The sequence below is a fragment of the Gobio gobio genome (assembly GCF_949357685.1).
Source record: "Gobio gobio genome assembly, chromosome: 21".
NCBI lineage: Eukaryota > Metazoa > Chordata > Actinopteri > Cypriniformes > Gobionidae > Gobio > Gobio gobio.
Genome location: NC_137117.1, coordinates 22,138,113 through 22,242,182, shown reverse-complemented (window position 1 = coordinate 22,242,182; position 104,070 = coordinate 22,138,113). Strand labels below are relative to the sequence as shown.

At 38.9% G+C, this 104,070-nt stretch overlaps 5 protein-coding genes across 13 annotated transcripts; 2 read left to right on the top strand and 3 right to left on the bottom strand.

Moving 5' to 3' along the window:
* Positions 1-5,715: 5,715 nt before the first annotated feature.
* dhh (desert hedgehog signaling molecule) lies at positions 5,716-12,154 on the top strand. Its single transcript, XM_079802323.1, has 3 exons — positions 5,716-6,667; positions 9,224-9,485; positions 9,709-12,154. The coding sequence occupies exons 1-3, from the start codon at positions 6,356-6,358 to the stop codon at positions 10,494-10,496; spliced, it is 1,362 nt and encodes a 453-aa protein (XP_079658449.1). The 5' UTR covers positions 5,716-6,355; the 3' UTR covers positions 10,497-12,154.
* A 2,059-nt stretch (positions 12,155-14,213) lies between these two features.
* Positions 14,214-51,319, top strand: kmt2d (lysine (K)-specific methyltransferase 2D). Of its 6 annotated transcripts, none has more exons than XM_079802694.1 (54): positions 14,214-14,501; positions 17,521-17,603; positions 17,972-18,077; positions 19,493-19,695; positions 20,685-20,794; positions 20,903-21,065; positions 21,156-21,327; positions 21,458-21,572; positions 22,236-22,417; positions 22,631-22,788; positions 23,211-23,360; positions 23,834-24,639; positions 24,763-24,924; positions 25,301-25,414; positions 25,513-25,617; positions 25,700-25,881; positions 25,975-26,139; positions 27,110-27,219; positions 27,299-27,340; positions 27,432-27,602; positions 27,811-27,999; positions 28,092-28,208; positions 28,854-29,117; positions 29,204-29,287; positions 29,379-29,465; positions 29,551-29,715; positions 29,830-29,914; positions 30,000-30,238; positions 30,402-30,475; positions 30,577-30,627; positions 30,716-32,314; positions 32,405-32,572; positions 33,122-33,249; positions 33,361-35,195; positions 35,281-35,404; positions 35,896-35,983; positions 36,062-36,122; positions 39,011-39,243; positions 39,331-42,270; positions 42,353-42,496; positions 42,615-42,779; positions 42,989-43,136; positions 43,235-43,316; positions 43,401-43,576; positions 43,672-43,796; positions 43,896-44,031; positions 44,136-44,251; positions 44,340-45,654; positions 45,757-45,893; positions 46,382-46,512; positions 46,629-46,914; positions 48,146-48,219; positions 48,301-48,409; positions 48,501-51,319. In XM_079802694.1, exons 2-54 carry the CDS (start codon positions 17,555-17,557, stop codon positions 48,591-48,593), a joined length of 15,033 nt encoding a protein of 5,010 aa, XP_079658820.1. In that variant the 5' UTR covers positions 14,214-14,501; positions 17,521-17,554; the 3' UTR covers positions 48,594-51,319. The 6 variants fall into 6 exon arrangements, with proteins under 6 accessions (XP_079658820.1, XP_079658819.1, XP_079658818.1 ...); XM_079802693.1 differs by having other exon boundaries at positions 23,834-24,648; XM_079802692.1 differs by having other exon boundaries at positions 23,834-24,654; positions 29,382-29,465.
* Positions 51,320-51,530: 211 nt separating this feature from the next.
* Positions 51,531-67,136, bottom strand: acvr1ba (activin A receptor type 1Ba). Of its 3 annotated transcripts, none has more exons than XM_079802696.1 (9): positions 66,912-67,136; positions 56,891-57,133; positions 55,634-55,879; positions 55,326-55,556; positions 55,065-55,232; positions 54,797-54,953; positions 54,589-54,713; positions 53,977-54,107; positions 51,531-53,607 (listed from the first exon to the last, which is right to left on the bottom strand). In XM_079802696.1, exons 1-9 carry the CDS (start codon positions 67,000-67,002, stop codon positions 53,482-53,484), a joined length of 1,518 nt encoding a protein of 505 aa, XP_079658822.1. In that variant the 5' UTR covers positions 67,003-67,136; the 3' UTR covers positions 51,531-53,481. The 3 variants fall into 3 exon arrangements, with proteins under 3 accessions (XP_079658822.1, XP_079658823.1, XP_079658824.1); XM_079802697.1 differs by lacking the exon at positions 66,912-67,136 and adding an exon at positions 64,649-64,767; XM_079802698.1 differs by lacking the exon at positions 66,912-67,136 and adding an exon at positions 61,986-62,056.
* Positions 67,137-69,891: 2,755 nt separating this feature from the next.
* Positions 69,892-85,564, bottom strand: acvrl1 (activin A receptor like type 1). 2 transcript variants are annotated; one of them, XM_079801966.1, is made up of 11 exons: positions 84,914-85,381; positions 80,608-80,679; positions 80,396-80,432; positions 80,112-80,321; positions 79,425-79,603; positions 79,130-79,229; positions 77,638-77,784; positions 77,186-77,461; positions 76,880-77,077; positions 72,360-72,490; positions 69,892-70,943 (listed from the first exon to the last, which is right to left on the bottom strand). In XM_079801966.1, exons 3-11 carry the CDS (start codon positions 80,427-80,429, stop codon positions 70,797-70,799), a joined length of 1,422 nt encoding a protein of 473 aa, XP_079658092.1. In that variant the 5' UTR covers positions 80,430-80,432; positions 80,608-80,679; positions 84,914-85,381; the 3' UTR covers positions 69,892-70,796. The 2 variants fall into 2 exon arrangements, with proteins under 2 accessions (XP_079658092.1, XP_079658091.1); XM_079801965.1 differs by lacking the exon at positions 80,396-80,432 and having other exon boundaries at positions 84,914-85,564.
* Positions 85,565-89,082: 3,518 nt separating this feature from the next.
* ankrd33aa (ankyrin repeat domain 33Aa) lies at positions 89,083-103,765 on the bottom strand. Its single transcript, XM_079803726.1, has 6 exons — positions 103,659-103,765; positions 98,298-98,540; positions 94,192-94,550; positions 93,944-94,073; positions 92,970-93,110; positions 89,083-91,220 (listed from the first exon to the last, which is right to left on the bottom strand). The coding sequence occupies exons 3-6, from the start codon at positions 94,468-94,470 to the stop codon at positions 90,409-90,411; spliced, it is 1,362 nt and encodes a 453-aa protein (XP_079659852.1). The 5' UTR covers positions 94,471-94,550; positions 98,298-98,540; positions 103,659-103,765; the 3' UTR covers positions 89,083-90,408.
* Positions 103,766-104,070: the final 305 nt, after the last annotated feature.

The window sequence follows — 104,070 nt, the reverse complement described above, 5'->3', positions numbered from 1 at the left end:
CGCCTGGCCGTACATTTTCCAAATCATTCGAACTGTCTGGGGGTGGGGTCTCCATTCCCCTGGAGGCAGTCCATTCCAGGAAGGAATATCTGCTCCGGTGTTCATGGAGCCCTGCACATGTATAGCTCTTACTGAGCGGAGATTGTTCTGTGCCCACAGGCATGCCAGTCTGTTCAGTAGACGGGACCTGAGACCCCTGGTGATTTATATAGACTATACTGTCATGTTGTCTGACCGGACAAGGACATGATGCCTTCTGAGGTCCAGCTGAAATTCTCTGAAAACCAGGAGCACTGGCATCATTTCCAGGCAGTTTATGTGCCAGCTCGACATCCGCTCTGCCCAAGAGCCAAAGGCCGGCCTGCCCCAACCAGTCTTGGAGTCTTGGTGCCCCAACCAGTCTTGGAGACATCTGTCACGACTACCTTTCTTTTGGAAACTTAGCCAAGTTCCACGCACAACTGATACAGATGGGACGATTTCCAGGGGACCAGGGCTTTGGTACAGTCGTGGTTCACCTTGAGAATAATACAGCCCTAATGCTACACTCAAGGTGGGAAGTCGGCCTTCAGCCAGTGTTGTAGGGGCTGCATGTGTAACAGACCCAATGGAACTACTGAGGAGGCTGCTGCCATGAGGCCCTGTAGCTTTTGAAATGTCTTCATGGGGAGATTGCTCCCTAGTCTGAATGCCGTCACTAACTGCTGAATTTTCAGGGCCTCCTTGAATGTGAATCTCAAGAACAGTCTGTGATGGGGAGCTATCTGGATATGAAAGAATACGTCCTTCAGATCCACTGATAAAAAACAACCCCCTGGGCAGATCTATTTGTTTCAAAGTTAGCATTCTGAATGTTCAGAATCTGTTAAGAAATCTCAAGTCGAGGATGGGCCTGAGGCCGCCATCCTTCTTGGGGACGAAGAAGTAGCAGCTGTAAAAGCCTGGCTCGCTGTGGGCTGCACACCGTGGCAGAGAGCTGATGCTTGCAGCAAGATGAAAGGAGAAAACACTCTTTTTGTGAAGGTGTTAGTTTTTTCTTTGATTTGCTAGAACAGTGGAAAGGGGTCTGGGTGGCAAAATAACTGGCAACAAACACAATACCTCCTATGCCCGGAACTGAACAGAGGGTTGGGAGGTGCACACATGGTCACTTCGGTGACTCCTCTTCCTTGTGCCCAAAACATCAGGGCTGCTTGGGTGGCTCAGGGTCCAGCACTAGCTTAGGGCGAAAGTGCTGCTTCACCTCGGGTTCTATTTTCTGTTGGGGCGGGACGGGTGAGGGAGGCGGCTTGGCACACTGCTGAGTCGATGTCAATTTAGGGTGACTTGCAGCAGCTGAGGGAGCCGGCTCGGCACACTGCTGAGTCTGCGTCGATTTAGGGTGACTTGCAGCAGCTGAGGAACTCGCTCTTTTAGGCATAAGATGATGCACCGAATAAGCCTGAGGGAGAGACCGGGGAGAGTTCTTTCAGACTTCTGAGAAGAATGGAGCTGGTTGCTGGCGGGGAACCTGCTGGTGGCGCCCTGGCTTCAGGAACCATTCATTAATATGGCTGCGGGCGGGCTCTTTGGGAGCCGACCAGTCCAAACCCAACTCACTCACTGCCTTGGTTGCGGATGAGTTCCGAGTCCTGCCAAGGCCTTGCTGAATCTGTCTCTTTAAGCGGCTGGTGGGCAGAGTCATCATCGCCAAACTTCGCCAAGTCCTCTACATCAGATGCCACTAGAGACATTGAGTCATCACAATCCTCCCCGGAGCCGCCGAATGAAACCATGCTGCTCGTGCCAGAAGAGGTCATCACTGGTGAAAAGCACAGGTGATTCAGTATGCTGTGGGGAGAGCGAGGCACGTGGGCGCTGGGCTGTTTCTTCTGTTTCGGCTTGAGAGGGGAAGAGAACAGGAGAGCGTGCGAGGCAGGATCACTTTCTTTGAAGAAAGAGATCTGCAAGCGCAGCAGTGCGAGACTCATGATGCTCTCGCAGTGCAAGCAAATGGTCTCTGTCAGTGCAGCCTCTGTGTGGGCGCGGCCCAGACAGCTGACACACTCAAAGTGCTCGTCCGGGGGATGCAGGGCAGTCCTGCATGAGCCACACTCGTGGCGTGACATTTTGCAACAAACGCTGCTTTGCTCTTTAAGATGGAAAAAGGCTCTTTGAAAACGGCTTGCACTGTGAAATTTGTTCTTTTGCACCATGAATTGCTGTCGCTGGAATGCTACAGGGGAGAAGCGCTGAGTCAGCTACACACTGCGAGGCACTGTTGGAAAGAATCAGTCTTTTGAATGAATCATTTGAGTGAATGATTCAATTACAGGTACTTATTTTGAAGAAGAAATTACTTTGCATCCACTAAATAAAAAAGTATGTTCTATATAGTATTAATGTAATGTAACATATTCTACATCCGCAATTTTGTAATTATCATGACTACAAATCCCCTCCTGTGGCCTCTTGGGATAATAAAGTGTCCACCGTGTGCACACTAAAGAATCCCGCCGGAAGTAGTAGGTCATCCAGGTACTTTTTTCCTACTCTTTTGTGAGTACTGTGAATTCGGACATACTTCTTTTGTCACATACTGTTTTTTGTCTACTAAGCGATTTTAGACACAGCCATGAAGTCACTTGAATAGTTCTCTGAATCGATCAGGGTTTTAAACAAATGGGTTGAGTAATTGATTCAATGACTCACTCATAAAGACAGTCACTAATCTACCATACTGTTATATTTACAGAAATTCTAAACAAGGTTTTTATAGTACAGAGCTCTTAAATTGACATAACATTTTTTTTTACAATAAATATTTAAACAGGCTGAATAAACTGTGCTAGACTGAGTGTATTATGTAATAGCTATGAGCCATACAAAAGCAAGACATGAAGTTGTCTTTTGCATGATATCGTTTGTTTCCTCGTTGTGTACTGCTGTAAAAACATGTTTCTAAATCTGGCCAGCATGATAGCAGGTATATCTGCAATATATTCTTTTCTCTTGACCTTTAACCTGTTTGTTTTGGGTCAGGAAGTTCCACCCTGATCTGCTATTGTTCTGTCACAGTTGTTGTATTACTACAATTATTATAAAGTCAAATTTCAATCTCTTCTAAAAGCACAGAGCAAGCATATATAGACGGTATGCCTACATGAAGTAAACCAGGCCATAATGCAGCACGGTGTATCTACACCTATGACAAATCCTCCTGTTTATCCATGATCCCTTGTCACATTGCTCTGGACTGCGATAAGCATGTTATTTAAGGTAAGGGGCAGCCTATGAAGCTGTATGTTGGCGCTGGAGCCAGAAATCATGTGCTTTTAGCATAGCACAATACGACACACCGCCCTGCCTCTTCCTGCACTGATAACAGGGTGAGGGACGATAGAATTGACCGATGGTGGTGGGTCATAATGGGTGTCAGTTCCTTGACTCTTCTCGGTGACCCCCTCATCTCGGTCCCCCCAGCTTTTGTCTCAGGAAACATATTCTTTAAAGCGTCTAGTCAGCTTTTTCCTACTAAGGCTAAGTGCCTCTACCTTATTTACAAGCCCGTGTTACGTAAACGTGCTCTGTAACATTTGACATGATTGATTGAACACCATCACCCCCGAAGATCAGCTGACTATTTGAGGCAGTTTTGGAATCGAGGGCTTTGCGAATGACGCAGCATCTAATTTTGCTGAGGCCAAGTAAAGTAGCATGAGCTCAACGGTACTTTACTATTATAAGGCCAGGTGTAGTCACGATTCGTCTGTAATGGGAAAAGAGGGCTAGAGTAACTCTGGCAGGAAAGATCTCATTTTCTGTGCTGTGGCTGCTCAGGAAACTCAGCCATTCACTGTTCTATATACTCCCATCCTGAAGTAGGGGAGTGAGGTCGCTTAAGAGGCTACGGGGTGGGGGGATGCAGAAATACTAATAACAATTACACGGTTTCCATTTTGAAACAGTCATGTTTATTTTTTATTGTCATCTCCTCCCTTTAATGTTTAATGGCAGTTATTTTCTCTATTTCCCCTTGGCGGAATGTCAGTATCACTGATTGTGCTCTTGAAAGTGTTTGCACTTGTGATTAAGCCTTTCCCCACATTTGCTGTTATTTGTGGTGTCTGGGACGTGTGATTGAACCATAGATCTGTCCGCCAGAGTTTTGGAAGAGCATAATAAAAGACCTACTGCATGATCTTTGATCATAAATAAATTACTTGAACACAAAATTATATCTTACCTTATAATGTTTTTTGTCTATTAGTCTGAGACTATAATAAAAATGTATCATTTAAAAATGTAATTTAAATATGAAAATAAAGTTTAAAGTTTCTGAAAAGTTTAAAACAAAAATATGTTATGAAGGAAATTAATATAAAATATTATTTTTAAAACAAAATAATATCTTGCTTTATAGTTTTTGTATATAAGTCTGAGACCATTGAAAACTGGTCATTTGAAAATGTAAGTTAAATGTTTAGAACAAAGACATATGCTTTTAAACGTGGTCTTAAAACCCACCTTTTTAGCAGAGCTTTTGATTAATTTGCTACTTTAATTTTTCTGTTTTTCTTATTCTTATTTATTTTTATTTTATTTATTTTTTATTGTTTTAAATCTATAGCACTTTGAGATTTTGTTTAATGAAAAGTGCGTTACAAATAAAATGTATTATTATTATTATTATTATTATGTATGAAGGAAAATTTATATAAAATATTAAGTTTAAATTGATCAAACATGTTACATAACTAAACCACCTGAACACAAAATAATATCTAGCTTCATAGTCATTTTTGTCTATTGGTTGAAAAACATCTGTGATTCAAAGTCTAATTTAAACCTGAAAACATGTTTTTTTTTTTTTTTTTTTTTTATATTATGAAGGAAAATGAATATAAAACGTTTAAATCTGAAAGACTGAGAGATTGTGTCTGTGTGTGTGAATTAATAGTCGGAGATGCCAAAGGTCTGAATGCATATCATGGGTCAGCGCAAATCATTTTGATATTTTGCTGCTCTTTATTTTCTTACTCTCGCTAGCATTTCCATATTGACTCAAGATATTGTATTGTCTTCTAATTTTGAGCCATTGTTCTGAGTTGGTTTAAAATTAAGAAGCTGATAAAACATGGGTGTTAACAGCCCAGAGGTCTTCTCGGCACAGGGTGTATGTGTCAGCCTGTGTCTTCAAAAAACAAAGAGAGATGAATGAATGAATGAGTCTTAGAAATGTTGTGAATGACTATATGTTATCTTTTAACTGGAAGCTGTCAGTAAAACCTAGATACATGTCAATGACCCTCACCTGCAAGTAAATGCAAGCTGATGGACTGTGTAAATAGGTAGTTTTAAGCACTTTGCAACCATTGGTGAGACTGGAGCTAGTTGTCACACAAGGCTTTGTGTGTAATTATATTTTTTGGTCCCACTTTATATTAGATGCCTTAGCTATGTAGCCTACTTACATCAACAAATAAGTACAATGTATGTGCATGTTTTCACATACGATCAATATAATAAAACGACCCTGAGAAATAGCCTAGGCTATTGATTTATAAATCCTATAAATTCCTGTTTCAAAGGAGAGACAAGTATTCTGTTAAATATACAGCACAGGAAACTAAAACTCTGCACTCATTGCAATTCACTGTAATGATTTCCCAGCTGCATGACTGGAAACGCGCGCGAGGAGGCGTGAGCGGCGCGCTACTGTCCCGGAGCGCGCGCAGGAAGGGAGGGCGATCTTTGTCCGGTCACAAATACTCAACGCAACGCTTAAAAGCGGGAGCAAACACATGTTGATTCAGAGTCAGAGCCCTCATACAGTAAAGGAATGAAATTATGTTTGAGCGCGACTATGAGGCAGGACAAACAGAGACACGCGCTGTGAACATTATTGCAGAAAACGCTGTTTCGCGCGGAGCTGTCCAAGGTGGGGTAGGATGATGGGATGAAGCACCTGTTGCTATGCCAATATCTACAAACGAGAACGAGGATGCGATCAATCCAGCTTTGCTTGGAATACTGAAATTTGGCTATAAGAATGGATTGACCAGTGTAAGCTCCTCGAGAGCTAGATATTTTATGCTAATTATATGGAAAGTTCTTCAGTTTGAAACACTCACCATGTCTGGATGTCGGATGCATTGATGTTAAGGTCTAAATAATCAGTTTAATCTGGAAGCCATTACACTTTGGTCAATGATTCACGAGCCTAATCCCCACGAGTGCCCATTTTAATTCAACACCGTGATATGGACATGGAAAAAGTCAGTTGTGTTAACGAAATGCCACGAGGTGCTGGGAGAGACGCTCGCGCTGCAGGCTTCGCGGCTCGCTGATCTCCTGGCACAGTTCACGCGCGTCAATGACGTTGACTCCTTGGTTAAGGCTGGCAAGGCTCGGCCTGCTGACTGCGTGTCTTTATTCATGGCTGGCGGTTGACGGATGCGGGCCGGGTCCCGGTTACGGCAGTCGCCATAGGCAACGCAAGTTGACTCCAATGTCTTACAAGCAGTATGTGCCCGGTGTCTCTGAGAACAACCTGGGAGCGAGCGGAAGAGCGGAGGGCAGGATAACGAGCAGCTCGGAACGCTTCAATGAGCTCGTATGCAACTACAACCCTGACATTGTCTTCAAAGACGAGGAACATACCAAAGCCGACCGGTTCATGACCAAGGTAAAGGAAACCCGTGTCTGTTAATAGAATCACCTTTGGTCACTCCACGGTCCTTTTTGTGTCTCTTATTAACAGGTGTAAACAATGACTAAACAATGTTTTAGTTTTTCTTATGACGTTTAGTGTTATACAGCCTACTATCTTTGTTTATATGGAAATAGTAGCCTAGGCTATATTAAAATGCCTTTATAAAACAATAATTATATTTGAATATTTTCTATAGGCCATATTAGAATACCTTTTGAATTTTTCAAGCACTTGTACTCGCCCTTTAATAAAACGATATACAATGATAAATATGTCAGTATGACATCATAACTGATTCAGAATATAACAATGGTCATTTTTATCACTTAATCTTAGAATCCATTATGTAGTCAGTAGGGTTTTAAATAGTCAATACTTCTTTCTGTGGTTTTGTACAGTAAACAGTTTATTATTGAAAATATATTTGTGTATATGAACTGTAAAACTGTCAACTTTGTTACTGTCAACCCTGTTTCTTTTTGAAAGGCACAGTCATAGCTGTAACATGTATTGCGATTTTCAAATGTACACAATTAGAAAGACATATTTGTCTCATATAATGTTTAAAATCTAATTTAAAAGCAAAATGGAGAATTAAGGCACAGATTTCGTGGAATGACCCAGATGCATCTGGTGGCCCTTTCAACTCTCTCAGCCATCCATGACATACTTCATGCACAGTTAAACAGTACTTGAAAATAAAGGGGTTTTGTGATTCCTGTAATTCAGATGTGTTTCATTGTCATACTTTTCTGGTTGCAAATTGATGCAAATAACTTTGATGATAATACACAGTGACAGAAGGTGAATTATTCAGAACAGGCACTGCTAAATTGGTCGCCTTAAATGAAATAAATCTTAACAATAATTATTTAAATGTTTATATGTGTGTAGCTGAAACTCTGGGACCAAACTAGTCCAAGAGGGGAACTTTTGACTGTCATGATCTCATGATGTTGATAGAATGTTTACCCATTTTCCACGTTCCCTAGGCAATGTAAAAAAAAACATGACAATAGGACTGTCTGGACTGCCACTGCACCATTTAATTTTTAACCAAGTTCTTCGTTAGAGCTATAAAATGATCACTACACCTCTACTTCCTTAGCCTGGGAGTGTATGTGTGTTTTCTCTTGTATAAACATGAAGGTAGGTAAGGCAGATAACATTGTGAAGAACACAGAGTACACTAAATATTATTTTTAAACCTTAAATATACAAGCCACAATATGAGATATTGTTTCTTTAAGGCAATATGATGAGAATTTAGTTAGTTAATAGAAAAAGGCATTGTATTGTTTGGCATGTCCTTATCTGTTATGGTATCATAGGTCGTTTTGAGATATTACTGATAAGTTTGATATCACTGATAATAAGTTGAACTAGATTGGCATCTAGTGACTACCCTTATGAAAGTGCTCTGAGTTGGCGTATGTGTACGTATGCATGTGCCCTCTTGTTGCCCAACTCTGAAAGCTATCCTTTGTGCATCTTTTCAAGCCTCTGCGGGGTCGCCTGTGCAGAATTCTCGCCTGTTGAAGTAATGGCACCATCGGAAAAGCCTCTATTGTAGTTTTCACAATGAATCGCCTCAGTCCAACAGCATTGCGAGAAAAATCTCCCTGGTTTGTTTTCTTCCCCTCTTGATTTCTCACTCTCGCTGTCACATTCCCAAGAACACGTCTAAACATTCCATCCATCTGCCCTCTCGCTCAGACTGGTTCTTGCTTTCTTCTCGCTTGCCTTGGCTTCTCGACCCTGTCTTGCTCTCTCACCTTTTCCCATACCCTCTCAATCACATTATATTATTTTCACAGACAAATAACACTACCTTTTCACAGATTCCCCATTACGTGAGGTGTAGAGAGACACAACTTTTAGAAAATCTGTGGAGGAAGTCGAAAAATGCTTTATTACAAAGTCTCAAGGTTAACACTGGGTCGTTCAGAAGACTGTGTGAAAATGTTCCCATCGTGTGAAGAAGAAAAAAAAAGGGAATTGACCTTGACTTCACTCTGTGACCGTGCTGAAGTGTCCGAAGAATGCTGGAAATGAGTTAAAGTTGCTTTGTTCTTGTTAGATGTTAGGGGGGTGGAAATAGCCTTTTGCAGAGCTGAGTATGCTGGACAAAAATTGCTGAGGTTTGCCAGCACCCATTTCTGCCAAAGAATTGTGAAAATACTTAAATGTAATGGTATTTGCTATATGCTTTCAAAATTAGCACACGTTTGGTTTGAATCATTAGTAAGAAAGGATACAGTCTGGAGTGAAAATTCACCCAAAAAATTGTTCTAAACCTGTATGACTTTCTTTTTCCGTGGAACACAAAAGAAGATATTTTGATAAATGTTCAAGTGTTTTTTGAATAATGAATGTCATACAGGTTTAGAATGACATGAGGGTGAGTAAATGGTGACAGACTTTTCATTTTCAAGTAAACTATCTCTTTAAATGGAGAAAAAAAAACACTTTAATCTTTCTGTTTGTGTCACCTGTATGATGGTTTCATTTATTTTTTCCACTTCACAGCGCTGTAAGGACTGCCTCAATAAACTGTCAATAGCAGTAATGAATCAGTGGCCTGGGGTCCGACTGCGAGTGACAGAGGCCTGGGATGAAGACGGACATCACCCTCCTGGTTCTTTACATTATGAGGGCCGTGCTGTCGACATCACCACATCAGACCGGGACACCGAAAAATATGGACTACTTGCACAGTTGGCTGTTGAGGCTGGATTTGACTGGGTGCACTATGAATCCAAATACCATGTGCACTGCTCTGTCAAAGCCGGTAAGCTTAAATATTTCCTTTTCAAAGTTATTCTTCATTCGGATCAATTCATGTAACTCTTAAAGGGACAATTCACCCAAAACTTTAAATGCTATCCTAGTCACTGGGGTCCAGTGTTGATTTGGACCCCAATGACGTACAGTGTATGGACAAATGAGGGTGAGTAAATTATTTTGGGGTAAACTTTACCCTTTAATATCATTCCACCTCTATATTTTCCCAGATCACTCTGTAGCCGTGGAGAAAGGTGGGTGCTTTTCAGGATCGGGACTTGTGACAATGGCCGATGGTGTGCAGAAGCCTATTTCGAGTTTGCGGCCTGGGAAGAAGGTGCTTTCCTTGTCTGGGTCAGGTGAAATTGTTCTCAGTCGGGTACTTCTCTTTCTACATCTGGATAGAGAGAGCAGAGCCACTTTCTTCATTTTTGGCACAGAAAATGGGAAACAAATGGCGATAACTCCCAATCACCTCATCTTTGCGGCTCACAATCTCAAACTGCACCACCACGAGTATGAAGCTATTTTTGCCAAAGAAGTTATGATTGGGGACTATATACTTACTACTGGGGACAATAGAGGAATTCAGCCATCTAAAGTGGTCTCAATTTCACTGGAGGAGAGGATGGGGGTTTATGCTCCTTTGACAGAACATGGGAACTTATTTGTGGATGGCGTGCTGGTATCCAACTATGCTTCTTTTGAGGATCACAGACTCGCACACTGGGCGTTTTGGCCTGTCCGTGTCCTGTTTGGCTTTTTCCAGACAGAAATGGAAGAAAACTTACAAAGAGCAGTGGTTAAAATTAGTGCCATGATCCCTAATATATGTTCCACAAATCAGACAAATGTGATGCACAATAGTTCTTCCAGAACATGCAGCAAATTCCAAGATGCCACAATGGAAATGGAAAATGAACATAATTTCTTGCAACAAAAGGAGGTTTACTGGTATGCAAGGCTTTTGCACACATTAGGACGGATATTTCTTGACCCTCAGAAGTTTTACTGGTGATCAAGACACAGAATACGCAAATGAAAAAAAAAAACTGATGCATTAGGCACTATAACTGGTATAATTACTCACCACATAACATCCTGTTACAATTACTTTATTAATTGAAAATATGTAAATGTGTTGCCGTTATACATATACTGAATGTGAAATATTCGGTGTAACTTAAAAATCATATTTTTCCAGATAATACTCTTCATATTGAATAATCACCATATGGACAATAATGGGATTTGAAATGTAAACTTGTATTTTTATGTTTGTTTTACAAGAAAATATTTCAAAGAGTAATAAATATTTATTTTTATACATTTGAATTCATAATATATATTTCATGTAGTTCAGATTATGGCTTGAGGCCCTTTGTTATACCAAAAAGACACTGATACAGTTGTTGTAATCTTATTTTTTACTTATTATAGTTTATCGTGTTGCAAAATAAACCTGATTTGCTTAGACATTATTCACACAAAACTTGTTTTGTACTGAGTACACAATATCATGTTGAAACACATCAGTTGAAAAATCTGCATATTATATTACATCCTATAGTTAGTCATTTAGAAGTTCTAAACAGAAATGAGTTGCCAACCAAATATTGTGCTAACACTGTTTAACCATGTCTGACTAATTGTGGTCAATTTCCAGTGTCCGAGATAATCAGCCTTGTGCTAAACAGGAATTAACATGTTGGCTTTTACTAAGTGCATCACACCCCCTTGTGGACACGAAAGAATACACCACTGTCTCTTCTGATGTGCTTAGTATGATTCACAAATGATCTGTTCTGAAACACAGCTTCCTGAAATTAATAAAGTAATAAAGTATTGTTTGTGATATTTTTAAGCCGTTCTCTATTATTTTTCGTGTTTAAAATCAGCATTAACGATTGGGGGAAAGCTTCTTTTTTTAAATTATAATAACAAAAATCACATTGGGTGTGTAATGTGCATATAGGATATTATTTAAAAAGAAAATGAAAATTGAAGTGCACTATGCTAATCCACTACAGCCTGACAACGTAAAAGATTTAGCACTGCAAAGCTAAAATTATGCTTTTGAGACTGTGTTGTTGGTTTTTGGAAGTGCCTGCTTTTTGCTCTATTTTTCCCAGCTGTGAAGGTATAGAAGAGGATTATCTTGGTCATGGAGGGGGCAGATGGACACACACCCCCACTGGAGAGGAGCTGTTCTAAACTCCATCTGGATCAGGCCGATGGCAAAGACTGTAGTGCAGGCCCACCCAACCATTACCTTTGGTGAACCAATCAGATTTTTAAAATAATCTGCCAGGCTTCCTCCAAACCTTTCATGTTCAAATTAATCCCAGTGAAAGCTGAGAAGAAGTTATTAATCTTGTCAATGGGGTAGTATGATCAGAAAGTATGGACTTTTTTTTATTTTTCACTGGGTCAAGTTATGTTCTGTAGAGCTCAATCTACTGTATCCGTTTGTGTTTTAAAATAAACTGTGCACAGAATAGGCCTGTACTGTGCAACTGAATGTTGCAATATCAGAATTTAAACGTGACCTTTATAAAGCATGACTGAGTTAGAGAGAACATGACTGCATTGTTTTAGATGTTGGTAGTGCTTAATTTCATAAATGGCCATTGTTTCATCATACTCTTTTATGCAAATTAAACATTCTGTTTGAGTGTGTTGAGTGCTGTATTTACTGCTTGTGATCCAAACTGGCTTGTCAGCTCAAAGACAACACATCAAAACTTGCTTGGTTTCTTCACTAGATAAATAACAGGTTAGTTTATTCAACAATGCTAAGATGATAATATTTAATAAGAAAAATAGCATATATAATACAAGCCTTTTATTTCAAAATGGGCATCTTATGCATTTGCACTCTGGGATCAATAAAGTGTCTCTCTTTTTAAATCTATACTTATCTAAGAATAGACATAGTTATTAACCTTTGAGCGGGCAATATTTTGTGGTCTCATTTACTTATTTGAAATGTTTTGTTTAGAGTTGATTTTCGTTGAGCTAATAGTGTGCTGATTTTGTAAGCAAAGATGAACTGACATCTATTATGGCTAAATCTGTACTGAGAGCGCATGTGAGCATTGTGGCCAGATAATAAATGGGCCACTTAAAAATGGCTACCTTTTTAAGGCAATGAATAAAATGAATAACTAATTTGATTATTTAATTGTTTACTTGTAGGCGACAGACAGACAGACAGACAGACAGACAGACAGACAGACAGACAGACAGACAGACAGACAGACAGACAGACAGACAGACAGACAGACAGACAGACAGATAGATAGATAGATAGATAGATAGATAGATAGATAGATAGATAGATAGATAGATAGATAGATAGATAGATAGATAGATAGATAGATAGACTACCAGTCAAAAGTTTGGAATCATTAAGATGTTTTAATGTTTTTAAAGAAGTCTTTTCTGCTCACCAAGGCTGCGTTTACATTATTAAAAAAACAAAAAAGCTGTAATATTGTGAAATATTATTCAAATGTAATTTATTCCTGTGACGCAAAGCCGAATTTTGAGCATCACTACTCACATGATCCTTCAGAAATCATTCTAATATGATGATTTGCTGCTCAAGAAACATATATGATTATTATCAATGTTGAAAGCAGCTGTATAAAACCTTTTTTTCAGGATTTTCTGATGAATAGAAAGTTCAAAAGAACAGTATTTATCTGAAATAGAAAGCTTTTGTAACATTGTACTGTTCAAAAGTTTTGGGTCGTTAAGAATTTTTTGTAATGTTTTTTTTTTGGGAAAGAACTTAATTAATAGAAATGTATTAATAGAAATTAATAAATTTTATCAGCAAGGATGCATTAAATTGATCAAGACAGTATAGACATTTATAATGTTGCAAAAGCTTTATATGTCAGATAAATGCTGTTCTTTTGAACTTTCTATTCATTAAATAATCCTGAAAAAAAATGTCAACATTGATAATAATAATAAATGTTTCTTGAGCAGCAAATCAGCATATTAGAATGATTTCTGAAGGGTCATGTGACACTGAAGACTGGAGCAATGATGCTGAAAATTCAGCTTTGAATCACAGAAATCAATTACATTTTAAAATATATTCAAATATATATATATATTTTTTTTTAAATTGTAAAAATATTTTACAATAATAATGTTTTTGCTGTATTTTTGATCAAATAAATGCAGCCTTGGTGAGCAGAAGAGACTTCTTTCAAAACCATTAAATTTTTTTTAATGATTCCAAATTTTGACTGGTAGATTAGATAGATAGATAGATAGATAGATAGATAGATAGATAGATAGATAGATAGATAGATAGATAGATAGATAGATAGATAGATAGATAGATAGATAGATAGATAGATAGATAGATAGATAGATAGATAGATAGATAGATAGATAGATGTGCATTCTAATAAAATTAATAATAATAAAAACAAACAACAGTTATAGTTAGTTATAGTCCATTACCGCATCGCATCTGTCTAACATTACAACAGTTGACAAGTAAAAAAGTAAAACGGGAGAAAACCTCTCTAGTCCCAGTGCACCCCTAATTTGTTTGTCCTCTCAAAAGTAGGGGTCGCCGTTGAACTCAGCATCAGTGTTAAAAACATGTTTTAATCTGCAGCCTGCTCTCGCACAGACAGAAAACTGGCGCCGTTTTAATTCAAAGTGTTACATGAAGCAAGTTTATCAAACAAGCTTGCTAGATATCTCCAGATTGAAGATCTGGGTGTGGGTTAGCCAAAGCTACTCAGTCTGGATGAAAGCAGCAAACATGAGAGTCCAGCATGGACTCGTTTGATTCATTGGTATTGGCCAACCTAAATCTTAATATCAGGTAGTTTTGCAAACGTTTGCTCGTCCGACAGCACTTCCCCCATCAACAACAAACTAGTAAACCCTGCCTAGCCAAAGCTAGCTTAATGAAATGAAACGGACCCCAGCGATTATTATCCGGAGGATTGTTCCGATCATGTACGAGGACGTTAGCGACGCATTGTAGGTGAGTGTTAAAAGTAGTATTTAATTTTTAAAATATATACTTGCTGATTAATCACCCTAGCAATACTCGGGCCCCCCTTCTATGTCCCTTTACCGAAGTGAGTGCGAATCTGTCGGCCAAAATGAATGTGCTGCTAGCTTTATATGTACCATTACGTTTCCTAACTCAAGGTTAAAAACACCAGCGTAAGGATTGTGATGTTATTGTGCTGGCCGTTTAGGTTTTTTATTTATTTATTTTTTACGATAGCTCGTTGTGGTTTGTAGTTCAGCGTGGTGCATGAATGTTTATGTCCTTGGTAAATGGGTAAGCCATATTTTTAGCCAGCACCAGTCCATGAACGAACCTTCATTAAGACCTTATGACACCGAAACCACTAAAGCTTAAGAGTAACCGTGTTGCTTACTGTCAAGTATAAATTGTCGTGTTATTCCCAACGTTTTCTTTGCTATCCAAGTCATTAAAATCGATCTATCTGTTGTTGCTGGAAAGAGCAACAGCGTTTTGGAGTATGAAAGTATCTGGCTAGCAAGCAAGCTGAGTTAGCAGATGTGAAACTGGGTTTTATTTATTTATTTTATTATTTATTTCTTTTGGAAAAAGTGGGGCTGATAATAAAATTTGATAAAAATGGGTGACTATTCTATTATACTTCGTTTTATAGCAGTGCTTGCAGTTTATATACCACATAGGGTCGCTACTTGCAGCCTGTTAGCATGCACTGCTTTACAGGCGTTTGGTTACTTTTTAATATTTCCCTCGGTATAAAACCATTGAAAATGTTGTAACAGAGGAAAAGAGTTTAAAATGGATGTTGTTAAAGGACTGTGCTGTCTGTAGCATGTGTGAATGGGGTTGTCAGTTAGCGTGTTAGGATTTAAACTGCTTGGGAAACATGTCAACAAATTAGTGTGAAAGGATTTAGCTTGACAGTTTATTCCCAAGTTAAAGGGTCGGGGATTGTTAAAGTGGCGTGGTAAATATGTTAGGTATCGGGTGTTTTCAATTAATTCTATTCAGCTAAACGATAATAAATAATAAACACTAGGGCGAATGGCACTAATGTACCATATTTTGTAATTAGCTACGCAGTTGAAAGTTAAAATGGGGAAGCAGTACGTACAGGATTAGTTATCTGTAACTTACACAGTTCCTTATGCGAACATCTTAACTAAACAAACTGAGGAAAGAAATGAGGGTTGACACGTTTAAAGATATTAACATGGCCATAGTAAGAGCAAGTTTAGGTTGAGTTTCCTGAATAACCCATTAGCATATCAGAATAAACCAGCATATCAATATCAACACAATTCAAAATGTATGCTTTCCCCCATAACAGTCACATTACTTTTGACCTCTCTATAAATTAACTTAAGGATTATATTATCTGTAATTCCAATTACATGCTTTTAATTTATGCAAACATTTGTATTCATAATTAGAGGTCATGCTTAGCCTAAAACGTGTCTTGTCCGAAGAATTTTGTTACTAGTTTAGGCTTTAGATTAGGATGTCCACCAATTTTGCGTGTTTTTAAAAGTCTATCTGGTAATTACTTAAATATTTGTAAGTACAAATGCAGTCTGTCCACCTACACTGAGATCTTATATATTCATGTCACTACAATAAAAATGAAAATGAATCATTAAATACTTAAATTGTTTTGATTATTTTCAAAATAAAATGTTAAACTGTTACAATCTGTTCTGCTGATTTAATATCTTGCAAAACTGTTTTCACTTTTTTTAAATGGGAGGAAACAGGCATATAAATCAGATGTGCGTGCAAGAGTACTGACAAGGACAGGACATTGTATTTCAGACTGTTTCGGGTTATTTTCTTTTATACATGAAATGTTGAGCACATTATGAATTGCATTTTCTTTTGAACTAGCCACATGAAGTCACCTCAGGCTATGATTGAAGATAGACAGATAGACAGATAGATAGATAGATAGATAGATAGATAGATAGATAGATAGATAGATAGATAGATAGATAGATAGATAGATAGATAGATAGATAGATAGATAGATAGATAGATAGATAGATAGATAGATAGATAGATATGCACGGTACAGCAGGAACTGCAAGAACATGAGTGTAAAAAGAGAGAATAAATGTTACTTCAAATTCAGTTACGTAGTTATGGTAATGTTACATTATAGTGTCATTTTGTCAGTATGACCAGTTTGAATACATTTTAGTTTATAAACGTGCACTTTATAACATGCGGAACAAAATAACGTAGCCCATGTTTTAGTCCGACCTCGTTTTGTGTGTCACAGGAAGCGCGGTACACGGAAGTTGTATTTTCTTTGTGTTTCTCCCTTTAGCGTCGTTTTACATAAAGAAAGTAACATGTTATCTTAGTTATGCACGAATTTATAGAGTTTTATTGACCGCGGGTCATTACTAAGCAACCGAGCTGTGTATACGTGTCTGTATATACCTGGTTTGAGGATGGGCGAATGGATTATTTTGCATAGAGTTTGTTAACCCCGGCCAGAATGCTAGCGTGTTAGCAGCTTCTAGGCACTACTGTAAGCTGAGCAGAACGACGCAGCTGCAGGATCAGACAAATTTAACAAACCCACTAACCATTGTTTATCTACCAGCGTTAACCAAAACGGAGAAAATGAACCGAACACGCGAATCCACCTCATGGTTTGTATTTAATCAGCTGCTTTGTGTTTTCCAATATTCACTAATGTTTGCGTAGTTAGGTGTGGAGTAATTTGAACTTTGCTGGATTATGCACGTTAAGTACGCATTTGCGGAATGACTAGACATTACCAAAACAGTTTGTTGGTGTGCATTATCCAGAGAGAGGTTACCAGCAGTTAACCAGTAACCAGTCTAACTTTTTTGTTACCGCCTTTGAGAGTCTTAATTAAAATGGCACAGTGGTTTTGTGGTTGTAGATCATTGCAAAACTTGGATTTGTACATACATGCTGCTCTACGTTGGTGGTACCAGCATTTTGTTTTTGAATTCTCTAACTGTCCTCCCTGTTTCAGATCTCTGCAATAGAGATCTTCTTCAGGAGTAGGAATGGACGAGCAGAAATCAAACTGCGAAGAAAATGATTCAGAAACTGCAGGTTAGTAATCATCAGGAAAACATGCATCTGAAAAATAAGATGATTTCTTTTGCCACAAGTCCGTCATAAGTTCACAAGTGTCTTTTTACTTTTTTAAAGGGCAACCCATATTATTAGGGCATGTTTTAGCAACCACCTTTATTTATTCATGCACAGTTTTGTGGATGCATTAATGTTGATAGCTTTCAAAGCATGTAAAAATAATCTTAAACCTTGCACCACAATGATATCTTTAAATGAGAATCATCTCTAGCATGTGACCTTTGCTTGAATCCCTTGTGAGGGAACAGTGCTACCTATCTGGGATTTTTTAAAGGGCACATTTATATTTGCTCCATCTTAACTTGCGGCTACCATGTTTCTCTCAGCTGATGATGGGACCCCTGCAAAGGAGAGCGTCCAAGTTGTGGGGGAACTGAGTTCCCCTGTTGCTGCACAGGACATCTCTGGCACCATTGTGGACACTTCATCATTGTAAGGCCTTCTATAGATATTGCGGTTCCATTGCTTTGCATAAAATGTAGGTCATGCTTGAATAGCTCAGTTTACAGGAAAAGGCTATCTTCATTAAATAGAATATTGGATTATGTAGACAAAATGGGCACTTGTTTACCAGCCAAGGTCCAATAACACACAGAATTTGAATATTAATGTGTCCCATTTGATTGCACTGAGCTGTTTTGATGAAGTAATAGGGCTGGACGATTAACCGAAAACTAATCAAAACCGAAATGTAGAACCTCTAACCGTCGTAATTTTCCCATGTCGGTTATTTCGGTTTTCACGTGACTCCGCCCCGTCAGTCACATCAAGTGCAGTTTGCAGGCACACGGAAAGATGCAGGAGCAGTTATCTTTGTTTATAGATGCTCAGAATTACTACGGTAATTGCATGTTTTACACAGTTTATACACGTAAGTTAATCACCGTTCTTATATGCGCTGATACGCACAAGCCCCGAAGCCAGATCACTTTCACTTGCGTCCTCATGAAGTTTGTCAATTAAATTAGTTTAAAGGCTTGCCAGTTTGAACATTAAAGCGATTGTGCACTATTCAAAAACAACGTTATGGAAAACTTCTCCGTTCAGTGCTTATGAGCTTTTTTCTGTGACACAGAGAGGCGAGCCGTGTCGTGCCTCTGACAACGCGCGCCAGATCACTTTCACTTGCGTCCTCACAAAGCTTTGTCATTTGTATGTGTTTTAAGGCCTGCCAGTTTGAACATTGAAGCGATTTTAGACCATCAGATGTGATTATGTTGAACTAATGCCTGATATATTGACACACGAACACTCACAGACAGTAGCTCGCACATCACGCACAGAGGAGTGCAGAAACTCATTGTCAACGCCGTCCTGTGATTTATCACTAAAGTAGCTTAGAAACTCAACCGTTATAGCATAGATTTTAATACCTTTGAAGTAAGTACAAACCACAGATTCATATTAATAGAGACGGTATGACTAATTCCCACACACACAATCACTCTCTCATTAATGCATTCAAATAAATGTAATGAAGGCCTATGTGCTAATTTATCTGTATCTGATGTACAACAAACAGAAATATGCCCCATAGACAATAACTGCTGAAAGTGAACCATTTCCTTCAAGTATTTTAAAATCACAAAGAACTGCACTTTTTCATTAGAAAAAAAAATCCCACCTTTTAATAGTAGAAAATATTTACAGTACAAACCTTAACAGTGAACTATGAGGGCAAAAAAAGGAAAGCAAAAAAAGGAGCAAAATATTCGTTCATTAATCGTAATCTAGGTACAATGTTCAATTAATCAAGATTTTTATTTTTGGTCAAATCGTTACAGCCCTATGAAGTAATGTGTACAGAGTTGCTGATCATCTTTTTTGTGTTGGTGTTTTTTTTTTAGGGAGACTGTCAGGGCCTGTGCTCTGTGTAACTGTGTGGAGCGCAGTCTGCATGGTCAACGGGAGCTCCGGTGTTTTGAACCCTCCTCCGATCGGCCCAGCTTGGAGCCCTCTGTTTCCTCTCTGCCAGCAGCTGGAAACGATGACCTGTCTTCCATTGGATTCTCTGAATCCACCTGCCTGGCATCTTTCTTTGATGACACAGGTATACTAAGGAAATTGAATGGTTTGAATAATGGTGATGTCCGTGTCATGATTGGATGCTGGATTGTGACAGTAGTTTCTTCTTGATTTGTCACCTTTATACATGTTTGAGTGAAATTTAATACATTAAACTTTCCTATTTGTGACAATTTTGAGCAAAACGGAGCTAAATGTTTTATGGTCCGGTTGTTCAGATTTGTATGTCTGTTGCAGATATTTTTACTCTTGCCCAACAATAATAAATATACATTTTATTATTATTTTTTTAATTATCATTTGCATACCCACAATCTTTCAAAAGTTTGGGGTCAGTATGATTTCTTATGCTCACAAAGGTTACATTTATATGATAAAAACATATAAAATACAGTAAAATACTTATATTTTAATATACATTTTTTAAAGATTTATTTTATTCCTATGATGGCCAAGCTGAATTTACTAATTTTCTGATTTGGCGCTCAAGAAACATCTTATCAATATTGAAGGCAGTTGTGCTGCTTAATATTTTTGTGGAAGCAGTGATTTTGAATATGTGCTGAGAAAAGAACAGCATTTATTTGAAATAGAGATCTTTAATAGCATTATAAATGTCTTTTTAATGTCACTCTTGATCCATTTTATGAATCCTTGCTGAATAAACCTATTAATCTCCTTTGAACGGTAGTGGATTTATGTGTTTTATGTTAAGAATTATTTTTCAATTAAATTTAATTCTTTATGAAAACAACAAATTAAGTTACATATTATTCATTTATAGTTTAACCCATTCTAACTGATGCTTCTTACATAATTACAAAGTATTAAATTCATAAATAATATAATACAAATAAATGATAAAAATTACAATTATCAATTACGTAATCAAAGTTAAAATTGGGATTAAAAAAGACCTCATAAACCTATTTCTTATATAATCAAGATCAAAATTGGGATATATATATAAAAAAAGAGTAGTGTTATAATTGCAATTCATTTCTTATGAAACAGGGAGCTGCTGGGTTCACCACTGGTGTGCTGTGTGGTCAGAGGGAGTGGAACAGACTGAGGGTGAGGTGCTGATAAACGTGGATAAGGCAGTCATCTCAGGGATACAGCGGGTAGGCCGAGAGCTTCCTTTATCAAAGCATTTAACCTCATAAATATTGCTTTATGGCAGGCAAATTAACTTTTCCATCTTTTACTTGGCTCTTCTGTCTCTGCTTCAGCCATGTGATTATTGTAAACGGATGGGCGCTTCCATCCGATGCCGGGCCGAAGGCTGCTCACGGTTCTACCACTTCCCCTGCTCGGCTGCGAGTGGATCATTCCAGTCCATGAAGCAGCTGGCGCTCCTCTGTCCAGAGCACATAGACAAGGCAGAGGAGATTGGTACGGAATTGCAGCGGAAGAGATGAGATATCATCAGAAAATAACGGTCACGGTTATTGAGATGACGAACTCGTTCTGTTTGTTTTGCAGCTGGAGAGGAGGCGCGGTGTGCAGTGTGCGACTCAGTTGGGGACCTGTCGGGTTTGCTATACTGTACAGGCTGTGGGCAGCACTATCATGACGCCTGTCTAGAAATCAGTGCTGCACCACTTCAGCGGTCAGGCTGGCAGTGTCCCGAGTGCAAGGTTTGCCAGACCTGCAGGTATTTTTGAATGCTTCTTGCATCTTTACGTAAAGTCATGAAACTATATTTATATCGGTGTTCGCACAAGCTTTGTGGTAAGTGTTTTTTTTTTTTTTTTTTTTTTTTTTTTTTTATAAATGACCCACAGGCAACCAGGAGAGGATTCAAAGATGCTGGTTTGCGATGCTTGTGACAAGGGCTACCACACCTTCTGTCTACTGCCAGCCATGGACTCTGTGCCCCCTGATTCATGGAAGTGCAAAGTAAGCTTATACTCATGACTCACTCTTACATGCCCTTAATCTATCACCATTTAAGGCAGAAATTAGACCTGTGCAGTTTATTTACATAGTTGCTCTGCTCTTTTCTCATACCCAAAATTGGGTGGAGAAACCACTTGAATTTTTCAGCCACGGTTCCCCTAAAAATGAAAATTGTTGTCATTTAACTCACCACCATGTCGTTAAAACACAAAAGAACCTTATCCAGTTCAAATAAAATGTCATCTAAGCACTTTTAAGAGCCCGTTCACACACAACACATTTTTGCATTCCACTGTGCTCTTTTTCCATTGTTTTTCTATGTAAACATGCGCTAGATGGACACCTTTGACAGTTGTGGTCACGTCTCGCTTCCTTTGCGACGTCTTACAATTGATACGCTGTTCTAAAAACACATGGCATGCAAATTCTTTTTTGTCTCACTGCCCTGCTTCTCACTTTTTTAACTGCAAAAGACACTTTGTGATTGACCTCTAAGGATGTTCAAAATGTGTGCCATTCCTGTCATGGTGTCCCTTTGAGTGATTGTGGCGTGTGATGGTGATATCAGTTTGAACAGATGTTTGGCAAATAGGAAAATTAGATTTTTGTGAGTGAAATATCACTCTCTTGGTTTGGCTGACCTCATTTGCATGTCTGTTTCAGCGGTGCCGTGTGTGTATTGACTGTGGCATGCGAGGACTGAAGCTTCCTGGCTCTGAACAGTGGTTTGAGAGCTACACAGTATGCGATGGCTGCCAGCGCAGACGCACCTCTGTCTGCGGCGTGTGCAGTAAAGCCGTGGAGCCCTCGGCCTCACTCCAACATTGCTGTGCCATCTGCCACAGGTTAGTTTGTGTACCTCCTGCCATAAAGAACAGGCAGGTGTGCTGCTGCTGCATGCCTAGAGCAGAGCGTTTGGTGCTGTACAAAGAAGCAGTTTACTAAAATGGAGGTCACCTTTAAAAATTCTGTGAAGTAATATTTGCCATGAAGTAAAAAACAAACTGACTTTCATTTGTCTCTTTGCATATTTTTAACTGGTTTGATGTCCTCTGCAGATGGGTACACAGAGATTGTGCCTCTCTGTCAGGGCCTCCTGAGGAGAAATGCATCTGTGTGCTCTGCAAAGAAATCCCAGATGAGGTTCCAAGCGAGTCTGAGGTGTCATCCATACATGTAGATGAGAAAGCTGATTCGGAGGTGCCAATGGAATTGGGTATGCTCTTAAATACTGTTTTTAACTCTTTTAAAGGGCTTTTTAAAACGAGTCTCATGTGATAAGAACTAAATAAGGTCCAAGACGTACTTATGATGGGTTTTTTTTCATGTGACATTTGTTGTGTAAACACTAAGGATACCTGTTGCCTGTATTCTTGTAAATCATTTATTAGGTTTTTAAATTTAGCTGGTTATCCTATCAATTTAATAAATCTATGCTGTTTCAAAGTATTAATTTATTTAAAATGTTCTTCAAATTCAGTTCTGAATGCTGCATTGCAGTCATTGTTTTTTTCTGTATAGCAATGTTTGTGGTGTCATGGGTTAGTTGGTGATACCGAGCCCTAGTTTCTGTTCTCTGTGTACTGAGTATTATTAACTGATATTAGATGTGGATATTGAGCTGATGTTTCATTTTAGGGACAGAGCTTGAGGTGGTTGGAATGGCAGAAGTGAAAGAAAGCATTATAGAGGAGGAACTACGGCCAGAAGATGCTGAGGGCTCCACGGAGTCTAATGTGCACAGTGAGGTCTCTACAGAGCAGCAGGCTCCTTCAGCTACGGTTTCAGGTAAATTTCGAAACCCACCATAGTTCAGGTTTTTATCTGCAAACACTTACACAGGCCCTGACACGAAAATATGCTTATGTATAATGGCTGCATGGTTAAGTGTAATAAAGATCTAATTAGTTTTCAAAGGGGGAAATGTAGTTTATATTTATACATTTCTTTTTTTATTCACTTTTTCAATTTTCTTTGCAAACAAGCTGCAAATATTAAGTTTTTATTTGCAATAATAGCTGCGGGATGTAACCACACTGTAACTTTTTTTGTCGTTGCAAAATTACTTTTTTGTATTTTTTTTTAATACTTCCAAAACTATCGCAAAACATTCTTTGCTGTTCCCACAAATCTTTTTTAATGATATCCATGCCAAAGAGGCACAGACTATTCATTTAAGTCTTTTAAGAGAAATGTACAAAAATTTTGCATTTAAAAGATTTGTGGATGTTTGTAGTGCTTATGCTTGTTTTCTTCTATAGATATGGATGAAAAACAAAAAGAGGAGGAGAGTAACAGTGAAACAGTGGTTACAGAGGCCGTTGAGGAAAAATTAGAGGACTCTCAGGACCTTCCTATGAAGGATAGCCCAGACAGCCCTGTCCCTGACACTGTAGAGGAAGCCCAACCTGATGTGTCCGAGACTTCTATAGAAAGGCAAGAGTCGCAAGGGCAGGACAAGCCTCCTCAAACAGAGACAGAAGCAGAGAGTAAAGTGGAGGCCATTGAAACAAAGCCTCCATCAAGCCTGTGTTCTCAGTCTTCTCAAATGACACTCCCTGTTTTAGAAGAAGCTGAACCAGTTGCAATGGACTTGGAGGAAATGGGATCTGAGTCGCGGCAAGAGGCAATAGACAGGACTCCTCCATCTGCTCCTCAGACAGAAATGCCCCATGCGTCTGACACTGATGACAGAATGGGCCAGTCTGAGGATGAGGACGAGGAGGATGAGCAGGGGGTGGAGGAATCCTTAGAGGAGTCTTTCCTCAAAGATGAGAGTCAGGGAGAAGATGATCAGTGCAGGAAGGAGATGCAAGAGGATATGAAGCCTGAGCTGGTCCTCGATGAGACCTCAAACATTAGCCATGGTGACGAGAGCAGCAGCGGTTTCCTCGGCTCGCCGGCTGAGGCAGACTCTCAGATGCTGTCCATGGAACTCAGTCTGGTGCCAGCTGGCAGGACCCGTTCTGATTCGCTGCTTACCGAAACGGAGGACTCGTTGCCTTTTGATCCGCTGAAGCCCGATGGGGAGAAAGTGAAGCGTAGGGGTTCTCCAGGACGCTCACGGGTAAAGCAGGTGGATGTCAGTCTCTGACCTTTTTTTTAAATTAAATTAAAAACATTTGAGGTTCTCCACTAGTCCAAGAGTAGTTGAGTTTGATGCTCATAAATGCATTTTCTGACCCTTCAGGGCAGAGGCAGTGGTTTCCCAGGGAAACGGCGACCACGAGGTGGCGGCAGCAGCAGTGGTGGTGGTGGTGCTGGTGCTGGTGCTGGTGCTGGTGGTGGTGGTGGAAGAGGGCGTGGACGGTCACGTCTCAAAGCAATGGCCTCTTGTATTGACGCCTTTATAGTAAGCGCTTCACTTCATCTGCAGTCCTTTCTTTTACTAGTATTTTAAGGCATATTTCACTTTCATGTAAACTTGTATGTTGTTTGTTACAATTGTACATCAACATTTTAGTGCACTGGTTAAAATAAAGTATTTTGTTGTAGCGATTATGAATTATTCTAAAAACATTACAACCAGTGTTGGAAACTAAAACTGTTCGAGAAATATTTTTTATTAATAGAAATAAAAAAAAATACAAAATATAAATATAAAAAAAAAATGTTTTGCCATGGCAACTAACTTGAATGAGTTTAAGTAATATGTTTCTAAAATTAATAAAACTGAAATAACTTTATTAAAAAAAGGTTTCAATTTAATGCATCTATACTATTTACAGCTAAGCATGACTGCAGACACTGGACTTAGCAAAGAAGAAGATGAGGAGGAAGATGACACCATGCAAAATACTGTGGTACTTTTCTCCAACACTGATAAGTTTGTCCTGCAGCAGGTACGATTCTAACTTTTTATTATTATTATTATAACTTCCTATACATTTAAGCATCATAAGTGGCAATTTGATTTCTCTTTTTTGTGTTTGTGTAACAGGACATGTGTGTAGTGTGTGGTAGTTTTGGACAAGGTGTGGAGGGCCAGCTTTTAGCCTGTGCTCAGTGTGCACAATGTTATCATCCATACTGTGTGAACAGCAAGGTAAGCTTTTAAACTCTATCCTGTATAGTGATCCTCATGATAGACAGATGCTTATTTCTTTATTTGTATTTCTTCTCTATAGATCACTAAGATGATGTTAAGAAAAGGCTGGCGTTGTCTTGAGTGCATTGTGTGCGAGGTGTGTGGGAAGGCTTCAGATCCTGCCCGATTGCTGCTTTGTGACGACTGTGATGTCAGCTATCACACTTATTGCTTGGACCCACCCTTACAGACTGTGCCCAAGGGAGGTTGGAAGTGCAAATGGTATGCCATTGCCTCTGTACAGTGATTTATATGTGCCATTTTGGAGCCCAAAGAGAAAATATGGTGACTGAACCGTTGATCTACTCCCTTCAGGTGTGTGTGCTGCATGCAGTGTGGTGCTAGCTCCCCTGGGTTCCACTGTGAGTGGCAAAATAACTACAATCACTGCGGCCCTTGTGCCAGCCTGGTAACATGTCCCGTGTGTCGAGAGAACTTCATGGAGGAGGAGCTGCTTCTGCAGTGTCAGCACTGTGACAGGTCAGTCAGTAACTGTATTGTATTATATTAATAAAGGACAATCCGAGCTCCCATTCTCCATCTCTGTTCAACAGTTCGGTCTAATATGAAAATAGAGGATACAAATATAGAAAATATATATACAAATATATATAAAAATTAATGCTATACAAAAAGTATACGGTATACAAAAAAGTACAGCTTTAAGCAAATATACATTTATACAATTTTAACATCTTTGAATAATAATTTAATTTCACAAACCTTTATATTATTCTGAAGTGTACATTTGTAGACTGTTTAAAAATGTGTGCCTACCAGTCGATCCGTGCAAATTGAATGTGGACAGAAGGGGAGTTCTGCTATCCCTGGGAGACGCACAATCAACAAACTTTAAACCCTTAATTTTTTAAAACTGTGCTGCACTATGTCCAGTTTTCCACTGTCCTGTTCATGTCATTTTCACTGTGTGCTGTGTGTAAAATTTGAAGAAATATGATTACTGAGTGCCCTGTTGGTTACAGTGTTTACTTCCTTTTTAGTCATATATTTTTTTAACAGTTTCTTTATTTGTAAATACTGTAATCAATTTGAAGAATCAAGGCCACCGGCCACCCTGTTCTCGGCATAGGACATCCAAAAACCTATATCTGTTGACCACTCAAAAACTGTATCATGTTTTCCAAAAAAATATTAAGTAGCACTACTGTTTTAAACATTGATGATAATAATAATACAAATAATAATAATAATACTACATGTTTTTGAGCATCAAATCAGCATATTAAGATTTAATTCTGAAGGAATATGTGACGCGGAAAACTGCTGAAAATTCAGCTTTGGCATCACAGGAATAATTTAAATTTTAAAATATATTCAAATAGAAATGTTACTTTTAAAGGAAAAAATATTTCACAGTATTACTGTTTTTTTTTTATTTATGTTAAAGCCTTAGTGAGCATAAGAGACCTTTTTTATTTTACTTTTATAGATGGGTTCATGCTGTATGTGAGAGTCTTTACACTGAGGATGAGGTTGAACAAGCATCTGATGAAGGCTTTGCCTGTACAGCCTGCACTCCATATGTCCCAAGGCCTATTGGTGAGTTTCATAATGGTTTTGATTAGAAGTTTTAATTTTTACATCCATTTCACTAATAACCATTATCTATCTCTATTAGTGGAGTCTCCTATGATGTCAGCTTTCAAAATGAAAGAACCAGGTATGTGTATGTTTGATAATTATTTGTCAGGCTTTCATTTATTTGCTATTTTTATCTGACTTTTTCTCTGTTTCTCCTTCCGCTTGGTCAGAGCCACAGTTTTATCGTCTGGAGGGTGTCTGGCTAACAGAGACTGGCATGTCTTTATTGCGAAGCATCTCCATGTCACCCCTGCACAAGCGCAGGCAGCGCCGGTCCCGACTGGGTACCATGTGTATTGATGAGCTGAAAGAAGGTGATGCAGATGGTGATGAGGGTAAAGGTCAGTTTATTACCAAGTTGAATTATTTCTATACTGTATGTTGACCAATTATTTTTTTTATCTTCGTTGCAAGTCAAGGCTACAATGTTTATAAATGTCTAAAGAACTCTTCAGGCTGTTTTACTGGAACATTGTGTTAATAAATCAGTGTTGTGACTTGCTGTGATTTGATTGTGAATGCAAATAATAAGAAATGTTATTGTTATAGGAGGTGCAGAAGCAATGGAATGTGAGCCCAAGCTGGAAGCACCTGGGAGCCCAGATAGGGATGGAGGAGTGGACAGAGAAACTGGGACAGATGGAGGTATAGAGGGCATGGCTGACTGTGAAACTCTCAAAGGAGGAGTAGAAGAGACTGATGATGGGAAGAAGAGAAAGCGGAAACCATACAGACCAGGTCACTGAGCCATTTCCCCCCTAAATAGCTATATCAGTGTTCTGTGCATTGAAAGAAAGTGTTAATAAAATGATTTTTTTTTTTACTTTTAGGGATTGGAGGGTTCATGGTCAGACAAAGAAAGTGTCACACACGAATGAGGAGGAGTCTCTCTGCCTCTGGTGATGCTGTTCCTGAAGGTCAAGCAGCTGAAACGAAACTTGAGGAAGGCAAGTGTGTCCAAATTGGCCTTCACACTGCCCCAGCAAAAACCAGTTTCTAATGTTTGTTGGATCAGTGTTGAGTCTTGGAATGTTTTAAGCACTCTGGTATAGTTTTCCATTAAACTATGCTGTAATCTGACATAAACACAAAATGCGAATGTCCTTGCCAACTACTGTGAAAAAATGTCTGTGGGTGCAACTGCCTTGACTGCGTGGGGCTGTCAGTCTCTATTGACCACAAAAATGTCTTTCAGTTCCTTTAAAAAAAAAAAAAAAAAAAAAAAATTTCTATATGCCTTGCATCAAAACACTGAACAGTGACAATATGAACAGTGTAGTACAACTCTGCAAATATCATTTATATTCAGCGTGAAAAGTTTTAAAATGTTGTGGCATTTAACATGGCGCCCTGCGTTATTAGCTTATATTAAGGTTATCAATGTCATGCAAACCATTTGTTAGTTCTTTTGGGGCAATAATTATCCATGCATACATACATACATACATACATTCATAAATTTAGTCCTTTAGAATGTTTAAAATGTTTCTTAGTGCAGTGTGATCAACATCTCATCATCTTTTATGATCTCAAAGCATTCACCAAACCTTCATATAACTCGTCATTTTAACAGTCAGTGTTTATTCATGTAGGACCTCATCCTGACATACCTCTCGATGTCCCAGAGGCAAAGACAGCAGAAGGCGAGGGTGAGCAAGCCAAGAAGCGCAGGGGCAGAAAGAAGAGCAAGTTGGAGGACATGTTTCCTGCATACCTACAGGAGGCTTTCTTTGGCAAGACATTGCTCGATCAGAGTAAGAGAGCTTTTCTTGCTACTCCAACCCAAAGACATGCACAGGGCATTCAGAGACCTCCTCTCCCTGGTAATGGGGCCAGAAGTACAGCCTCTGAACCAGGTAAGACACTACATCAATGTGTGTGTTTGAGAGTAATAAAGTTAGATGTGACCTATTTAAACATTTTTTTTATTTTGTTTTTACAGTTGAAGCCATAGTCAGGCCGACTGGTCTTCCCATGGAACTAAAGCAAGAGAGTGAAGGATCCAAGCCTGCAGGTGATCGAGCAGGTAGGATTTTCAAAGCTGAGGTAGTTTTTTAGCAATGAATGTTAATATTTGCAATTAACAGAAAATATTTAATTTGCGTAACGTTTGGTAGCAGCAGGCCAAGGAGCAATTGGGCAACTTTCCAACAGGGATCAGAACTCAGAAGATGCACAAGGGTCTGACATACAGAAGAAAGAAGGTAAATGCTTTCGTCAACAAAAAACTGAGGTACCTGTTGACATGAACAGTTGTATTACTCAAGAGACCACCCTTTCACCTACCAGATCTCCCTCGGGGGCTAGAAAGTCAGGATTCGGAGCAGTTCTTCCGCAAAGTACTTGGACCCACTGAGGGGAGCTCTGTGAGTGGGCCGCTGCAGCCTAGCATTAAGCCTGTTCAGGAGAGTGATCCAAATCAAAGTGGTTTCCCTCAAAGAAACCTCCTTCCAGGTATGGGCAGAATTTTGTTACATTTTTATATATATATATATTCACTCAAGATGTGTTATACAAGTTAGATTTGTTTTAAATGTATACACTTAAAAATCCATGATTTAACTACAGGTGCTTCCTTATCTGGTGCACTCCCCTCAACTGGTATGATGGACTCTTTTTCAGGTCTCTCTCAGTCTCCCTTTTTCGACATACGGTAAGCTTTTTTCTTTGCCCTTCTCCCTTTTGTCCCTTTATGGATTTCACCTCCTTTATATGTACTTTATTTTTCTAATCTATAGTGATCGAGGTGGTCTTTTCAGTCCAGACCAGGATGAGGAAAGTCCTTGGGCAACACCATCCACTCCAGCTACCCCCTCCACTCCTCCAACTCCAACTGAACAGGAAGGTGATGGCCTCTCCTACAATCAGCGCAGTCTGCAGCGTTGGGAGAAGGATGAGGAATTGGGAAATCTATCTACCATCTCTCCTGTATTATATGCTAACATGAACTTCCCTAGTCTCAAACAGGACTACCCTGGTTAGTATTAAACTGATTTTTGAATGTTAAAGATTTTATACGCTTGTAGAAGGTGTACCTGCTAGTTCTTTAACTTAGTAATAGTTTTATTGCTAAAAATACAGAGGGCATACATGGCTAAAGATTTGATAGGTCCGTTATAAAATTTCCTTACTTTCCATAGACTGGGCAAGTCGCTGCAAACAAATAATGAAGATTTGGAGGAAGGTATCAGCTGCAGACAAGGTTCCTTATCTGGTAGGTGCTAGTTTGAACCTGTAGTGTAACTTAATTCCAAAGTACTGTCTTTGTCCTTTAACAGTTTTCTTTTGTTTATCACTTGTTCCTTATCCATTCAGCAAAAGGCCAAAGATAATAGGGCTGCTCAGAGAATAAACAAGGCACAGAAGGTAAGTGACCATCTGTTCAAATGTACTGTATATAATTTGATGTGTTTGCATTGTAATTGTAAATATTTTTCTTTATTCTTCTCAACAGCAGGCAGAGAGTCAAGTATGTCGGCCTATCAAAACTGAGCCTGGCCGTATTAAAGGGGAGCGCCCTAATCTGCACCTCCAAATTCCCCCACCCTCAGGATCTGTATCCACTCCCTCCCAGCCGAGCTCTGCTGAGAGTCCTTACCCCCATGCCCCAGACTCTGTATCTTCAGCCTTTTTTCCTGATGGACCACTTAAGACTCCTTGCTCAGCTGATTTGCAGACAGACTCATTTTCTAAACTTCCCTCTCAGTCTCCGCACCTTCAATCTCAGCCATCCACCCCATACTTGCAGCCTTCTTCCAGCCCCTTGCCAGCCGCTTCCTCAGGATATCCTATGCCTGGCTCACAGGGTGCTACTCAGGGACGGCCAGCCAGTTTTGGCTCCCTTGACATGCAACCAGGGATTCCTCGCAGGGCCCAGCAGGTTGACCCATTTTTTAGATCACAGCAGCAGATCCCCAAACCTCAGCAGCCCTCTCAGGAGGCCTTAGGTACACCTGAGAGTCCTCGACCTAGGCCTGGTGGGCCTGGAGATTCTCAGATGTTCTCACCACCTCAAACAACCCATTGTGGCGACCCTTACCGTGGCCAGCATGGAGCTGCCCGACAAGATCATGCTTCATCTCCATCTGCAATAGCTTCTTCACCTGCTGGGGTGGGCCCAAATAGGGCAGAAATGAATGCCCCATCTCCACGTTCTTCTTTTGGCAGGCAAGACCTAAGCTCTGGTTCTCCTGCTAGTTTGGACTCTGGAGGTGTGTTGTTCAAAGCCCCCATGACACCTCGTATGCATCAGGGGGATGCAGGTGGTTTGTCTGTTTCGCACACTCCGGGTGCCTCTCCTAATCATCCTCCTGAGAGCTACCGCCATTCTCCCTCCACGTTCTCTGACCCTTACACTCAGCCTCCTCTCACACCACGACCTCAATCGGGTGATGGCTCCTCTCCTCTACCCCAAAGGCTTCCTGCGCCTCAGCAAGAAACGTATTCAAGATTGCCTTCCAGTCCTCAGTCGCAAGGCAGTTCTCAGTCGCCTCTCACACCTGGAGCCATTTCAAATGATATGCTTTCTGTGCAGTCACCAGCCACTCCACGCTTCCAGTCACCTGACCCTTACTCCCGCCCACCTTCGCGACCTCAGTCCAGAGATCCCTTTGCCTCACTTCATAAACCCCCTCGCCCATCTTCTGTAGCACCAGAAGGTAACTCCCCCTTTAGAGGCTCACCTCATCACAGCCAGCAAACCCCTTGCTCACCCTCAGTAGCAGATCCGCTCTCTGGGAAACCCCCTGCTTTTAGCTGCAGTCCTGGTGTAGGGCTTCAAATGGGCCAGCAACAAGTTGGCCAGCAGCAGATGATGACTACTCAGCAAGCTCAGGTCCATCTTCAGCAGCCGCAATCCCAGAAGCAACCAGTGGGTCCAGATTTTAACTCAAGAATAGCACTTCAGCCTGGAAACCAAGAAACAAATGTGCGGCCAACAGATGCTCCACATTTACCCAACATGCCAACGACGCAGGATATGTCAGACCTGTCAGCTGGACAGGATCCAGCTCTCATGAGCCTTAGTCCATCCGAGTTAGAAAAGCACAGACAGGTAAAGTAGACACCAATTAGACAAGCAAATTTACATAGAGTTTTGGGTAGAATTAAGTAGATTTGAATTTTTTTGTTTTATGCATCACAGAGGCAGCGATTAAGAGAGTTTTTGATAAGACAAAAAATGCAGAGAAACTCACTTCGCCAAGAGAAGGAAACACCTGTGGTGAGTAATCCTGCTCAGAATTGGCCAAGCGGGGAAATGCCGGCCTTTCAGCAAGACAAAAGCCAGCGAGCACCACCTCCTTACCCTCAGGTATTGATATTGAATTAATATTAAATGTGATTTACTGAATCTGATGAAACGGTAAACTATGCTTGCATGATTAGATTTTTTTTAAATGCTCCAGCTTGATGTGCATGTTTGTAGGGCTGCTTAATTTGGTCCAAAACGATGTTATATAACAGTATTAAATATAAAAAAAGAAATGTTTCGAGAAAATTATACATTTTACAATAAAACTGTAAAATACTGATTGAAATATTGAAATTACTTCTTTTAAACCCTAAACCATGCAAGCTTTTATTTGGGCAAAAAACGGCAGGAAGCCTTTAAAAGTTATTTTGTTGACAACGGTTGGTGCTTCTCATTTCAAGTTTGGGAACACTAAAAGGGACCCCAACTCCGAGCACATGCAGAGATGAGTTTTTGTGGAGCAGTATTTATTTATATTTACCCAACTAAATCGCAGTGTTTGTAATTTGAAAACCGCACTATGCCATATTGCGATTACAGTTTTAATCGATTTATTGTGCAGCCAAAAGTGTTTTGTAAGTTGGCATAACATCACCTTACATCCATCAGGGCAGAGCTGTGGTTGCTCAGGCAGCCCTTGGCAACAGGATGCCTCTGCCAATAGGATCAATGGATGAAAAGCTTTGCCGCCCACCTCCTCCTGGGACACCAGCAACTATGGAGCCCAGTGCATTAAGGTACAATGAGAAGAAGAAATGGAACTGGTTTTGATTACTCTGTGATTTTACTCAGTCCTTGTAAATGTTACTTTCAGAATTAAAATTTTGTAATCTGCGCTTTTTATGTAGGCAAGCTGGGCCTAATATTTCTCAGGGGATGTATCCTCGTCCACCATTTCCTGCACAGTGGCAAAACCAAGGTGTTCCGCGGAGGTTCCCACAACCATCTATGATTGAAGCCGTTCCCAGGCAGCACCTTAATACTCCCATCAACAATTCTCTCAACATGCAGTCCATGCAGAATATGCCTAATCCTTTGACAGGGGTTCCAGGTACTGGCGCAGAGGCTGTACAAAGCCATGTGTCGGGAGCACCACCTCAGTTTATAGAGTTGAGGCATAATTCCCAGAGGATGCCCCTGGGTCCTCAGTTTATGCAAAGGGCGCCTATACCCAGACAACGCTTGTTTCTTCCACAGCAGGAAATAAATGCTGCTTTTGTTCAGCAGAACTTACCCCCATCTCTTGATGCTTCAGCGGAGGGGATGCGTGATCCCAGACTTGGATTACAGCAGGCTGGCATGGACTTATTAATGCAACAACAAAGCAATGTACCCCCTCCTCAGTCTCAACTACGGCCGCAGCAGGTTCCAACTACTACACCTAAAACGCCCATTTCTCACACTACTACTCAACAGCTTCCTCAAACAAGTACAATAGGAGGTCAACAGACTGTTGTGAATCCAGTTGACCTACCTGAGTCTGATCTAGAGGATCCCTTTGCTTCCAAAGGGCTGGGTGATACAGTGGCAGAAACTGGAGTGGAGGATGATGATCTTGCTACTCTTGACCTTGATCCTGATAAAGGCGATGATGATTTGGGAAACCTTGACAACCTTGAGACCAATGATCCTCATTTGGATGATCTGCTCAACAGTGATGAATTTGATTTGCTGGCATACACTGATCCTGAGCTTGATCAAGGTGATCCCAAAGATGTGTTTTCTGACCAGTTACGACTTGTGGAAGCAGAGGGGGAAGGACCAGGGTCTTCTGCTAATGTAGAAATTAAGGTGGAAGAGAAACCAAGAGTGGATTTAGCTTGCCAGAACACGCACACAGCTGCTACTCAACCACCTTTAAAGACAGAATGTTCATCTGCTACCAATACTCCAAAAGTAGAGTCCTCTGATTCCATTAGACTGTCATCTGTAAAACTTGAAGACAAGGGATTGGTCGAACCACCACAGTCTGGACAAGCTTCAGTTAAAGATGACCTCAGTGAAACTGTGTCGGTTTTGCTCAGTGGTACAAAAGCCTCTAATCAACCAGAGGCCGCAACTGCTTCTTTGAACACCGTCCGTTTAGGTGGTATACCTTTTCCTCTTCCCAGCCAAGGAGATACACTGTCTTTTCCACAAACTGCACCACATCCAGATCTGGGTAATGATCCACTTGGGTTGCCAGATGCTGGCCACCACTCTACAGCAGAAGATCTAGACAAAGTAGAAAGCTCACTGGAAGCGAGTGAACTACCTTTATTAATACAAGATCTTTTGGAGCATGAAAAGAAGGAGCTTCAGAAACAACAGCAGCAGCAGCAGCATTTAAGTGCTCTACAGGGAGGGATTGGTAGTCAACTTCACAGCATTCAAAATCAGCAACAGCCTTCTCAGGGGCCAAATCAAATTATGATGCCACAGCACCACCATCCATCCCAGGGCATTGTGCCTCAAGCAGGTATGGTGCCTAGGCCACCTCACGTGTTACCGCAACAGCAGCAGAGGTTAATTGGTGCTGCAATGCCTTCACCTCCCCATGCAGCAATGGGACCGCAGCAAGGCATTTTACGAGGTGGACAGCCCAGCAGAATTCATCCTGGTATTACTTCTCAGCAACAGACAGCACCACCTCCACATATTGTTAAACAGCAGAACTTGGCCAGCAACTTTTTCCCCGATAAAGGTGTGTTGAAATAAGCTCCATCAGCTATCTATTCTTATTTTTTTATCCCTAAAATTTATTTGCTTTTGTAAATATTTTTTCTCAGAGCTGGATAAATTCATGACAGATGACATAATGGATCCTATTGCGAAGGCTAAAATGGTTGCACTGAAAGGAATTAAGAGGGTGTTGGCTCAAGATCCAATGGGTGTACCACCTGGAATGAATAGGTACTATTCTTGTTTATATTAACACACTTCAATAAAAAATAAAAAATACTGTGTTATGGATGTAAAATTGAAAGTGAAAATATTAAATGTTACTTTTTAGAGGGAGTACCATTTGCTTGTTTAATAATAAACCTGTAGATAGAGTCTGGATATCAGAAAAATTACGGTTTAGGCTAGTTAAAATTAGGAAATTGTTATACATTATACAATTCACTTTGAAATGCACAATTATATAATAATCATAAAAAGTAGAAAGATTGGCTCTCCGTTTTTTTTTGTTGTATAATTTGATTAATTTGGTGCATACCTTGTGGTGGATACATTATGCAGTTACCATAAATCTAACTCTTTAATACAGTAATATATATCTAAATTAATACTTTAGTAGGGGTTTTGTTCCTTTGCTAAACAATTTGCTGGTTGACATTTCCATGGAATTGCCTATTTCAGTTCTGTTTCAGATTTTCAGTTTCAATTTTGTTCAACTTTAGGCAACAAGTATCTCTTTTGGCTCAGAGGTTAACTTCAGCCCCTGGAAATGAGGATTCCCAGGCTCAGCTTGCACCTGGGTCTTCCAAGGTAGGTTTGTTGTTCTTTTGTAGTTCACATTTTGTGTGAATTTAATATTGTATCTTAAACTTAATCCTTCCATTTCAGGATGGAGAAGGCAGCAACCAGGTTCAAGCAAGACCGAATCCTCCACAATTTGGCATCATAAGTATGTTTTGCATTTCTATTTTTCTCAATTACTACTACATGATATGAGATTATTCCAAAATGGATTAAATTAATTATTTTCCTCAAAATTCTTCAAACAGTACCCCATAATGACAATGTGAAAGAAGTTTGTTTGAAATCTTTGCAAATAAAAAAAAAATATATATATAAGTAAGTATTCATAAGTATTCACAGCCTTTGACATGACACTCAAAATTGAGCTCAGGTGCCTCCTGTTTCCACTGATCATCCTTGAGATGTTTCTACAACTTGATTGGAGTCCACCTTTGGTATATTAAGTTGATTGGAAATGATTTGGGAAAGCACACACCTGTCTATATAAGGTCCCACAGATAATGGTGCATGTCAGAACACAGACCAAGCCAGGAAGTCCAAGGAATTGTCTGTAGACCTCTGAGACAGGATTGTATTGAGGCATAGATAATGGGAAGGTTTCAGAAAAATTTCTGCAGCATTGAAGGTCCTAATGAGACAGTGGGCTCCATCATCCATAAATGGAAGAAGTTCGGAACCACCAGGACTTTTCCTAGAGCTGGCTGCCCGGCCAAACTGAGCGATTGGGGGAGAATCTCCCCTTAGTCAGGGAGATGACCACTCGGGGTGAACCCGATGGTCACTCTGATAGAGCTCCAGCATTTCTCTGTGGAGAGAGGAGAACCTTCCAGAAGAAGCACTCCACCATCTCTGCAGCACTCCACCAATCAGGCTTGTATGGTAGAGTGGCCAGACGGCACATGACAGCCTGCCTGGAGTTTGACAAAACGCACATGAAGGACTCTTTGAAACAAAGATTGAACTCTTTGGCCTGAATGGCAAGCGTCATGTTTGGAGGATACCAGGCTCCACTCATCACCTGGCCAATACCATCAACTACAGTAGGGCTGCAACGACGCGTGCGTGAAATGCGTCGACGCGTCGCTGCACATTATTTACGTTCTAGAATGGAACAGACGATCTAGAATAATGGCGGCTTCTGCTCCCGGGCATAGTGAAAATGATCATTTATCATATAAAGCCAGACCGCGACATTCAAAAGTGTGGGAGTACTTTAAACAGAAGCCGAATAAAACTGTTATTTGTTCGCTCTGTAACGCCGGTTTCACACTGCGCGCGGTGGCAGAGCAGGAGCTGTGTGTGTGGAGAGCGGGAGCTTTCACACTGCAGTCAGTGTTGCCAAGTCCGCTTTTTTCCGCGGAATTGGGCTACTTCTACACTGTTGCCGTGGGCCCTGTCTCATGTCCGCGGGTTGAAGCAAAAAAACACACATATTTAACCCCCCGAACGCGATGTTTACCAGAGAACCTCCCCGAAACGCGATTGGGTTTGTTTTGAGTAACGAATGGGTGGGTTTTGTTGTGTAAACCTGGCAACCCTGCTGCCAGTGTGAACCGTGGCGCGTGTATTGCAACAGACGGTCACATTTTCCGGTGTTCTTCTCCGACCCCAGTACGTCTCGTGCTTTAATTTATTATGGGCTGCATATATCTCCTGTTAATGCGACCCGGTTCCCCTCTGTCCCAAACACATATGCATAATAACATGCTGTATATAGGTAGTTTGCATGATTAAAGTAACATTAAAGTTAAGATATGCCTCTAGCTTTAATCATTTAAATGTGTCTTTGAAGTTTGGGCAAAAACTTCTGGCCGCTTTAGTCGTTGTTTATGCACATGTATCTTCAAAATAGACGACTAGTTATACATTAACACTATGCTGAAAGCTCCTGTATGTGAACCTTTTGCAGATAAATACAAGTGCATTTTTGTTTACTATTGACACAAATCAATAAGTAAATCATACTCAACTACTATATGTAAACAACTTTTCCTAATTAGGCCTACTCTGTATACATTTTATGATGAATAGTATCATTATATATTATGTTTAAAAAGCTTCCTGTGTTCATATATTTCATTATAAAATGGCATACTATGTACACTACCCTTCCTGAAATACAATTAATATTGTCATCATTCATTGATTTCATGTTAAAATAATATACAAATTCACTACCCTCTTTGAAATACAATAATCCGTAAAAAAGAATAATAAGATTAATCTGGAAAAATAATCGTTAGATTAGTCGACTAATCGAAAAAATAATCGTTAGATTAGTCGACAGAAAAAATAATCGTTAGTTGCAGCTCTAAACTACAGTGAAGCATGGTGGTGGCAGCATCGTGCTGAGGGGATTTTTTTCAGCGGCAGGAACTGGGAGACTAGTCTGCATCAAGGGAAAGATGAATGCAGCAATGTACAGAGACATCCTTGATGAAAACCTGTGAAGGTTCATCTTCCAACAGGACAACAACTCTAAGCGCACAGCCAAGATAACAAAGGATTGGCAACGGGACAACTCTGTGAATGCCCTTGAGTAGTCCAGCCAGAGCCCAGACTTGAATCTGATTGAACATCTCTGGAGAGATCTGAAAATGGCTGTGCATCGATGCTCCCCATCCAACCTGATGGAGTTTGAGAGGTCCTGCAAAGAAGAATGGGAGAAACTGCCCAAAAATAGGTGTGCCAAGCTTGTAGCATCATACTCAAAAAGACTTGAGGCTATAATTGGTGTCAAAGGTTTATCAACAAAGTATTGAGCAAAGGCTGTGAATACTTATGTCCATGTTATCTTTCATTGTTTATTTTTTTAATAGGTTTGCAAAGATTTCAAACTTCTTTCACGTTGTCATTATGGTTTTTTTATTTTTTTTTTTATTTTAAGGAAAATAATGAATTTAATCAACTATGAATACTTTCCGGATGCACTGTATGTTTATATATTTGTTGCATTGTGGAAAATATAGTTTGCTACAAATTGTTCAAAGTATATAGATTATAAAGAGATCTGTCATGTCACACTCATAACAGATGATGCTGAGCAGCACCAATATGAAGAATGGCTTGTGCACACCCAGCAGTTGCTGCAAATGCAGTTGAAATTCTTAGAAGAGCAAATTGGAGCACATCGCAAATCCCGTAAAGCTCTATGTGCCAAGCAACGCACTGCAAAGAAAGCTGGGCGTGAATTTGCAGAAGCAGATGCTGAGAAGCTTAAACTGGTCACTGAGGAACAGAGTAAGATCCAGAAACAATTGGACCAGGTATGCAAAATATCTTTTCACAAAAAATGAGAGATTTTGTTGTTTTTAAAGTAATTCAGCTAATAACATTGAAATTTGCTTTTCTAGGTACGCAAGCAGCAGAAGGAGCACACCAATCTTATTGCAGAGTATCGAAGTAAGCAACAGCAGCATCAGCAAGGGTCCTCCATGCTAGCTCCTGGGCCCTCTACACAGGCGCCCCACATGCTTTCCAAGATGCCTGGACAAATGATGATTGGCCAACAAGGAGGACCAACTATAGGTCAACCACCTGGTGGGATGCCTCAAGCCGGGATGCCAATTAGAATGCCACAAATGCAACCCTTTGCTGGAGCCCAGCCTTCTCTCCCACTTACAGCTGGCACTGTGCAGCCAGTCCCACCTCCTGGTTTTTTTCCACAAGTGCCTGGAGCACAAGGACCAGATCCAAGAGTTTTACAAGAACGACAGTTACAGCATAGAATGCAAATGGTCCAAAAATTGCAGCAGCAGCAACAACAACAACAACAACAACAACAGTTGATGATGGGGCAGCAGCCTTTGTCACATCAACCTCAGCAGCCTGGTTTAATTAACCAGCAGCCTGGAGCCATAGGCAACCAGCCAGCCCAAGTTTTGATGGGCAATATGGGGCAGCAGCAACCAAACTTACAACAAGGATTAATTAATAACCAGCAAAATCGACAGGGGTTAATCCAGAATCCTCCAGGTATGATGGGGAACCAGGCTATTGGGCAGACACAACATAATGTCATGGGCCAGCCAATGACCCAAACTGCAAATATGATGGCAGGTCAACCACAGGGTATGGTTGGTAATCAACAAATTGTCCAGCAACTTCAGAGACCTCAGGGTTTGTTGGATCAGCATGTTGTTAGAGGGCCACCAGCCCAGCTCACACCTCAACAGCAGAGTGTAATGGCTCAGCGCATGCTTATGACACAGCAGCAGCAGAATGCTGCAAAAAACCTTGCTCAACTTCAACAGCAACAAATCTCACAATTGAAACAATCAGCACAGGTTGGTCCCTCTGAGCCACAAAGAGCTTTAGAAACTCCACCATCAGGGAGTACCCAAGGAGTTGCTGAGAGCTTGCAACAAGGTGTCCAGGATCTTCAGAATCCTTCCCATAAAGATGGAGGACTTCTTAGTCCGAAAACACCCCCCCAACAGGGTGGACCTCCTACACCACTTCAGATGCAACAACAGGGATCTAGTGGGGAGCAGCATTGTGTTGTTGGACAGCCACAACAAGCACATGCTTTTCTTGGTCAACAACCAACAGCACAGCCTCAACCAAACCAGAACATTGGAGTTGCTGAACAACATGGTTTTGTAGGCAACCAGCAGGTTGGAACACATCTTAAAGTACAACCACAGCAACAACAGATGCAACTTGGACTTCAGACTCAGAACACCATACAAATAAAACAGGAAGATCAGCAAATGTGCTTTATGGCACAACAGCAAGCTGGTCAGATTGCTGCACATCAACCACAAGATGTGCTTGGCCAAAATAGTGGTCAGACGCAAACTACAATAACTGGCATTACAAATCAACAACAGCAAGCTTTATTGACACAACAGATGGGCATTCCTAGAGGCCAGCAGATGATGATGACTCCAAGGCCTGGTGCTTCTGCAGGGCAAATACGTGCCCCTATTAACATTCAGGCCTTCATTGCGCAGAACCCCCAACTGCGTCACCTGACTCCTAGCCAACAGTTGCAGCAAATTCAGGCAATGATTGCCCAGCGACAGCTACAACAAGGCCAGATGCTAAGAATGCAGGGTCAGGCGCAGGGACAAATGCGTCCCCAGATCCCACAGGGGCCACCAGTTGGTCCACGGCTTCCAGGTCTTGAAATCCAACAACAGCAGCACCGCTTTGGTTTGGCAGGCAAACATGGTCCAGCTGGCCCTCAGCAGCAATCGGGAGCAATGGGGCAACCATCTGGTATGGCTACACAGTTTCATCAAGGTGTTGCGGGGGCTATGCAACAGCCTTCTCAAGGACCTTTGCCTCAATACATCAATAGTGCCCAGCAGCAGCAGATGTTACAACAGCAGCAACTACATCATCAGATGATGAGAGGTCAAGTGCCCAGGCCAGTACTGGGCCAGGTTCGTGCCACAGCACCTGGACATATGGCCAGACCAATGTCTCCTCGCCAGTTAGTGGGTCAGGGTTCTCCTGGAAGCCCACTTTCTAATCAGCAAAGGATTATGAGAATGTCTCAGACTCCACCAGGACCCCAGCATCTCCAGCAACAACAGTCCCATGTGGCGACAGCACTGAGCCCCTTTCAAGCCTCTCCCTCTCATACAGGTTCTCCTGCAGGGTCCTCTGTTCCAGAACCTGGTTCAAGCCCAGCATCTTTAAATAAACCTGAAACAGGCAACCTGTCGTTTTCCAGTCACTTGTCATCGCCTTCTAGGCCAGATGGTATTGTAGGAAAGGGTAGCCCCTTTAGCCAGACAGGAGGATCAATCGCTTCACCTCTGACATCTCCAACTACGAAGACTCAGAGTCCCAATACTGAAGCTCTTTCTGCTCCTTTTCCACTCAATGGTCCATCTCCTCAGTCAGCACTTAACCCACACCAAACACCTGCTGCTCATGTATCCGAGGGTCATACGTCTCAACCAACTCCATTACCCAATGAAATGTGCAAGATGACACTGCAAAACATCAAACAGGAACCACGTGAAGTCCAGTGTGACACAGGAGGTAGTGTAGAGGCCTATTCTGATGGTATAAAGAGAGAAATTTCCGGAGAGCCCGTGAGTGGCACTGCTATTTCGAACTCTACTCTGGGCTCTAGAAATCAAGCTGGAGATCTTGGATCCCAAATTCAAAGGACAGAGACTGGCCAGCAGCTACTACAGAAACTCCTTCGAACCAAAAACTTGCAACTGGCATCTCAGAGGCCCTCAGATGGTATTCATAATGAGATAAATGGGCACATCAATAGCAAGCTAGCAATGCTGGAGCAAAAGCTTCAAGGAACTCCACGCAACATGGAGGTAGGCAAAGGAAGTCCTTTTAATTATGCATATAATTTATGTAATAGACAATCATCTAATTCTTATCTAATACTATTTTTAGGATCTGCAGTCACTCACCAAGAGAAGTCCAATAGTCAAGGCCAAACGTACTACAAAAGCTGGAGAGCGTGGGCCAAACTCTAGAAAGAAAACCAAGAAAGAAGAAGTAGGAAAAACTGAGGCAATAATGAAGCAGCTGAAACAAGTATGTAGCATTGGCTTTTTTAATCTTTGCTTCCTGTTTTAAGAGTAATGCATGGCTATGAACAATTTGTATTAATATTATGATATTAAATTATTGCTCACTTATGGTTAACCTACAGGGGCTTTCTCTTCTTCCTTTGATGGAGCCCTCCATTACTGCTAGTCTGGATTTGTTTGCTCCTTTTGGCAGCAGCCCAGCCAATGCCAAGACCCAGTTGAAAGGCTCATTTGGAAACGCTATGCTGGACAATATTCCAGACTACTATTCCCAGCTTCTTACAAAGGTACACTATAGTTTGGCATTTTCAGTTTAACCATGTATCCTACAGAAAACTTTCTCGAGACTTTTTTGGATGTGTGTATTCCTCATTCTAGAAATTCCAAAAACTGTTTTATTAAGTTACGATGCAGCCAGAGTGCAACAGCTGCAACACTTTTGTTCTTTTTCACTTATTTCACCTAATACACTTAAATCTGCTGCGTTTACCTTTAGAACAACCTCAGCAATCCTCCAACACCACCATCATCACTTCCCCCAACTCCTCCACCTTCGGTGCAGCACAAACTTCTAAATGGAGTGACACCTGTAGAGGAACTAGCAGAAGGTCAAAAAGAGGCCGAGGCGTCAGAAGATACCATGGGTAAGACATTGCATTGTTTTAGATTCATTAGTGAGCCCGGTATGACTTAACAGTTTTTTGCACAGTCTGCTAACATTTAAATCTTTCCTTGCACTTAGGTTCTGTTCCAGAGGAGGTAAAGAGTGTAGACATACTAGCAGCTCTCCCCACTCCACCTCACAACCAAAACGAAGATATACGGTAAATTGCCAAAATGTATAATACAGTACAACTAATCTTAAGCTTGTGCATATGTCAGCACACTAATGGATTCTCTCAACTCAGGATGGAGAGCGATGATGACAGTGATGCTCCAGATAGCATTGTGCCTGCATCCTCACCTGAAAGCCAACTAGGTGATGAGACAACACGCTTCCCCCATCTATTGGATCCCAAAGAGGAGGAGGAGGAGAGGGCCATCTCTCCTGTTATCCCCATTATTCCTCGTTCTGCCATTCCCAGTATGTGGCACTGTTTGGAAATTATTTTATTTGTTACCTTGAATCTTTCATAATTGATTAACTTTTCACGATTGACTGATCTTGCCTATACACAGGTTTCACTGAGACAAAACCATTCGAGTCAGTGGATGGAAAAGTTGTAGCTTCATCCAGCCAGTGGGACAAAACGAAAAACAATGAAGTGTCTGTAACCTTCATGCTTTCATCAGCTGCTGCAAAGGTATTTGTCTCTAAATGTCTTAACCCAACCTTAACCTCTAAGACACTGGGTAGTTTTGTGTGACAATGTTTAAGCACTGTTTTCTTTTCTTCTCAAAAGAATCTCAGAACAGTGATGTTGGCGGTTGCCCAACTGCTGCACATACGAATGCCAAGTTCTTACGAGGTGGCTATTCCCCAGAATCCTGGTACAGCAGGTGTTCGAACCGGTGACGTACCCGACTCTTCCAACCCAGGTAATGCACTCAAGCTGTCTTTCAACGTTATTCTCAAAGTATAAGCTAAGTGTTTAGCTCCTTGTTGGTTTCTCTAAAGCTGTTTGAATGAATTTTTTTTTCAGGTATGAAGACCGACCCTTCTGCAAGCCATGATGCAGAGTGGCTTAGGCAGTTTGATGTTTCCCTCCCAGGGTGTACCCTGAGGAAACAGGTCGATATTCTAGCTCTTATCAAACAGGTGAATTTCCTGAGAATTTAAATGTGGTCTTTCTTTTGAGAGGCACATTACATTTCTAATTTCTTCTGACATGTTCACTCTTTTGCAGGAATGCCAAGAGCAAGAAGATAGACCAGCTCAGCACTGTTACATGACAAATGTTTCAGATCTGGATGTGCGCCACTTGCCTGTTATTCCTGTTGAGGTGTCTCCACCTCCATCACCTTCCCCACCTCCACCACCATCATCTGCTGTAGCTGAGCCAGAAAACATCACTCAACTTGAGCCCAAACCTGAAACAGATGCACCTATTCAGACTACATCATCCCCTTCCGTAAGCCCGAGTGATCCTGTCAAAACCGACCCCATAGTTAAACAGGAGGTTCACAGCTCCCCTGTTACCGTGGAGTCTGAATCTCAGGAGCCAGTGGTCCTCCCCCTCGCTGCTCCATCAGAAGAACAACCTTCTGCTCCAGCCGGTTCTCCTCCTCTAGATTCCCCCACAATAGAGATATCCCTCAAACCCATCAAACACCGTAGCAGGACTCTTTCAGATGAGGAAGAACGACCCAAGGTCAAGAAATGGAAGGGTCTGCGCTGGAAGCGTCTCCAGATAGTCATCACTATTCGCAAGGGTGGGTCTAAGAAAGAAAACAGCCGTGAAGTTTCAGAGCTCATGGAGCGCCTCCGCATTACGCTAAAACCAGACAAGCTGCCCCGAGACAAGCGCAAGTGCTGTTTCTGCCACGAGGAAGGAGATGGTGCCACAGATGGTCCTGCACGTCTGCTTAACATCGATGTCGATCTGTGGGTGCATCTTAACTGTGCACTGTGGTCCACTGAGGTGTATGAGACCCAGGGTGGTGCACTTATTAATGTGGAGGTTGCTCTTCGGCGTGGACTGCGCACCCGCTGTGCCTACTGTCAGAAGACGGGTGCTACTAACAGCTGTAACCGTTTGCGCTGCCCAAATGTTTATCATTTTGCCTGTGCCATTCGGGCACGTTGCATGTTTTTCAAAGACAAAACTATGCTCTGCACCCAGCACAAGCTTAAAGGGCCCAGTGAAGAGGAGCTCTGCAGTTTTGCTGTTTTTCGACGCGTCTACATCGAGCGAGATGAGGTGAAGCAGATTGCAAGCATCCTGCAACGTGGCGACCGCATTCACATGTTCCGTGTTGGCGGGCTCATCTTCCATGCTGTGGGCCAGCTTTTGCCCTCTCAGATGGTTGTGTTTCACTCGCCCACTGCTATCTTTCCAGTGGGCTACGAGGCCACACGAATTTACTGGAGCACCCGCGTGCCAAACCGAAGATGTCGCTACCGTTGTCGTATCAGTGAGCAGGATGGCAGGCCTCTTTTTGAAGTGCGCGTCCTAGAGCACGGGTTTGAAGACCTGCACTTCCGAGATGCCACACCAGATGGTATGTTAATCTAAGTTTGCTTTCTGAAATTACTTTAAGTGTAATCCTAATGCAATGATTCATTTTGCCGCATCATTCTAATGTCATGCCACTGCTCTTCAGGCATCTGGTGTAAGATTGTGCAGCAGGTTGCCAAGCTGCGTGATGAAGCAGCCATGCTGAAACTCTTCACTGAGCATGTCAAGGGAGAAGAGATGTATGGACTTACTGTCCATGCAGTGATGCGAATCACTGAATCGGTGAGAAATTAAGTATGGTTGGGTACTGAGAACAATTTTTAACTGAACAAAGTTCCGAATAAATACCAGAAGTCCTCAGAGTTTCTTTTGGGTATCAGCGACACCTCAACATGTGTTTAAAGATAAACATTTTGTCAGTAATATAAAAAAATAAACAAACGATGCTAAAAATGTGGTACGGTCAATAATTTGATTACATTTATGCTGCCTCTTAAAGTAATTTTTGACATTTACTTTTGAAATTATCTGATAATTTTCTACATTTACATTTTATCTAGCGTTGAAAATATCTAATTTATCAATTGCATTTCTTTTTTCCAAATATTTATTCCTTAAGTCATAAATTGGACTGGAATCATTGAGGAACTGGAACCAGGATGTTAAATTCCTGCGATTCCCATCCCTATTAAAAGCATTTTTCTTAAATATCTTGATTTACAATTATTAACCATATAATACAATTTTCACTGCTCGCTTATGTCCTGCAGCTTCCTGGTGTGGAAAACTGTCAGAATTATACGTTCCGATATGGCCGGCATCCTCTCATGGAGCTTCCCCTCATGATAAATCCTACAGGCTGTGCACGATCAGAACCCAAAATTCTCACCCACTGCAAACGGTAATGGCCAAAAGAAATGGAAGGCTTTAGCTTTCTCATGTGTCAATTAATTTAAGACTCTTTTAAGTATGGAAAGTGATTGTAAGGATCTAATGTAATTTTATCCTGCTTCTCAGGCCTCATACTCTGAACAGCACGAGTATGTCCAAAGCCTATCAGAGCACATTTACAGGGGAAATTAACACCCCGTACAGCAAGCAGTTTGTTCATTCCAAATCTTCTCAATACCGTCGACTGAAGACAGAGTGGAAAAACAACGTGTACCTGGCCCGTTCTCGCATTCAAGGACTGGGTCTCTACGCTGCTAAAGACCTTGAAAAACACACCATGGTCATTGAGTACATCGGCACCATCATTCGCAACGAGGTTGCGAATCGCAGAGAGAAGATTTACGAGGAGCAGGTTTGTAGATGTCGAGCTTCCGCTAGGGCTGTACGATTAATCGAAAAATAACCGAAACGACATTCAGAACCTCTAACCGATGTATTTTTCCAATGTCGGTTTTCACGTGACTCCGCCCCGTCAGTCACATCAAGTGCAGTTTGAAGGCACACAGAGAGATGCAGGAGCAGTTATCTGTGTTTATAGATGCCCAGAATCACTATAGTAACTGCATGTTTTACACCGTTTATACAGGTCAGTTAATTGCTGTTCTTATAGCCTACGCGCTGACACACACACACACACACACACACACACACACACACACACACACAGACGGAGCGCGCAACCCCCGAAGCCGCTTTCACTTTCGTGCTCATAATGTTTGTCAAGTAAATGCGTTTAAAGGCTTGCCAGTTTCAACATTTAAAGCGATTGTGAACTATTCAAAAACAACAATACAGAAAACTTCTCCGTTCAGTGCTCAGCTTCTTTCAGTGACACAGAGCCGAGCCGTGTCGCGTCTCTGAAAACGCGCACGCCCTGAAGGCAGATCTTTCACCTGCGTCCTCGCAAAGCTTTGTCATTTGTATGTGGTTAAGCCCTGCCAGTTTGAACATTAAAGCGAGTTTCGACCATCAGATGTGTATTATGTTGAACTAATGCCTGATATATTTTGACAAACGAACACTCAGACAGAAGCTGTGACTAAAGTAAAGTCACTAAAGTAGCTTAGAAACTCAACCGTTATAGGCATACATTTTAATACCTTTGAAGTAAGTACTACAACCACAGCTTCATAATGAATAGAGACAGTAAGAGTAATTCACACACACAATCACTCTCTCATTAATGCATTCAAATAAATGTAATGTAGGCCTACAGTGTTAATTTATCTGTATCTGATGTACAACAAACAGAAATCTGCTCCATAGACAATAACTTCTGAAAGTGAACCGTTTCCTTCAAGTATTTTAAAATCACAATGCACTTTTTCATTAGAGAAAAAAATTCCTCCTTTAATAGTAGAAAATATTTACAGTACAAACCTTATCAGTGAACTTACTCAACCTTATGAGGGCAAAAAAAAGAAAAGAAAAAAAAGAAAATAATCGTTCATTAATCGTAATCGAGGTCAAATGTTCAATTAATCGAGGTTTTTATTTTTGGTCAAATCGTTACAGCCCTAGCTTCCACCATATATTTTCTCTAGTTTTCATTTTTTTTTAACCTCTTTGGTTTCTTCAATCAGAACCGTGGGATCTACATGTTTCGGATCAATAACGAGCATGTGATTGATGCCACCTTAACTGGCGGTCCTGCCCGGTAAGATCGAAAGTCCTGTGCTGTTCTTGCAATACAAATGTTTGGTCTGGGCCTTAGTTTTGGATTTCTTTGTCTCCCTAGTTATGTCAATCATTCTTGTGCGCCCAACTGTGTCGCGGAAGTTGTGACATTTGACAAAGAGGACAAGATCATCATCATTTCTAGTCGCAGGATCCCAAAGGGTGAAGAGGTAGGTTAGAGTAATCCTTTTCATTCGGCAGTGTTCTCGGTGCTGTTCCCCAGTATAATGCTTTGTGTCGTCCTCTCTTAATCTGTTTTAGCTGACGTATGACTATCAGTTTGACTTCGAGGACGATCAGCACAAGATCCCTTGCCATTGTGGAGCCTGGAATTGCAGAAAGTGGATGAACTGACAGGGACAGAGAAAGAGTCCGACCCGTCTTTGCTCCCTGGTGCCAGAACACTCCTGCGCCAAAGCCTGTTATATTCTTACTATCCAGTTAATAAGCTGCTCTGAATCAAGGAAGAAAAGTTCACTCTCAGTCACCGAAAAGACAAGACTTTGTTATTCACAACAAGAGCCAAAGCTTTGAAGAGTAAACTTTTGATGCCACAACCTTTTACAGATGAGCTCGAAGATGTTGGACCTGCTTGAATCTTTCGTGTTGTTTAAAAGAATTCACCTCTGCCAAAAGCACTTCCACTGTTTCCTCCTACAATAAGCTGACTCTGGCTAAAATCGATCCCTTCGACATTACCAAAACAAAGCTGAAGCTATAGCATATCAATACACTTACACTAGAACTCAGTGACGATGTTTGATTAAAGCCATGTACGTACTCAAAAACGAACTAGTACAATTTCGCTTGGACCTATCCCTTCCGCTACCACCCTTTCCATCACCCCCAGACGAACGCTCTCCCATCAAATCATCAATGAAAATCGTGGACATTGGCAAGACAATCCTGGAGTGGCTCTGCTTAGAACTGTGATGAGATATAACGTTGAAATACTATTGACCTGTGGCTCGAAAGGCACCAGATGTTTTATTATATTGAGTTAAAAGGTGGGTTTATTTCACCCAGTCTACCTCATTGAGTTTGTGGGACGTCACTGCTTTGTATTAAACTGTTAAGTGCTACTGTGGAAAGGGGAAGGCAGGAATGTGTCCATGGCAATTGCCTTCTCGGGTAAGCAGGGAAACTTAAGCAGCAGGTTTGCTCCTATCTATATTTTGCTTTCCGATGATTACAATAGTGAGCCAGTGCAACTCTTTTTGACTTTGATTATACAAATGAGATACAGTATATGACGATGCATTACTTGGAGCAATCAAAACTCAAACGGGTGTCTCGTAGGCCACCTTTTTCCGATTGTAGATATCATGTAGCTGCGTCGGCACGTACAGATCATGTTTTTAGTGTAGAAACGCTCATCCGGATCCTCTCGCATTCTTGACTATGGAGCAAATAATGAGAAAGGGCCACAGTGCAGATCCACGTTGATGCAATTTGAAAGATTTATAGGGCAAATAAAACTAGTGATGCAAGACTGCCACTGCATTTGACATGTTTTCCCATCTTGAATCCTTACATCCTGCGTTCATTAGATCTCCATTCGGATCTCATCACTCCAACCAGGACCCTTAGGTGTAAGCCTCTTCCCTTCTGTGATAGTGGACTGTTGTAAACTTACTGTAGTGAGTCTTTCTCTGCCTGCTGACGGCCGGTTGTATCTAATCTATGTATCGTGGTTTGATAGTGGTAGCACAGTCTACAGGCTTGAAGCAGTGATGGAGGAAGACTTAAAAAGGGCATTTCTATTTTCTTTTATATTAAAGTAATTTAAAACGGTAAAAAAAACAAAACAGTTGGATTTCAAAGAAGGGAGTTGAACAAAGTCTCCACATAGCCCATGCTACTTTGTTCCTTTCTCCCCTGACTTATGACCTCACGTTAAGAATAAATGCAAAATGTATAAACTGTACATAATAGGGGTCTAAACTCTTTATCCAGCCCCTTTTTAATCAAATTCAAAATTGTAGAGAAATAAAATTCATGAAAAAAAATCAACCACTGGATATCATTTTATCAGAAAACTAAATGTGTATATATCTATAAATATATGTAAAATGGCAAACTAAGTAATATCTTTATGTATATGAACCAGAGTGTTTTTGCATTTAACTTTTTTTTTCTTTTATATATGCGTTTTTTTTTCTTTCCTACACGACCATATACATATTAAAGGTGTGATGTTTCTCTTATCCTCACCAATGAAATTTGGAAGCGGTTGCGGTGAATGAGACAAACATTTAAGATGGGATTCATGCAAAGTTTCTTCTTCATGGAAATGTTTTGTTCTTTAAAGAAACAGCAGTAAAATGGTGCATAGCATTTGTGTATTTATGTAATATTGTTCACGTATATTTCTTTTATTTATGCTACTGCTTGTGAATTACTGAACCCTGTCCTTGAATCAGTGACAGTTTAATTAGTATATACAGTAAATGGAAAATCTTGAAGCTCCCAAGTTGATACTGTTTTTGATTTGTGTCCTATTGTTTTCCCCCCACCCCTTCCTGTAGAAGTGAATGTTTTATATGACTTTATGAAAAGGCTGCATAGTCGTAGAATGGTATGACTTCATTAATCGAAAAATATCTCCATTTTTAATCACATGTGAATTGCACTCAGCATTATTTTATTTATACATCCTCCGAACTAGCATTGGTTCTTTTAAGGGTAGTCTGTTATTAAAGACGCTCACTGGATTTTAGCCTGAGTAACTCTTGCCCCTCCTTTGTTCTTTTGAAATCTCTTTAATTTAAGCTCTCTACACGTGTTGTAATTAAATAAATAAATAGATCCTGATTTTGGTTTTCAACCTGATCTACTTTTTAAAAAAATATGCTGCAACTGTACAGCAGAGCTACTTTTAGGGAAGATGAATAAAATGGTCATTTTTATTGTATGTGGCATGTTTTGTATGGATATAATTTTGAATTGTACATATTTTTTGACGTCAGAGGTTGCATCTCTTTATATACAGCTGTCCCCTTCCCTCCCAGCCCTCCATTTATTTCTGTCTCTGCTTTATTTCTTGTAAAGAAAAATAAAATGCATTTTAAATATGTTTTACCAAGTTGTCAAATCTGAAGCTTTATAAACTTTGCGCAGCATCTTGTTTAGGCTGTTATATATAAGCATAAGTTTTTAAACAAACGCAGCCTGAAGAAAGATAAATAAGCAGGTTGATCAATCTGAAGCTTTATAAACTTTGCGCAGCATCTTGTTTAGGCTGTTATATATTCCAAATTAAGTTATTGGAAAGAGTCAATGAAGCAGAAATAAGAAAAAGGATTTATTACTGTATACCGTTTATGTACATTATATTAATTAACTAACCCACAGTTGGATTTGTTTTTAACATGTTTAAAATACACATGGAACATTAGGATCAAGAACTCTTATGCGTCTGACTGAAAGCATTGTCTACCAAGTCTGAACTCTTATTATCAAGACTAAAATGGACAAACATTTTGTCTACCAAGTCAGGAAATTTAGACTCAACTGCCTCTACAAAGTGGCAGTAACTAACGTAGCCTTTCCTCAAGTCTTAAGCACAAGTTAAAGTACGTTTTACAAACAACTGCAAAATCCAAGTTGTGAGAAAAAAAAAGCAAGCACAATATAAATAGTGGAACAATTAGCCTTTACATTTCTACGGACAGAATTCCCAGTGTATAACGTAGAGCACCATGGTCTAACAAAATTCAGTCATTATTATTTTAGGCATTCTCGACGTCACCCAGCTCGACTGAATCGTGCTACCGTCATCAAAACATATTCCAGCTACGCAGAGCAGACTCATAGAATATGACCTTGAAAGTACAAAATGCATAGGTCAATCAGAAATGGACTGTAATAGAGCCGGCAATAGATTCCAAATGTTACACATAATACCTTGTTCTCATCCAGCCCTGCCTTAATGCCAAAGCTAATCTAGTCATTTTTTCGCGTTTCCCATAGATTCCAGTTAACCATTCAGAACATCTGTATGTTTTTGACTGATCAAGACATCGGTGCAAGTTAATAAAGAACTGAGTGAAGTTGGCTTTCAAGGGATGTGCTAGTGATGCAAGTTCGCCATGTCCAACCCCAAATGTTCAGTAGTACTTTTAAATGAAACTGAATGACAACTCTTCAATGCAAGGCAAAGCAGAGCAATATCAATGTTATAATGCAGGCAAATAGAGAGATGCATTATTTTACATGTGTGTTTTGTGAAGTGGTACTAACTACTAAATCCCCAAAAGGACACTGACTGCAAACAAATAACAACAGTGCAGTTTAACATGCCAACATCCCAGAGTAATAGGAATACAACATACCAAACGATCCCATTAAAATATCAGTTGAATTTTTAAAAGCATACAGGTGGTAATGACTTTCCTTAGGACAGAAATTGCTCAATTGCTGTCGGACAACAGGACTGAACATGAGCAATCATCCTACAATGCATTCAGCAATCAACACTGATTTAAAGAATCCAAAAACAGTTCAATAAAACAAATACACGCACACACACAGGCATTCAAAACCCTGCTGGAGTGAGTTTTTAAACAAACGCAGCCTGAAGAAAGATAAATAAGCAGGTTGATTTTTACTGGAGTAAATGATCGGCACTTCTTCATTTCTTCCACAGGAACAAAGAACCGCAATGCCACTTTGTCACACAGTCATGGTGTGTCCGCTTTGCTACACTTAGCTTTGTACATTAATTGCTAGTCATAACAGGAGGAGACAGTGTTATCCACGTTTTTTTTTCCTTCACATTCTCACAACAGCAGTAGAGCACTATATTTAATCGTAGATTGACGCTGGAATATGACATATGGTGTAGTAGCGAATGAGGATGAACAAATCAAATCGAAAAACATTCTTTCAAAAAGCGGTGAAATAAAAACAATGAGAAAAATCAAAATGCCTGTCACAGTTCAATTGTCATTCCTGCCAAAAAACATCGAAATAATTCAACAACAATAGGTCCATGGAGGGAGGTTGTGCTGATATCAGCGGTTGGAGGCTCATCCATGACTGGGAACATTGATGTTGGAGAAATGGAAAAGGGCTTGGATGGACTCACACTCAGTAGTTTCGTCTAATATGGTGAGGTAGGCCTCGTCATAACTTTAGAAGGTTCAAAAAAAAAAAAAGGGCTACAACTGGCAGGCTGCTTTTGGCGTAAGTCTTTATTCGCTTGCGTGTCTCTGCGGGGATCTGCAGCATCCCACGTGTTTTAGATCTTAACGTCTTCTTGGACGCTAAGTTGTGAGAGAGTCTTCTTAATCCGCAGAGCCGTAAGCCGAGCAGCTCCGTTGGCATACCAACACTCCCGCATGATCTTCCCCATCACTCTCAGCGCCTGTGGAGAGAAAACCCAAATAGAATTTTGTTTTCCAGCCTCTCTCACAAGAATGCATGTGAATAACAGCTGAATTTAATTAAAAAGGCTGTATTTTTATGTGGAACGGTCTCAAGATGGCACGTGTGAAGCATACTGCACTCAAAAAACGGCTTTTCAAATTGGCAAACATGTTTGTGGTGAATGCTGCGCCATTATTTGAGTGTTTTCTTCCCATCATCATTTTCACATGTACCCACACTGCAAGTCAAGTATTGACAGCAAACTGTGGTTGGTCGGTTACCACAAATGTCAATCAGATGACCTTTATCTAAGTGGGATTGTCTAGGGCAGAATAAGCTGCAAAGATGACCAGTAGGAGTTTTATACCTCGTAGCTCTGCCACCAGTTGGGCACATTTGGCCGTAGTCTCTGGTCACAAACCACCTTCCTCATCTCTTCTATGGAGGGATCAGAGGGGACCAGGTCATAGTAGGGAAGCTGGTAATCTTCATGGATGCCTGAGAAAATTCAAGGAGGTATTCAAGATAGGTTATGGTTTATTGTTGAATGGCTCAATGCATCTATATCATTTATCTTTACTGTTTGTGTGTAACAAAATATATCAGAATTCCCAGAATTTTAACTGCAATATGATACTTTTTAACTCTAAATAAAAAATATAGTGCCTTACACACCTGAATCCCAAGTGCATTGGATAAAATACAAATTTAATAAAATCGATCCAATATCCAATATAAATTCCACTATATACCAATAAAAAACAATTTCTATACCAATATAAATCCCACACAAATTTCAGTCAATCGACCTTCCAAATATTTAATCTCTAAATGAGATAACATATCAATAAGCAAGGTGTTAAGTCAGAAGGAATTTATGTTTTTGCTCTCTTATGCTCACCAAGGATGCATTTATTTGTGAAAAAGATACTGTGGGTGGATGTTTAGTAAGGCTCTTTGCAAGCTCCTTTTTCCTCACCTCCAGCGTTACACCGCCGCGCAATCTCCCAGTATACCAGTCCCAAAGCGTAGATATCGGCACACTTGAATGAATCAAAATGCTTCATGTTGATCGTTTCATCTAGTACCTCTGGGGCCATATATCTAAAAAGGCAAAATAAATTCACATTAAGTAATGCTATCTTCTTAGTTACCTTCATAATTAAATCTACTGTCGGTAGATCTACCTTTTAGTGCCAACCCTCTGATTAGGAGCGATGTCTATAGTATCAGTGATGGACTCGTGCCGTACAGCGAGCCCCAGATCTGCTATGGCACAAGTACCATTCTTTTTAACCAGGATGTTTTTAGATTTCAGGTCACGATGTGCAATGCCTGGTTTCCCTGTGGGAGGAGACCATCATGGTTCAGTTTGGTTTTGTGAGTACAGGATTTGAGAGATATTACAGTTCATTTAGGCTGATGCATCAAATGTATTAATTCATAGGTATTTACCCTGTGTTCCCAGGATTTCCATGTGCAGATGTGCCAGGCCGCTGGCTGCTGAAAGGGATAACTTAATCATCCCCTCAATTGTGACGGAGTAGTGGTTGAGATAGTCAAATAAAGAGCCGTGTTCATGGTAGTCTGACACCAGCCACAGCTGCGTCCATGTGCCATTGTCTAAGAAACAGAGACAAAAATTTATTGTTTAATTTCATAATATACTACAATACAATACAATACCATATTATATATCTTCATGACATATCTTACCTTTATTATCAGCAGCAATGAAGCCTAAGATGTTCTCATGACGGAGCATGATGGTCTGGTAAATCTCAGCCTCGCGGAACCAGGAGCGCTCCTCTCTGGATGAGAAGATCTTCACAGCAACATCCCCTCCTCTCCATCTCCCCCTCCACACTTCCCCAAAGCGACCTTTACCGATGATCTCCTGCAATACAATTGTCCTGGCCACTGTCCTCTGAACAAACAAGGGCAGACCTGCAACGAGAAAACACATTAGCACACGAGCAAAATACTTGTCAGATATGCTGGAGAACGATAAGGGTGCAACTTACCAGATCCTGAACCAGAGGTGGACAGATCAAAGATGAGATCCTGCAAGGTCTTGTCTTTGGCCAAGTACAGATGATCACAGGACGGATCCTCAACGTCCAGTCGCTGGCGGTGGTTATAGTTCCGTTGGTGGTACTGGAAAACGAGCACTCCAACGATAAGTAGCAAGCAAAAGAGGAAGACCGGGCCTGCTATCACTGCCACCAGCTCTACTGGACCCCAACTGTCCCCTTTACCTTCAGTAATCCCTGAAAGAGACAAGGAAAATGCACATAACAGGTTGGACCTATGGTATCAGTATAGTTTTGTTTAAAGTTACAGATGCAGACATGGCAATCTTCAATAGCCACTGTGGCAAAAACGGAATTACAAAAGAGTTACATATATACAATAAAAATAAAAACCAAGCAAACAGAAAAAATTTAATTAACATGATAATTCTAAAACCTTTTCTGGTCAAATCTTACTAAACAAGTCCTTAAGTGAGCTTACTTGACATACAAATGTTTTCTACTTTCAGTTGGACCTATAGGGATGAACTGATTTTAAAATTCTGTCCGATACTGAAAATAATGATTTTCATGTTAATGCCAATAAGAGATAAATGGCCATAATGGCTGCAAGAGAATGTAGACATCACACAATTACAATACAATATGAATTCATTTTGAGATTTACTAACATTACACTTGTGTTATTATATTAGAGTTTTAGAGATTAACAGAAGAAAGTTTTAGATGAAGTTAATGTAGCTGTAAAACAGCTAACTGAAATAGTACCAATATATTATATATCATTTTTAATGCCCTTGAAGGTAGCCTGTTATGCTCGCCAATGCTGCATTTTTTAAGATAAAAAAATACAGCAAATGGTAATATTGTGAAATAATAAGAAAATATTTTTTTTCTATTTGAATATATTTTCAAATGTAATTTATTCCTGTGACGCCAGTCACAGACTCCAGTTTTCAGTGTGACATGATCCTTCAGAAATCAGTATGATATACTAATTTGCATCTGCGTCTTATCAATGCTTTTGTAGAAACCATGATAATTTTTTGTTAGTATTCTCTGATGAATAGAAATGTTAAATAAATATATTATATATATATATATATATATATATATATATATATATATATATATATAGTAATATTATTATAACTTTTTGTCAATTTAATGCGTTCTTGCTGAATATACATAATTTTTTTTAATGACCCCAGATTATTGAATGGTAATATATTTAGCCTGCGCTCCTACCGTTGGGAATCTGGAGGTTGATGCTGTTGCAGAAGTCTGTATAGCAGCAGTGTGTGTTGAGCAGGCCTTTGGCACTCAGGCAGTAGATGGGCTGTCCAGGTGGAACCAGGCTGACACTGGGGATGCAGATCCGTACTTGCTGCTCCTCCTGACCGTTGATGTAAGACGTAGAGGCCATGCAGGCCCCATCAGTCTCACACACATAACCTGTGTTCTCACAAGCCGTGCAATTACACTTAAGAGCTAGAGAGGAAGAGAGAGATTAAAAATTAAAATATGACTAAATAACTGTAATATGTGTTCATTGTAATGTCAGATCATAAATGAGGATGTATTCGATTCCTTCTTTCAGTGGATGCTTTAAGTGAAATGTGCTAGCTCACAATATCCTCCAGAGGGCAAGCAAGACCAATTTAAGGGAAGGGAAACACTGAGTAAGGCAAGTCAGGCAGAAGCACTGCATGCACAGTTCAGTTCGCAACCAAACTGAATAACATGAAACTCAATCCGCCACTGCAGATGAACCCAAACAGACTGTGTACAGCAGAAGCTGGCATGGAATGGCCTGATTCGGACCCCCCACTGCAGCACCTTTATATCAGCAGAACATCTTCTCAGATTCCATTGCTTTATTGCACAGTCATAGAACTTAGTTTGCAACAAATAATGAGCAAGATGTAAGTTTATAGCAGTGATTCCCAATAAGTCTTAAAATGGTTTATTTGTTCAAATATTATTTATTTATATTGACAAATCAAAATGCTAAACAACAACAACAAAAAAACACTGAAAATAAAGATGTACAATCATGTGCACTTTTTTTATATACACTCCGTTCACTAAAATTTGTTAAATAAATCAAAACTGTTTATCATCGTTCAACAAGGCTGTTTGTTAGACTTTCGTATTGACACTTTTGTGCCAATGCTGGAAAAATCAAAATATCCTCCATATCATGTTACTAACTAGAGATCACTAGGTTTGTCTGGCTATCACCAGACCAAGCTCAATCTTTTAAGATTGAACATTGGTCTGGGGAGTCTGCTCTGTATTTTCTACTGCACAAGAGGCGTGATCAACGGGCATAGTTCAAAGTGACCCTGTACGCAATGGGATAGTCCATCAACCAATCAGACCAATGATCCATCGCTTCTCTATCCGTCATTGTGTTAAACCCGCCAATAGCGCGCCAGGTGGATAAGCCGGTTTGTGATTGGTCCCTGCAAATTTGTAACAGAAGCAGGATAAATGAATGTACAGGTTTCCAGCCTGAGCTGCAGGGCGAAATCAAATTGCCGGCAGATCAGGTTGGGTTTACCCGGTCTACCACTAGATATGTTTATATCCAAAAATGTTCATCAATCGGAATGAATCCAATTTGATTCCAGATTCTTACACAGCACTGGGCATGTGCGCAAGGTATTTTTTTATTGTGTGCATGTAAACGTTACGTAAAAGCTAGCTACTGTGGAACAGATTATTTGCTTGAATCTGTCATCTTATCCCTTATAAAAAGTACTGAGGTACTATGGTACAGTGATACTGACAGTACAGTGATATGGTAAGACCTTGAGAGTACCATGTAAATACAAGATTTAAAGATAATAATATATAAAATATTAATGTACAAAATTTAATAAAGGTCGTGGTTCACACTTTACAGGTTATGTTCGATTAAACAAACTCTGGTCTGATTGCTCTGTTAGTGCAGTTCATTTGAATAAGTGTGAACGCTGGCATTTGAACCCTTGTGACGTCCTGTTTTTGGTTTGTTTTACGTCTTTGGTCTGTGTTGCGTTCATATTTCTTTCGAACCGCACCAGAGTTTGTTTGAGACAACTGAAAAGATGGGTCTCGGTCCGCTTGTTTGGTGCGCACCAGGGTTCGGATGGCAGCATTCATACTTATCCAGGGTGTGTGCACACTTGTAGTTCAGTTCTTCAGACCAAAAAAACCCCCAAAAAACACACACACAAAAACAAAGTCCTGGTCCGCTTAGCATTCATTTTTATCATCGAACCTAAAAAAAAACGCGCGAAAATCGTCCCGGTGTGAACAGGCCTTAAAGATGCCGAACCTAAAGGTATAGGGATACGTTCACAACTTGATTGGTCTGCTTTTATGACATTGCCTATTTTGAGACGGAACTTACCGAACATCCAAAACAATGCTGTGTGCTGTTATAAATGCGCTCGTTGTATGTGCGTAGCCTGCATATGACCAGCTGAGAACTCGTGAAAAGCTTATAAAATGCGTAAAGGACTCAAAACAGCGGCAGGAACCCCTCCATCACACACACAAACTAAGATCTGCTGTGAGGAGATGATGCGGTTCTTTAATTGAACCAAACATGCCAAGGGTGAACACACCCAGAAATAGGAAATCAACACGGACCAAAGACATCCAAACTAACCAAAAACTGGAAGTGATGACACCAGATGAAACCCTAAAAAGGACAGAATGCTGAGGCATACCAGATTTTTCTTGTCATAGGAGCTACGTCGCCCCTTACAATTCGGTACAGGCATCAGAAATGCCATCATCTTGCAGCAGATCTTTATTTTGTGTGGAACAGAGGAAGTCCTGCTGCGGTTTTGACTCCTTTAAAGTTCTTCCAAGTTCTAGCCAAAACGGCATCATACGTAGGCACATATAGCGAGCGCATTTAGCCCAGAACACAGCATTGTTTCGGATGTTTGGTAAGTTCCGTCGCAAAATAAGTTTTTTTTGTAGGTTCGGCCTTAAAAATGACCAGAACTAAATGTATTAATTTCTTTTTTAGTTCGGTTCACCCAAAGACTACCATGTTACCATAAAGGTACCTTTTTGTTTTCATATTACCTACAACATGATCTTAAAAGCCTGCGGGTATAAAGATACTTTTAATCTTCATTCAAACGGTAACCGTGATGGAAGACCATCTTGCCTTTTGAAACCATTTTAGATCCGTCATCACTATTGTGTATTTTTGGGTCTCTTCATGAAGTCAGACAAACTCAGACAGGATACGAGGACTGCTGGTACACAGACTGCCGAGGGTGACCGAGGTCATGACACGAGGGGTGGCATTCACACTTCACCGGCGCCCTTGATTTTATCCGAGCTGCATACAATGGCAGGCCACTTAAGACAAATTGCAGTGGTTTTAAAATAACAGGACTTCAGATGCTTGACGGCTGATCACAACAGGGCCCACCAAGGGACAAACAGCACTTTACAGCCCAGGCTTTTTGGCGTCCCTGTCGAGAATGCTCTATTCAAAGCCTCTCATTTCAATGCTTTTCTTTTGCCTTTCCCACATGTTCAGGCCTCTGTTTTTTACCTTGTACTCCCTACTGTCACTCATCTCACTCCAGAAACACTTAATCAATCTGACTCACTAGTACACTTCCTCCCACAGTTTTTTACACACAGGTTTTATTGCACAACTCATGACATGCATGTGGCTGAACCACACCCTTCTGAACAAGTGTCAACTTCACTTGTGAGTGTGTATGTCAAGTGTCAGAGCAAGAGAGGGAGTGCGAGAGCGTTTTTGTGTACTCTTTATAAATCTTATAAAGGCTGTGATCTAACAAGACACCGAAGCACACTGCCAGTAACCGTTAGTGGAGCGGATCCAAGTCAACTGAAGTTCACATGCACAAGGAATTTCCTGCAGATTACACGGAGGTAACCAGGCCCTGATAACAAGAGAAAAACAACCCGGTGCCATAATAACCCTCTAATGGAGCACACACGATATCATTAAATCATGGTGCAGCAAATAGAATGACCGTAATTGCCTCATAGTGACTTGATAAAGGGTTCTGAGAAAACACAGTGTAGTTATCACAAACAGGATAACCATTCACACAGCTGAAGTGTCATTTAAATTTTATGTTAAACAACTTTCCAGGTTATGCTCAATCAACAGCACTATCCAGTTATATCCAATTTTACAATTTCGTGGCCAGGGCAACATAACGCCTTATACCCTAAACACAAGTTTTAACAGAAGACTTAATGTATGTGCTTTTAAATAATTAAAAGCTTCTCATTTCTGCATTGAAATGCTCTTAAAAACAGCCACATTCACTTCAATTGTAAGAGCCTCAATGTAATGTAGAATTTTGCTTCTTTAAAAAAAAAATTGTTTGTGGTAATCAACTTTATGCCATGAATCTAATATGCAGAGACTACTATAAGTAACCATTTGTAGGCTGATTTAACCCCTCCAAAATGGTTTAGACTGTTGAGGTATTGAAACGGTTCTGTTTGAGCATCCCAAACAAATCTCACTCAACTAATGCTGTGCCATCTGGTTTTTTCAATCCAATGGAAGATGCTTTTTTTCTCTTCATGCTGTAAAGGGTCATAATACATATCAACATGAAAATAATTGTGTCGTGTACTTCTCATGTACCGTAAGAATATTCTCAGAACAATTTAATGCTTGGTTGTAGTTAAATATACAATTTAATTGTACCTTGTAATTTTGAATCAAAATGTCATAACTCTGTCTACAGTCAAATGACAGAATTCTGTCTGATGACATACGCAAGACTTTTCCAATTGTTTAGTCAGCTTAAGCCCAGCCACTCAAAAATCATCTGAAAAATCCAATCAAAAAACGATGTATTTAGCCCAGCCCCCGTCCTACATTTTTTTATTTTGTAGTTACAATACAAAAGAACAGACCTGTCGCTATTTCCTCTTTCAATAACAAATTTAACCGTAATCATTTTTTCTTAGTAGCATACCATGAAAACAACCCAATTTATCACTTTTTTTAATTTTAAAATCTGACAGCTATGGAAGCCTGTTTCCACCTTAGAATAAAAAATAAGACACATTGTGAGATATAAAGTCATAATCATGAGAAATAACCCTTTTTTAACTGTATTTCTTGTTATTGCAACATCAAATCTCACAATTGTGACTAACTTACTACACTAAACCCTCTACAACATCCTTACCACACACTAAATCACTTGCACTACAGAAACCCGACACTTTCCACTCAAATTCCTGCAATACGTACTGCAAAACTTCAAAAAGACCAATCAAAGTTTATGCAAAGCCAGTCGAGAGAACGGTGCGAGTGGCTCCAAACCTGCAGCGAGGGAGCGTGAGCGGTTCAAGCCAAGCGAGGTCTTGTATGTGCATAATTGGTGGCCTTACACTGGCTCTTTGTGTGGAGATTAAGGGGACATGAGGAGGGATTGGGCGGGCTGTGTCTGGACAAAGGATGGGAGTGGGCTGTGCGGTGGAGGATGGGGCAGTTACTGTTAGAGTGGCTGGGGGATAGGGGACTCCCCCGACATGCTTTTAAGAGCTGCCGTTGAAACAGATACACACCAGGACAGAACACAGAGAGGTAACAGAGGGCGACTTACAGAACCCCCAGCTGCGATGGGATTTCGGCTGAGGGACTAGCTACGACAGACCTTAAAACCCTAGTCTAGACTTGGCTTAACCCAACAGAAAAGGGGGAATTCAGTAAAGGACAACATCAAAACCTCACTGCCAGTGTGAAGTTCCTATCATTCCATTCTTGTTTAGACAGGAAATGAAAAGCATTGCGGGAAGATGTGAATGAAATCGTTGCCATTAACAGTGTGCTTGGTTGATCAGAGCTGGGCTCATGGAAAGTCTTTAGTCAACGGTGAAGCCACAAGCAACTTCACATTACCAGTACTGTACTGTGACTAAACCCTTCACTATGGAACAAACATTTCACAACCTCTCCTTCAAGAGTACCAACTTTCCATGTTGGGGTCAAAGCAAGGATTAAGAGCTCACGGGGTTTGTGGTTTAAACACTCAGACACAAATATTGCCCCCCACGACACAAGCAGTCCTCTCATATCTATTACAAATGGATGGCCAGAGCGGTGCTTGTCTCTTGTTGGGGGCATTATCTCTTGCTTCACCTCCTCTGTATAATGAAAGCCCATCATCCTCCTCTTCTAGCAGGATGCCAGGGGCTACTGAGAGAGTGCAGTTACCCAAGATGCATAGAGCTGAAATGAGATCCATTGAGCACCCAGACAGGGAGCTGATTAAGACATGCCGACGCCACCAGACAGAGCACGCACACACACTCGCGCAGACAGGCACTCTAGTCTAAAACACACAGCGAACTACACTCACAAAATCAATGCAGTGAAAGGAAGGGGAGCTTCTTTCGAACCCTCATGGTCAAATTACTCATCTGGTCCAGAGGAACGAATCCATCTTTCCCCCTGAAAACATTCAGGATTTTTTCTCTTTCAAAGGGCAGCAGCCTCAAACCATTTAATGCGACAAAATAATACAGTTCTTCTGACAAATATAATAAGGGGTGCGTTAGTTTTAAATAGATACACTAGATTAAGATTTTTCAATGTAATGAAACTGCAATATATTACCAGTAAAATTTAAAATAACTTTTCCATTTGAAAACATTTTAAAATTTAATTTATTCCTGTGATGGCAAAGCTGATTTGTTATCAGCCAACTCGTCTTCAGTGTCACATGATCCTTCAGAAATCATTCTAATTTGCTGATTTGCTGCTCATAAAAACATGTCTTATTATCATCATTGTTGAAAATGATTGTGCTGCTTAATATGTTTGTGGAAATATGTTAATATGTTTGTATAAATGTTTGCCATTTCTGACACTTCTGATCAATTTAATGCGTCTTTGATTAATAAGTAATAATTATTTTTTTCAAAACTTTTGGACGGTATAGCGCAGTTTGGAAAGCCTACAGTTTATACGCCATTCAATTACAGTTCATCGTTGGTCTATTCTTTACACAAAACTATTGTAAGGCTTAAACAAAAACATTAAATATAGTGCACAAGTCACCTTTTTTTTTGAGAACTTGACAGACATGTTCAGAAACTGTTGAGCTATGTAATGCTTCAAAAATGTCTACTATTCTGTCTGATGGAAAAAATTATGCTATACAGGTTTGGAATGACATGAGGGTGAGTAAACAATTACAAAACGGTCCCTTTAAGGGTATAATACACAATTACCCTTATTTTTAAAGAAAATTAAAGATAAAAGATAACATTTTTAGTACTAAGGGGAAAAAAGTACTATCAATCAAATGCACCATTTCTAAACAAGCACTATGTAGGTCACACAAAGGTCTGTCTCTCTATGTAATCTGCACTGCCCGCCGGCCATTCGGGTCATTAGCAAGGTCATTAATAAAGCGGAGACCAGCATCAGTCGGCTGTGACCATGGACTCAACCCCAACAGCCGGCCTCCCCAGACACACACTCGCACGCACAGTCGCACACACACTCCCCATGAACCCACATATCTTTCTTTGCTACTCTTTCCATACTCTGATCTTATATACAAGCACACACATGCAAAATATGGCTTAATGTGCTCCCTTTCATTTCCATAACAGCACCTGGAGGCCTCCTGTGATACAGGCTTCAAACGTCTGCTTCTTCCTGCCTGCACAACACAAGTTCAGTCTCTATAATATTTTTACGCATTAACAAACACTTTTATTATAGAGGATTAACTCACTTTTTCCACTTTGGCACTGCTGTTATGAGGAGTGGAACACATTAATGGTCATTTCTTGTAAGCAAGTGAGTCAGTCATAAAATGTAAGTTTGAATGGGTTAAATTGCCATTCCTGGAGTGTTTTTCACCAACCGTAAATGTGAAGGAGCAGGGAGCACGTTTAATACTTAAGTTTGGTCTGTGTGTGAAGGGAAAAGAAAAATGTGGGAGAGAATGAAAGATGATGAAAGCGACGCACCCTGCCTCATGGCTGTCTGCCTAGCTCGCAGTGCCCATATCACATTGCTGTTGTTTTCTCACACAAGCCTGCGAGAAGCCTCACACGGACATCTAGAAGCTCGAAGACTCACGACAAGCCTGTTTATCAAAAACAAACAAAAAAACAGCATGCTTACTGAGAAACTATGCAGTCATACTACAAGTCCAGAGCCTGGAGACACCAAATCGCCTTAGATTCCCTGGTTTAGCAGCACTTTGTTGGAATAATTACCATAACATGGCTGGAGTCGCCAATCGGTTTCATTTCCACTAGTCTGTGTCCAACTACCGGCAGCTGTGCAAACCCGTCACTGGCAGCCCGAAGGCGCCTCTACAATCCGCTCACTGTAGAGTCTGACATTGAGGCGACCCTGTCAGACGTACTACAGGTGGGATTTGTCCGTTTAGCATTTCCTATCAAGTTCTATTAGAGCATTTGGCAGCATTTTCTGCAACACAACCATTTGCGAACAGTGGGAGCGATGCTTCTTGGAAAAAAGATGAGTCACCAATTAGAGATCACAGATTGCTTAACTTTTTCAAATCGTAGATGAAAATGGTCCCTGCTGTGATACATTTCATTACACAGTCTTCCTTGATATGTCTGGAGCACAGAAAGCCACAGCAAGAAAAAAAATACACTGCATTAATATTTTAGTTATGATCACCATACAAAAAAGGTGGCTAAGTATTCATACTATTTTGTTGGCTTCTCAATATCATATGAAGTACATCACACAGTCTCGCACAGTTTTGTCCTTCCAGAAAATCTCACCAGTGTTTCCGAGCACACTGTTATCGTGCTGTGCCATGCAACCACAGACATGTTTATTTGTGCTGTGGATGTAACCACCATCAGTTTGGCCATACAAAAGAAAGGCAGACTCCCTTGACAGGCCACTGAATAGGGCTCATTGCCCACATTTCCATTACAAAGGACCAGACTCCAAATCTGACTTCAGTCTGAACTTGCTGAATGACTAGCTTTCCATCGTACTCTACGAAAGAAACATACTTGCCAGGGATTATAAAACACAACTTCAGTTTTTTAGAACCATTAATATTTGTGAATACATTTAGAAATTGGCAATATTTTAGGCCTTATATGGCTTGGCAATAGTGATGGGGTCAATGAGGTCGATTGTTTCACCAGTTGAAATACACAATGCTGATTAATGTTAAGAACCACCAGACTGTTTTGTAAACAGGTTATACCACATGCAGCAAACAATGTAGGCTACTGACAACAATATTTATGATATAATCTAACACATAACTACAAACAAGGCCAGTCATTTTTAAATGAATCACTGGTGTCGAGATACATGTCACAACTAGAAGCCTTATGGAAATTCAGATTAATTTATGTGAATCGGTTCATTAGAACATTTCTCTGAACTGAAAAGTTCTCGGTTCAACGAGTCAGAGTTTTGAAACTCGAGAACTAATCGGACTGATTCGTGAATCGTTTCAACAGCTAGAAAAGGAAAAAAGATCCGAATCAAAAGCACGATTCATTTACAAATAGAAGAAGATCGTTCGTCACATCGTACGACCCACCAAGGAAGTTTGGCGTTGCAAGTGTATGAAATGTAAGTTAGCCACATCTGACGTCAGTTCTTTGAAGTCCTGTGAAATGCTGGAGTTTTGGCCACACACACCTCACCGAAATTCGCATTTGTGCTATAATATTTTATAGTTGCTTAACGCAAGGTTAGCTTAAATACATGCATGTAAAGGACAACAGGCCTGGATCTAAACAGAGAAAATTGTGTGCGCGCGTGTCTGTGTGTGTATATATATATATATGTATATATATATATATGTATATATATGTATATATATGTATATATATATATATATATATATATATATATATATATATATATATATATATATATATATATATATATATATATATATATATTACCTCTATTCGAATGTATTTGAATATAGTAACAAGGGACAACAAACATACTAGCGTGGCCATTTCTTACACGACTCTCTAAAATGATAAATACAATTACACGTCACGCGCATTAGAAAATAGTTATACATGAATAAGAAATGGTTTAGGCTACAGATGACTGGTTTACAAACCCCAGACACAGCGCCATGATGAGCGCCAGGCTGCCCCGTCCAGCACAGCACAGCCTGGCCACACTCTCTCTCCACACACCAGCAGCCTATCAAATAAATAAATACACGCAGAGAGGTGACACACACACAAACACCCGACTCACCATCGCCGACCGCTATTAATCCACACAGGGAGAGCAGCGCTACAGCAGTTCTTCGTGGAAGCATGACTGCAAGATTCCCATCTCTTAGCATTAATGCATTCGTTTTGCGTGATATTGACAAGCGAGCGTTTTGCGTGATATTGACAAGCGAGCTAGACTTCCAACACAACCACAAACCAACCAACCATACACCGCCTGCCAGGCTCGGCTAGACAATAGTGGGTTAAAGGGGTGTGCCTAGTTTTAAAGGGGAGGGCTCCACGCCTGGGCTCCTTTGTTGTGGTGAAATGTCTCTTTACAAGGACTCATTTGTGAATTGGCCTGATAGCCATGTAGTATGTAGTTAAGGTCTCTCATGAGGATTGTTATTGATTTATCCCATGTCGTATTTTATTTTATTTTATTATTAAAGACATTAGCTTGTGGCTTTAACATGGATGAAATTGAGGGAAACATTGGTTATTTAATATCTGTATAAAACGGGTTACAAAACAGGAAAATGGTTAAGCCTAAGCATCAAGGAATTATTTTTAACTAATCTGTTCAGATGTAGGCCTATTCACCTGTTAATTTTCTCACGAAAGGTGTTTTTCCTGCTGTTTAACTCAAAATATGGGTCAGCAATCCCGGACACAAAAATTATATTTTCTTATATATTCTTCTACATTTTTTATTTAATTAAAATAATTCTTAAAACATGAGATAAAACATGGCTACAATTGTGATAAAACATGGCTACAATTGTACCTGCACTAAGTTTTGACAAATTATTTTATATATATATATATATATATATATATATATATATATATATATATATATATATATATATATATATATATATATATATATATATATATATATATATATATATATATATATATATATATATATATATACATACATATATACATAATTACATAATATACATAATTAATATATATATATATATATATATATATATATAAATTATCTTAGTGCATATATATATATATATATATATATATATATATATATATATATATATATATATATATATATATATATATATATATATATATATATATATATATATATATATATATATATATATATATATATATATATATATATATATATATATATATATATATTTAGTGCAGGTACAATTGTATCCATGTTTTGTCTCATGTTTTAAGAATGAGTTTTAATTAAATTAAAAATGTATTTAAACTTTATTTGATTCTAACTGTCTGATTGGAAAAAAAATACATCCAGGTCATGGGAATATATCATGTAATTGTCTCCTAAAAACCATATTATGTCCTTTTCACATATATTCATTATCAGAAAATGTTTTATTATATAGCCTATATTAAAAGGTGTGATGCGTATGAAAACAGTGACAGATTTGCAGGTCACGTCTTTTTTATCAGTAAAAAAGGTCACCAGAGTCTCAGCATTAATAATATGACTCCAGAGCCAAAGTTACCTTTGTGAGTAAGACCCACATTGTGCGATGTGTGTGATCCAAAGGAGCTTACAGAACCCCTGTGAGCAGCATTCAGGACTCCCACAAAAACCACAATATGAGTTAAGCTTTAGAGACCTCAGACCCTCAATAAAAAAATCACTGATTACATAAAAAAGTCCTCGACTTCATCTAGTATGAAAAAGGAAAGTGTCTTTAGGGTAAGAAGTGAAACATATTCCTATTGGAGCACTCATGCTTCTGCCTGGACCTCAGGATGTTTACTTCCTCTAGATAGCAGGGCAGATGGGAACTTGTGATTTTAATTTTGAGGAATAAAGAGACATTTGATGCACTCACTATTTGTCCTCCTAATGGCCACATGCCACGAGGAGAGTCTCGGTTAGTGCATTAAGCCGTATGGGTACATAAAGAATGATGTACAAGATCTAATCTAATTACACTGAAATTCCTTTCAAGTTGCTCTCAATGCAAAGGTCAAATACAAAGCATTTAGAGTTGTGGCCTGCAGACTTAAACCTCTATTGTTACCATTAACCTCTTTGCCTTCGCTAAACTACATAGTAATCTGGTCCCTGACTGTCTATTGTCTATAAAGTGGGGTCATATCTTTCAATTATCAATCGACATATTTCAGTTGGGCGTTCATATCCGATTTTTCCAAACAAAGACATCTGGAATGGGTCCATTCTGTGTAAAAATGTCACAGCTGATAGAAGGCACCATTTGAGAGGAGTCTGGCCTAGCAGAGCAGGGCACTGATACTCCACTCAGCCGCTGTGCTCTGTTAAAAATAACCCTCTCTCCATCTGACCGGACAGACAGAGTTGGGGGAATTATCTTCGGCAAAGCCCCCTCTCTGTGCTCCTCCACAGATGGATATAGCGAGGGTGCAGATATAGATAAACAGGCAGACAGAAATCAATGCCCATCCTCTCACTCCGCCATACTGTCTGACAGCAAGACAAACACGACACGCCAAAGGGAAACTTTGGCTTGGTGAAAAAATTAGATAAACATCTTATAAATATCCATCAATCAATGGAGCATCTGCGTGTCGCTGTGCGTAGGAAGGGATTTATACGGGAAAGGCACCCATTTGGCTGTCTCATTTCTATGAATAAGATACGTGAGATATCTGTTTGCGACGGGTAAATATAGGTCTGTCTGAAACATGATCGTGAAGGATGCATTCAGTATTGTATCCGTGAAATGTTGTTCAACAACACTGAGGTGTGTCTTGGTAGCTCCCGAGGGGTATCAGGTCCTTTAGTTGTCTCTTGTGCCGAACAACGATTTTAACAATTGCAAGATTGCGTGGCTTGTAAGACAGAATACACATTGTTCATGGTTTACAAGAATTGGATTTAGGCAAAAGGAAATAGATCCCTTATACCTCCTTTAGGACTACTGAAGTGATGTTGTATTCATTAACCAGATCAGGTTGTGGCACAGTTTGCTCAGATTAGTCTATGGGAAAGAGGCAAATTGAACCCAATGTAACACTTTCAGGGGGGAAAAGAGCATTTAATGATGCCCTCTAGTGGATAAAAGATTTTCTACTACAAGTTAATGTTCAAAGACACATTTAAGTTTGAATCAAACAGTACCCTCTTTTGAAGACCCCTTTACTGTTGAGTCTGCTTCAGTATCCTGAAGTTTTATTAAAACTTAAATACTATTATTTGGAGTGAAAAAACAATAGACATTTTGTGCAAAAAAAAAAAAAAACACTACACACATTTTTGATTATAATTTCAAAAAGCAAATATATTGTACATTTTTCTTACATTGTAAAAAAAGATATAGTACAGCAAGAGTAATGTGATTTTGATCTCGTACAAATATTTAACATTTTATAAAAGTGCACTATACTAGTATGTCCTTTTATTAATAATTACTTGGTGCAAGTTGTAATGCAGTTCTTTTTCTTAAAAAGCCCATTTCAAAGTCTTTCATCATGGAACCAAAAAATAAGTGCAACAAAAAAAGGTCTAAAGCATGTGCCAACCTTTGTACGTAAGAGTCATGTTTAGGAAGTTCAGAATTTCAGGAAACACCGCAGTTAGGAAGTCCCAAATAACCAACATCCTGACTGTAAAAAGCCCTTTCACTCTCACTACACTGAAAATAATTTTGTGTTTTTTTCAACCCTGTTTTACGTTCAGTAACAAACGATTCATTGTTGAAATATGCAAGTCTTAGAAGAGTAGTCCAGTGGATATGTTTCAAAAGAAACATTTAACAGCACAGTTATGGCCTCAACTTCCCACAGTGTATGTCATGATAAGATAAACCATGTTCAGTGAAGCCTTAAGACTAGAAGCTTGAAGTTTAGAAGTACTCAGATGGATGGATATGCAATGTGGGTCCATTAGAATTGAACTTTCTTGGAAAAGTGTGGTAGGTTTATTCTAGAGGTCCAGTTTAAGCTTGTCAATGTCGTAGTCATGGTCCTGGTCCAGTTTGGAGAGGGTCTTTCGCACACGCAGAGCAGTGAGTCGAGCTGAAGGGCTTTGGAACCAGCACTCTTTCTTAATCTTTGCAATTGTAGACAGGATCTTGACAGAAAAACATACAGAAAGCATTGATAATCATGAGTAGACATATGTTTATGTGTATATAAGTGTGGAGTTGTGACCTAGATTTCAGTGCATTTCAACTTCAATTGCAAATCCAAACAAAACAATGAGATTTTGTGAGAACTGTGTTGATGTCATGCTAGCTTTGAAATAGGTGTCAAACAATCACATTTGTCCTTCAAAACTGTTAGTTTGTGTTGTTTTTTCCCTTGTTTTTTGGCATTCTGCTCTGAACAGATACATTGTAGGAGGGAGTGTGTGTATGTGGCAGACATAAAACAGTTTAATATGGTTAAACAGTTTCAGCAAGATGTATGGTCTCAAAGGCAGAATTCATTTCAAATGCAACTACGCTTAAAAATAAAGGTTCTTTAGTGGCATCTATGATTCCATGAAGAACCTTTAACATTCAACGAACTTTTCCATTGCACAAAACGATCTTTATAGTGGAAAAGCTTCTTTAGGGGCCGTTCACATGTCGTGTCTAAAAAACACTTTCTACTCTTTTCAAAAGCGTTCGAAAGCTTGCCGAAAGCATGGTGTGCAGAACAAATGGGTGGAGCTTATGTCTAGCTCCCCCTCACCAGACGTCCCACGAGGATAGAATGCAATATGTGTCTAATGGGTGGAGCTAGAATATCCAACCACACCCTAACCCAGGGGTGTCCAATCCTGCTCCTGGAGGACTACTGTCCTGCAGAGTTTAGCTCCAACCCCAATTAAACACAGCTGAACCAGCGAATCAAGGTCTTACTAGGCATATTAGAAACTTCCAGCAGGTGTGTTGAGGCAAGCTGGAGTTAAACTCTGCAGGACAGCGACCCTCCAGGACCGAGTTTGGACACCCCTGCCCTAACCCTACTCACAAGTCTCAAGACCATTAGCATTAACCCCTCGCTGTGGTGTAGGCGTGCGCCTGGGGTTGAGTGTGCAAAAATGCGACGTGAACGACCCCTTAGATTGACCCCTTAATGGTTCTTTTAAGAACTGTTTACTGAAAGGTCCTTTGTGTAACCAAAAATGGTTCTTCTATGGATCGCTGGAAAATACTCATTCATTTTTAAGAGCGTAGCAATGAATTTAGTGACTAGCCTGTTACTCCTCAACGCTTGTTACCAGGCTGCTGCAGCTGCAGCTGCTTTTGGAATTAAGCAGGATAAATGTAAATTTCCATCCATTCTCTGTGTTGCAAAGCAAACCTAAAATTAAAGCCTACAAGATATTTTCAGTGACATCATAGACTGATAGGATATTTTGTCCCACATGCATGCAATGTTTTCCTAACAAATTGCTCCAGATTGCAGCTGTCAAAGCAAATCCTTGTGTTGGGTCTGACTCAAGTCCAAGTCTTCCGAGTCATTAAGTCTGTATCTCTGGTATGTTTGAGTATCTTACCGGATGAGAATGTAGTCGATTGTGGAGACTGGGCCTGTGCTGGTCAACACACACCACTTTCTTCATCTCCTCGAAACTGGGGTCAGAGGGCACCACGTCAAAGAATGGCGGTCTGTACTCCTCCACAGTCCCTAAGAAAACCATAGATTTAAAGGGATTTGCTGACTACACAGCATTTGAATTTTTACTGATAAAAATGCAGATGTGCGCCGAGACTGAAAGTCTGTTCTGACCATATCTATAAAACAGTGGTTTGGGCGTTGAGGGAGGTTGGCAGTGCTAGCTAATACTTCTGTGGGAGGATTGCTGGAAATTATCCAGGGAGCCCAAGCGCATATGGCAGCTGACATTATGGGGGAAAAGCTACTGTGGAATAATTAAAAAAAGCTTCTATTTTTCATTTTTATAGTTGTATACTGATGAGCCAAAACAAACTAAAAACCGGCGACGGCAGCTAAGTCCGAGCCAACAAAAGATCTACTGTGGCACAAGTTGCACAAAATTTTAATGATGGTTATGGGAGGAATGTGTCACAACACAGTGCATCACATTCTCCAGCAAGTCAGCGGGTAAATCATCATATAGAATATTTAGTAGACAGTTTGTCACACTTTAACTCCTATAAAGTATATTTTCCATTATAAACAATTGTCTGAGTTGTTACTAGTATACATAACATGCATCATATTTATGATATTTTATCAAGAATATGTTAATAGGATACACAATTTAACATACTTCTAAATGAGTTGTATCATAGGGTACAATGCTGGGGCTAAAGGCACACCCTAAGAAAAAATGCTTTTTAATAATGTCTAAGTTAATACTTGTTCAAAAAAAATCTCTTTAGAAAAGTTTGTATTATGTACTATATTTATTTTGATAAATAAAAGAATTCATTATTGTTCATAAATATTAAAATATGTTAATATACAAATATATTTAGAAAATACAGATGTTTTTTTTAAAAGTAAAGATTCTGAAAGCACTGAATGAGATCCAATAATAATTTAATTTAATTATTAATTTAATTTAATAATTACAAATATTTGTGCAAATATGATGATTATTATCATATTTTTAAATCTGATGGTTTCATTATAAATATGGTGATTTCTAAGGTGGACACCCATCTTGATATATGATATTTCCCACCTGAATCTCACCATGTCATGTCAACAGATGTTTAATTAAGACGCTGTTTATTATCATGTTAAATATGGTGCCTTTTAACCCAAATACCATACTTTACATATTCTTCTGTTAATGAAAAACTGTTGTTTTAGTTGCCTAGAACAAAACGGAAAATCATTAACAAGACCTTTGTCTCAAAATATATTCAATAACTTTAGTGATCTACAACATTTTAAGTAGCATTAAATATGAGATCATCAAATTAGCACATAATCAACTTTTTAGAAGCATAATTAACAACATAAATTGAATTAGCACTAAAGCCTAACAAATGTATTTACAATATGATTGTAAAAGGTTTGTTATTCATTCTACATAATATATTAAGGTGATACTCAACCCCGTTACAGTGCCCCTTTTTTGGTTTGGGCTACTGCCCCTCAAAACGCCTGTGCACGGCCCTGCCGACCACACTGATAGTCTTTAATAATCGTGGACTTTAACATTAATGTATGCTGCCCGTCTAAACCATTGGTAAAGCAGTTCTCTGACCTTGTTGGCTCTTTTAACTCAACACAGTCAGTTTGTGATCTTGATCTGCCTGCTTTTATATCTAAAAGCCGACCTGCTGATGATTATTTTTGACCTGTAAATGAGGTCACAGCAGAGTGTTTTGTTGAAGCATATGCTGCAAGCCCAGTTTCTTCTATTATTGAGGCTTCTGGGCCCTCTATAGACACAGGAGCTGAATGCTGTTTTCAATACTGTATGTCTGGATATTATGAATGATGTTGCTCCACTGCCTAAACTTCATTTTCAGCCATGGTATAACAATGAACTGCATGCTCTTAAACAGGTTTGTAGGGAAGCTGAACACAGATGGAAGAGAGAAAAACCGCACACTTCTAATGAAATGCTAAAGGATATTTTCAGTAGATACCAGCATGTAGTTAAAGCTGCAAAACCTAATTTTTTTTCAGATTTAATTAGTAGAACTGCTCACATGCCCAAAGGTTTTGTTTAGCACAATAAACACTGTGCTAAACCAGACTGTAGCACCTCCCACAGATTCTACTTCAAATACCTGTGAGGATTTTTTGAACTTTTTTGTAAGAAAGATTGAACTGATTAGAGAAGATATTGTGAAGATATTGTTTGAGCAGCTCCCACAAATTCTTGTAAGTTTGACTGCATTGATCTAGTCTCTCTTCCAGTTTTAGCAGATTAAGCACATGAAATTGCCATCTAGGCTACTCTATTGGATCCTATTTCTCCTCGATTTTAAAAAGATTCGTTTGCAACTATGTTTTGCACTAGTATACTATCTATTGTGAATAGTTCTTTAATTGTTGGTGTTGCTCCACTCTGTATTAAACAAGCAGTGGCCTTGATTTTGCAGAGTTTAATCATTTTCGACCAATTTCTAAATTACCACTCATATCCAAATTTTTAGAGAAGGTTGTTCTATCTCATAGACTGATAGAAAGATATCCTGGATAAATTTCAATCTGGATTCAGAGTGGGTCACAGTACAGAGATTTATTAATAGCGGTTGATTCTGGGCTGGCAGTTGTTTTAATCATGTTGGATCTCAGTGCTGCATTCGACACTGTTGATCAGTTGATTCTCTTAGATTGTTTGGAGTGTGTGGTTGGCATTTGTGGGACAGCTCTAAAACGGTTTCATTCTCTGTTAGTTTGGCAAACACTTCATCCTCTGTGGTCCCCTTAAAATATGGTCTCCCTCAAGGCTCTATTTTGGGTCCTATGTTGTTTTCATTGTATATGTGCCCTTTGGGATCCATCTGCCGTCGCTATGATATTTCTTATCATATGTATGCAGATGACACAGATATATTTACAGCTGAAAGTTAGGAACGAGTCTTTAAAGTTGGTCTGTTTGAATGAGGTCAAAGTTTGGCTGTCTAAAAATGTTTTTTTTTAAATATTTGGTTCACCAAAATTTAAAGACAAGATAGCCCCTTAGTAATAACTGTGGAAGACAGTGTGAGGAATCTTGGAGTCATAAGTGACTCGTCCCTTAGCTTTGATAAACAGATTAAATCTCAGCTTAGAATGGTCTCTAGGTTTTTAGGTCTCAGCTGAAAACGCATCTTTTTTTACTTAGTTTCTTTCTAAACCAATCTCATTGGGCAGCTTTTTGGTGCTTCACCTCAAAACCTACAAGACTTGAAGGATATGCTGCTAACTTCATGGTGCCAGATATCACAGGACACCTTCAGGGGGCTTGTGGAGTCCAGACCTCAGCAGGTCGGCACTGTTTTTGGCAGCATGTGGAGGACCAACAGAATATTAGTCAGGTGGTCATAATGTTTTGGCTCATCGGTGTGTGAATATAAATGACAGTAAAGATTATAATGTTGCAAAAGATTTCTAATTTAAATAAATAATGTTCTTTTGAACTTTCTATTCATCAAAGAATCCTGAAAAAAAGCGCATAACGGTTTACACAAAAATGTTAAGCACCACTGAAACCAACTGTTTTAACATTGATAATAAGAAGAAATGTTTCTTGAGAAATCAGCATATTATAATGATTTCTAAAGAATCATGTGACACTGAAGTCTGGTGCCATCACAAGAACAAATCACATTTTAGAAAGCAAATAATAGAAAACAACATTTTGGAAACAAATAAAGGCAGCATAAGAGACTTCTTTAAAAAAATGACAGATTTAAGATCAAATAATTTTACCGACCCCTTATCAAACCCACTTTTGAACTGAAGAAGTGTATATAGAGTGTGTGTATCCTCTTCTAGAAACATTTGACTAATGTTTTACAGCTATTCTGAGCCCCATAATGTAATACCACATATAAATTATATATAAAGGGTTGTCTGTGCTTCTTAAAAAGTAAGTGTGTGTGAGCGAGAGAGAACAAGCGCATCTGGACTACATGAGCAGGAGTGTTGACAGTAGATAAGATTGTTTATAATTATTGGGCCACTAATCGTGGGTGGATAGAGAAAGACGAAGACATTGAGAAAAAAAAACTGAAGGAGCGAAGGAAGTAAGATGAGAAAACTTGAGAAAAAATAAATATATTATTAATATAATAAATATTAAAATGTCTATCACATCTATCAGCATGTTGAAAATCGTTGCTTAGTAACTTAGTAAATTTGTTAGAACATTGAGATCTTGTAGTCACATAACTTTTCATTGAAAGTTGTAATGTGCAATGAAACGTTAACTAATTAATTCTTTCTGTGAACATATTTCTTTAATAAAGTCCCTGCATATCAAAGGTTTTGGTATCAATACTTAATGTGACAATTTGAAATATAATTAAAATGAATTCCAAGTCACAAGAGCACAGAATAGCATAGTGCCATGATATAAAGTTAATAACTATTCCATCTTACCATTTACAGTAGTCCGGCGAGTTACCTCCCACATGACGAGACCCAAGGCCCAGATGTCAGTTTGTTTGTAGGACTCAAACATATCAACACGAATACTCTCGTCCAAAACCTCTGGTGCCATATAACGCTTGGTGCCCACTCTCGGGTTGTTGCCCACATCCAGATAGTCATTAGACTGAGAGTGAATGACAGCCAAGCCTGAGAGATGTTTGAGAAAATTATATTTTTAAAATATAACCCAAAAAATTGGTCATGGAATGATATACGTGCCAAAGTTTCCTAGACTCAGCAATTCTACTTTCTCACCTAGGTCTGCAATGCAGCACTGCCCATTTCTCTTCACCAGAATGTTGCGGCTCTTCAGGTCTCGATGTGCGATGGCTGGTTTGCCCTGCGTACTGAGGATCTCCGTGTGGAGGTGCACAAGGCCGCTGGCGATGGACAGGCACATGCGCAGACAGCCCTCCGGGTCTAGTGTGCCCTCCTGCAGGAAGTCATAGAGGGAGCCCAGCTCATGAAAGTGCGTGATCAGCCACAGCTGAGTGCTGGAGTTTTTAGACGTCATGTCTGATGCTATGAAGCCTGATGGACCGAGAACATGCGTAAGAGAGAATTATTACATTTGAAATCAACAGTTGTGTTATTTCTTCATTTGATACGTGATGTTTGGGTAAGTCAGAACATATTATGGCTGCAGCAGTACTCTCAGAACGATCCCTTCCCACACAAGCAATGAAAAATGCAGTGTGGGAACCTACCCAAGATGTTTTCATGCCTTAGTTGGACCGTGTTGTAGATTTCAGTCTCTCTAAACCAGGACTGTTCATCACGAGAGGAGAAAATCTTGACAGCCACACTCTCTCCCATCCAGGTGCCTCTCCATACCTCTCCGTAACGCCCTTTACCTGCCAGAAACATTCAGAGGGAAATGATCAACTGAAATTAGATGCATATTATTATAGTAAGGTATAGCCATGATCAGTGCACTTTCAAATGTTAAAACAAATTTAATTATAATATATATAACATATATTTTTTCATCCAAAGATTACACTTGTTTAATTTAATTGATTTATTATTAATAGTATTATTATTATTAGATCCTTATTAGATGTAAATGTGTACACTTATTACATATATTTAAATAATATTTTGTTTATTAATAATAATAATAATTCAATTCACATTTATTTGTGTAGCGATTTTCACAATACATATTGTTTCAAAGCGGCTTTACAGAAAATGCATGTGTCTACATTATAATTTAGAGTGATCTGTTATCAGAGGTGACTGTATTCAAGTTATGTATTTCAATTATGTACATATACAATTCACGCAGTTTCATAACAATGTATTCATTTAAGGCAGAAACAGTGAGCTCATTGAAATAATGAATACTGGGTCGATGGGTCGTTGCCCGTTGATCACGCCTCTTGTGGTCTGATTGGTTGAAGGACTATCCAACTGCATACAGAGTCATTTGAATTATGCTCGTTTATCACGCCTCTTGTGGTCTGATTGGTTGAAGGACTAGTAGAACATGTGCTGTAGAAAATACATAGCAGACACCCCAGACCAATGTTCAGTCTTAAATTGAGCTGGGTCTGGTGATAGCCAGACAAAATGAATACATGTTATTAACAAATGATTAAGATATCTAGAAAATGTAGCATTGGTGCGTTATAATTAAAAAATTACATTTTGAAATAAGTGTAATGGGTTCAAATATATTTATTGAATTATGGTAATATTAAAAGCAAATTAAGAGTACATTTAAATAAATACGTCACCACCCTTTCAATCAAGCTCGATGTTGTACAGTATGTAGTAAAAGAAAGAAACCTCTTTATATATCTGTATATAATTATATTTAATAATAATAAATAATAATAATTATTATCATCATCATTATTATTTAATTGCTTTTTTATTTATTTAAATATAATTTAAATAAATGCAATCTATGGATTAAATTATGTGTATTATTTAATTATGGTAACATTTAAAAACAAGATGTTGTACAATATGTATAAATGTATAATAGCAGGCTACATTATGTATATAAATGTATAATAGTAGGCTACATTATGTATATAAATGTATAATAGTAATAGAAAAAAATCTCTTTAAAAGAAGAAAGCTATGGAGCAGAACACATCTCCACTTCCTAGACTTCATAGCTTCATCCAGCAGTTGTTTCACCCTCCGCCTATGCAGCATTGTGTAATGAAATATGAAAGTTTCACTCACCAACACACTGAACCAGAGAGATCTGCCGGGCCATGGTCCTTTGCACCAGATAAGGCAGGCCTGTCCCACTGCCCGACGTACAAAACTCATCAAAGATATCCTAAAAAGGAGAATTATTTACTGTCAAATTATGGGAATCACAACCCAGGAACATTTTGCTCAGAAGTTGCTCAAGAGACTGAAGTTTTCAGTTCTATTTCAGTGACTCGCTTAAGACTTGTGTCTGTGTGTAATGAATTGAGGATAATGAGATTAGCCAAAAAGCTGTGAATGTCACCCAGCAGTAGCATTTTACCCCGTATGTGGGGTCCCCTCCACTGGGGACTTTGAGCATAGAGGTGCTGTGTTCCACCAGCGGGTGGTGCTGTCGCCTTGCACGCAGCCACAACACGAGCCTACAGGCTGCCATTGATATCAACAACAGCACCAACAATGGCACTCCCACCAATAGAATGACTCTGGTGGGCTTTTCCACTGGAAACAGAGACAACAGTGAGTAAATGTAATGATTTGTTTATTCTAACAGCTGAAAAGACAATGTTTCTAACCTCAAAATACATTTTGGGTCAATGCAAAATGTATATTTTGGAGACTATAAATATAATTAGATTTAAAATAAATAAAAAATAGGCAAAATATATATGATGAAATATAACTAAAAATCATAAAAATATATTTTTGTCATTATAATATATTTTTTGGCTATTTTTGTATATTTTGAAACGTATTTAAAATATATCTGAAAATATCTTTTTGCAATTTGGGAATTTTTTCAGTTTCTATTTGAGCTACAGCAACAAGTTTAAACACAAGTGTAAAAACCTGTGAAACACCAATTTAACACTAGGAGGCAGCAGAGAGTAAACTCCTACTGAGGTAGACTCTTTGATTTTTAGTAATGAATCTCTGTGTTACCAACTCTAAAATGAGTAACTGTTTTCTGAGCTAAAAAAGTGTGTGTTTATTTGTTTAAATGACTTACTTGTTTTTTCAGGCACAGTGAGGTTTGCATTGCAGAAGTGTGTGTTGCAGCACTTAGAATACACTTTCGGTACATCAGGCACGTGGCACTGGTCACCGTTGGGAAAACAGCCCCTGACTTCCGACCCATGGTTGAAAGTGTAGAAGCAAATACGGCCCCAGCAGGATTTGTCTTCACAGGGCATGTTCAAACATGTGCACTCTATATCATCTATGGACAAGAAAGCGTAAGTAAAAATGTAATGTGACTAATATTACAGTATTTTAGTTGATATGATGGCTAACTCCCCTTTCTTTGGGGGAGAGGTCGCCAATACATTATCTGAAAAAAGAAACGTGTTTGTTTTCAAATGTGCGAAAAGATTTCACAACAGAACAGGAATATACATACTTCCTCTGGCTTAGTAAAGCAACAATCTACATCACCCTGTTGGTTTTACAACACTCAGACATACGCACACATAAACACATTTATTACCGCAATTATGTGAACTCACCTGCGAGAGTTGCGTAGCTCCCTGAATACACCAAAACAAACAGTGCTGCTAGCATCTCAGAACCCTTCATGTCTAAGAAAGAGGGAATACAGGATGAGAGCGAGCCTTGGGAGGGAGCACTTTGACACAGAAAAGGCTTCTTTCATTTAAATCTAAATATCCCATGCTCCCTTGCATCATCTTCAACTGATCTGGCATTTACATGGCACCGCTCCATGCTGGAATCATATAATGGCACTGATCATACGATGACATGTAGTGTTGGAATCTCTTAAATGGAAAAAGCTCAATAACCCCTGTCCACACCGAAGGAAGTCATGAGTTAAAGAACGACAGATGGAGAGGGTCCAGTCAGTCTGTCTGTGTTGCAATTATAGTGAGAGTGGGTGGGAGAGGACTTTAGTAGAGGCCTCGCTCTCCTCTGTGCCGCTGGTCCTTGCAGACACTCTGGCTGCTGCATGCGCAGAGTAAATATTGATGGCTATACTTCCTGCCATTCAGAGGCCGCACCCGGCTAGCCGTCCAGATACTCCGGATTGCTTGTTCCTCAAGGTCTGGAAGTCGACTGGTCACGCACGCAAAACGGCTGGGTGAAAACGTATTATATGAAGATGATGGAAAATCTGCATGCTGACTGTTGGCCTGTTCTCCGGGCTGCTTTCAGCAATAGGTGAACATTTGTCTTAAACTGTCCAAATTCATTTTAGGTCACTGTATAACGGAAGCATGCTGAAAACAACAGACTATTTCCGTGGTGCCTCAACACTGTAATTAAAGTAGGCATGCTATATACTTATGCGGTGTCCTGGAAAAACAGAGTGAGCATGATGTTTTGAAGCGGATCAGTAATTAGAGCCAGAGTTTTTCCTTCATTCATATACATTTGCCTTGGGCGATTTGACCGTATGAGAATTTCCCTAATATATTTATCTATCCTGAATGTTTACTGTAAACCCTAACGCTCAAAATTATTAATTGGTTCGAGTAGAGCCAACTCAAATTAAACAAATTAGTTCCAACAAATTGTTTTTTATGAGTATTTAGAACTTTCTTTTTCTTTTGAGTTCACAAAACTGACACATTATAAGTAATCTGAATTGTTTCATTGTTTTGAGTTTTATGAACTTGTTTCTTTTCATTTAGACTAATTTAACTTTAACCGAAAAAGCCCAAATTAAGTGTTATATTATTATTTTGCTAGATTAACGTTAAATTGGAGATTTAGTAGTGTTTAATGTTTTGTTATGCTAGTTTAGAAGAGTTTCTGTTATGTTGGGTTACCATGATGTTGGGTGATGAGTGGAGCATGACCTTAGTTTGAGAACAGATATATGTTAAATGTATTATATTGTTGCTGTCCTCATTCAGCAATACAGAGACAACAGTGAGTAAATGTAATGATTTGTTTATTTTAGCAACCGAAAAGACAATGTTTCGTATTAAATTTCATTACAAAATGTATTTCAAAAGGCAAGAAAATACATTTCTAACCTCAAAATACATTTTGGGTCAATGCAAAATGTATATCTTTTCAAATATACTTTGGAGACTATAAATATAATTAGATTTAAAATAAATATATATATATGATATATATAATATATGAGGAAATATAACTATGAACTTGTTTCTTTTAATTTAGACTAATTTAAATTTAAACCGAAAATGGCCTGGGATTTCTTTTTCCCAGCATGCTTTGCCATGACATTCAAAAGGGACAGTAAATGCCAAAATTAAGTGTTATATTTATTTATTTTTTGTTGCTAGATTAACGTTAAATGGGAGATTTAGTAGTGTTTAATGTTTTGCTATGCTAGTTTAGAAGAGTTTAGCTAGTTTACCTTAGTTTGAGAACAGATATATGTTAAATGTATTATATTGCTGTCCTCATTCAGCAAGTGCTATGCTAATGCTACCAAAGCATTGTGTAACCAATTAGCAAGGTGGCATTTATTGATTTAAAGCTAGTCAAGTTTCCACTACTAAAAATGTGAGATTACATGATATTTTTTAAGTTAAATGTATGAATTAGTTCACTCAAATAAATTCAGAGCAATTCAAATGTATGATTACAAAATAAAAATCTGCAATTTCTGCTTACTTAAACTTTTAATTTCTTAACCAATTTATTCAGGATTAGAGTGTATATAATCTGTGATAGTTGTTGTTATCTGCGTTACGTTTGATATAAATGATCTGCATTATAGAGATATAATCCCACACACGAACATACTGGGTAACTGGAAATGACGATGGCTATTGCCTGATGTAGAAACACATGCAGCGAGATTCCAACAGGAGTCACTTTGTCTGTGGAATCTTTTAAATTCTCCATTTAATCCCACCAATGTAAGCGCAGGTGGGTCAGTGTAAACAACTTTGTCACGTACACACAGTGCACAGAAAATGGGTAATCGCAGGGCCCTCTGGGACACATTTAAGACAGAAAACAACCCCACCCTTTTGGAAATGCTCTTTTCTCTGGGCATTCTGATCTTTATTGTCAAGCTGCCAGGATGTTTCTCAAATCAGATAGTGGCCTTCTTGAATCAAAGCCTTAAGTGAACATGATGAAATGTGATTCCTGTTTCGATTACCTGCTTGTCAGCATTCTCTCTGAGAGCAGAAAAAAGACCCATGGGAACTAACAGTGAACTTTCTTAGTCTCCTTCCACTTTTCTCAGGACTGATCGTTTGAAATAGTATAAACCCCTTTTCTGCTCACAGCTTTGTTTTAACATTTGTATTTACATTTATTTATGTTATTTCTTACTAAAGTTATTTACATCTTCCCTGTAACTCACTACTCACCTTTTAGCTTCACATTTTGAAAAAAATGTAATTTTTATAAAAATAATTCTGAATAATTAAAAATTCTGTTTAAAATAGTTTTAGACAGATTGTAGCATGTTAATCTTCAGGGCATGCCAACTTCCCAGACGTATTTAATGTTATCTGCCAGTAATAGCCCATATTGTTATCATGAAGACAGAAATTAGAATTAGTAAAGGGGAAATTCAGCATTCAGCAGCATATCTCTGGCTCCATCTTGCAGCTGTAGGAACTTGCCTGTTATGACTGCAGTTAAAAAGAACTGGTACGCCTCAATGTATTTGTAAAGTGCCAGCATTTCAGTTACAGAGATAAATTAACTGACCTCATGGTTCATGCAAACTAGATGTGGGTTTCATTTAGAATATGTTCGTTTTGTTGACCGCAACATGGATTCTTGTAAAAAAATATTGTGAAAAGATGCCTAAAGAGTATATTAGTATTTGGTCCATTCTAACATTAGACCGTCTGATATATAATGCGGCCAAATATTTGTTGACATCATCTAGTATGAAAGCATCATCCATGGCCTCAGATATTGCATCATATCATTATATATATACTGTATGTGTATATATATATATATATATATATATATATATATATATATATATATATATATATATATATATATATATATATATATATATATATACAGTCAAACCAAAAATTATTCAGACACCAGATATAATTTTTTACTAGTGGGTGCATGACACTATAGTTTATTTATGTAAGTGAGGATAGCAAAATAAAATAAACTGGGACATGTTATACCCAAACATTATTTATACAGTGGACTAGTAAAATTGATAAAAATTTGGGACCAAAATTATTCAGACACTTTGACCTGACCATGTTTTGCTTAAGTATTTTGTCTTTAATTGCTAATGCGACCTTTTACACCACAGACTGAACAAAATAAAGCATTGCTTGGCAATTGGTTGACCTAAACTGCTATTAGCTAACTGTGTACTTAAATTTGACAGCTGACAGCTGATTGGTTGATTGTAATCCATTACATACCTTTCTATCAAAGTTATCTGACATTATCAAGATGAATTTGTTCTGACACAGTTTAACTCTGTTCTTATCATATTTTATTACCATTCTCTAAACTATAGTTAATATACTGTGATAATGTGTCTGAATTAATTTTGGTTTGACTGTAGGCTAAATAGGCTAGCTATATTACCTCACCTGTGAAGGCCACCACATTCCACAAAAAGACATTCAAAAAGAGGATTGAGATAAGAGTAAAAAAGTCCCCCCAAAAATCCTTATTTCAGCTCTTTCCCAATGGAAAAGCTATGATGACCAAGCATTTATCACGACCCTTTCCTTCAAAACGTTATCAACATTACTCTCTAAATAGTATTCATATTCATGAAATAGATATACATGCATTACGCCACATTCACCATAGGAGCAATTTCAGAGAGAGAGAAAGAGATTAAAAACATAATGGGAGATTTACCTGATTTTCGTCTTGCGCTCACTCACGAATCAAGCTTATCAAACGTTATATGTTTATGAAACACGTGACGTCCCTCATTTCTTTAAAACATAAAACTTTTGTCTCGTAACGGCGAATAGAGTGAAATCAGCGGCGCAAGTCATATCCAGATGTGCTCGATCCTTAACTTTTGCCACATCTTGACATTCTCGGAGTAGCCTAAACTCTAAAGTTAAACTCTTTAGAGTTCAGTTTTCATTCACTCACAATCCGAACGGTCCTATTTCCTCAAGCGAAAAATTGCGTATCTCGCAGTAACGCAGAACATATCGAGCCGTGGCATATATCTCCAGTCAAATCTCGAGCTGATAAACTGAAAACAAGAAACTGCTTCTCGGAGAAGCAACGGTCTTCTTCCGCTTGGAAATAAACATTCCCAGATCGACTCCTGACGACTCCATCTCGATAAGTGTAAAGCAAACTTTGAGCAATGTTCCTGATTTAGGAATTAGATTACAGATTTTAAAATATACAGTTTTGTCCCACCCCTCATTGTCTAAGCCGGGGTTCATAGGAATGCGCTCTCATAGCTGTTTTCCTGTTGCTGCAAGACCTTTCATTTTTTCCACGTCTGTTTTTTTCCCCTCATAGCTGGTTGCTTATGAATAGAACTTCATAGAGGATTCATGTGCCTTTTGAACAAGTCACATCTCAAAAGTACTCTCCAATGAATTGTGCTTTTCTCTTGAAAATTAACAACGTATTGTATTTTAAAATAAGTAGATTGATTTAAAATAAAATGTTTGTTTGTCATTAAAGTTGTCAATATGGTCATGCAGTGTTTTTTGGGTGGTGTTGGTCTGGTAACCAAAAGGTTGTAGGTTCAAAGCTGTGAATAGGCCTTTCTTTTCCTTTTTTTTGTCCTTTTGCCATTTATTATGCTGCATTTTGTAATATTTGACTGCAACAGTAATTTACCCTTCCATTCAATTTTGTTTTGTTTTTGAAAGAAGTACCATCTTATTCTGACCAAGGCTGTATGTATTTGATCAAAAACACAGTAATATTGTGAAATATTGTCATTTCAAATAACTGTTCTATTTTAATATACCGGTATGTTAAAATGTTATTTATGCCTGTGATGGCAACGCCTTCAGTCTTTAGTCGCATGATTCTTCAGTTCTTGTCAAAATGACAAAATTGCAGCATAACATATGTCAAAAGTGAGTTCCAAAAGAGAATATATATACATGAAAATGTAAGTAATAAATTCACATAAGGACCAGAATAGACCTAAAAAAAGGTTAACATAGAAAGATATAAAAGCTTCAGCAAAGCTGGTGATCCTGGGGCCATGAATTGTTTTTAAGGAGATCGGTCACAGATGGACAGTTGGTTTATTTGATGGGACACTGCTGAAGGCAAGGGAGGCCTGAGGTTACGGTGACATCTCCCACTAAAGCTTGAAGCCTCCCATATGCTCCAATGAGACAGAGAAGAATCTCAGTTATCGGTAGATGACAGCTCTTGCTGATATGATGGAAACAAATATCCCATCTCTCATTCATTACAACATAATCAAGAAGTACGTTCCAAGAATAATATTAACTTAGACTGCATCAGTTGTATAAGACAAGAGAAAATGTTCATGCAGTTTTTTTTCCTTTGGAGACTTTTTCAATCTGCTTTCTTGGCTGGTGTCTTTAGACACAGCTGGCACTCCTCAGATCTGAGGAGAGGAGAAGTACGGCTGTTATTTGAAGAGTATTCATGTATTTATTTTTTCCTGTTCCCATGATATGTGTGATTTTTGAGGCCTGTCTTTTACCCAGACTTCTATTAACGGAAACAGACACTAGCACAACACACGTTTCCCCATGATTGATGAGCAATTATTTCGATCAGAGGAATTTTTTTTACCACTTAGCTAAACAATTGATTCTCTATTACTAAAAAATTTACGTTTTGAAACATATATTTATATAATTCAGCCACAATGCATTACAAAAGGGTAAACAGGGTAAACAGAACAGGGTTAACAGAACAGAAGCAACAATGTATTGCAGATAGCATTAATGTCAATATTAAAATGTACACCTTAATTCGGGAATTTAGTCTGATTCAGGGGAATCAGAATGCCAAATCCTGACTGATGAGTGGAGGAGCTGGGGATGGAGGAGGGTAATTAGCTCCGGAGAACGTGATAGCTGCTGATTTTACTGAAGGAGCTTATATGCATGCTGTGATAGGCATCGTATTCCTATAGGTAGACGTGATCAGCTGACAGTCAGCTGATGCGGCGAGCTTGACTAACGCGCCCTGCCAGAACTAACGCTATACGCTGGATTTTTATGTTATGTGTAAATGTCCTCCAGGATTGACTGTAGTAAAATCAATGCAAAAACTGACACTTTAAATAAACATTTAATCAACATTAAAATAAATCTAAACATTGACAAAAAGCAGTCTTTGAGAAAATATAAATATAAATCCAAATCCACAACTTAATAAAAATAAGTATTCATGTCTAAAAAAACACTACAGATAAGCTAGTTTATATAGAACTATATATAGGAATCTAGTAGTTACATCATGGCATTACATAAGCTTATCTTTTTTTTACTCCCACTAATCTACCTTCAAAAATGCCTTGTCATTTTAACATGGAATACTGCTTTAAAGGGTTAGTTCACCCAAAAATGAAAATTATGTCATTAATTACTCACCCTCATGTTGTTCGACACCCGTAAGACCTCTGTTCAATAATTTTATGATGCGACGACAATAGTTTTTGTGCGCAAAAAAAAATCAAAATAACACCTTTATCCAACTTGTTCTTGTCTTCCGTTTGTGCCTCCACGACGCATGCGCAAGAATATTACGCAGATCCGGCGTTCGGACATATGACCCAGAAGCGATTTGTTTACGAGCAGAGGAAGACGCGCGTATCTAAGCTGTTGAATTCTACATTGATCGTGCTTTAGGTCTCCGCGTAGTGCTCAAAATGGGATTAAAGTGTGCATTTCATGGATTCCCGAACCCCGGCGCTACGTCATATTCTCGCGCATGCGTTGTGGAGGCACACACGAAAGACAAGAAGAGGTTGAATAAAGTCGTTATTTTGATTTTTTTTTTGCGCACAAAAACTATTGTCATCGCTTCGTAAAATTATTGTAGAGTCACTGTGGTGAGATGGACTTTGTAACGACGTTTTAAGTGCCTTTTATGGGTCTTGGGAGTGTAAATGTACTGAATGCCAATGGAGGCCTGTCTGAAGCCTTTCTCAGCCATCAGCTTTCAACTAAAATATCTTCATTTGTGTTCCGAAGATGAACGGAGGTCTTACGGGTGTCGAACGACATGAGGGTGAGCAATTAATGACAGAATTTTCATTTTTGGGTGAACTAACCCTTTAATTGAAAAAAAAAAAAACATTTAATAAAAATATTAGATTAGAATTTTCAATGGGGAAAAATAGCTAATAAAATTGTATGAAAATCGCATAGTATTGTAAAATCCCCTCAACATTCGAAATAATAATCAAGAAATATTATTGAACAAAAATATATTACATTGGTTTTCCTGAAAAAAAAGAAAGTTACATTTCAAGGCTTTGGTCACTTTTGAAGGAGCCAAGTGTGACACCTAAACGAAGAGGACCAGAGAGTTAAATGTTTGTTAAAATATCTCCACAACTACAGGAATTAATAAAAACCTACAGGTCTGAAATCTTCTGCATTGTTTGAAAAATGTTAAACATATATATCCCTCACAGCTTTATTCACATGAAATTAAATAGAGCATATACCCCAAATAAGGTTCATTAGGCCCTCATGTCACTAATATATTTTCACTTTGAACACATTACAGAACAAATTGGCTTCAGCGATTCATAAAAGGAACCGCAGGACATGATACCAAGTATAAAAAAGTTAAATGTCTCAAAATATGTTTTTAAAATATTTCGCCCAGACTGTTATTTTGGGTTACATGTTTTTACCTCACTTCACGCCAAGGCAAAGATCTCATCAGTTACGTAAGGATGGCACAATGAGTGGATTAATTTACAAGTCCACTTGTCCTCCTTTGTGTTTTGACCTTACTGCTCCAATTATAGCCTTGCCTTAAGCTCAGTGATTGGTTTAAAACCTCCAGTGATACCACAGAACTAAATAAATGTACAATAAGATGCCACAAATACGTGTGTTTAGACTTTATTGAATTAGACTTTTTTGTTTCATAAAATAACGTGTTTTCACTTTATATCACAACATATAGTCAGTCAAAACAAACACACTAATATTGTCTGGTGCAATGTACAGTACAAATTCCATCTTGCAGTATGAATGATCATCATGCACAGACCAATAATAACAATAATAAATAGATGCAGGGTGTTGCATAGATTTTGCTTTCCATGGGGTCAGTTTAGTGCCTGGTTTTATAAAGTACACAATAAGTGCTTTTCCTGAGACACAAAAGGACAACAAATCCATAAAAATTTATTTCAAACAATTGCATAGAGGCAAAGAGGAATGATAAATATTGTGTCCTTTTGCCAGTATGATAAAAGACTTAAACTATTAAAGTGCTGTCAAAGTAAACATAGTCGAACTGCTATGCTGTGACTTTTAAAGTCACATGTAGAATACTGGAGTGCAATACAGACAAACGAAAATAACAGTAAAACGACAAATACTCTCCCGTTCAAAAGTTTGGGGTAAGATTTTTTTGGAACGAAATTAGCGAGGATGCATTAAATTGATCAAAAGTGACATTAAAGACATTTATAAAGTAACAAAATATTTCTATTTCAAATAAATATTCATTAAAAAATCCTAAACAAAAAATGGTTTCCGCAAAAATATTAAGCCGCAAACTGTTTTTAACACTGATAATAAGAAATGTTTCATGAATGCCAAAATTAGAATAATTTCTGAGGGATCATGTGACTGGAGTAATGATGAGTAATGATGGGAATAAATGACATTTTAAAATATATTAACATAGAAAACAGTTATTTTAAATTGTAACATTATTTCACTGCATATTGGATCAAATACATGCAACCTTGCTGAACAAAAGAGATGTCTATCAAAAACATTACATCTTTCCGACCCCAAACTTTTGAACAGTACTGTAGCTTTAAAAGTCTATTGTAAAATCGTCTATTAAAATAAATAATGATGCCATAGCAAACTCATCGAGTAGAATGGGTTTAGAAAAGAAGACCTGAATAGGCTACACAAGAAATGAAAAGCAAAGGTTAATATCGTAAAAATGGATGTAAATATAGGCCTACTGGTTGTTGGAGAGGTATTAATCATATTGAGGTTATATGGATGATTCAAATGTCTTTAGACTGCATTGCCCTGCCATACATTCATTTAAAATAATAATATCCGTCCATAGAAACATGTTTCCATTTCCCTTTTACCTCTAACGAGCAGATATGAAAGATCTAGAATGATGGCAGAGAAATCTGAGAACATTGTGGCAATCTGTTGGCAGTTTACTCATTTTTTAACTTTTTTCTTGGCTTCTTTATCTGCTTTTTCTTGTTCTGCTTTTTTCTTCTCTTTTTTCTTCTCCTCTTTGGCTTCCTTGTACTTCCATATCGGTGGCTCTAAGTAACCTTTGGTTCGCTTCTTCTTCTTCTTCTCCTTTTTGGGTGTTGGCTCTCCAGACTTGGTCACTTTGATTTGGGGGACGCAGCCGGCGGGGAACACGCTATTGCGTCGGGCCATGCTGCGCGGGACAAACTTGCGGACGCCATTGGAGGCCATCGAGAGCACGCTGCCTCTCCGCTCCGAGTTGGAGCAGCATGAGGCCAGCGAGACAGAAGAGGCAGAGGTAGACGCGACAGAGATAGAGCCGTTGCTGTGCCGTATCGTGTGTTCCTCAAGCTTTTCACCTGGGTGCATCTGCATCAGTTCCGGCACGGCCAGGCGTCTCTTGCCGATCTCCGGCGGGCTCAAGGGACACAATGGACGGCACCCGGTGACCACCAAGGGACTGTGGATGCTTGTGGTCATACGTACCATGTGGTCGATGATGCCATTGTCCTGGGGGTCATGTGGAAAACTAAAGGTGAACGTGGACTTCAGGCGATGTGCGACCTTCTGTCCTGTGCTTTTGGTGGCTGTGGCCTTGGCCACCAGCTCCTTCAGGTCTGGCCACTCTATGACATATTTTTCACAGAACTGTTCAGCCTGAGGTCTGCTGTTCAGTCGTCTAAGCCTGTTTAGTGTGTCAAAGCGACCTGTCTTCAGAGCCCATTCTCGTATATCCTTCCCCCTTGTGGCGTCCACAACATTTATGTCGGCCCCTAGCAAAAGAGAGACATAAAGGTGATATAAACCATGATGATATTCACATTTTCCATCATTGCTTAGACACTGAAAGGCATTCTTTTAGCCAAATATCCAAAAGCATAACAAAATATTTTTTTCTTTATAAAACACAAATTCAGCATTTTATAACACATAAGTATATTTAGTATTTTTTGTGGTTATGTGTTCAGCTACTTTACATGCAAATGAACAATTAAGAAAACTATATGGCATATGTTTAAAATTTCATAGTATGTTTTATCCGTAGAAATTTTGCAGATTACAGTGTTATTATGTTGCAAATTTAAAAAAAGTTAGTCTGAAAGACATCTTATTAAGTGATCAAGTGTTTTAATGTTTGAAGGTAGTACAAGTGTGGCTATTGTGTTGCTCTGATAAGAAATGCATACATGTGTAAATGTATTGGTTGTTGAAAAATATAAGCAGTTGATGTTACCCCACCGAGTGGCCACTTTGGGTATAACATCAATATCTTGTCTTGGTTAACTTAGCATTTCCATTTTTTTTCTTTCTTTTTAAAAAAAAAGAAAATTTGTTTTAATTATCTGAACCAATCAGATGAAATGTGAAAGAAAGGTCTTTGTTAACTTTTTCATATCTCTGATCAAGCAGAGCAAAACATTTACAAGATTGTTGAGTAAGAGATCTTTTATTATCTTGCAAATTGGGGTACTTGGATTAAATGATGTATAATAATTAAACACAGGATAATTTAATTTATTATTAGCTTGTCCAACTTGTCCAGCTGTTAAACACAATAACATTTCTTATCGTAAAGATTGTTAAATTGTTTGCATTTAGCTGAAAAACACTGCCATTTTGACAATTGAATACGTGCACTGTACTGGATTGTAACTCGTCTAAATAATCACTGTTAAGTGCACACATGGCTAATCCGTTGTTCGCCGTCAGGGCTAATAATCCAAGGGATCAGAAAAGAAAATGTCCTAAGGTTTGTCTTTTAAACCTGCTCACGCTTACGCCATGTGTCACCAAATCACTGTGCTTCAAAAGTTGTTTTATCTACATCACGTTACTACTCTGTGCACATCATTTTCTGTAGGCACATGTCTAACTACAGTATATATATATGTATTGTGGCAATTTGACAACATGTTCCTAGCATCCTGGTTATACAAAAAGTAAAAAAAGGCATGTTAAAAGTTCATATTAAAATGATCTGGGATACTAAGAAATGTCCAGTACCAGAAATGCTGAAATTTTTATAATTTTTTTTAAATTTCACTCATCTTTTAATGATGATAATATTATTTTAATGCAAAAAAAGTAAATGTTGGTTTCAGACATTTGTAACTTGCAGCCTAGTACCGTTACGCAATATTTTGACGTGTAAATCTGTCATTCTCTTATGAAATAATATAGTATATACAACTGTATATAAAATATAGCATATACAACTATGAGTGTAAAGATGTCGTAACACTAGTTTGATGTGTTATGTATGTAGTGCACTGTGTTTTAACCATTACAAATATGACAACAGTATGCAAGTATCCTTGAGTTCATGCTATTCTACACCTATTTTTATAGATTTGACTCTTCTTTGGGGATGTTCTGGGATGAAACAGAAACAGCATCCCATGGTTTCCAATATTATGGACCAATTCATGTCATCCAAACTGCCTAAAGAAAGCTGGTAGGAACTCAACCTTTCTGAACTGGTCAGTCTGTAAACTAATTATTACAATCCTAAAAGAACGTACCAGCCATGAGCAGTGAGGCCACACAGTCATCGCTGCCCTGCATGACTGCCTTGAGGAGTGCGGTGAAGCCTCGGTTGTCCCGGAGCTCCATGTCCACCTCAGAGAAGTAATTTAGGATGTAGGTGAGGATGGTTACGAAACCTGCAATATGTATGGATTTAATTAAATACGTTTAGTGTAGAAACATTTAGATATTGCTAGTACATTTCACAAATAATTAGGCTACAATGGTTCGGCAAGTAACACATTGAATGAAATGTTCAAATTTGAAGTAGAAATACTGAAATAGTATTTTCATGTAAAATGTACTCCAATAATCTTTGTTTTATTTAACTTCAAAATGATTTTTTACATTGTGGAATTATGAATTAGGTCCTTCCCCAGCTAACAAGGTTTGCCATTAAGTGATAAAATCTTTATTTTTGAATGGTCTCTAACATTTAAAACATCCATTTTTTTAATGTTTTAAAAATGTTTTTTTTTTTTTGCTATGCGAACGTTAAGAGAACATCCCATTTGATCATTTTGCAAACAACGTTTTGAGAACATTATTAAATACAATGTTCTGTTAACGTTACTGGAAGAACGTTTGTTCATAACTTTGAGAGAACCTTACCAGAATGTTAGCCAGGTTCGTGCCTCATATTTTTTCTATTTAATGTGTTATTCACTAGTTCACACTTACAAACAATCAGATAAAATGTATGCGTATTTGGCGTGCTGTCCGAGGGGAGGGCTTTGAGCTCGGAATTTTGGACCGAACCCAGAGTACTCCCCCTGTATCTTCTGATTAGGATAGTTAACCAAGCAAGTGTGGAGATGGGTTGTGGTGGGACGCAGGAAACTGTCGAGGAACATAGGTGAGTCGGCTATGTGTATAATAGGCTATAGGCCTCATCTCATTCTGATTGGATAGGCAATTTGAACGTGTTCCTTCTGAACTTTGTTTATAAAACATAATTTAAAGATCCTACCAGCCTGTGCAGCGATCATGAGTGCAGTGTTGCCATCATTATCCTGATGATTGATATCCAGAAATGGGCACTGGTAGAGTCCATACACAATATCCACAAAGCCTTTTGAGACGGCCAACATCAGACCGTTCTGTCAGAGAGCAAGAAGAGGATTGGTCAGCATATAAAAAGATGTAAACCATCTCTTCTGCCAAATTTATGTAATGCGGATGATGTTTTATGAGTAATGAGGTTATCTCACTCCTTACCCTGCCGTTTATGTCCAGTTCCATGACTCCATCTCTTGTAGCACCCCTCTCCAGAACTCTGCGGAGGGCTGCTGCATTGTTCTTGGCACAGGCTTGGTACAAGGTGTTGGCAGGGCCTCCACTTGCATCTTCCCGCTCATAGTTAGGGAGCACGGAGTCATCTGACAGCACACTCCCAGAATCTGAATCATTCTCAGAAACGAACAACTCAGAGGCATCCTCATCTGGACCGGAGCCCAGATTTGGATCCTCCTGCACCGTGACTTTAACCTTAGCCATCTGGCCAGCACGAGCCAGGACTCACACGCTCAGCAGGCACTTCATCATCATCTGCGTCCTCGCTGCTCCCTCCCTGGAATCTGATGCAAAGATAAAGGTGAAGCTGAAACCCCACTTTGATTGTACAACAAAACATACTGACGTAGGCTACATATAAGCTTTTTTCCCCTTTTATGACAAGACTACTTTGCATAGTAAAAAACTGTTCTGTTTATTAGCCTGCTATCTTAAAATTACTTAAAAAAATGAAACATTTCTTATTTAGTCATTTTCAAAATGAGTAGGCTATATTTGTCACATTGTTCAGTAAAAAGTATCTATACATCCCTAGGACAACTTAAATTTACTTGAAAAGCAGAAATATATAAATCCTTCCATTAGAGAATATATCTTGAATTAAGTTTATTCTTCTTGCCGCTTTTAAGCATACATTTAAATGAACATTATCTATCTTTTTCTGTTCGGAATGAACACAATTGAATAGGTAATACATCACCAATGCTTATTCCAAAGCGTGTTATTGCCTTACCTTGATTCACTATTGTAAGCCTTTTATAAGTGTTTATATTTTAGACCAGATGGGATGGTTTTCGCGGGAAATTGCGTACATGGGTCACTCGCCCGCACGTGTCTTGTCTGTAGGCTAATAGAGAAAAGTTTCTCCGGCTACTTTGAAGCGTGTTTGTTGTGGGAGTGCTGGTTTGCTGTCACATCGAGTGAGAAAGGTTGACATGAAGCACGCCAAATCACGAGCCACCGGTGAAATAACCGTTTAAAAAACGTCTGGCAAAAAAAGGATTTGAAATGCCTTGCGGAGATGGCGTTTGTATTAGGCTACTCAACAGGTGAGTAAGGCATTTTATTAATCAGATAAATTATGTTAGCTCTCTAATGGAGTTGATTGTTAAGCATTATCTATTGTGAAGGGTCATGTTCATCCGCACAGCAAGCAGAGCCGAAGCACAACCAAAACATAGTTTTAAACAAATGCATGCAGTTTTTCTAACCGATAGAGGGCCAATGTTACATACAAAAATAAACGAGGTTTATGTTTAAAGTAAGAAAATAAAACAGTTTTGCGATCTTATATCTTACATTGCAAAGTTCCTTAAAGGGATAGTTTACCCAAAAAGGATAGTTTTTAATCCTAAAGGCCAAAGTATTATATAAAGATGTTATGGAACCCCTAAAGTGACATTGGCTGTTTACTCACTCTTCTGGTGTACACAAAGGAAGATGTTTTGAAGAATGTTGGTAACCAAACAGATCTCGGGCCCCATTGACTAAAAAAATACTATGGTTGTCAATGGGGCGACAATCTGATTGGTTATAAACAATATACACTGTCTTTGTGTACAGCAGAACAAAGACTTTAAGGTTTGGGACAATTTGAGAGTGAGTAAACAATGACTTTTACAATGATTATTTTTGGGTGAACTATCCCTATAAGTGAAGTTTGCAGAAAAAAAAGCAATCCGGAAATGGTAACGTGTGCACAAACTTTTCCCCTGCACACTTGCAAGGTTTTCATGCACGCGCCGAAGTCTCAGGTTCCATCCCCAGCAAATGTCACATCAGGGGATCCATAACATCTTTATATAATACATAAACTTTGGCCCTTTAGGATTTAAAATTAGAATGAAGAGCCTCACCTGAGGTAAACATTGGTGTGATTGACAGACAGTAATCTGCACAACTTCACTCAACTGTGCTGTAACAGGCTCAAAGTCTGCTTCACAATAGCTAAATCTGGGATGAGGCTATTTATTACAGGAGAGCAGTTACTATTATTTATTTTGACTGAAGGCGGAAAAGAAGCACAAAGTTTAAGCAACATGATGAATGTGAATGAGAAGGAACCTATGAACTTTTGTTCAGGCTTTCTGAAAATATTCAAAGGAATGTTGAAAACAAGGTCAGTAAGTGTACGCCAAACTAAACTGCAAAATGGGGAACCATTTCAAGCATAACATGTATTGATATTCTGTGTCTTTAATTTTTTATATTGTTGCCATTCTGTAAATGGTTTATGCTAATTGCTCAGGAGAACAGAATCAGTTAGTCAAACTTTATCCTCGTCTACTTTTCTCACCCTTTTTTATGGAAAGAGAAGCTACATGCAGCATTTAGTTTTTTATTTTATATTGATGCTAAAGTTTGCCCATGCATGAAAAGCTTTATAGCTTGAAAAATTTGCTCTCACAGTGCTTTCCCAGCTATATTTAGCCATTGTTACTGCAGCACAGCGACCAGTGCAGACTGACATGCACTGTGTGTGTGTGTGTGTGTGTGTGTGTGTGTGTGTGTGTGTGTGTGTGTGTGTGTGTGTGTGTGTGTGTGTGTGTGTGTGTGTGTGTGTGTGAGTACGGGTGAGAGAGAGAGAGAGACAGAAGGGGGTAACGAGGATGGGAAAACATTCCCTGTTAGTGCCACATAAACAGTCTGTCCTATGAGAACCACAACACTGTCCACATGCTGGTTTAACTCTTCAGACCATTGAGTTACAAACACTGTCCCACTGTCAGCCCAAACACAATACTGGACAATACCAGTCAAGCTTTATGCACATATTTGTTTAATGGACACTCTTTGAGTGTTGCCAACTCTCACAAGGCAAACAAGCAACCGCAGCTTCAAAAACAAGCCCAACATTTTTATATTATTTATTATCATCCATATTATTAATTTTCAATAAATGAGCCTGCAACATATTAAACTGAAACCACTCAGAGTTTGAAAAGCAAAAAAAGAAGTCATTTTACAAAAATCATCAAATTGCCATAAAGTGGGAGGGCACACACTATCCTCCGATCACCTGTGAGCAGAATAAATGAAAAGGACAAAATGACAAGAGCACTACTTTTAGTATTAGAATACTTTCAAAATATTTTTTTTATTATATATTCCAAAAAGATTTGCAATTGATATGTTGCTTTCAAAACTGCAAGCTTAATAATAAAATGTAACTGCTGTATATTTTAGTATGTTTGTAAGTTTGCCTCCATTAGGTGCATCTAAAATAAGAACTTTATGTATTTGTGCAAAGTTTAACTTATTTTATTCTTATTATACATTATATAATCCATCTCACAGCAGGACAAAATAAATTAACTTTGGGAAATAGTTCCACATAAATTACAATTTGAATTGATTGTAGGTGGTAAAATATTCTGTCTTCCTAATTTACAAATTTAAAAATGTTTATTTACTTCCTGTTTGGGTCCTAGCAAAAATTTTAAGGATCCCCAAGATATTGCCCAATTAGACATTTTGTAAGTGATTCCACAGGAATCAATCATTTGTTACAAAATAGTATGTAGAGGGCAATATGTAAATTCATGACCATTTAAAAAAAAAAAAAACAGACTCCCATATATATATTGCCAGTATTATTTTTAAATTATATTTCTATTTCACATTGTTCATACATTGACATTTTGTGTTCATTATATAAACACTTGCCTCACAATTTCAATTTCACTTAAAATTACAAATAAATAAATACATTTTGAAATCTAAACATAAGAAAATCATTTAATGTTTTAACTTATGGAAAAAAAATTCAAATTATATATTTGTACAAAGATAATATTATTAAATGTCATGTTAACTGCAGATATATATACTCGTATTGTAATGTAACATGTTTTAGCATAATTTGGAGCAAAAGCACAAAAACATAATATGCTAGAAGCTTGTTTCTATACTTGTCAGTTGTTCTTTTCGGTTGTACCACTTTATGTGCCCTTTTAGCAATTCTGTTTGTTTCCCCAACCTTTCCAGAATCTATATGCACCAAATCAATAAACACATCCATTGTATCTCACCATTAAAAGTGCTCAGAAGGAGGTTAAATGTTGTCCACGTCTCGCTGGGTGATCAGATCATTGCTCCTGCTGTGTCTGTGTAGTCCTCCCAGTATGGATTCTTACTGTACACTGTGTGATCCCGCCGAACAGAGCCGTGTCCCTGCCTGTCCCCTCCTCCCAGTCCTCCGAGTCCTCCAAGTCTGCTTGGACACTTAGGCCTCCGATCACTGAGGAATCCCACTAAATCTTGACACAGGTGCTCTGTTAAGACAGGCATGTTCACTCATCCTGATTACAGGAGATTTGTGGATTAACATTCAGAAATGGCAGCTGCCAGTGAGATTGTCACTGCTTCATTTCTGTGGTCGGAGCTGGCATCTTTCTCAAAAAAGGTCCTTTTCTACTGAGAGTAAACTTTTTCCAATGAACTAATTAAAAGAATGACACACTTATAAAATCATGTAACAGTAAACCTTATAGATCATGTTTTTTGCTAGGAATTGCATGAAGTGTATCATAAACTTTGTTGCAGTTATTAAAATAACACTGCCACCAACTGATTTTATAGTCGAATTGGATTGTTCTTTGCCTGCTTGTGCCTGCAATGTCTTCAAAACACCCATGTCTTACATGCCCTGAAATAGCTATGGATCAGAATATGGGTGAGTTTAGCCAATTAAAACATGCTTAAGCATATTAGACAAGCCCAGGTAACACCTTGTGCCACACATCTTACAGCCAGGCCGCTCATCTGGCAGCAGTCACGTGAAAAATCAGAGGGACTGAAACCGAAAGTAATCTTACCAACTGTGATTAATCTGTTTCAATACCATAATTGTTTCTTGGCCGACCAGCTAAGACACCTATTATTTTAGGCCTTATGAATCTGTAACTAATTAAATGAAAATCTAGGCTAATAATTTTCATGAATGTGATGACATCTGTAATTAATGGTGCATTGAAGTCCTGCTAGGAAGTTCGTATTTACGAATTGGGAAGGTGTGTTAAAGCCACAATATGTAGTTTTTCATGTTTTATTCTAAATTTTTCTTAGCTTGATGACGCCTTGATTTCGCAGAGCTTTATTATGCTGCAGGCGACCGTTTACGCATCTTCCAGTCATGTGTATGTGTGGTAACGCAGCGCTGTTTTATCATATTAGATACATTTGAGTTGGTTGAAAGTTGTTATAATGCTACTCTGTGTGTTCACTCTGCGGCTACTATGAAACACTTGTTGCACACTGCAGTAAGTTAGATTGATATTAGGCATGGTAAAAACATGGTACTTGCAGTAAATAATAATAAATATAGCTGCTAGCAGCCATTAATGGGGCCAAGCGCAAAGAAGAAGACATGACATGCCAACATGGCTGGGAGGGTTAGACCAACTGCAACAATGAGCAGTTAAAGACATTTTAAGATGATTTTAGGCAATAATGGCTGAAAAATCATATATACAGTCACTAATAATATGATTTAATGGTTTGTCACTTTTGACCAATAGGTGGCGCAGTAACGAAATTGATGTGGTGTGGTCAGAGTGAGATGACAATGACAAAGGCAAAGTTTGGTGTCAGTATGTCAAAGCATTGCAGAGATACAGCCTCAAGAGTCATTTTGGCATCATGGCTCAAATTTGTCGCTGCACAATATGAAAACGGTTTTGTCTGTTGACACGAAATTAATACGTTTTTGCTGTAATAGTCTGAAGATGTTTCAGTTCGATTTTGGTGAAAATCAGACAAATGGTCTAGGAGAACTTCGAAAAAGTAGGTTTCTAAAGGAAATCAAAATGGCGAACAGAATGTTTGGCCAAATATGGTAAAATTGGGATCTATGTTATTGGCATGACCCAAGGAATCTATTAAATTCAGTTTTGTGACAATAGTCTAATTTAATCAAAAGTTATTAGCATTATTGGAAAATTCATTATAACTTTTGTCCACAAGGAGGGGCTGCCTTGAAACTTTTTGAGTACTTTCAAGGCTTGGTGACGAAGACACACACCGAGTTTCGTAATGATACGCCAATGCGTTTGTAAAACATAGCACTTTCTGACAAAATTCAAAATGGCCGACGCCCAAAATGGTTGATATGGGAATTGGGTATGGTATGACTCGGCGTGATGCCCCGACTCTAAAGAGACCAGTTTTGTGATATTTGGCTGAAGCGTTCTTAAGTTATAATCAAAAATATCAAATTTTTGTATCTCTGGACCACTAGGTGGCACTGCGCCGAAACGCTGCAGGCAGCCTCAGGTCATGGTTGGCATAACACACACCAAGTTTGGTTAGAATATGCTAAAGCGTTGCGGAGATAGAGCCTGACTTTAATTTTTGTGGGCACTTTGTCGATTTAATTCGAGCGCTATTCAATAACAGTTCGACTAATCATCTCTAATACGAGTCTAATATGGTTTTGTCAGCATAGTCTAAAGATGATCTGGTTCAATTTTCATGCAAATCGGCCTAGGAGGAGTTCGCAAAAGTAGGTTTTTCGGATAATTAAAAATGGCGGGAAAATTATTATGACGTCATATGGTGCAATCGAATTGGCTTGAGCCAAGGAATCAGAGAATTTTGTTTCTAGCCCTTAAGGTTCAAAAGTTATTAGCAAAAATATTAGTCAAACTTTGGACAGGTGGTGGCGCTAGAGGGATTGTTTTAGAGATTCCAAAATTGGTGTGGTTAATGCTGGGATTGTCCTCTATCTGTGTGCCAAATTTCACAACTTTCCCGCAAGCGGTTCTATGGGCTGCCATAGACTTCAATGGCGAAATAATAATAAGAAATCTAACGATTTCAATAGGTGCCCGCAAAGTCGGTGCTTGGCCCCTAATTAAAAAAAAACAAGATTTAAACAATAAGACTGTTGTTAACATATCATAACGTTAACATGCCTAAACGTCAGACGCTCAGACCTCATTTAATCTGGAATGGACAAAAGTGCACAAATTTATATCAAAATGCACACTGTGTCGCTGTGAAGTGGACTTTAGTAGTAAAGGGAAAGCCGCCATTGACCGACATGCCATAAAACATAAAAGTAACTGACGAGCCGCAGGTAGGCTACCGTATTCCCTTAGGTCATTTTTTTTCTTCGAGAAGCAACATCACCTCAGGATGACAAAATCTCCACTGCAGAGCTTTTTAAAGTCTATCATAATCATGCAGTCAAGCATCACCATACTGTATAAAAGAAATACATAAATAACCAAATAATCTGGTGCAATTCACTTCTCTTCTGAAGATTGAGAGATAGTTTTGAAAATGATCATGAAATTAAATGCGTTTACAAAGCCGGAATAAAAAAAATTGCTGCAGCTGAAAGAATAGGCTATTTGACTATATCAATGCATGATGTCGATCAAAGAAATATGCCTAATCATTATAGATTCACAAAGAGCTCAAATGAATACACGTTGTTTAAAATGAATGCATGTATTATATTTCTATTAATATTTGGCTACTTCTCAATTAATATAATAATTATATGAATATATTATATGAATTAAAAGTAATTATAATTAATATCATATACATATAATAAATAAATACCACCAAAAGATGAACAATTTTGTCTCTAAAGTTTTTTCAGGCTATAAACTGCTTTAATTTGGAACGAGAGATACAGGGGGTGTGGCTTTATTGCATCTTTACTTGCAGCTGATTGGTCCAGTTTGGGTTTGCGATCTCTAACCCAGAATAAAACCTGCTCCAGAGCAGGTTAGCCGTGTAGTGTAAGTTACTATGGTGATGAACACTGCTAAAAACCAATCCACCTTCTTGAGCCTGAAAAACCAGAGTATAACTTATCTCGAACTTAGCCTACCTGCAGCAACTGAAACCAGCTTTGTGCAACAGGCCACAGAAGTCCAGAAATGTTATGTTTTCAGGCACTGTGCACTTTGCAAGACAGGTTCATCTCAGTGGTCAGGTTTTGAAACAGACATCACAATGTCTTGAATAAATGCAAATACTGTGAACAAACACTTTTTTGCCTCTTCTGTTACATCTACATCAAGACATATCATACACTCTTAAAAATAAAGGTTCTTTGGCGTGGCGAATGGTTCCATGAAGAACCTTAAATATCCAAAGAACCCTTCCATTGTGCAAAAGGTTGTTTATAGCGTAGAAAGGTGCTTTAGACCCTAAAATGGTTAGAAAAAAATGGTTGAAAACCCCTTTTTGGTTCTTCCTGGCACGTTTATTTTTAAGAGTGTAGATCAAATTTTCTGGCAATGAATAGAGTGGGCTATTACAGAATCACTGTTTCATGATACCATCGATATGATGGGAAAAAATATATTGTAGCTGCGAGTTCACCAGAGTCCTATGCAATTATTCTTGCCTCACTAAATTCCGCAAAGTGTCCTCCTTTTTGGTGTAATGGAAATGGCCACCCTAGTGTTGAGCGCTATAACAATGATTAGTTTTCTGTTTTTAGTTTTCAGATTTATTGTAAAAAAGCAATTTCCCACTCTTACGACTTTGTGGTGGTGTTTTTGTGCATTCAGCTCGTAAATACGATTTTCCTGACTTAACTTGAATGCACAATTGTAATTCCCTTTCTATTAGAGCACGTTTTGAGGAACTTAAAATTATGATTCACTCAAAACAATGGATCTCATTCACATACATATTTGAGCTTAAAATCTGCAGACAAATCTTTTGCACAGAAATGGTCATTATTACGAAGAAATTTAGAACCATCTGAAAAATCCACCATGAATCCAACAGAGGTTTCGTCTGAGAACCTTTCCTGACACATAAATACGCAAAAAGTAATGATTCGTGAATGAGGCCCAAAGGGCTTTGTGTTCACTTCTCTGAAAACTCATCATATTCATAAATCGTAAACTCTCAAACAAAGGAGGCCACTTATGCATGACATCATTGTGAACAACCACAGCAGACTCTGTACAAGTATTTCAAATTTGATTGAGTTTATCCAGCAAAATGAGCTGACACATTTGTTGGTTAGCCACAAAATACATTTTGGCCCATTTCATCAGGGCCATGGAATGAAATATCTGAACAAAACAAACATGAGTGACTGGAATGGTGTATTCCAGATGGGAACAATTAAGTTTGTGTGAAATTCATGGTTTCTCTTTTATTAGTAGCCCGGTTACAACTGATCATCGAACCATAATTTCAAATGTCTACTGTCGTCAGAAACTAATTCAGAGATAAAGAGAGAGGCTAAAATCAGACACACACAAAAACACAGATCTTAACCTCAATTCTTTGCACATGCAAAATCTCACTTGGAAAATAATGTTAGCCTTTATAAATTCAGATAACCCTAGTGTGATAGTAACCCAATATAAAATCTGTGTGAAGTGTTTGTTCAGTGCAAAGCAAAGCCAAACCTTGTTGTGGTAGTTTGGATCAGGTCAGGTTGGCTGGATGAGTTAGATTCGAAGAGCAGGAGGAGAGGTGATGTGCGGCCACAGTTATTTTCTCAGACTGCTGACCTGAAGCACAAGAGTTATTACAGTGCAAAGACTCAGGAAATGAGACTGAGAAAGAGGAAGCTCAGCTGTCCTTTGAGATCATTCAAGTGGGGTGCTTTTGCACTGACTCTCTCCACAAGGGGAGAGAGAGATTTATTAGAAAAGAACACTGATATGTGTTGGTTAAAATGTGTCTGGTAATTTAAATCCCACACAAATTATATATTGCGGTGTTTACTGTTTTACGCTGAGTGTCTATTCCTCATTGCGCCAGGAGAGGACAGCAAACTGCACCACTACTGCATATGTAACTATTGGGTGTTGTTAT

Coding starts and splice junctions, on each gene's coding strand:
- acvr1ba (XM_079802696.1), bottom strand. CDS start 67,002: ATGCTAAGAGATGGGAATCTTGCAGTCATGCTTCCACGAAGAACTGCT. Junction 55,557..55,633: donor CACCTCTGGTTCAGGATCTG/GTAAGTTGCACC, acceptor TTCTCGTTGCAG/GTCTGCCCTTGTTTGTTCAG. Junction 55,233..55,325: donor CATTGCTGCTGATAATAAAG/GTAAGATATGTC, acceptor TCTGTTTCTTAG/ACAATGGCACATGGACGCAG.
- acvrl1 (XM_079801965.1), bottom strand. CDS start 80,677: ATGAAGGGTTCTGAGATGCTAGCAGCACTGTTTGTTTTGGTGTATTCA. Junction 77,785..79,129: donor CTCTCTGGTTCAGTGTGTTG/GTGAGTGAAACT, acceptor TGTTTCTGGCAG/GTAAAGGGCGTTACGGAGAG. Junction 72,491..76,879: donor TCGCCGGACTACTGTAAATG/GTAAGATGGAAT, acceptor TGGTTTTCTTAG/GGACTGTGGAGGAGTACAGA.
- dhh (XM_079802323.1), top strand. CDS start 6,356: ATGACGTTGACTCCTTGGTTAAGGCTGGCAAGGCTCGGCCTGCTGACT. Junction 6,668..9,223: donor CCGACCGGTTCATGACCAAG/GTAAAGGAAACC, acceptor TCCACTTCACAG/CGCTGTAAGGACTGCCTCAA. Junction 9,486..9,708: donor GCACTGCTCTGTCAAAGCCG/GTAAGCTTAAAT, acceptor ATATTTTCCCAG/ATCACTCTGTAGCCGTGGAG.
- kmt2d (XM_079802690.1), top strand. CDS start 17,555: ATGGACGAGCAGAAATCAAACTGCGAAGAAAATGATTCAGAAACTGCA. Junction 24,925..25,300: donor CTTGTATTGACGCCTTTATA/GTAAGCGCTTCA, acceptor TACTATTTACAG/CTAAGCATGACTGCAGACAC. Junction 32,315..32,404: donor AGTTAGAAAAGCACAGACAG/GTAAAGTAGACA, acceptor TATGCATCACAG/AGGCAGCGATTAAGAGAGTT.
- ankrd33aa (XM_079803726.1), bottom strand. CDS start 94,470: ATGGCTAAGGTTAAAGTCACGGTGCAGGAGGATCCAAATCTGGGCTCC. Junction 94,074..94,191: donor AACTGGACATAAACGGCAGG/GTAAGGAGTGAG, acceptor GCTCTCTGACAG/AACGGTCTGATGTTGGCCGT. Junction 93,111..93,943: donor CATGATCGCTGCACAGGCTG/GTAGGATCTTTA, acceptor TACATATTGCAG/GTTTCGTAACCATCCTCACC.